Source organism: Gobio gobio (assembly GCF_949357685.1).
Source record: "Gobio gobio genome assembly, chromosome: 25".
NCBI classification, from domain to species: domain Eukaryota; kingdom Metazoa; phylum Chordata; class Actinopteri; order Cypriniformes; family Gobionidae; genus Gobio; species Gobio gobio.
Window position 1 is genome coordinate 19,198,978 of NC_137121.1, and position 101,581 is coordinate 19,300,558.

General features: G+C 37.4%; 10 protein-coding genes across 23 annotated transcripts; 4 read left to right on the forward strand and 6 right to left on the reverse strand.

Annotated features, from left to right (window-relative positions):
* Positions 1 to 3,209: 3,209 nt before the first annotated feature.
* Positions 3,210 to 6,346, reverse strand: cUnh15orf40 (chromosome Un C15orf40 homolog). The gene is made up of 4 exons (XM_079809654.1): positions 6,087 to 6,346; positions 5,742 to 5,859; positions 5,525 to 5,652; positions 3,210 to 5,421 (listed from the first exon to the last, which is right to left on the reverse strand). The coding sequence occupies exons 1-4, from the start codon at positions 6,237 to 6,239 to the stop codon at positions 5,329 to 5,331; spliced, it is 492 nt and encodes a 163-aa protein (XP_079665780.1). The 5' UTR covers positions 6,240 to 6,346; the 3' UTR covers positions 3,210 to 5,328.
* On the forward strand, positions 5,578 to 24,641 carry glsl (glutaminase like). 3 transcript variants are annotated; one of them, XM_079809644.1, is made up of 23 exons: positions 5,578 to 6,249; positions 6,863 to 6,905; positions 7,021 to 7,145; positions 7,547 to 7,647; positions 10,474 to 10,541; positions 12,888 to 12,981; positions 14,181 to 14,310; positions 14,407 to 14,473; positions 14,548 to 14,660; positions 14,768 to 14,897; positions 15,050 to 15,117; positions 17,041 to 17,204; positions 17,314 to 17,372; positions 17,442 to 17,486; positions 17,570 to 17,628; positions 17,718 to 17,784; positions 17,880 to 17,930; positions 18,005 to 18,181; positions 18,637 to 18,768; positions 21,652 to 21,744; positions 21,879 to 21,940; positions 23,227 to 23,367; positions 23,464 to 24,641. In XM_079809644.1, exons 3-23 carry the CDS (start codon positions 7,099 to 7,101, stop codon positions 23,558 to 23,560), a joined length of 1,965 nt encoding a protein of 654 aa, XP_079665770.1. In that variant the 5' UTR covers positions 5,578 to 6,249; positions 6,863 to 6,905; positions 7,021 to 7,098; the 3' UTR covers positions 23,561 to 24,641. The 3 variants fall into 3 exon arrangements, with proteins under 3 accessions (XP_079665770.1, XP_079665772.1, XP_079665771.1); XM_079809646.1 differs by having other exon boundaries at positions 6,085 to 6,249; positions 21,655 to 21,744; positions 23,464 to 23,794; XM_079809645.1 differs by lacking the exons at positions 5,578 to 6,249; positions 6,863 to 6,905 and having other exon boundaries at positions 6,953 to 7,145.
* sh3gl3b (SH3-domain GRB2-like 3b) lies at positions 24,435 to 33,103 on the forward strand. 9 transcript variants are annotated; one of them, XR_013815986.1, is made up of 12 exons: positions 24,435 to 24,641; positions 26,507 to 26,575; positions 26,680 to 26,752; positions 26,840 to 26,983; positions 27,074 to 27,207; positions 27,428 to 27,586; positions 29,511 to 29,614; positions 29,719 to 29,822; positions 29,928 to 29,960; positions 30,066 to 30,140; positions 31,676 to 32,451; positions 32,701 to 33,096. XR_013815986.1 is itself a non-coding variant. In XM_079809651.1 (11 exons), exons 1-11 carry the CDS (start codon positions 24,597 to 24,599, stop codon positions 31,882 to 31,884), a joined length of 1,149 nt encoding a protein of 382 aa, XP_079665777.1. In that variant the 5' UTR covers positions 24,435 to 24,596; the 3' UTR covers positions 31,885 to 33,103. The 9 variants fall into 9 exon arrangements, 4 of the variants coding, with proteins under 4 accessions (XP_079665777.1, XP_079665776.1, XP_079665779.1 ...); XR_013815987.1 differs by having other exon boundaries at positions 24,502 to 24,641; positions 31,676 to 32,078; positions 32,240 to 33,096; XR_013815988.1 differs by having other exon boundaries at positions 24,506 to 24,641; positions 31,676 to 32,078; positions 32,253 to 33,096.
* Positions 32,991 to 43,452, forward strand: nedd1 (NEDD1 gamma-tubulin ring complex targeting factor). The gene is made up of 17 exons (XM_079809643.1): positions 32,991 to 33,174; positions 33,737 to 33,880; positions 36,373 to 36,467; positions 36,548 to 36,664; positions 36,811 to 36,951; positions 37,392 to 37,621; positions 37,716 to 37,917; positions 39,173 to 39,326; positions 39,462 to 39,593; positions 39,683 to 39,727; positions 39,828 to 39,932; positions 40,471 to 40,515; positions 40,598 to 40,770; positions 40,850 to 41,033; positions 41,112 to 41,220; positions 42,501 to 42,567; positions 42,679 to 43,452. Exons 2-17 carry the CDS (start codon positions 33,745 to 33,747, stop codon positions 42,781 to 42,783), a joined length of 2,040 nt encoding a protein of 679 aa, XP_079665769.1. The 5' UTR covers positions 32,991 to 33,174; positions 33,737 to 33,744; the 3' UTR covers positions 42,784 to 43,452.
* A 260-nt stretch (positions 43,453 to 43,712) lies between these two features.
* Positions 43,713 to 45,102, forward strand: lyrm5b (LYR motif containing 5b). 2 transcript variants are annotated; one of them, XM_079809512.1, is made up of 3 exons: positions 43,713 to 43,778; positions 43,874 to 44,009; positions 44,748 to 45,102. In XM_079809512.1, the coding sequence occupies exons 2-3, from the start codon at positions 43,965 to 43,967 to the stop codon at positions 44,955 to 44,957; spliced, it is 255 nt and encodes an 84-aa protein (XP_079665638.1). In that variant the 5' UTR covers positions 43,713 to 43,778; positions 43,874 to 43,964; the 3' UTR covers positions 44,958 to 45,102. The 2 variants fall into 2 exon arrangements, with proteins under 2 accessions (XP_079665638.1, XP_079665637.1); XM_079809511.1 differs by having other exon boundaries at positions 43,929 to 44,009.
* Positions 45,075 to 51,004, reverse strand: LOC307121754 (uncharacterized protein). Of its 2 annotated transcripts, XM_079809510.1 has the most exons (11): positions 50,901 to 51,004; positions 50,279 to 50,533; positions 50,104 to 50,158; positions 48,894 to 49,401; positions 48,674 to 48,816; positions 48,519 to 48,599; positions 46,701 to 46,824; positions 45,864 to 45,973; positions 45,652 to 45,773; positions 45,479 to 45,578; positions 45,075 to 45,400 (listed from the first exon to the last, which is right to left on the reverse strand). In XM_079809510.1, the coding sequence occupies exons 2-11, from the start codon at positions 50,458 to 50,460 to the stop codon at positions 45,341 to 45,343; spliced, it is 1,485 nt and encodes a 494-aa protein (XP_079665636.1). In that variant the 5' UTR covers positions 50,461 to 50,533; positions 50,901 to 51,004; the 3' UTR covers positions 45,075 to 45,340. The 2 variants fall into 2 exon arrangements, with proteins under 2 accessions (XP_079665636.1, XP_079665635.1); XM_079809509.1 differs by having other exon boundaries at positions 45,265 to 45,578.
* A 467-nt stretch (positions 51,005 to 51,471) lies between these two features.
* sycp3 (synaptonemal complex protein 3) lies at positions 51,472 to 56,753 on the reverse strand. Its single transcript, XM_079809669.1, has 8 exons — positions 56,597 to 56,753; positions 55,945 to 56,026; positions 55,829 to 55,863; positions 55,631 to 55,748; positions 55,447 to 55,546; positions 55,124 to 55,222; positions 54,919 to 55,023; positions 51,472 to 51,706 (listed from the first exon to the last, which is right to left on the reverse strand). Exons 1-8 carry the CDS (start codon positions 56,724 to 56,726, stop codon positions 51,653 to 51,655), a joined length of 723 nt encoding a protein of 240 aa, XP_079665795.1. The 5' UTR covers positions 56,727 to 56,753; the 3' UTR covers positions 51,472 to 51,652.
* A 600-nt stretch (positions 56,754 to 57,353) lies between these two features.
* actr6 (actin related protein 6) lies at positions 57,354 to 63,106 on the reverse strand. 2 transcript variants are annotated; one of them, XM_079809670.1, is made up of 11 exons: positions 62,855 to 63,106; positions 62,650 to 62,767; positions 62,496 to 62,564; positions 62,285 to 62,408; positions 62,073 to 62,208; positions 60,303 to 60,359; positions 60,111 to 60,209; positions 59,077 to 59,155; positions 58,027 to 58,198; positions 57,790 to 57,928; positions 57,354 to 57,710 (listed from the first exon to the last, which is right to left on the reverse strand). In XM_079809670.1, exons 1-11 carry the CDS (start codon positions 62,920 to 62,922, stop codon positions 57,581 to 57,583), a joined length of 1,191 nt encoding a protein of 396 aa, XP_079665796.1. In that variant the 5' UTR covers positions 62,923 to 63,106; the 3' UTR covers positions 57,354 to 57,580. The 2 variants fall into 2 exon arrangements, with proteins under 2 accessions (XP_079665796.1, XP_079665797.1); XM_079809671.1 differs by lacking the exon at positions 60,303 to 60,359.
* A 54-nt stretch (positions 63,107 to 63,160) lies between these two features.
* Positions 63,161 to 70,524, reverse strand: gtse1 (G-2 and S-phase expressed 1). Its single transcript, XM_079810028.1, has 12 exons — positions 70,415 to 70,524; positions 70,120 to 70,174; positions 69,800 to 69,857; positions 68,807 to 69,443; positions 68,561 to 68,722; positions 66,226 to 66,367; positions 65,503 to 65,895; positions 64,822 to 64,891; positions 64,541 to 64,750; positions 64,107 to 64,419; positions 63,914 to 64,030; positions 63,161 to 63,492 (listed from the first exon to the last, which is right to left on the reverse strand). The coding sequence occupies exons 2-12, from the start codon at positions 70,139 to 70,141 to the stop codon at positions 63,397 to 63,399; spliced, it is 2,220 nt and encodes a 739-aa protein (XP_079666154.1). The 5' UTR covers positions 70,142 to 70,174; positions 70,415 to 70,524; the 3' UTR covers positions 63,161 to 63,396.
* Positions 70,525 to 71,066: 542 nt separating this feature from the next.
* atp2b1b (ATPase plasma membrane Ca2+ transporting 1b) lies at positions 71,067 to 97,599 on the reverse strand. The gene is made up of 22 exons (XM_079810029.1): positions 97,557 to 97,599; positions 95,086 to 95,182; positions 93,761 to 94,175; positions 89,362 to 89,559; positions 84,900 to 85,157; positions 84,123 to 84,248; positions 83,760 to 83,996; positions 82,877 to 82,909; positions 80,955 to 81,101; positions 80,637 to 80,851; positions 80,301 to 80,543; positions 79,548 to 79,789; positions 78,805 to 79,042; positions 78,464 to 78,643; positions 78,296 to 78,383; positions 78,112 to 78,218; positions 76,218 to 76,409; positions 75,931 to 76,144; positions 75,639 to 75,850; positions 75,452 to 75,559; positions 75,141 to 75,329; positions 71,067 to 73,452 (listed from the first exon to the last, which is right to left on the reverse strand). Exons 3-22 carry the CDS (start codon positions 93,948 to 93,950, stop codon positions 73,114 to 73,116), a joined length of 3,756 nt encoding a protein of 1,251 aa, XP_079666155.1. The 5' UTR covers positions 93,951 to 94,175; positions 95,086 to 95,182; positions 97,557 to 97,599; the 3' UTR covers positions 71,067 to 73,113.
* Between the last annotated feature and the right edge of the window lie 3,982 nt (positions 97,600 to 101,581).

Here is a 101,581-nt window from a genome sequence, read left to right on the forward strand (position 1 = left end):
CGACCATGGTGTGCTGTAGTCCGTTTATAGCATACCGTTAGCATTTTATATCTGACGGCTTTATTTGGGCTTCAAAATGTATACATTTTGGATTAACTTGTAAAGATTATCTTGGTAGACAAAACGTGTAAGGGTCATTACTCTTTGTTGAACACAGATCTTATTTTGTGTGATTTTCCAAAAGTCTATGGGGAAAATGAATGGCTTTTTGATCGAGGGAACCCATGCGCCGCTAACTTCCGGGTTGGCCTACAACGTGACGTCATTACTTCGGTAATCTATACACACGCCTCTTTAGCATGACGCATTCGGTCACAAGACACACGAGAACCAATGACATTTTAAAAGCAAAGCTGACGTAATGACGCAATTGGTCACGAGGCATACGAGAGCCAATGCAATTTCACTATGAAAACTGACGTAACGGGCGGCAATATTTGAAATTTAATGTGTTCGTGATCTTCTGCGGATGGAGACGCTGATCGCTTTTGGGGATTTCCTTCACACAAATCAATCGCTTGGCCTCGGAATATTTGTACTTTTTTAATAAATTGTGCATGCAGTCGACTCTGCCTGTTATATCTGCGTTTTATATACCACACAAATAGGTAGATTTAGGGATGGAATGGGGTTGGGTTACATGTTAAAACGTGTCTAGATAGCGTAAATAAAATGATGCTGGCTGATTAAATTGAGAATCACAGTCCATTATGTCATAATGGCAAAATCATAACCCAATATATGATCATCATGACGATAACGTTCCCATGCCCAACACGTCTGTGTATGACGCCAAAGGTTTCTCATTGAAATGAATGGAGCACTAAGCGCGTCGATATAGTGACGCCTAGGGGTACCTTTAGCGTCTTTATTGTGACACGGCAAGCACTTGAACATGCTTCGGACTTTGACGCCTTGGGAGTGAGAACGGGTTGCAACTTTTGGGTGAACTATCCCTTTAAGAGAGTAATGGAGAGAGTAATCAGTACAGCAATCGAATTACACTGTTGAAGATGTAATTAGCTAGTACTTAACTTAGTACTTTGTTTTAGAGTAACCCAAAACTGATTATAGCTGATAAACTAGAGCAGAATCGACTCATTCGGGTCTCAGTAACCCTTTCTGGTAATTCACAAAACAAAAGCTCCAAAAACCTTTTAAAATAAGACCTAAATCTATGCATGCTATTTTATTGTATAACAAGGGTAAGGCATTGTGAAATGGAATATTTCTGACGACTAATTTTTAATTGAACGAGTCATAACATTTTTAGATGAAAATTAATTTGTTTTCATTTCATAAGGCCTATGCAATATCTGTTTATTACAGAACGGGCTGTGGGAAACAGGCAAATAACCAGAGATTTCCATTTACGGAGAGGTTATATTGCAAGAATAATGAATGTAGGATGATGCAGAGCTACGTCTGCACGATTAAATGTAAACATGTTTCAGTCCTCCTGGCTCCTCTTCCCCTCTCCCCTATTTGAGGGAAGCCTCAAATGTCAATTAGTAAAAGAAAAATAGTGTTTGCATCCTCACTTCGTAATGAACTTCAGTAATCAAAACCAAATGTCTCATCTCTAATTTTACATTTACATAAAAAGATGTTCATGCATGCCATGAAGCTCACAGCTGATATGAGATGCAGAAAGAGTTTGATATTCACTAATATGTGATGCTTTTGTCTGATATAAACAGAAAAATGATGACTAGGAACACAATCTTGATGTCCAAAATGATAGCACATAGGATTTAAACGGAATAAAACTGCAGACATTGAGACTCTAAGAATCTTTAATATTCATTGATGGGCTTTTAGTGGATGTCTGATAACCGTACTCATTAGGTTCTCCTTAATGAACACATTTGTCACTGGTGAAGTGCCTCAGGTGCAGCTGTGGTCTTAAAAAAAGGCAGGAGCAGGATAATTGTCCTGAACTTTAGGGCCAAAGTATACTTCACTTGTCGAGGTTCAGCGTACAGTGTGCGTGACGCGAATTTCGTCATCAGAAGAGTATGCGCGTACTGTACACACACCCAGGGCCGGCGTTTACTATAGGCGAGCTAGGCGGTTGCCTAGGGCGACAAATGTGTTGGGGGCGCAGCCAGGCGCCCTCCAGTGGCGCCCTTAAACTTACTTCCCATTAAGCATAGAATTAAAACAAGCGAAATAAAACATACTGTTTATTAAACATGATCATCCTTGGGCGCCCCCTCAGCCACACGTTTAATTACTTAACCTGATTATTAGATTGAATTGATGGTGAGTATTGTCGAGCACAGGCGTTCAGACGTTAGGTCAGGCAAGAGCTCATCACTGGCGCGTTCTTCAAAAATGTGGTCTAAACCCTCGAGTGCACAGGGACGGAAAAAGAGAAAGGCAGATGATCAAAAGAAAGCCCAGTATAGAGGTAAGTATTCTCATCTCAGCCATAAAGGTGTCAAACGAAATAAATTTACTTCGTATTATCGATATTATCAACTAATATTGGACGGCATTGGACGTTTTATTGCTGTCACCAAGCTATCACTAGCTAGCTGGTTATCTACATATTACTACGCATTTCACTGACAATAAGGAAATCCAGACGAGCCAAATTTTAATGCTGCGTCAATTTTGAAGGTGAATAGAAATGCCAGAAACAACTGTTGATCTTTTATTATTTAAGATAGGGATAGAGCTACAAGAACTTATATATTTTAATTTTGTAGTGGTAAGTACAGTGTATCCATAATAGCACTTTTGTTTGTAGAGGGTATAGTTAATCCAGTTTATGGGTCATAATTTGCTTAAGTGTCTTTACAGGTGCTTAAGAGAGTTTTTGCACAGATTATGGAGTTAATATTTGGTAAATATCCTTGAACATTCTTTCTAGCATTTGTGTATGACCAATTTATTGCAGTTGATCCTTTAAGTCTTAATTTTCTTGATTAAGTGTTGGAGTGACTATAAAAGCATTTTTGTTTGTTCATCCATAGTTTGAGTCATAATTTGTTAAATATCCTCCAACGTTCTTTGTAGCATTTTTGTATGTGCAATTTATTAGAGTGTATCATTTAAGTCATAATTAGCTTTTAAAGTCTTGGAGTAACTATAGGAGCATTTTTGTTTGTATAGTTTTTATAAATACTTAACCCATTTGTGCCCAATATTTTCTGAAAAGCATGTTCTGCATTTATTTTCCCCAGGTTTTTGTATTTTTTCTTGAAAATCGTATTTGAATCTGTGGCAACTAAAGTTGCCGGTGGGCAAATATGTTGTATGCACCCCTTCAATGTCAAATATGTATAAGAGGAGAACATTTAGCATCCAACTCAAAATAACTGCTTTCAACAGATCAATCTTTATTCATAATCAAATGTATTATGTTTGACTAAGTATACTAAAAACTATAGATCTTTTGTAAGATTTGTTTTGTTTGGATGATTCTAGAGACCTTCATGATTATGTTGATATATACATGTCAACAAAAAATACTTATTAGTAACATGAAAATATCCTTTCTTTGGGAGGGTTTGCCTTCGTTGTGCTCCCTGGAAGTTAATACTTTTTTTCTTTTCTTGAAATCCTTTATTTGGTTGTCTGCTTGTGTGTCATTAAGATATAAAACATGGATAATATCTAGAAAAATACTTACAGAAGGAAAATGACAAAATGACAACTATACACTGGCAACTATAGTTGCCGGTGGGCTTAACAATTAAGGGGGGGGGGGGGGGGGGCGCAAAACTTAATCTCGCCTAGGGCAACCAAACAGCTAGAGCCGGCCCTGCACACACCACCAGATTTTTGTAAACACGTGTACTTTGTACGCGTAAGTTGCACGTGCGCATTTCATTTTTTTTTGTTCAGTATTTACATGGGTTGTAACTTGTGGGCGAGAGGCTGCAAGCGGCAATTGCCTGTGTACTCGTACGAATCAAAAGAAGTGTACTTTGCAAGGCTGTGCGTTCGACTGTGGGCAGTATACTTTCGGCTTTAATGCCACTGTAGTGTGCAAAACCTCCAATAATTTCTTATGGACTGTGTCTTTTGAATATTAAATAAAAAATCTACTTTGTGACACAAAACATGTTATAAAATGTATAATGATACATTTGGTGATGTTGGCAGGGCAAGTAAAATTTGAAGAAGTGAAAAAATTCTTATTGTTGAGCCTTATTGTAATGTAAATACTATAATACAAATAAGATCATAATTTCCCCGGCCTTACAAACATGTTTGCACTGCATTCTACATTCCCAGCGTAACACCCTTATTACACACAAAATAATAAAAAATGGTAAATACACAAAAATAACATTACATTTTATTTAACAAAAATCTTAATATAATATTGCACAGTTTTAAAATGCAAACTGTATGGAAGCTTGTTTCTGCCACTGAATAAAAACAAAAAAGTTAATTGTGACTTTATATCTCACAATTCTGATTTTTTTCCACAATTGCAAGTTTACATCATGACATAAACTTGCAATTGCATGTTATAAAGTCAGAATTGCAAGATGTAAACTCTCAATTCTGAGGAAAAAAACTCGGAATTGCATAAAGAAAGTCGGAATTGCGAGAAAAAAGTAGTAGTACATGGAGAGAGCGAATTTTCAGGACTTGTGCAGCAAAAGTAAATAGAGCATTATTTGAGGCGACAGCCATTTGTAGTGGTGTCCGAAACCATAGTGGACATTATCGAGTGCACTCATTCAATCCCACAATGCACTGCAATAACGAGTGTACAACCGATGTACGATCAACAGCTAGAGAATACCCACAATGCACTGTGACGGTCATGCTGAATGAATTCCCGCTTTAGACCAGAAGATGCTGCCTGCAGCTGAATCATTCATTCATCTAATTTCCAAACCGCTGGTCCAATGTGGCTACAGCGTAATATCATACAGGTATGAATTCCCTTTTAATTGATTATTAAATTGTTTAATTAAGGTTTATACATGCTAGTTTCAATGACAGAGTTCAAAATAAATATTTTCATTGCTACTGGAGCTGCCAGTTTGCTAAGTGACAAATGATTATTAAACTGCAAGCGCTCAAATGTTTGAATTCCCTCACTCGTTTTCATTCACTCCCTCAAGTGGACTATATTAGTGCAGTAATGTAGACAATAGTGAATGAGTGTATAAGGGGTGATTTCGAACAATGCCTTGAGGAAAAAAAGTCAGAATTGTGAGATAACAAGTCGCAATTATCTTTTAAATGCTTTTATTTTATTCTGTGGTGGAAACAAGCTTCCATAGAAAATGTTATTTTTTTTCTTGAATTAAGGATATCCTGGAACATGTGGTTTAAAGCAAACAATCCATCTCAGTATCAACCACTAGCCTCTGTCCTCAGTTTCTTCAGGATGTCCTCCTGGCTGACATCTGCAGTCACCTTGATTACTTTTTCTCTGGATTTGGAGCCCTGTGATGCATTTGAAACCATATTAGTAAATAATAATGTATCATTCAGCATAGTGGGCAGAAAACATTGAAATACACTATAGTCGGCGTTCATGGGTGCTGACCTTATCTAATGATACTTCACTCTTCTTCAGCCCCAGGACTTTGGATAAATAGCGCAGCAGCTCGGCGTTGGCCTCTCCGTCTGTCGGAGGTGCGGCAATGGCGACACCCACCGCCTCATCGGACACATCTGGCACAAAAACAGCGGTTGTGGTGCATGGACTCCTCATAGATAAGCGCTATTTCTTTATTAGTAACGTTATATGTATGATACTCAACCGGTGATTGCGTTTTGTTTGGCCCCGGGTTTAGCATGTATTGCTATTGCAATTGCCCCATCTTTAACTTTAGTAACCGGGCCGGGAGGTGTCTCCTGGGGTTTTGGGTTGCTTTTGCTCTAAAAAGGGAATACAGTTTTAACTTGTTACAAGATTAATCTCATTAACTGACAGTCAGAACATCACTGTACTACATAAAGACAATTAAAGTCAATACTTGACTCATATTAAGGCTAAGAGCCATTTGTAATCACATTTTGACTTTCTGCTATTATTATTAAACCGAGTATCATTCATATGCATACATATTCATGAAGAATCTATTGTAATATGTAATGAGCCCTACCGTCTTGTCCTTTTTAGGCATCGTGTTGTATTGCGAGTAAACGGAGCTGTAAAGTGTGGGTTTCCGCGTCAACAGCGCCCGACTGCACGACGCTGAGGGGTGTATGAGTGGAAAAGAAGATATTCGAACAAAACTGAGGATTTTGGAATGCATAAGCTAAAAGATACGAGCATTATTCAAGTTTCTTGAGTGACCAGCATGAGTTTCTTGTGATAACAGCAGTTTAGGTCGCGCGCATGACAACAAATACAAATACGTTTAGAGCGTCAAATATGCGCGCTAAATGCGCAGAGCAGAGACCGCGTTTGAATGAGGCTTCAAATTGTTTATTTATCCTTCAGAAGTTGTTTTTTTTTTTTTTTTTTTTTTTTGCTGCTGCATTGTTTAAGCAGATTTCATTTTTAATCTGCTGGCATAAATTACATATACCAGTAATACATATAGGCTATATATACTTTATAACATTATACAAATATCTTATACAAACATAAATAAACATTATTATTATTAGTTGTGGTTTTAGATGTATTGTTAGATGTAATAATAATACAATTAAATTATTATATTTACATATATTATTATAATTATTATAAAAATAATAAATAAATAACTGCTACTAGTAGTAGTGATTATAGTATTTGTAACTGTAGTAATAATAATACAAATATTATTAAATAAATAACTATTATATAATTATATAATTAATAATAATATCATAGTTGTTGTTTAGTAGTAGTATTTTTGTTTATTGTCTATTTTGCTCTCTTTTTATTTACAAAGTATTCCTTTCCAGAATAGAGATCCCTCCTCCAAGATGCAGTTAAGTTCCTCCTATTTTCATCCAGCTGAAAACTGGCTGTTCACATTGAGACTGGCTCAAACACTTTGTCTCACTGTGTGCACAGCTACCAAAAATACTCATCTTTGTCTCCAGGTGCTAGACAAACACACCATTTGGATTTCTTAAACTCTAGTTAATTGCCTTTACCAAAGCATAAAGGGAAGTTTCAACATGGAGAACAGCTTAAGCCAAGAAGCAGAGGAAAATCCCTATCTGTGGTAAGAACTATTTTAACTGTTTTTACGGAAATTCAGTTTTAAATGCGTAAAGGTTGAGTCTTTCCGCTCACTTTAGCCCTGAGTGCTTTAACTAATTCAAGTAAAAGAAAATACAAAATATATTCTCGGGCACAGCTTTGAGTTGAGCTGACAATTGATAACTGTGTCAGACGTTTCTCACAGCTGAGCTGCTCTTCGTGACTAGACTTGTCTTTACACAGACACGCTTGCTTTGATCCCAAGGTCTCATTTCAGTGTATATTCACAAAATCCTGTGTGGGAATTATATATGAATGTAGTTGCCCAAAGGCAAGCTGTCAAGAAAACACTTTTGTTAATCCATACTCAAAATTAAACATATGCTTTCTAGAAACCCATGTAAGTACAAAACGTTTTTCTAGTTTTCAGAGAACACCGTCTCTCAGACGTAAATGGAGAAAGCGCTACGGAGGCCTGGACGGCAACAAACTGCTGGAGCCAAATAAAGAGGATGAGACAAGAGGTACAAAAACATCATTTAGATGCAATTTGTGAGGCTGTGAACTTGGTGATATTCACTAACAGTGACCCCTGCGTGAGTGTCACTTCAGCTCTGGGAAAATATCGCCATTGATATTACCACTCTGCGACACTGATCTCACATCAGCTCGATACAGGAAAACTCCAAGATCATTGTGTGAGAGCTGCTCAAACTAGGCCAAATGAATGGGACAGTTCTGCAGACGGTCTCATTTAACCAGGCTTGTGGTCAACATCTGGGCCATAAAAAATGTGCAAAGGCAGTGGGTGTGTTCTTGGGAAAGTGATGTGGCAGCTATAGTATATATACACTGCCCAGCCAAAAAAAAAAAAAGTTGTTGTTTGGATTTCAATAGGCAAATGCTTAAGAGTCTATGATTGGATCATTATTGCAGTGTTTTTATGTTATATGTTTGGCAACATTTCTTCTAATCCTATTTGATGGAGTTTGTAGCTTTTCATTTCTTAAACAAACATGTTTGAAGACACATCATGGCCATATTCCAGAATGACAATGTCAAGATTTATCAGGCTCAAACTGTGAAAGAATGGTTGTCAGGGAGCATGAAGAATAATTTTCACACATATATTGGCGCCTCTGAGTCCAGACCTTAAATTCATTGAAAGTCTTTGGGATGTGCTGGAGGAGACTTTACAGTCTGAGTGCTTGACTCTTGCATTGTCAATACAAGATCTTGACCAAACATTTACGCACCTCTTGAGGGAAAAAAATGTTGTGATGTTATTTCCATCAAGAGGTGCATACATTTTTGGTCAAGCTGCTTTTTTTGATTTTTCTTTTAATCACTCAATTGTCCTCTGAAAGCTAATAACTTGTTATGAATGAATTGATTTTATATGTGCACTGAAAATGAGCTTGTTCTTTACTAAAAAGGGATAGTTCACCCAAAAATGAAAATTACCCCATGATTTACTCATCCTCAAGCCATCCTAGGTGTATATGACATTCTTCTTTCAGACGAATACAATCGGAGTTATATTAAATAATGTCCTGGCTCTTCCAAGCTTTATAATGGCAGTGAATGGAGGATGAGATTTTGAAGCCCAAAAAGTGCATCCATCCATCATAAAAGATATCCATATGACTTTGGGGGGGGTTAATAAAGGCCTTCTGAAGCGAAGCGATGCGTTTGTGTGAGAAAAAATATCCATATTTTAAACTTTATAAACAAAAATAACTAGCTTCCGGCAGACGGCCTATGCAAGTCGACTTACTCCAAAAGAGTAACTCGTGACGCGATGAGTAGTGTAAGTTTTGGCGCCTCTCGCGGTTCAAACAAAGAGGGCTGGGCAACAAACTCAAGCTCCTCTTCTCTCGAATATCGAAATCCGTTTTAGACTTCTAATTCTATCCTCAGCGCTTCCAATTCGTCAATATGTGTCAGGTCAGGGGTTACTTTTTTCGTCTGTCGGAAGCTAGTTATTTTAGTTTATAAAGTTTTAAATGTGGATATCTTTCTCACACAACTGCATCGCTTTATTCCAGAAGGCCTTTATTAACCCCCCGAGCCATGTGCAGTACTTTTATGATGGATGGATGCACTTTTTTGGCCTTCAAAATCTCGTCCCCCATTCACTTTCATTTAAAGCTTGGAAGAACCAGGACATTTTTTTATATATCTCAGATTGTATTCGTCTGAAAGAAGAATGTCAAATACACCTAGCATGACTTGAGGGAGAGTAAATCATGGGGTAATTTTCATTTTGGGGTGAACTATCCCTTTAAATCACGCAAGCAATTCAAACAGCCATTTTGCAAACAGTTGATTTTTTTGTTTGATCAATTTCTATAGCATTTTTTTATAATACATATAGTTTCCAACAGAAAATCATGTAGCAAAGGCTTGTGGCAAGGAGTAAAGCACATTCACATTGTTTTGTAAACCATATTTCTCGTATGTGGGTTTCCTTTAAAGGAAACACAATTAAGTTACTTTCTAGTTTCACCCTTAAGGGGTGGAAGCACAGTCTGCATAACTTCGTCTTGCGTGCACCACCCTAGCCGGGCACAAAATCAACTCCCTGAGGTGAGGATGGCTGTAAGAGCCCACAAAATGCAGTAGTTGCAAAAAATCTTTTACATAATTTATTAAAATTGTTTTAGCCATGCATCCTGTATGTTTGTGATTATTAAAGGCATAGTTCACCCCCAAAAAATGAAAATCACTGTTGTGGAACACTAAAAAAGATACTTTGAACAATATATAGACTTTAAGTATAGACTTTTTGTCTATACAATGAAGAGAATGGGATCTAAAACAACACTGTATCCCATTGACTTTTATTTTATAGATGAAAAAAAATCGTCAAAGTATCTTTTTTTATGTGTCATGCACAAGAAAGAAAGTCATACAGGTTTGGAACAAAGTACACTATTTTCATTTTTGGGTGAACTATACCTTTAAGATTTATTGTTCTTTTGGATGAAAGATTGAGAGTAAAAATAGAGAGATTACATCTGTCCCCTATCCACAGCACCATGGTTTCATATGTTTTAGCTTTCAAAGAGAGTTATTGTGTGGGATTTGCTGAGGTTTTGGACCGAGAGGACAACACAACACAAACAATGTCTTAAACTCACAAGAAACTTGGTGTCCTAGATTCTAAAATAGCCTCATATACATTCTTTGCTGAGGCAATGCTTAGTGGTTTTCAACTTTGAAAATCCTTTTTAAATCTCGCACTCACAAATAAGCACTAATCTTAATCTTTAAACCTCTCTCAAGATTCAGCAAAGGAGGATTTTTCTCATCCTGGGTTCTTATTCTTTTACCCCCCACTCATTCAGAGAATGGAGAGATGACAGATGCCCTCACAAACAGGAACGCAGACCCTGTGAAGTTTACAGCGCCTAAGGTACGTGCCGAGTTCTGTATTGCTCTTATAACCACACCCACACATAAACTATAAAACAAACCTCGAGGCGGAAATTATGACCAGCATTATTAAAAAAGACTGAGGTCAGGGACATTTTAATACACCTGTGCTAATGTGCTGCTTTACTGCTTTCTAAAATGAGACTCATTTAGATGACATTTGCAAAAGAGATGTTTTGATATAAAGGAATATTCCAGATTCAAAGCTGAGCTTAAATGTCATAATGTTGATTATTTCAAAAAAAATATTTCACTCTCTTTTTCCCCTTCATCTTTAAAAAAAAGTGGTGAGGTTCTTACAATGTAAAGTGAATGGGGCTAATTTGGGGGATTTAAAAGCAGAAATGTAAAGCTGCTCATAATATTATAAAAACGCTAAAATTAAAGGCACAGTATGTAATTTCCGCCGATAGAGGTCGCTTATTCAAAACAAAGGCGTAGCTTGACGACGCCTTGATTTCGCGGAATCATGGGAGTTGTTGTCTTCACCTCTAACAAGACAAGAATCCGACGGGACTCAGACAGAAATCTAATTCATGGTTGAGCTAATGTATTATATATTTATTAACGTTACTGTAGTATGAAGCAGGGTGGGGCTGGATGCCGTTGTAACGGAACGAGGCCACTTGAGCGATTGCTAATGAGAGACAAGCAGCTCAAGAGCAGTGGAGCTTTATTATGCCACAGATGCTTCCGCTTCTTCCAGTTATGCGTATGTTGGGTAACGCAGCGCTGTTTTATCATATTAGATACATTTGAGTATGTTGAAAGTTATGTTATGATGCTACTCCAGGGCTCGACATTAACGCTTGTCCGGGACAAGTGGATTTTTTGAAGGGACAAGCGAAAAAGGATTTTACTTGCCCGACGGACAAGTATCCTGATTAAAATGTCAAAACAAAAAATAACTGGGGAATCACTTAAGTGCAATAATGATTCTGCATTCAGTTAGTGTATGTGGAGATCGATAGTGGTCAATAATAAAACTAACTGACTTTAACAAGGCTGTGCTGTTGAGGCTCATGCAGCCTCTCGAAGAGAAAATCGAAAACAAATGAGCGCCGCTCATACAAAGAAACTCAGTTAACATACACGGTTAAAATTGTGGAGTTTTTATATTTATAACATATGATACAGTTAAGCAACATCATACAAACAAGAGTGTTGTTTTCCTGAATACCATCATGACTGAAAATGACACTGATTTCATACGCCAGTTCTATAAACAATTAATTAACATTAAGTCACTTACATTTCAGATGCAATATATGGACTGTTTTTGTTCTTTTTCAGCAGCGAAAATAGTTCCAAACCAAGATCACAGCAGAACCATAACGCATCTCACAGCAACAGCGTTACTGAATGATTCAGCGTTTTGAATGAATTGTTTGAATCAAAGATTCAATGACCTATTCACAAACGACCGCCTAATTCTTGAATTAATCAGCTGTTTGAACGAATCGACTCAATAGGTGCGTTTACATGGAGCACTGTAATCGGTTTAAAAGTCCAATCCGAATGAAAAAGCTCACTACAGTTCACTACAGTTAAAATTATAATCAAGTATTTTGTGCTTTATGTTAATCAGCACAACAAAAAAAGCACAACAAAAGGTTATTAAATATAATTGACTTTAAAGTAAAACTTTTAATTTTACATTATACAAAATTCTCTTTTTAAGTTCACTTTAAGTGGACTCTTTTTAAGTTCACTTAAATTGCCTACACTACAAGTGCACATTCAATACAATGAAGTGCACTTCTTTTTCACAAGGGTATGTTTACATCGTGTGGCTGTGATATTGAAACAGTGAGTATTTTAATGTTTAAAAACTGGCCTCATTTACTTCCATTCTAGTAAATGGAAGCTGTTAACCACATGGTCTCTGCTGTTTAGCATAGCATGTCTGTACAAAGGCAAAAAGTTAGCATGTACCTCACCTTTAATAAAATCCCAGCCCCGTAGACGTTGTTACCGCTTGAGGCTAACATTTGTTAGTTAGCATGCTGACATGAGAGAGCAATATATCTCAATATGTTTCCCCGCAGTCTTAAACACCTGCAATTAGTTAGACTTCAAAGACATGTCTGGCACCAGCATTATGTTGCATGTATTTCATCAGGCTTCAAAAAGTGTAAAACACTTAGATAAGCTAATTCGTCATTACATCATTACATTAAGCTAGTTATCGCTCAAGAAAAAATAAGGCACACAAATTCAGACTGTTTGTTTGATGCTATATATAATTAATATTTAATAGTCTATATATAGATAATTTTCTCCCATGCAGCCAAGCTCTCACTGCGTGTTTTTGTTATGTTACTAGGAAACAAAATCTGCTGGGAACATTCCACAACCTGTGCCAAGAAATACCTTTCCATCCCAGAGGCCAGTCAATTACGTCTCTCCAGGCTCTACAGGTGAAAGAGCAAAATAAAACAATATGTGCTGTTATCTCCAGTGGCACACATTTCTGCCTCCTGTTAATTCTCTTTTGCTTTTATGTACCTTTGTACACTTGCTTCCTTTTGTTGTAATTATTAGCTCTCATGAAGCAGCAGTGTATTAATATTCTTCAAACATTCTGGTTATTGTTTGTTCTACACTTCTAGCCTATACTAAATGTCTGCAATTAATTGGGCCCGCCAATTAAACGTCAGCATCAGTTTTTTTAAGTTACTTGTCTTTTTTTTTAACAATTGAAGCAGGGGCGCAGCTAATGGGGGGAAAGTTAGGACGATTCTAAGGGCCCACACACTTTTGGGGCCCCCTGAGATGATCTTGGATAGCTAGGTTGGTGTGGTAGAGGGCCCAACATCAAATTTTTTCATAGGGCCCAAAATTGCTAGCGGCGCCCCTGAATTGAAGGTTAAAGTTTGAAAATCTCTCAATGACTTTTAATTGACAATTGAATAATTTGTGGCATTCTAAAACAATGGTGCCTTTGTTATATTTGCATACTGAATTGTGATTGGTCTTCTTTTATAGATCTATTTGCATAATAATTTGTGATTGATCTCATCTGCCTTACATATATTTAAACATTTAATTGCTGCTTTTAATTTATTCTTAATCATGTAAATATCTTTTTTTAATGTTGTAAAAGATTGAATTTTCTGAGATACTGATTTTGGGATTTTCCTTAGTTGTCAGTTATAATCATCAAAATGAAAAGAAATAAACATTTGAAATATATCAGTCTGTGTGTAATGAATGAATACAATATACAAGTTCGAAATTAGTGAAATAGTGAAATCGAAATTAGTGAAATAAATCAACTTTTTGATGATTCTAATTATATGACCAGCACCTGTGTATATATATATATATATATATATATATATATATATATATATATATATATATATATATATATATATATATATATATATATATATATATATATATATATATATATATATATATATATATATATATATATATATATATATATATATATATATATATATATATATATATATATATATATATAATATTTAGTTGGTGTTCTCTCACGGCCCTCTGCCTCGTACTGCTTGCCACAGTTGTCTAGCAAACACTGTCTTTTTCCTTAAGGATTAATTTTCCACTCTAATGAAATTCCCATTCTTTTCCCTAGGCATGCCATCTTTTATAAGCAACGGAGGCACAAAACGGGCAGTACCACAGCAGGACATACTTCAAGCTAGCCAAGCGTGGCAACACTTAGGCCGACCAGAGACCCATCAAGGTCATTTCAAGAAAAAAGTGTGAGTTTCAAATGCGTAAGGCAGCATTTGCTCGTCATGCTTCACCAGCTACTAGCCATATGTATATTGACTACACAACACATTGTTTTCCAAAAGGGCTGCTGATGTGCTCTTTGATAGTTTCGCCTCTGGGGGAAGAGTAAACTGCAATCAGTTTTTTGAGGTACTTGAGAAGCATCATTAATATTGGCTAATATGCAATAGTGCAGGATGTCATATCTGTCTGTACTTTGGCAGGCCCTGTGGAGCTCAGGAATCATCCGAACAGACCCGCGGATTAAAGACTGCTACAGCCTGATGCGGAAGCTACAGGAAGCCGATGGAACCGTTGACAGGAGCACTTTTCACAGGCCAGACAGGATCTTTATACCAATAGTCAAAATCATGCCATACAACATTCTAAACGCCCCTGATCTTTTGTGCTGCTAATATGCTTCATTTTTTGAACATCTTGTAGGTGCGTGACAGGCTTTGTGTCTTTCATCCTGAAGGCATTGCAGGGAAGATTTGTCATTCCAGATTTCTCTACTTTCACAGAGGAAACACAAAAGCTGTTTATTAAAGGCAAACAACTGTCCTCTCTGAAGGTACGTCAAATCCGTTTCTGCTGTTGTTGTTGTTGTTCTTATATAAGAGTCTGGTGTGCAAAAACGCCTTAAAGTAGCACAGGTTATTTTCTAATTGATTGTTTCATGAAAAATATCACAACGTGACTCATATCCTGTGTATTTATGAACAGGAGAAAGAAGACGTAAAAGAGAGCAGCACAAAATGGGGCATTTCAGTTTGTACTGTGGATGGGCAGAGGTATCACGCAGAAGTCCAATTCAACTGATTTGAATATATATTGCCACTGTGTAGGCTGTAGTAAGCACACAATCACAAAGGATAAAAAAAAGGAGTCTTTAATTGTAAATTCCACTAGGAATAGGTAGGAGAATGCAGGGAAGAAGCTCAGGAAATAACCAGGCTTAACATGAACACAACCGCATTAACATTGACGATACCAGACAAAGGAACTAAGGAAACTAAGCACAGGGCTTAAATAGAAGGGAGAGTAATCAAATGAACAGAAACAGGTGTGTAGAACAACTTAACTTCCAAGGAAACTAACTAGGGTAGGGATGCAACAATACAGTTAGTCCACGGTTCAATACATACCTCGGTTTTTAACCACGGTTTTCGGTTCGGTTCTGATGGCTTGTCACATAAATGTTTTGTTATTCTATTCTTAGGCGACAGGAACAGCAAGAGGTTAAGGAGAAAAAATATTTTTTTTTTATTGCAATACTCTTTCTTTATTTTACTTAAAATAATTGGAAAAACCTACCTTAAACTTAAAACTTTACTTTAAAAAAAAAAACTTGTATTCCTAGTGTATTGTATAATATAAAATAAAAAATATATATAAAGATTTACACTGGCAGCTCAGAGCAGTACAGCAGCATTAAAGTATGAAATTGAATGAATGAATGTAAAAATACATTCAGAAATGAATACAGGTTTGAAACAATATTAGAGTAAATAATGACATAATTTAAGAGGTGAACTGTCCCTTTAAGGACTGTGTGTTCACTACTGCGCTGTTGTCAATTTAAGACCTGCGTGCATCTAATATACAGACACACGCGATTTTACTTTCACTTTAGACATAACCGACTGTATTTATGTTAACCTTGTGTGTTTTTGACAGTATTAGCGCAGTAAGACGACTATTTAGTCCTGTAATCACGTGTTTGACAGGCGTTTAGTGCGCGCGCTCCGAGAAAAGCATGTTAAAACCGCACACGCGAATGAAACCGGCAAGGCTTTAAAACGTATGCAAATAATGAACTTTCTTGATTGTGAATAACTATAGTGCTCCGTGAGTATAACTCTACCACTAACATGTGATGTGAATGTATGTCGCGTTGTTCAGTATATTGGGATGGAGGCAAATGATAGAATTTGTAGAAAAATAATTAATGAAATGCAAAACCGAAAAAAACGCCATTCACAAGCGCGTATTGAACCGTGAATGCCGTACCGAACGGTTCTTATATTGAGAATTGTGGCATCCCTAGAACACAGGCAAACCAGAACAGAGAAAACAGAACCAAAACACAAAGAAACTAAACCAAAGAACACCCACATATATATTCCCCCAGAAATATCACAGTTTCCACTAAATATTAAGCAGAACAACTGTTTTCAACATTGATAATAATAAGAAAAGTTTCTTGAGCACCAAAATGAGGATATTAGAATGATTTCTGAAGGATCATGTGACATTGAACACTGGATTAATGATGCTGAAAATTCAGCTTTGCATCACAGGAATAAATTGCATTTTAAATTATATTCAAACAAGAGAACAGTTATTTAAATGTGTAATAATATTTCACAATATTACTGTATTTTTGATCAAATAAATGCATCCAACTGTGTGTGTGTGTGTGTGTGTGTGTGTGTGTATATATATATATATATATATATATATATATATATATATATATATATATATATATATATATATTATAACAATATAATTTGTAATTTTAACTAATTTAAATTTTTACTATAGGTTCAGCTTTAGTTCATTATATTATATTGTTATATAAATATATATTATATAAACAAATATATACAATTATAACTATAAATCTTTTTTTAATACTCAAATGTAATGTTATTTACAAATTATGAGTTCAGTTTGCTTGTTGAAGTGTAAATGAGATGCTGTTGTTTTAGACTATCCTTAGGAGACTGGGCTGAACCTTGCATTCTGGGAGAGATATCCTGGCCTCTCATATACGGCCTCGCGGTGGACCAGCAAGGATCCGACTACGTGCACAGATTTGTAGGAATGGAGGAATATTCCAAATATGAGTCTCCATTTACCCTGACCAAGCAAGGTAAGCTCACTCAGTTCATTCCTTGATTTATGTCCAGTTCTGGATTCGAGAACAGTTTGATGTTCAGTTCAAAGATTTCTAGGCTTCACTACGGAAAACTTGCTTGCAGGTGTGCCTCATAGTCCGCTGGTTGAGACAGGAGCCATTATCTGCACTTCTTTATTACAGGTAACAGCGTTGCTTGTTTATAAAAGTACAAAAATATGCTTTTATTGACTTGCTTTTGTCCTAAAACAGCTGGCAACCAGCCCAGTCACTGATGAAGAAGAAAAGTATGAGTCTGTAAGCTTAACTTTTACATCAACCAGCTACATTTGATTAAAATAGGGCATAATGCAATCTTAAAGCAAAACATTCTCACGCAGGTTTTGAATATCATCAGAAGACTGTGCAACAAAGAGCATGCAAACCTAAACTGCGCCAGGTATTTCTATGAGAAATTGATTTTTCCCCCTGTGCTATTTTGTGTTTATTTGATGGTGTTACATTCAACTGTCGGCATTGCCATTGCAGTTATCAAAACCTGCGAAAAGACATCATCAGTCTCCACGCACTTTCATTTTACTTACAAGAGAAGAAAGTAAGTCCAGGATAATTCCTCATACGATCAATTTTGTTTCTACATCACAAAGCGTCTTTTAAACTCATCTGTTATTAATAACTAAACCATTCCAGTGCTTTCCAGAAGGTGTGGGGATCAATTCTACACTGGATTTACTGTTACAGGTATTGAGATTGACATATTATATTCTTGAAAAGGAAGACTACATGTTTACATTTTAATTTTGCACATATCTTAGTGTTTATCGACAGAAGTCACCTGCGAGTCCGGCGCGGCGTTGGCCGCAACCCTAGCTAACGGAGGACTGTGCCCCCTGTCAGGTGACCAAGTGCTGTCCCCTCATGCCGTCCGCAGTACCCTTTCCATGATGCAGGTGGCTGGAATGAAAGATTATTCCAGAACATTTCATTTCAGGGTGAGTATGTGACTAGGCTGGTATATTATGAGTCATATTTGCGTGATATATTGCAGGTTTCACGCCAGTTCCGTTTCAGTTCCACCAGTCTACAGTTTAAATTCACTCTCACATCTCTATGAGGATAGTTTAAGTAATTAAATTTGCTTATATTTTCATCTAATTAAAGTAATTAAAATGGCCCCTACCCTGCCACATTAATTAGCAATAATGGTAATAATCATCAGTAATGAACAGCAGTGGAGGTATCCATGATTAAACAATGTCTGTAAGAATTATGTATTCCCCTACTGCCCTCTAATGGAGACAGTCCAAATCGCTTTATATTGCCCCTGTAATTCCTGGATAATAAAGTGGATGTGCCACTTTTAAATGTGCATATTTCACAGTTGAGGATTTAAAGCAAAATTTATGTTGGATAATATATCTGTGTTCAATATAATTCTGCAATACAGACGTCAGTGCCTGCCAAGTCCAGTCCGTCTGGTGTTGTGCTGATCGTGGTTCCTGGAGTTCTGGGACTCATGTGCTGGTCACCTGGGCTGGATTGCAATGGAAATTCCTGGAGGGGTGTCCATTTCTGTGAGGTAAGGTACTGGATCAATATACAACATTTTATATGGTAAGCTCACTTAAGGGGATAGTTCACCCAAAAATGAAAATTACCCCATGAGGGGTGTATATGACATTCTTCTTTCAGATGAATACAATCGGAGTTATTTAAAAAAATATCCTGGCTAATCAAGCATTATAATGGCAGTGAACGGCAGGCCAAAATTTGAAGCCCAGAAAGTGCATCCATCTATTATAAAAGTAATCCATACGGCTCCGGGGGGTTAATAAAGTCCTTCTGAAGCGAATCAATGGGTTTATGTAAGAAAATATCCATATTTAAAACTTTATAAAGTAAAATATCTAGCTTCTGCCGTCTTCCGTATTCAACTTACGAAGAAAGTGTAACGCCTCTCTATACAGTTTCTTCACCACATCCACCATCAAGTGACAGTGACACTAATAGGCAAGGCAAGGCAAGTTTATTTGTATAGCACATTTCATACACAGTGGCAATTCAAAGTGCTTTACACAGAAATTAAGTTAAAATAGTCATAAGCGGAAAAAAAATAAAAATATATATAGTTTTACAGTTATAATAGGAATTAAAAGGAAATAAAAAATAAAGATGAAATCCCCTATCTGGGGTGGAAGAAAATGGAGAGTCAGGTTTACTTTAAAAATATTTGTCAGGTAACTGTGCGTTTAGACAGTACCCTTACAGACAAATCTTCTTGGCCTAACTTGAGGGCGTTCTCTAGATGTTTTACCCGCCAGAGCAGATCTAAACGGGTCTTCCTCGCACCGGAGGGAGTACTCAAAAAATATTTGTCAGGTAACTGTGCATTTAAACATTACCCTTACAGACAAATCTTCCTGGACAGGAACACCAGGGCTATATCTCTACTTTGTTCGACCGTCAGAGCGGATCTACACGGTCCTTCCTCTTACCACCAAGGCTATACACATCTATCCGTCAGAGCAGATCTAAACGGATCGTCCTCGCACTGGAGGGATTTCGATTTATCGCTCCCCCGTCTCTCAACCTCTTCCACCCAGACAGCCTTAACAAAATAAAAAATAATAAAAAATAAAAAGTATAATTAAAAACTAAAAATAAAACAGGGTTAAATTGAAACACATAATTAAAGTGCAAGCAGTTCGGACAAAGCACAGAGCTCATTCAGTAAATGCATAAGATATGGTGCAATCAGTCGGATGTACAGTGGCATAGCTCATTCAGTAAATGCACAGCTGAACAGATGTGTTTTGAGTCTGGATTTGAAAGTGGCTACTGTTGGAGCACATCTGATCTGTTCAGGATGCTGGTTCCAGCTACGGCTGGCATAATAGCTAAAAGCAGACTCTCCTTGCTTTGAGTGAACCCTTGGTATTTCTAATTGACTTGATCCTGATGATCTGAGTGATCTGTTGGGTTTGTATTTAATCAGCATATCTGCAATGTATTTAGGTCCTAGGTCATTGAGTGATTTATATACAAGTAATAGTACAAGGTGAATTGCACTTATTCAGTCATCAAAGGTTCAATTATTGTTGTCCAGAAAAAATATATATTTCACACACCTCGGGTCGTTAGCGACCCTATACAATTTTAACAAAAATGAATGGGGAAAACAGGCATTCTTTTATAATTTTTTTTTCTTCTTGTTATATTGTTTATAATGAATTGATTGAGGAATACTAAGAAGGTTGATGTATAATCCCACTCCCAATGTATAAGTCAGGTATGCGTTTAAAGGACAACTCCGGTGAAAAATGAACCTAGGGGTAGTTAGGGATGCGTTCTCTGGGATGCGTTTTCATGAAAATCGAATGTAAAGAGTTTTATCTCTAAACACAGATTAGCTTATAACGCTAGTATATGGGGCACAGAATTAGTCAAATTAAATCGCTAGTTAATACCACTAACAAGGCTCAAAATAGCCTCACACTAACACGGTAGCATAATGAGGGTCCCTACATGCAAACCGAAGCATTGAGAACTTTGTAAGTGTAAAAAACAGTTTAATAAGAAGATACTTTATAAAGACAGTACATTACGCGTATACAGACAGGAGCCATCTTGGAAAACAGTTTCGACAAGTCGAGCCACGAACGCTGTGCTAAGTGATGAACTGTGACTTGGAATCTCATATGGTCTGTTGTTTCCGGAAGAAAGCACTGAACGCAACAGCGAAAATAAATAAATAAAAATATATCTATTTTTTTTAAAACTGAACGCAACAGAGACTAGTGCTTCCAAAGGATACACACTAAAGAGATGGCAGACTATTCAACCGTGGCTCGACTTGTCCAAGATGGCTCCTGTCTGTATACGCGTAATGTACTGTCTTTATAAAGTATCTTCTTATTAAACTGTTTGTACACTTACAAAGTTCTCAATGCTTCGGTTTGCATGTAGGGACCCCATATACTAGCGTTATAAGCTAATCTGTTATAAGCTAAACTCTTTACATTCGATTTTCATGAAAACGCATCCCAGAGAACGATCTACTCGGTAACCATGTGTTAATTACCCCTAGGTTCATTTTTCACCGGAGTTGTCCTTTAAGGGTTAAAAATCTGTATTACTACTGCTACTGGATCAATATAAAGCCGTTAGACCCAACAAATACAACATTTTGTGGCTTTTAGTCTATGTTTCTTAGCTTTTATGTTTATCTGAATGCTAGTGTACTCCTAAATTCTAATGAAATAAAAGTTTTTCTCTGACCAAAATTTTTGATGACTCATCCTGCACTATAAATGTGTGTCCGATCAGATTCTCTTTTGTATAATAATGCCTCTCCCCCTAATACCACTGCCTCTGACTAGCCTTCTGACAACCTAATCCTATCCTACAAAAAGGGCGCTGGTCTTGGGAAAATGGTGACTATTTTTTGTCTGTTTTGTCAAAGGAGCTGGTTTCAACCTTCCAGCTGCACAGTTTTGACATCAGGACTCCCTTCAGACAGGTGCTGTGTTACAGACAGTGGAAGGTGGAGTCAGAGGTCTGGTTAATTATTTGTGTTTATTATTTTTATATTTAACTTGCGCTATGTTATTTATTTAAATCATTTGTGTAATTCTCGACACTGTTGGGGGATATGGAGGTAAATAAATATATTGCTTTCTTGAAATACAGGGATACCAAATCATGAATGTACTCTTAGCTGTTTACAGAGGGGACATGGTGTCTCTGCGCAGGTAAACATCACACATCATCTGTGGAAGCACACAAATATTTGGAGTAGCAGGGGGAACCTCACAATATATACACTATATTGCCAAAAGTTTTGGGACGCCTGCCTTTACACATGAACTTTAAAGACATCTCATTCTTAATCCGTAGAGTTTAATATGGAGTTGGCCCACTCTTTGCTGCTATAACAGCTTCAACTCTTCTTTCCACAAGGTTTAGGACTGTGTTTATGGGAATTTTTGACCATTCTTCTAGAAGCGCATTTGTGAGGTCAGGCACTGATGTTGGACGAGAAGGCCTGGTTCGCAGTCTCCGCTCTAATTCATCCCAAAGGTGTTCTATCGGGTTGAGGTCAGGACTCTGCAGCCCAGTCAAGTTCCTCCACACCAAACTCGCTCATCCATGTCTTTATGGACCTTGCTTTGTGCACTGGTGCGCAGTCATGTTGGAACCGGAAGGGGCCATCCCCAAACTGTTCCAACAAAGTTGGGAGCATGAAATTGTCCAAAATGTCTTGGTATGCTGAAGCATTAAGAATTCCTTTCACTTGATCTAAGGGGCCAAGCCCAAGCCCTGAAAAACAACCCCAACACCATAATACCCCCTCCACCAAACTTTACATTTGGCTCAATGCAGTCAGGCAAGAACCTTTATCCTGGCAACCGCCAAAGCCAGATTTGTCCATCGGATTGCCAGACAGAGAAGTGTGATTCGTCAACCCAGAGAACATGTCTCCACTGCTCTAGAGTCCAGGGGTGGCGTGCTTTACACCACTGCATCCGAAGCTTTGCATTGCACTTGGTGATGTAAGGCTTGGATGCAGCTGCTCGGCCATGGAAACCCATTCCATGAAGCTCTATACGCACTGTTCTTGAGCTAATCTGAAGGCCACACGAAGTTCGGAGGTCTGTAGCTATTGACTCTGCAGAAAGTTGTTGACTTCTGCGCACAGACCCCGCTCTGTGATTTTACGTGGAATATTTAGTAGTGAGGAAATTTCAGGAACTTATTACACAGGTGGCAACCTATCACAGTACCACGCTTGAATTCACTGAGCTCCTGAAGGCGACTACTACTTTCACAAATGTTTGTAGAAGCGTCTGCATGCCTTGGTGCTTGATTTTATACACCTGTGGCCATGGAAGTGATAGGAACACCTAAAATTCAATGACTTGTCCCAATACTTTTGGCTATATATATATATATATATATATATATATATCTTTATATTTGAGTTAAATTTGTTAATGGTGAACTATACTGAAAACAAGAATTCATTCTTCTTTCATAGGCACCTTCTGTCAGGAGCAGATGTGAATGCTGTGGATTATGATGGACGGTCAGCATTGCACGTCGCAGCCTCCGAGGGCCGTCTGGATGTCATCAAGTTCCTGGTGGAGAATGCAGGTGCAAACTGCACACTCAAGGACAGGTAACTTTCTGAAAGTCACGTAGTATATGACTATTATCACACGTCACAGCATTTACCAGCCAGCAGGACTAATCTATGCTGTGTTGATGTTCACAGGTGGGGTAACACCGCATTACAGGAGGCCATGAGATGCAATCAAGACCCTGCCGTCCAGTTTTTGAAGAAATACACAGATTATGAAGAGAGTTTATGATTAAATGCATAGAACTCATTGGGTGCATTAATTTAGAATTGTATATTTACATTTCCGATACACATACAGATACGGATGGATACGGATTATATTTAGAATGAAGAGGAGGTTATAAAGAGGATGGAAAAGTCTGTGTATTTTGCTGGCAAGAGTCCCAGACAAACACTCACTGCTTATTAGGAATATTGAAAGAGGCTGAAATCTTGTTTTCCCAATAAATGCAGCAGCAGCAGCAGCAGCATGTGTTTACTGATTCAACACTCAAACATTATGAATGCATCTGCACAAATTCCATCATATTTTGCTGTAGCTGTTGGGTGAACAACAACTGTGTTCTCAAGGGTATTTTCCTAAATTTCAGGTTGGGGCAAGTTTTCACATTGTGAAAATGTTTGTGCTGCGTTTGTTTGGTCAATTGAATGCCTCCTTGCTGAATAAAAGTATTAATCTTATTTAGCTTACTCCAAACTTTTAAATGGTAGTGCTTCACAGTTTCCACAGATTTATTAAGCAGCAAAAACTGTTTTAAACATGGATTATAACAAGAAATCAATATATTAGAATTATTTCTGAAGGATCATGTGACTCTGAATACTGAAGTAATGGCTGTTTAAAATGTCAGTTTTGCCAAGACTTTAAAATATGTACCTATACAGAAATTGACTCCTGAGAAAAAATGCTGGGGTAAAAACTATGAAAACTCTTCCCTATAGGATAGTTATTTATGGACACTTTCAGGCTAACACTGCCCTACATCTTCAAAACATGTCCTCTGTATCACCTTCTAGTGAAATTCTTGCAGTGTATACATGCCAGTAACCGATGAGTGACCTCAAGAACCGTCATAGCTGCAGGATCTCAGTACAGCCCCACCAATCAAATCTGGGCAATGTCCCAAGGTGCAAAATAACAGTATACATTGCGACGAACGGAAGAGGGTGGAGAGCAATGTGGACTCACGGGCAGAGATAACACAGACTCAACCATCCCGACACGTTTGTTCGTGTGAAACATTTGAAGACGAACGCGGATTAGAATGTCAGTGGCCGGATTGAAGAAACAGTTTCACAAAGCAAGTCAGGTAATACGAAGCTTTTGTGCGACGATGCAAACAAGATTTATTTCAGTGATAGAGTCATTTCTTTAAAGGGATAGGCTACAGCCCTGACGACATGCACTTTGTTAACGGGTTTAAATCGCGGTTTTAAATAGTTTTAATACTTTTGTGACATAATGCGTTTGTTGACTGCGAATAGTGTACTAGCAATGCCCGATTCGTGAATCAATTGTTCTTATGAGTCGGTTCTTTTTAATGAATCAGTGGAACGCTTCACAAGAGAGTCGTACTGAATCGGCCCGGTGGTTCTCGATTCAACAACTCGATTCATCGAAACGAGAACAGCAATATTACATACAACGTCCGAAAATAGTTTATGCTTACAACTTGACATAAAAACAGAGCTGCAATTTATTGAAACGTTTTGGATAAGCTAATAATGCAAGCTTCATTTAGGTTGTAAATGACTTAATTTGAACTGAATGTCAGCAACAATCTGACCTGAGATAAATTTTAAAGTACAATGAACACCCTTTAAATTATATTGTAATTATAAAACGTATGTCGTCGTTTTAACGATGTGCCGTGTCTTGAACCATGCGATGATGTAATTACCTCACGGATTAAAGAATCGACGAATCAGTTTTTTTAACCGATTCTTTGAAACGATGCGTTTGAAGGAACCGATTCGCAGATATTAAAGGGATAGTTCACCCAAAAAAGTACAATTCTGTCATAATTTACTCGCCTTCAAGTTGTAGTATCTTCCTTTGTGTTCAGCAGAACAAATAAATGTATACAGATTTGGAACAATTGAGTGTGACTAAATTATGACAGAATATTACTTTTTGGGTGAACTATCCTTTTAATACTTAACTTTCCCTCACTTCATTGCAATCTAGAGCAACTGTGCCACCAAGCATGATGAAACATGCAATATTAAATATAATATAAAAATATAAAGGGCAGTAGATATGTAAAATGTCACTAGAATTGTGCTTCTCCCACCTTATTTAATCAAACGTCTTCTCACCATTTGTTGCTGAATTAGTGAGGTTTGAGGACTGAGTGTGCTAATATGAAAACTAGTAAGAAACATGCACATGGGTGTTGTCTGTTTCTTGGAACCAAAGTCCACTTGCTATCTGCTAGCCTATAATTTTTTGTTCATATCAAGTTTATTGTGTATAATAAAATCTACTGGAATTTATAATAAAGCCTGTTCTTTCACTCCTGGAGGTATTGTTTACAGTATTAGGGACAGTTTCTAGGATCTAGGTCCCCAAGCCACCAAAGTATGTTTTCCAAGGTCACATTCTTTCGATTCATTCATGGTGATCTGAATCCTCTTAGTGTTTTGGACTCATTGGCCAAACGACTGACCTTCATAAACAGCTTGGCTTATGAACCACAGGAAACAGATGCTCAGTCATCACAATGTGTTTAAAATGGCAAGGCTTTGCGGATTTCCTGGTTTTGTTTTGAAATGTTATAGATGTTGGATTGTGTTGTGATTGAATCAGCCACTCTTTACATATCGTTGTGTAAAGATAGCAATTTTAAGCCAACTCATTCTGTAGTTTCTTTATTCCTTAATATCGTATCTTACATGTTATGAAGGCTATTATGTGTTGAAATAGTCACTACTTATGATAAGGGCACTACAGAAAGAGTAGTGACTATTTTAACAAACAATAGTCTTCATAACATAGAAGTTAATTGTTATGAAAGCTATTTTGTGTCTAATCAGATGAACATTTATTTCCTTACTGTATATTGAGTCCGATCACGTATCTTAACTCACTGCATAGGCTAAACCTTTTTGTTAACCCCACTCACCAAATAAGTGATTTTAGATTTTTTTCCCCCCTCTTTGATTATCCTTACAGTTGCTAAAGGAAAAGATCAATGGAGTTGAAGGAACGAAACTGGATGAGGAATTCCTCAACATGGAAAGGGTATAAATATCAATCCCAACAAAATAAAGAAAATAGTTTATTTGAAATATTAAAGATCTGGATGCATCAAAATATTGTCTATTTTATTGATTGCTTTATTTTAGAAAACTGATATTACCCACAAAATGATTATTGACCTTGTTCCAAAAACTATAGGATATCTTCAGCCAAACCCAGGTATTTATATCAATAAAGGTTATTTTTTTAAGGGTTATTTAGTGATTTTTTTTATTGTTGCTGATTCTCCTTTTTTTGTTCTTCAAGCATACAGAGCAAAGCTCAGCATGCTCAACACGGTGTCCAGAATGCGTGGGCAGGTGAAGGCTGTGGGCTATCCACAGACAGAGGGCGTTCTGGGAGATTGCATGTTGCACTATGGCAATGAGCTTGGAGCTGAGTCTGGTTTTGGTATGTTTGAGACAACGAATGAAGCAAAATGATGTTTTTTACTGCTTTAAAAGGTCAAAATACCAGTTCTGAGTTTTGCTACAATTCAAGGTTATGCTCTGCTTGAAATGGGAGAGGCGTTGAAACAAGTAGCGCAGGCAAGAGACACCATGGATGTGCGAGTGAAACGAACCTTTATTGATCCTCTGCAGTCTCTGCAGCACAGAGAACTGAAGGAAATTGGGGTCAGTCCTGAATATATTTAATTTTGATGATGTATTTGTATAGCTTGCTTCAATTACCTGTCCTTTTGCAGATGCATTTAATCCACAGCATGAAGGCATTAGTGTAATGTTGTGATTGTGTGACTTTAAATGTATTCTGGGCATTTGAAGTGAAAATATCATGCATTTTTGTTGTGAATGAAAACATAACCATAGCTTTCCTTCTTTTTCTGGTTGTCAGTTTCATCTGAGAAAGCTTGAAGGCCGCCGTCTAGATTTTGATTACAAGAAGAGACGTAAAGGAAAGATTTCAGACTCTGAAATTAAGAAAGCATTCGAGAAGTTTGAAGAATCCAAAGATCTGGCTGAGAGAAGCATGTTTAATCTCCTCGAGAGAGATGTAAGTTATTATATAAATACAGCCATGGCCAAAAGTATTGGCAGAGACATACATTTTGTGTTTTTGAAGTTTGTTGCTTCAGTTGTTGTGGTGTTGATTCGCATTGTAGATTATTGTGCAGAGTGATCAGATGCATTTTAATTGCTATAAGCTTCATTGGCAAAAGAAAGAAAGTAGAACTTTATCACAAAAACCCCCTGTTTGTTGGCCCTGCCACATGGAGCGTTTCCACCAAAATTACCTGGAACAATTTGTCCCAGGAACTTTTTGTCCCCCAAACTGGTTGCTGTTCTGGGTTTCCATCTTGGTCTAAAGTACCGGGAAGATTAGTCAAATTAGTCTCGACTTTCCAGTTTCGTCCTTCGCATATAAGCTTAATAAAGCTTTAAAATCCATTGTTGATTCGAATAGCAAACAACTCTTACTGCACGCACCGCAACAGACTTTTAAAAATGGTGGTTGAAATAAAATGCTCCTTGGAGTCGACCAGTCAAAATGCTGCTTGAACCAATCAGCATGTTCAGTGACCAAGTACCACCCCTGAAAGTTCCTGAACTTTGAAAAAGTACTACCTCGTGAGCAGGGACTTTCTGAGGGGGAAATATTTTTTACCTTGAACTTCATTTAGTCGAAACACACCGAGTACCACTCCAAAGTCCCTAGTTTCTGGAGAAAGTTCCTGCGGTGGAAACGTGGCTATCATTTCCCTAATCATATCATCAGCACGTGGGAAAGTGTGAATGAGTACAAGTCAGTAGATTGGATTAAAAGAGCAGGCTGATTGCTATAAAAGGAGGAATCATTGAGAGATCATAGTGTTTTTGTGTTGGCATTGGTTACCTTCAAAGACAGACATGCAGCCATCATCGCTTTGCATCAAAATGGCCTTGCATGCAAGGAAATTATTGCTGCAAAGACTATTGGATGTGAAAGAACCATTTACTGAATCATCAAGAACTTCTAGGAAAGCGGTTCAACTGCAGTGAAGAAGGTTTCAGGGCGTCCCAGAGTGCCCAGGACGCACCAGGTCTCCTCCTGAGGAGTCAGGTATTGAATCGTTTTCACCACCAGTGCAGAGCTTGCTCAGTATTGGCGGCATATTTGGACAATGGCCTTGTGTCAAGAAGGGCAGCAAAGAAGGAAAGACATCAAGGACAGACTGAAATGCTGCAGGACGTACTAGGATTAGACAGCAAAGCAAGTTATTTTCTCTGATGAAGCCCTATTCTTATTGTTTGGGACATCTGAAAAATGAATTGTCCAGAGAAGAAAAGGTGAACCATGAGTCCTGTGTCGTGCCAACAGTGAAGCATCCTGAGACCATCCATGTGTGGGGTTGCTTTTCATCCAAGGAAGTGGGCTCTCACAATTCTACCCATGAATAAAGAAAGGTCTCAAAACGTCCTGCAAGAGCATCTTCTCCCAATAATCCAGGAGCAATTTGGTGATGGTCCATGCATTTTCCAGTATATTGGAGCACCATGTCACAAGGCAATCGGTTATAATGAAGTGGGTCAGAGATCATTACAATGAAATTTTGGATCCGTGGCCGGGCAACCATGATCTTAGAGAATCTGTGGTCAATCCGTGGACAAGCAGAAGTCCACAAATTGTGATCAACTCCCAAGCACTAACAAGGCACGAATGGATCGCCATCAGGATTTGGCCTAGAAACTGATATCCAGCATGCCAGAGCGAATTGCAGAGGTTATGAAGAAGAAGGGTCAAAACAAATAAATAAAATAAAATATTGACTCTGACTATATTGAATGTTTTTGGCAATAAAAGCCATTAAAACTTATGACATGCTTACAGTATCATTGTATACTATAAACACAAAACAAAAAATGTATTTCACTGCCAATACTTTTGTTTTCAATTTTATCTTACAGACCTAAATTGATTGCTTGACATTTTGTTTAAGGTACAACGGATGCAACACCTCTCAGGTCTTTTAGGAGCAGTAATAGACTACCACCGCCAGTCATCCCAGATTCTAGAAAATCTCAGGAGCAATTTGCAGAGCAGGTCCGAATCGAGGTTCATAATTAGCCCATAGACGTCAGATTCCCTGTACTAACCTTGATTTCATTTAATGTGCCCTCTTATTTTTTCCCCTGCACTGCATATAGGATAACAGACGCAATCAATCAACCCAAAAGGGAATTTGCATCTAAATCAGTTGCGAGCACAGTGTGCTACACAGATATTTATGGATTTTCCACATGCTCATCAGGTCAGTCATGAGGTGTGATATGTTATTTGATTATATTAAACATGAACTGTTTACAAACTGTTTCTGAATTCTCTGCGAGCTGAAGTACTGTATTATGTACCACAGATACTGAGATCACTGAAGCTTTGAGTGAAAAATGTAAGTAATTTTAAATGTGATACACAAACCCTCACTCTTTTTATAGGTAGTTGGAAGTACCCCAGCAAGCTTTGCTACTAATTTCTTTCTATTTGACTTTAACAGATGCCTCGGTTGTGGTTCACGCTCCTGATAAAGTCACCGTTAAATCTCAAGCAACAGACATGCCAACCAGCAACAGTGAGTGAGATCATTTTGCCTCCAAGAAAATATCTAAAAGATTTGTTTTAAAGAAATTAATACTTTTATTCAGCAAGGATGCATTCAATTGATGACAGTAAATACATTTATAATGTTACAAAAGATTTCTGTTTTAAATAAATGCTGTACTTCTGAACTTTATTTTCATCAAAGAAGCCTGAAAACTGTTCTATTGTTTTGTTTCAACATTTATAATAAGAAGAAATGTGGAGTAAGACTGGAATAATGATGCTGAAAATTCAGCTTTTCATCACAGCGATACATTTTTTAAATATATTAAAATAGAAATCGGCTGTTTTAAATTGTAACAATATTTAAAATATTGGTAACACTTTACAATAAGGTTCATTAGTTAACACAAACTAATAATGAACTGCACTTATAAAACATTTATTTATCTTTGTTAATGATAATTTCAACATTTACTGATGCATTATTAAAATCCTGTTAACATTAGTTAATGCACTGTGAACTAACATGAACAAACCATGAATAGCTGGATTTTTATGAACTAACGTTAACAAAGATTAACTAAGGCTGAACAGAGGTGTTGTTCATGGTTAGTTAATGTTAACTAATGCATTAACTAATGTTAACTAATACAACCTAAGTGTTACCAAAATATTAAATAAGAGTATTACTGTTTTAACTATATTTTGATTAAATAAATGCAGCCTTGGTGAGCATAAGAGACATCATAAAAACGTTTTTATTTAAAAAATATATTATTTATATAGGTAGGACAGGTCAGAATAACAGTCTTTTCTTTTTTACTTTTTTAAGTAAATCCTTTTTTATTCAGTTTACATAATGCTTCTTTATTTTACAGTGTTTAGATGTTTAAATTCTGATGTGGTCTTAGACTTCAATTTGCTATATATAATATAATATAATATACACCTTCAACATTTTCTCACATTATCACAGTTTATTCGCTATAGTTTAGAAAATGGTAATAAAATATGACAAGAACTCTGTTAAACTGTGTCAGAACAAATTCATCTTGATAATGTCAGATAACTTTGATAGAAAGGTATGTAATGGATTATAATAAACAATCATCTGTCAGCTGTTAAATTTAAGTACATATTTAGATAATACCAATTTAGGTCAACCAATTACCAAGCAATGCTTAATTTTGTTCAGTCTGTGGTGTAAAAGGTTGCATTGGCAGTTAAACATGGTCAGGTCAAATAATTTTGGGCCCAAATTTTTAAATCAATTTTATAGGTAGTCCACTGTATGAAGAATTTTTGGGTATAATATGTCACAGTTTACTTTTATTATATCTATAATCTATAAATATATATTATATACTATAATTATATCTGTTGTCTGAATAACTTTTGGTTAATTTTTGACTGAAATAGTAACACTTAAACAACGAAGGAAAACTTCAATATTTGTATTAAGCATTAGAATGCGTCTTCTCAGTTTTCAATTTTTGCTGTAAAGTGACCTTAACCTTGAACAAAAGCTGTGTAAATAAAGCTTATTTTCTTTATGTGTGCTAGATGATAGCGCTCCCCCCTTGGATCAGCCTTGCTGTCGCGCACTTTACAGTTTCCAAACAGAAAACCAAGGCGAGCTGGGCTTTAAGGAGGGTGACCTCATCATTCTGACCGGCCAGATTGATGAGAACTGGTATGAGGGTATGATCAGAGGGGAGTCTGGCTTATTTCCCATGAACTACGTCAAAGTCCTTGTACCTCTGCCACAATGACGGCGGGAAAGCACTGCAGCTGGACAACATGAACTTTTCCCGTTTTTAGAGATTCAGAAACGTATGATTATTTGATAAAGGTTAATATGTCAAGCACTTCTGAGCCGTGTATATTTATCTGTATGATCACTATGCAAAGTCATTTACCCTGCCTGCACACAGAGAAATAGGGTGTCAAAATTGTACCTTTAGGGGTACAACAGCTTGTCGCCGGGGCAGTACCCTTAAAAGGACACGTTTGTACCTTTTTTACCACAAAAAGGTTCATATTAGGACCTTAAGGTGCGTATTTGTACTCTAAGGTACTAATATGCACCTTTTAGGAGTAAAACGGGTACAAATATGTCCTTTTAAGGGTACTGCCCCAGCGACAAGTTGTTGTACCCCTAAAGGTACAATTTTGACACCCTATTTCTCTGTGTGTGCCTTGTATTCCTTATTTGATGATTTTTTTTTAACGAATCTTAAGATGTTAAATAAATACGCTGCTATATTAAAGTCTTAAGTATCATTTATGTTATAGCCTATGTGCACTATGAATGTTGATGTATATGATCATTCTCAGGAGTGATTTTGATTTGTCATTTACTCACCCTCAAGTTGTTCCAAACTTTCTTTCTTCCGCTGAACACAAACGAAGATATTTTGAAGAACGTTGGTAACCAAACAATTGATGGACCCCATTGACTTCCATAGTATTTCCCCCCTTACTATGGTGAATAGGGTCCATCAACTGTTTAGTTCCCCATATTCTTCAAATTATTTCGTTATTAGCAGAAGAAAGAAACTCTATATACAGGTTTGGAATAACTTGAGGGTGAGTAAATTAAATGTTTGGGTAAACTATTCCTTTAAATAAGGATAGAAATAAATCCCAATGTGCACAGAACTGCATTACAATCTGCCTAACTATACAGAGTTCTCATTATGACTGTTAATCATATTGTAAAATAACGTGTTTACTTGTTATTTAAGAGCACTACGAATATTTGATAGCATACTCCTCAAGCGTGTTTATTAATGCAAACTTTGCCACAGAGAGGCAGTGACATCTAGGTGCCCTCCCCACACTGGCGTTGCTGTAATTCCGAATGTTTGTCTGTTTTGAGCCCAGCGGCGCGCCGTAGTGGCGGTTCCTTACTGGAGCCACGGATGTTCAAACTCTGTTGATATGACAAAGTTTTACTTTCTAATAAAAGGATACATTTACTCAACTACCGTGGATGTATTGTGAAGTGTTTACCAGCATAGCGTTCAAATTTTCCACACTTTTTATAGTCTAAACCAAGGGTAAGTAGCTAGCTGTTGCTAATCAGCTGATGAATGCAGAAACTATTAGCACAACAACACGAATAGCAACAAATAAGTGCGAATTGGAGAGTAAAAGACATTTAATGAGCGTGACAGGTTTATTCTAAATTGTTTTTGTCAGAATTAGCTGTTAAAGTTACTTTTATGTAACTGAATTTGATTCTTAAAGTTAAAGAGGATTGTCATGAACTAGCTGCATTGCTTGTTGGCTAACTTTAAGCAGAATATTTTAAGCGTTATGGCTCAGTTATGGCACAATTCAGATTCTAAATAATAAGCCAGACTAAGAATAACACCATCAATTAATGTTCATATAATTTGCTGTCTGTACAAAAAAAATTGTCTTTTAGTGTGTTTGCCAATCATAAAAAGTAACACAATCGCCATAACAGCACTTTAAAGTGCAACACAATGGGATTATATGATTATTTAACTCTTTTTCATGTACTGTTTTTCTTCGTGAAGTGAAGCATCTATTATTTGTGTCAAACTCGGTAGTTACGCGCCTGACAGCTGCTGTCCATCTTTTGTCCCCTGACAGCCGTTGCTATGGAGGACGTCACGCGGCTGGTGTCGTCAGGTGACTGTCTGAAGATCTGGGACTCGAGCTCCATGACGGTGGTGGAGCAGTTCAACCCTCACAGTGCCACACATCCAGTGGCTCAGGTGTGCTGGAGCAGCAGCAGTATCCTCTTTCATTGTGAATTCAGCATCACTCGCATGTCCCACAGTAATGCCGGTATGCATAAGACATGACAAATGTGCGTAGCATCTTGAACAGATATTCCCTTGACAGCCATGTGAAGTGTGCAGTTTCTCTGACTAGTTTTCTTGCCCAGTCAGAAGTGTACAAAGTACCTGTAAATAAACCATACTTAGGTAAAAGTACAGATACCTTACAGCGAAAATGACTTTGTGAGGAGAGCAATCACCTGTTTATTTTCTAAAACCAAAATAAAACAACTAAATTGCAATAAAGCAAGGTCGACACAACAGCCTACAAACACTCAAGTCTCAGTTAAGCTCAAGTGCTCAAAAAAGGCATCAGTAAACCAATATCCTTCAAAAAGACCGCTTAATTATAACGCATTAAAAAAAAAAGAAGTTAAATGAAATTGTCAAAGCCTACTGGCACTGGACGTGCTGGTTTCAGCCTCATCTCAAATATGAAAATCCTGTGATTCAGCAACTACCTGCTAATGCACTCACATTCGTGTAAAGTGGCCTTGCTGTAGGGTAACCAGATTCCTCATGGTGGAATAGGGCATGGGATGCCAACCCCCCCAATGATTAGCCATAATTTGTTTGATTAACATTAATGACACAGACTGGTATTTTAGGCTGCTGTCACTTTAAGACTGAATGCTTGGATCTAATATACTGACACAAATGCGGTTTTCACTGAGCTGTTTAAGTTCACTTAAGCCATAACTGACTGTATTTACTTCAGATACTCCACATGATTTTGACAACTGTCTCTGTATTTGAACATTCAGGCGCAAAGAGAACTGAATTCGGGATTGCGCGCTGTTGGAGAGAGCGTTTTTGGTGTGTCATTCCGTGCGATGCAACATTGAGTTCTTTTTTTCACAACTTACTGCGCATAATAACTTGATAAACTCTTTTTGAAGATCCTCATTAAATGTAATCGCTTCTTTGACATATTTGCGTCTGACTTGATCTCCTCTGAGCGCTCTTCACTAACTGCAGGTTAATCGATAACGAATTGTGATTGGTTGGTAATTTTGTTCTCCAAAATTTACTGTGACGAGATTGGCTACCTTTTATTAGGCTATTCTCACGTGACTACTCACTTTTATATGATCACCTAACAAAGACAATTAAGGAAAGAAGGATTTCGGGACACCAAAAATAGAGCTGAAGTACGGGACTGTCCCAGGAAAAACAGGACGTCTGGTCACCCTACCTTGTTGACAAGTTTAGGTGAATAAAGGTGAAACGTTAGCCTGGCGTGGCCATACTCAATTCTAGTCAGAATTTGAGTCTGGTACCGCTCCATTGCGCTTTGATTATGGGGCGTGTTTCAACCGAGCCAGGAAAGACCTCAATTGGATAGACCCACAACCAATCAGAGCAACGGAGCGACGCGTAACGTTAGTTGTCAAATGTCAACAGAACTCAACTGCACTGTTACCATTACCAAGTCCGTGTTTTTCTCCATGTCCGCGGGTTGAAGCGACCCCAATTATGTGATTATATAAACCCAGGAATGCGAATTTTAGCAGGCAACCTTGCCAAAATAACATATTTTGCCAACCAAACGTTTTGAGTAGCAATTGTGCGCGACATTGCAAAAACACTTGGAAACCCTGTCTGCACGCACGCATGATTAAGTAACGTTACAAGAAAAACATGAGTGTAAACGATCTTTGGCAGTAATAAAATAATTTAAGGATACACAGAGTACTTACCAACACGATCATCGTTTCTGAGAGAAATCGTAAAGGTGAACGCATATACGAACAAGGTCTCCGTTTAGGATAAGAGCAAATTCAACCCAAGAGCCTTCGATGACGTGGATGATTACGTTACTGTTGATCATCTGTCCATCATCGTCTAAAGCCCGCCCTGACAATTTCATTGGTCCGAACAGTTTCTGTTCGGGCATAATTCCTCCTCTATGGAGCGAGTCCAGACCGAATTGCCCGAGCAAAACATTTTGTGGGCGGGGCTAAATTCGGCTGGCATCCAGGCTAGTGAAACGTACAAGATATAGTACCTTCAGTGCCCTGTAGATGGTGATATCGCTTCTTTATAGCAGAAATAAACTGCTGCAGAAAAAATGTGGCGCCATGCGAAATGTAATGAATAATTGGAAGAATAGAATAATTAGTAAATTATAAATAATACATGTAACAGTACAGTACTAGTAGAACTTAATAGAAACTAGATATTTTCCAAATATTTAAAATTGGTATTGTATATTGTATACCAATTTAAATGAGTCTAAGTTAGGTCTTTATACAATCAAATATATAGTTGCCTATTCAATTTTAGGATGGGGATGCATGAGGATGATCATATTTGAGCATTTATGGCATCTAAAAGATTAAAAATCCCTCGGTTGGGGAAACATTGAGCTTTTTTATTAATAACAGAGCATTTAGTTTTCTCATAATTTCATAGATGAAAGGGCTTTGCCTTGACAGCGTTCAGATCAGTACCTGGTCAGTGCCAGCAGTATAGGGGACAAGCTGGTGGTTTCCAGTCTCAAGTCGTCACCAGTTCCAGTGATGGAGCTGGGTGAAGGGGTGAGCTGACAAACTTGATATCTTACTGGATCTCAATATTTCTTGGTTGTGCATGTCTCATAATGGCCTTTTGTTTATAGAAAAAACAAACCCGGGTCAGTCTGAACTCCACATCACAGTTCCTGGTCAGTGGAGGACTGGATAACAGCGTTAATATCTGGGACCTAAAGACAAAAAGATTACACCGAACACTTAAGGTATTGCATTGTTACAAACCGTTTGTTGCAAATCTTGCATATTTCAGGCATTCCTGCGAGTTGCAGAAGACACTCGGGAAGGTTTAGATCATCTACTAGACAGACTTCTACACCCGAATCCATTTCCTTTGTCTCTTTCTCTATAGGACCACAAGGAGGAAGTGACATGTGTGTCTTTTAATGGAGGCGATAGCTACATAGCATCAGGCTCCACTAGTGGAGATATCATCCTCCACAGTATCACAACTAACCTGTCCAGCAAACCCTTCGGCCATGGGCCAAATGTGGTGAGTTTTATTTGATAAAATATTATAAAATGTTATGTATTTAAAAAAAAAAAAAAAAAAATTAAGTTTCCAGGTTTGCTCTGCTTGTTTGTTGGGCTGCACAGTTTATCCCTAAATTGTGTGATTATACTGTATATCAATATGAAATAATAATAATGATAATTTTTTATCACTAAACAAAATACTAAACAAAACAACAAGAAATATTACTGTTGTAGTATTGTACTGTAAAAATAGTATTTAAATATTATAATAATACACATTTTATTTTACAGAACAATTGTAAAATTACAACACTAATATTTACGGTTGTCTTAATGTTTTCATTTTCAAAAGTTAAACCATCACACTAACATCACACTAAGCCATGTCTGTTTTCAGTTTTATTTCAATTAATCGTGCAGCCCTATTATAAAATACACCGTGTGATCTCTACTCAGCCAATCCATGATCTGAGGTACTCGCTGGTGAAGAGGTCTCTGCTGGGCACTGTATCTGACAGTGGCTCCGTGGCACTCTGGGACGCTAACACTCAAAAGGAGCTGCACTTGTTCGAGGGGGCGCACAAAGCCCCGTGTTCAGGGTTGGCCTTCTCCCCAGCCAATGATTTGCTCTTCATCACTGTGGGGCTTGATAAGAAGATCGTCTGCTATGACACCTCCAGCAAAATGTAAGAGAAAACCTTCATGTAAGATGGAAAATCACATTTAGTATGCATTTTGGACATTGGAGCATCAATTTAATGTGTGTGCGTATCCCCACAGGGTGTTTCGTAATAAGCAGGTGGAGTCTCCACTCACAGCCATTGATTTCACCCCAGATGGGGCTGGATTGGTTGTGGGCTCAACGCAGGGCAGGATCTACCTGTACGATTTGAGAAACCTCAGCGCGCCGATCAAAGTCACCACGGCTCACAAGACATCAGTGACCTGCATTCGCTTCCAGAACTCCACCTCCAAGTTAAAGGTACAGCTGTCATTTTTCTACAGAACCATCCTTCATGTTAAATGTGGGGTAGTGTTTGTTTTGTTAAACTGACTTATCTCCATATCATCATAACAGAAATGGATGAACATGGGGGGACAACATTCAAAACATGGGGACAAAAATAACACATACAATTTATTTATTTATTCATTTATTTCTGATGATATAGCTTTAAAAGTTCTGTTCTAGGAGTAATTAATTATTCAAATTGTTCAGATTGAGAATATATTTTAACTCATTTAAATAATTGAAGAAAGTGTGCAATCAATTGAATTACATTTTAATGAATTTATAAGCATTTCTTAAATTGTATTTATTTATTTACTATTAAAAAAAAATTCGTAACAATTATTTAAGTATGTAGTAACATGGTTTTTATATGAAATAAGAAATTGTTTTATTTATTTTATGAATTAGTTTAAACTAATTTAATGAAATTGTAATTAATGTATTATGATTTTTTTTAATGTAATTTATTTATTTAACATTTTTGTACCATCTAATATAGTTTTAAATAATCTGTTCTAGGAACAATTATTCATATTGTTCAGAGTAAGAATATACATTAATTGATTAATGTAGTTTCAATGATTTTTCAGTTTAAGTGATTTATGTATTTATGGAAGTATGTAACATGCAATGTGTTTATATAAAATTAGACATTTTATTTCATTAGTGTTAATTAATGTAATTACATTTTAAATAATGTATTTAATTAACTATTTCTTAAATTGTTTTTATTTATTTACTGTTTACTTTTTTCCTGATAATCATTTTAAAACAAGCTGGCCTAGGAATAATTATTCAAATAGTTCAGATGCAGAATATGTTTTAATTAATTGATTAAAATATTTAACATGCAGTGTGTTTTTGAGAATTTAGAATTTTTATTGAATTAGTTTGAATTTAATTAAATGTTAATTAATGTTCTAAATGTAATTTATTTATTTTACATTTTTTTGTAGCATCTGGTATAGTTTTAAAAATCTGTTATGGGAATATTTAATTATTCAAATTATGATTGAGGTATGTATTAAACATGCTGTGTGTTTTATAAGAAAGTAGAAATTGGAATTTATTTTTTTTAATTCATTAATTCATTAATTCATTTATTTAGTAGACAAATTACACACTTCCTCTGAAAATCAAATATTGCCTCTATATTCAACAATGTTTGTTTACTTCGGAATACTTCTGACTATAATGCATATTAAAACCGGCCCTGTTTCCACAGTCCACTAAAACATCTAGCAAGTCTTCTCAAGCAAATAAGCGGGTTTCAGTAAAACTGAGCGGGCAACAGACGGGACCGTCCACTCCAACATCTACAGTCCCACCCAGTGTACCTGGCTCTGAATTTCCTGGAGATGGCCAAGCCCAAGTCACAGGTCAACCTTCCTCTTTATGTCTAAAGAAGGTTTTATTTCTTATTCAGTCATATTTAGTTTGCTCCGTTAGCATTGAAGCCTTGTTTAAAGCTTTTGTAATGGTTTTAAAGGTTCTGAATGTGTCGTCTCTTATAGGAACTGCAGGTGATGTGTTCTCCAGAGAGGCCGAGGGTCAGCACAGTCAAGATCAGCTGCCCAATGTGGAGAAATTTAGCAGCATAGGTCGGAACAGCCTAAACCTGGATATTTTCTCTCCACTTAATGATGGTAAAATCTCTGATGATTGTACTTTTCATGTGTTGTCCTTGTCTTCTCATCTCATTGTTCCATAATGTGCTCATCCATCCTCTCTGTAGGTTTCAAAACACATGGTTTTGGTGATTCTCCAACTTCAAGAAATGGCGAGTGTTTTCAACTTTTTGTTTATTATGTTCAATCACATATGACAGAGTTCGAGAGATTATGAATATGGCGTAACCTCAATGTTTGTTCGGCGTCTAGGAGGCAGTATAGATGTGTTCTCGAGGGTAGGAGAAGGACAGCACAGCACAGACCGGTTCAGAGTCGGCAGAAACAGCTTGGACATCTTTTCACCTGTACGAGATGGTGAGGGAACTTTTCAACCAGGCTTTCACAGCTTTGGACTCTATTTAATATATGTACACTACCATTGAAAAGTTTGGCATTGTTAAGATTTTTTAATGTTTAAAAAGTCACTTATGCTCACAAAGGCTGCATTTATTAAATAATAAATACAGTGAAACTGTATATATATAAAATTTTTACACATTACTACAATTTCATATATTCCTGTGATGCAAAGCTGAATTTTCAGCATCATTACTCCAGTCTTCAGTGTCACATGATTCATAAATCATTCTAATATGATGATTTGCTCAAGAAACATTTCCTATCAATGTTGAAAACAGTTGTGTTGCTTATTATTTTTGTGAAAACTGTGATGCATTTTTTCCAAATTCTTTGATTAGAACAGCATTTATTTGAAAAAGAATCTTTATAACTTTTTTGATCAATTGAATGTCCTTGATGAATACAAGTACATACTGAGCGTACATGACCCCAAACTTTTCACTGATAGTGTATGTGTGTGTACATGTTTACTAATTAAACCATATCTCTCTAGATTACAAAGGGCAGAGACTGAGCGATGTATCAAGTGGAAAGAAAGGCAAGTTTGTACAAATGACAATTGAATAAACTGTAATGAGCAAAACAACGTGGTTTTATTTACCTTTATCCTGTATTACTAGACTTTGAATACCTAGCTCATTTCCCTGGTGGGTCGTCCCAGAGGAAGACCCCATTGGGCACTCCAGGCAGTCGCTGCTATAGCCCATCTGTGGTTCAGACTCCTCCACCAATCAAAGAGGAGGAGCCCATCACTACCCCGCCACATCAGACTGATGTACAGAATGGCGCTAAGGTCCAACTCGTTTTGATCACCATCCATCACATTTTTTGTATTCATGAATTCAACTTATTTTCCTCTGGATTATTGACAGGTGGAGAAGAATAACGGCCTCCGCCAGGAGTATGATGTCATAAACACGCCACCTGCTGCTCAGAGCACACGCGTTCAGTCCGCGCCGCCATTCAACACACCTGAGGCCAGTCAGAAAAGAGATCTGCCCACCCAGCTCACCTATGATTCGCCTGTCAGCGGAGCTCCTCCTCCAGCTGCACCCGGTACGTTTGAATGGGCTACAATTAGATTAAAAGTCATTTCAATGGGACACAATGTGTGACAGATGTTTTGATCTAAAGCTCCAGTGGCAGGAGTCGAATCTGGAGCAGAGGGCCGTGGAGCTCCACTCACCTCCGTTCAGATGGACTTTGTCCGTAACATGATCCATGAGGCACTGGATGACTTCAGGTGAGTCACCATATATTTGTCATTAGAGTCATTATTTTCACACTGTGCTTTAACCCTGGGTAAAGGAGCGTTTCACACGGCTTTTTACCCAGGGTTAGGAAACCCTGCTCTGGAACAGGCTTTTGCGGTATCAACCTTGTACAGTGTGAAACCGAGCGGTGTTAGAATGTTACCGCTGGATGCTTAGCAACAGACAACCAATGGTGTACTCGTATTGTGTAGCCTACTTTGACAGTCACGGAAACACTGCACATTGTATATAAACAGTAGATTCTGCGTTTGGGAGGAAAAAGGTAAAATCTGACTGAAAACATGACAATTTGAGTGAAGAAGAGACTTCTTTCTTACCTTTATAGTCCGAAATGTCTGTTCAGTATAAACTCGATAGTTAATCCAGGGTTTAGGAATGTACAATGTGAAACGTCAGTTTATGAAAACCCAGGATTAATTGTTAACTCTTGGTAAATTATGAGCAGTGTGAAAAGCCCTAGACTGAGTAACTCAATATAAATGTCCCTATTTTTATATATTTTAAAAAGCTATTTATTCCTGTGATGCAAAGCTGAATTTTCAGCATCATTACTCAAGTTTTCAGTCATATGATCCTTCATAAATCATTCTAATATGATGATTTTGGTGCTCAAGATACATTTATTATTTTCAAATTTGAACAAGTTGCTGCTTAATATTTTTGTGCAAAATATGATTTTAGATGAATTTTTATAGAAAGAACAGCTTTTATTTCAAACGGATTTTTTTATATATAACATTATAAATGTCTTTGTGATTTTTGATTAATTTCATGTCCTGGCTGAATAAAAGTATTAATTTCTTTAAAAAAAATCTTAATTAGTATCTTAAAAAAAATTCAGTCTCTAAAAAAAAATCTTACTGACTCAGACTACAGTAGTGTATACATCAGGGTTATTATAGTTAACTTAAACTAAAACCAGAAAAATATTTTGTTACTTGAAATATAATAAACGTTACCTGAAATTTAAAAACATTTATGGAAAAAAATACTTAAAACAAATTTTATTTCAGCTAGTTGCCATGGAAACATTTGTCATTTTCATTAACTTGATGTTCTAAAATAACTAAAACTAACACTGAAGTAAAAATAAATACAACTATTTATAGACAATTATTCAAAAAATAACAAACACAACAAAATGACTGAAACTTTAACAAAAATGTAAACAAAATGTAAAAATAATGTATATATATATATATTCATCATTGATTAGACTAACTCGCATTGTTTTTGTTGTTTCCTCTAGAGATACCTGTCATAGAGACATCATCAATCTACAGGTGGAGATGGTTCGCCAGTTCTATATTCAGCTGGTACATGTTTCTTTTACCCACCAAAAACAATGATTACATAGCTACGAAAAAGAAATTAAAAGGTAAAAATGAATATTACACCCCTTTAATCGTGCCACTTATCTTTTACAGAATGAAATCCACGGTCTGATAGAGAAGTACTCAGTGAACGACTCGCTCGTGGAGGAGATAGAAAGACTGAAGGAGGAAAACAAACGACTGCGGGCCAATTATTAAAGACATCCATGGACCCGAGTCTCCCACAGCGGCGGTCCGGAATACTCACCGGAATCAGAGGACGGATAGTAGCTGACGTTTCTACTAGTGCCTTTACTCTGCAGACCACCGCTCACAGTCTGCTTTTCCATTTGTCATATTGGCACACAATTTTGTATTTGTTTCAGGTTATAAAGCGTTTTTGTAAGATTTATATGCCTTAAAATCAAATAGCAAGGAAGAGAACACACTTTGTTTTTTTCCAAGGTGTGTGTTTTGTATATCCTGACTAGTTTACAGGAAAAACTACATGTATTGGCTTGAATGTGGTAGAGTGAAGAAACATCTCAGCATGGATTTTGCCAGTTATGAATTGTGCTCCTTTGTAATTGTCCAGATTATTTTTGCAAACCACATGCCAAAAATGAAAGGACATTGGTGATTTTGTGTGAGAGTAGACATGTAGGTATTTTGCAGCTACAAAAGATGTGTTATGGAGATTGTGTGAATGCTAGTGCGTCAATACATGACATTTATTTTGAATCTGTTTCATACAATCTCGGCAGTGCATTTGGCAACAAAAAGCAAAAGACTAACTCAAAACCATTGTCCTGTACACTGTGCTCCTAATCTGCATTTGTTAGGTGTCTTCTTCTATGGACTGACCTAAATAAATTATTTCTGCATTTATGTGTAGCTGTGTTTTCTGTTTCACTGCAAGCATGACTGTCAAGCGCTAGGTTTGCTTTTACCTTGAGGACTTTTATTTTGATAAACCTAAAATGTCTGTAGTCAGTAAGTATATATTTTTATTTTATTTTACATAATGTACTTGTACTGTTAACGTTTAATAATAGCAATAGCGTATACTGTTTTTTTATTACCAGGTAATGTATCAATTTTATATTTAACCCTTTAAGTACTTTTATTTTGACCATGTTTTTGACGACCGCGGATGTAACACTCCAGCTGGTTGTTTTTCAACGCGTCCAAAGGGCAATATGACACATTAGCAAGTAAGTAGATTATAAACAACTCTTGTCTTTTTTTTTTGTTTTTCCGTGTTACAACTTAAAGCGTGTCATTGTTCCGTCTTGACATTGTATCGCAGTCTGTTTTGAAAAACTTTGAATGAGAGGCAACGGGTCAGCTGTGTTTATATGCAGGCTGTGTTTGGCTGAAATCAGAATAATCACTGGGAAATGGCCAACCCACTCCGAGCAGAGGTAGTACAACTGTACAAAACTGTGAGTACACTGCCCCCTTCTGCTTTTAATGCTATTTATGTACATGTTTTTCTATCCCAGTGGGGACTTCAACCTGAAAGCACACAAAATCATTGGGACTCGTGTCACCCTAGGGACCTAAATTGAGGTCGTCATGAGGAAAAAAGCGTATAAACAATACAGAGTTTTTTGAAAACGTAAAAGTGCAGTTTCCTGTGATGGTAGGGTTAGTGCAAGGGGATATAATAAACAGTTTGTACAGTATAAAAACCATTACGTCTATGGAGAGTCCCCACAAGATAGTAAACCAGATGTGTGTGAGTGTTTGTGTAATGTCCCTAATCTACATCTGAATATTTTTCCTTTATAAATGTTGATTCAGTCCCTTGAAATCTTGAAAAAAAAACTTAGTGTTGTCAAAGAGGTTTTAATCTTAGTAACTACAAGGTTTTGAGTCAAAAGTCCAATTATTTATTTATTTACTTTTTTTGGGGCAACTGCAGTAAAAATGTCAAATTATTTTTTGGTAGCAAAACCATTTTTGTAGTCTATACACTAAATGACCTCCACAATTATCTGTGCACTCAAATATATTAATTGTAGTAAACACTGTGACAACTAGCCCCGGTCTACCCAATACTATTAAATCAAGTGACAGTCTTCCTTTATATTAAGAAAATAAAAATGTAATTATGGGAGAAAAATCTGACTCCAGGCAGTAGAAAGTCATAATCCGTCTTATGATTCTTCTGCTTGAAGTTGCTGTTTCTTGGACGGGAGTATCCGAAAGGAGCCGACTATTTCAGAGACAGACTGAGGGCTGCATTTACCAAGAATAAAGATGTGCGAGACCCCGAGAAGATCAAAGAGCTCATCAGCCGAGGAGAATTTGTGGTGAAAGAGCTGGAAGCGCTGTATTACCTCCGGAAGTACAGAGCTTTGAAGAAGAGATATTACGAAACAGAGTGAATCAAATCTCATGCCTGTCATTTACATAAACAGAATAATAGTGATAGTTTAATAGCTACATGTATAATTTATTCTTCTTAAAAAAAGGTCACTATTACAATAAAAACAGGCAAAAATGTTTAGAAATTGATTTTATTTGAAAACACCTATTGCTTACAGTGTCGTTTTGTTGCCACTGGTGTGATATTCATATCTGATATGTTTTAGAAGGATCTTTTAAAACAACAGTTGCTTGGCAGTGCCTTATGCTGGTTCAAACATCAGACAAATATTACGCATTTAAAAAGCGTTAAATAACACTCAAAATAAGACTGTTTAAAAGACAAACAGGGAGTCACATGACCAGCTGTGAGGTAGATAATGAGACCTGAAGTTGTGCGTGCTCAAGAAAAACCCCCACACTCCGATATATCTGCTCTGCAGATGGGACAGGTGGCGTTTTCCTGTTAAGAAAAGTGGAAAAAGGTTAGCAAAACGTGCCTTTGAAATGAATAATAGGATTGTGTTAAAGCGAGACAGACCTTTAGCCAGCGGTCGATGCATTTCACGTGGTAATCGTGGAGACATGGAAGCATCCTGAGCCGTTCACCCGCCTTGTACTCGCTGAAACAGATCTGGCAGCTGCAAAGAGAGCGTGATTAAAAACTTTGCATTATGGGAAATCTCTTTTGTGGCGTCCTGCTCTGTGACTTACTCTGTCTTTCCTGCGCTGTGCGCGGGATCGAAGGTTTTTATGGGCAGCCGTTCGATCTCGGCCTTTGTCAGAGTGTTCTTGGATACTACAGAACCTTGTTGCTCCTCGAACGCTAAGAGAGCCTTATAAAGCAATGAATAATATCAGAGATGAGGAAGCACGCGATAATTGTAGTTAAGCATGTGATTTCTGTGAATTAGCATAATTCAAACCTCATAATTATTTCCCTGGCTGTCATCAAACAAGTCTGTTTGTAAGCGAGCCTGTCTGCGCCGGGAATTATTATTAGTTCTGCTGGTTTGCCGACGTCCTTGTTGTCTGCCTGTCCAAAGATGAAATAAAAATACATTTAAAATGTATATATAATAAAAAATAAATAAATATACATACACACACACAGCGCCATTCAAGGTTTTGGGGTCATTGAAGACATAAAATTGATCAAAAGTGACAGTAAAGACATTTATAATATTACAAAATATTTGTATTTTATATAAATGCTGTTCTTTTGAACAGAATCCTGAAAAATCTATCATGGTTTCAACTTTCCACAAAAATATGGTCATGCTGTTGATTCATCATATTAGAATGATTTCTGAAGGATCATGTGACACTGTAGACTGGAGTAAAGATGCTGAAAATTCAGCTTTTCATAATTCATTTTAATATATATATTAAAAAAGAACATTTTAATAAAACTTGCTGTATACATTACTCACAATATTACAGAGTCTTTTTTCAAAAACATTCTAAAGAATCGTACTAACCCCAACGACCAGCAGTGTGTGTGTGTGTGTGTGTGTGTGTGTGTATATATATATATATATATATATATATATATATTTTTTTTTTTTTTTATTATTCATAATACTAATTTGATATCATTTTATACACGCACATATATACGAATACCATTAATATTTATTATTATATTTATTCATATTTTATAAATTATAACACAAATATTAATGATTAAACTCTTCTTTTAATTAAATGAAATCATCAGGGCAGAATCAAATGATATATGTGGATCATCTATGGTGACTTACGGGGTTGCTCTCCAAAGATGGCCTGCTGTATCTCTGAAAGCTCTGAGGGTCCGTGCGAGAATGATGCCGAGTTCATCAACGAGGCCCAAGGAGAGATCCAGCCCAAGCCAACATACGGATCAACCTGCATGAAACCTGCATCACTTTTTGTTTGCTTATGATCACAGCATCATCATTCAATGCTCGGAAGAAAAAAGTCAATAGATTGCCGAAGTTATGACATCACTTTGTAGGACAACCCGGAAGTTAGCGGCGCATGGGTTCCCTCGATCAAAAAGCCATGCATTTTCCCCATAGACTTTTGGAAAATCGCAAAAAATAAGATCTGTGTTCAACAAAGAGTTATGACCCTTACACGCTTTGTCTATCAAGATAATCTTTACATGTTAATCCAAAATGTATACATTTTGAAGCCTAAATAAAGCCGCCAGATATAAAATGCTAACGGTAGGCTATAAACGGACTACAGCACACCATAGAGACAGAGTGACACACGTCATAATTTGAAGACCACACCCACCGGGGGGGAAAACAATAAAACCGTCTCCATTGACTTTGCATTGCGGGAGGCTGCCTCCTTGTTATTTCGGACTTATAACAAAAAACTGAACAATGTATAAAAGCTGATATGTGACACAGTGTACAGCAAACAAGCTAAACAAAACCCAGAAGCAAAAACCCAGACGTTTTTATAAGCTGTTGACCCAAAAAACGAGCGTTTAAGGACAAAAAAGTGGAATCAGGCAATTGAGCCAGAGCGTGACGGGTCATATTACACTGAGAACTACGACGACTAGAGGGAACGTAATCAGCGACAGGAAATATAATATATAAAACGGACATTTGGATATTTGACTTAACAGTGACAAAATGTTTACTGCACACATAGACATATTGAGGCATACTGAGTGTCAGGATCCCAAAATTGACCCATTCTTCCTGCTGAAGCTTCACTTCGTATTGCCTGTATCCACTTTTATCTTCTTAAACGCTCGTTTTTTTGGGTCGACAGCTCATCATAATGAGCAAGCGGGTTTTTTAAATAAAGTTTGAGGAAGCTTGATGACAACGCTGATCCACTGGAGCTTACAACTCCGAAAACACCAGATAAAATGTTCAAATAGGCCCTCTTTATATAAATAAACCACAGATTTGAGCTTTAAACAACTACATTATCGCCTGAAAAAGTCTTAAAACTACGTGTGTCACACATTAACAGTAGATTTTAACAAAAAAAGACATGTAAACACAGCCCATGTCAGCCATTTCTCAACGAGCCGGCTGGCAGAAGCCCCTCCCATGAGGCGAATTCGCGTCTGTTGTGCAGTGAATGTCCCACGCGAATGATACGAGTAAACTCAAAATGTTCAAGCATCCAACTTCGCGCGATTTATTCACGCCACATAAGTTCTTCATAAGTGAGGCTGAAACGCGGGCTAGTGAGAGATTTCCTGTTTGTCACAATGACGTCTAAAGTCCCCGCCAAAGCATGTAGTCCCTTTTAGCAACTTGTTAGCAACCACCGGTTTTTTAAGACACAATAAAGTTTTTAAAAAATCACAAGCAGGTTTTAACTAATGTGTTTTATGTCATAGATCAAAACGTGAAAATATTTAGAGGCTTTGTTAACCACAGACCTTATTTATTTCAGGCGATTTAGCAAAAACCCATTCAAAAAACCCATAGACTTTAGGGCGAGGGAACTGGAAGTGCTAAACTGTTAACTCACTTCCGCGTTTTGGCCTACAAAGTGACGTCATAACTTCGGCACTATGCGGATAAAGTAAAGTAAAAAAAAAAAAAAAAAAAAACACTGACCATATGGTTGTGGTCGTTTCTACTGGGTGATCTGCTCTGTAGCCTCTGCTGCTCCATTCGCTCCTCCATATCAAACTGTTCCTGCATACACAAGAATAAAAGAGTTAGTCACTTCCCTATTGTTTCTCGATAAGGACCAGGAGAGCGAGTCTCACCTGAAGGCTTCTGGCATACGCCTCATCCTCAGCCATCTGAACGGAGCGGACCATGCTCTCGACCACTACATCATCAGCGTCATCCTCTATGATGACAATATCGTCTGGTATCGGACATACAGCTGGTCCTTGCAATCTCTTTGCTATAAACAAACATAAAGACTCATTATAGAAAGGTGAAAGAGCAATATCCAAACGTGTGGATCATGGTCATCTGTACCTGCATCCAGCAGTAAAGCTTCATCCTCTGTGGCGAGTAAAGGGGTGTGTGCTGTTGTACTTTTAGAGGCTTTAGATCTGGGTTTGCTATAGATGCTCTTTTTGGACTTCGGTTCCCTTCCATTGCTTTTGTTTAGAGTCTTTTGCTTAGAGGTGCGACCTGTCACTTGCAGCTCGTTTAAATATGCCGGATCGCTAGTTTGATCCAGTGCACACGTGGAAGACCCAGCTGAGGATGAAGGCTTGCAAGATGCAGAAACATGAGAAGAGGAGGAGGTTGCTGGACGTGGAGACTCGAACCATGTAAAATCAGAGGGCAAAAGAGACGAGGCTGTTACAAATCCATTTGCTCCCGGTGTAATGCCGGAGTATCCGCGCAGTGCACTTGCATTTGAATCCTCCAGTTTGCGCCGCTTCATTGTTCTTTGGGAGCCCGGAGTGGTGCTGAGGTATCCTGGGATGTGTTCTTGTCTTTCCCATTTATTTCCATCTGAACAGGACGGTGTCGCCTACAATTAAGAACAATGTTTTAATCGAGCATAAAAGTATTTATTAATACAATTTTAAAAATGTAATCTTCTGAATGGAATACTAGAATTCTGAAATTACATATTGCTAACTAATATTTTAAAAATAGTATATGAAACAGTACGGCAGTATTATGTACTAATAATCCCAGAATTTCAAGTCATTGCATTGTGTACATTACATGTGTAATTAAGCATAATAATAATATTATTATTATTATTATAATATATATATATATATATATAAAATGTGTGTGTTTTTATATATAAAATTATTATTTTGCATTTAATTGAATATTTTTATTTTATAAAATTATTTTGCATTTTATATAATATTTATAAATGGCCATTTTTCATTTTTAACTAATTTATTGGATAAATGAATGGTTATTTTGTATTTTTTTATTCACATTTTTTGTAATTGTATAAGTATATTATTGTTTTGCGATTTAAAAACATTTTTTAAATTACTTCAGATTTCTTGGTAGTGCTGGAAATGAAAGGTCAAGCATGCTGCATCGTTGGATACAGTATTTTCTGCTGCACATTTTAGAAAATATAGTAGGACATCCTAGAATTGTATGCATACAGAAAATCTGTATACTGTGCATACTGCACACATACTACAGAAATACATTAGAATAGTAGCATACCAATGTGAACTTAGCCCTTTTTTCCCCTTACCACAATTTTGTTGTCCTCTTTTTGGGAATGTCGTTTTCTTCTGTGAGTCAGTGGGCTGAAAAGTGAAGTTAGATACTTGTCTTTGCTCACATGAATGTGAATTGATGTCTTGTCTATTACATGCCAAACATACAAATAATTTAGACTAATATGATATTTACAAATGAAATGGTACCTAGGGGTCTCGGGTACAAAAGTGGAAGAGAAGTCATGAGAGAGTCCAGGGTCTTCAAACAGGTAGTCGCTGTCATTCAAAAAACAGGCATTGTTCAGGGAGTCCGGAGTGTCTGACTCCATCCGGGGACTGAACAGAGGATTGCCGGCCTCGGAGTCTGAACCTTCCTGAATGTCATTCATCACCTCTGAATATGGCTTAACGTAAATAATGTTTGAACTTTGGCTATAGCTGACAGACTGTGTGCTGTTGATTCTAGGAAGAGGGAAAATAAGACAGGAAGACACATAAATGCCTTTTTAAACGCATCAAGACTATGAGCCTCTGTAAGTACGTCACCTTTATATGTAAACAATTTATACTTAATATCTTACTGACATACAAAAACACAGTTCTTTGCTAGTGAACTAGTTATTCGTGATATCCACTGACAGAAATCCGAAAACAACAGCACTGAGGGCTTTAACTGATCTGTGAAGCGGCTGGTCGGATTCGGCGTTTAACCGAAGACGCTGGTAACTTAACCGTTTAGCAAGCAATTATTACATTAAAATCGTAAGGCCATAGTTTACGAAAACTCCACGAGTTTATTGTGTAATTGAAATACGTTAACATTACTCACCATCTTCCCAAATCACACCACTACGAAAGGCAAAAATCTTCGCTTATATACCGCATCGGCGAAAAGCGAAGCCACAATGGAAAACACCGCCATAGAACTCTCGGGGTTTTTTCCGGTTACGCCACTTCCGGCACATGGATAGTTGGGTTTGTATTAAAGGACCCTTTTATTTACTCTCATGTAAATTAAAATTCCTTATTTTATTAAAATGTCAAATGTTATTTTTCTTCTTAAAATATATTTAAAATAATATATGTTCATTGATATAAACCACTTCACATGAATGTAATTCATGAGACACGTTATATACACAGATTTAAAATGTACTTTCTTTTTTAAGAAAGTGGATCAAAACTATTAAAGACTAATACTGCACTACACATAATTTTGTCCAATCAAATGCTCTCTAGAATGAGAATATCCCACCCTCTAATGCCATCTGTAACCAAATAGCAAGCAGCAAGATGTATAAAAAACTGTTTCAATAGAAACTGCCTCAACACGAAGGAAAATAAATGTGTGTGGTCTTTAATCTTGACACTAGGTTAAAAAAATACAGAAACATCTATTTGGATAATTTTATATAATACAACAGGAGTACAATTATTTATTAAAATGAACAAATTGATGAAAAAACAACAAACAGGCAGCTTATAAACTCATATTCAATAAAAGAAACCTTCCTTTTAGAACATAAGGTTAAGTCATCCACACCACATTTCTATTGATGACATTAGAACAGAAAGATGTTTTCAGAACAGCATGGATTGTAGGGACTTTCGAACAGTGGCCATCTCCTGTTGTTGCTGTAATGATAAAATATAAAAATGTATCATAAATGTTAATACATATTCATTGTTCTTAAAGGGATAGTTCACCCAAAAATGACAATTACCCCATGATTTATTCACCCTCATGCCATCCTAGGTGTATATGACATTCTTTTACATTCAGTTATATTAAAAAATGTCCTGGCTCTTCCAAGCTTTATAATGGCAGTGAATGGCAGCCCAACATTTGAAGCGCAAAAAAAGTGCATCCATCCATTATAAAAGTGCTCCACACGGCTCCCGGGGGTTAATAAAGGCCTTCTGAAGTGAAGCAATGTTTTTTGTGTAAGAAAAATATCCATCTTTAACACGTTATAAAGTAAAATAAAGTATCTAGCTTCCGGCAGATGGAACTGGCGTTACACTTTCTTCGTAAGTTGAATACGGAAGGCGGTCAGCCGGAAGCTAGATATTTAACTTTATAACATGTTTGTGGCAAGGTTGGCGAGGGACATGGGCGGAGCGAGCGGGACCGGTGGGTGATTGAGAATGAGCACCACCTGCAAGTCTTGAGTCCTCTCATGAGGGAGCCCGGAGACATATAAGCAGGAGCGACATCAGTGGAGGACGAGAAAGGGCCAGGCCAGGAATTTTATGTTGTGTTTTGTTTATGTTTGGTTATGTGTGTGGGCGGCAGTCATCCGTGAGGGGCTGCCGCTTTTACTTTCAGTTTGTGTTTATTTTGAATTAAAGTATCGTGAATGTTCACTGGTTCCCGCCTCCTTCTTCCCATACGAACAAACTCCGTTACAGTGTTAAATATGGATATATTTCTTACACAAACACAACACTTCGCTTCAGAATGCCTTTATTAACCCCCCGGAGCCGTGTGGATCTTTTAATATTGTATTCGTCTGAAAGAATAATAATAATAATCATACATATTTTTATAATGCACCTTTCTCAGACTCAAAGCGCTACAGCATACAGACAAAGTAATCAAACAATCAAACCTTGCAATAATGAGCACGATTTATACATTATACATTAAAAGCTTGACTAAAAAGATGTGTCTTAAGAAGTTTCTTAAAACAATCCACAGAAGCAGCATCCCTTATGTGGCGTTCACACCGGACGCGATTGACGCAAATTATTCACGCTTATCGCGCAAAGGTGGACGCTTGAACATTTTGAGTTTACTTGCTTCATTCGCGCGAATCGCATGTGACATTCACTGCACAACAGACACGAATTCGCGTCATGGGAGGGGCTTCTGCCAGCGGCTCGTCTCGTTGAGAAATGGCTGACATGGGCTGTTTACATGTCTTTTTTTGTTAAAATCTACTGTTAATGTGTGACAAAACGTAGTTTTAAGATTTTCTGAACCAGATATTAATATACAGATTTTCTCCTCATTGTTGTCACTACTAGAGCAAGCTCCTGATTGGTTAACGTGGCGCGAATATCCGCCAAAGAAAACGCTCAATTCGCGCAGCCTCATTAGCGTGAATCGCGCAGCAGAATGCCATTTTGCGTCTCTGCATTGACTTAACATGTAAATCACTCGCGCGAATCGCGTCCGGTGTGAACGCACCATACTAAACGCGGGTAATGTATTCCATAGCTTTGGCGCCTTATAGGAAAAGGCCCTTCCCCCCATAGTTTTTAATTTACAACGAGGCTGCAACAGAGCGAGAGAGCCAGCAGAGCGGAGAGAGCGAGCAGGAATGGAAGGAGTAACCAAATCACAGATGTAATCTGGAGCCAACCCATGTACTGCTTTATAGGTTAAAATCAGAATTTTAAAATCAATACGCGACTGAACTGGAAGCCAATGAAGTTGCTGGAGCACAGGTATAATGTGATGGCGTGCGGATGTATGAGTCAAAACACGTGCGGCAGAATTCTGTATATATTGCAACCTCTTAATAGAGTTTGCTGGTAAACCAGCAAACAGAGCGTTACAATAATCAAGCCTTGACGTGATAAAGGCATGGATAAGCCTCTCTGCATCAGGCCTAGAGAGAAACAGTCTAATACGCGCAATGTTCCTCAGATGGAAAAAAGCAACCTTCGTTATATTTTTAAAATGTGAATTAAAAGTTAGCTGGGCATCAAAAATCACGCCCAAATTTCGAACCTGACCAGAAGAGGACAATTGAGTATTGTCTACTGAGATTTTGAAATCATTACATTTACTGACATTCAAAGGAGTGCCAATTAATAAGACTTCAGTTTTGGAGCAATTTAGTTTTAGAAAGTTGAGTTTCATCCACCCTTTAATTTCCAGCAAACAGTCAGAAACTTTTGAGGAGGAAGAATTAAGATCCGGCTGAGAGCTGATATAAATCTGGGTGTCGTCTGCGTAGCAGTGAAAGCTCAGGCCATACTTCCGAATGATCTGCCCGAGAGGCAACATATAAACACTAAATAAAACAGGACCCAACACTGACCCCTGAGGGACACCCTGACACAGAGGAACAGTCTGAGATCTGTTCGAACCTAGGTAGACAAATTGGGAACGATCTGAGAGGTAAGATTTAAACCAGTTTAACACAGTTCCAGACAGACCGGTCCACTTATGTAATCTGTCCAATAATATACTATGACAAATTGTATCGAATGCAGCAGTAAGGTCTAATATGACCAGAATGCCACAAGCCCCCAGAGTCAGCTATAACAAGGAGATCATTGAGAACCCTGACAAGAGCAGTCTCTGTACTGTGTCCAGATCTAAACCCAGATTGAAATTGTTCTAATAGGCTATTCAAAGAGAGATGAGTATGGAGTTGGCCAACAACCACACGCTCAAGCACTTTTGCCAGGAAAGGTAGATTAGAAATGGGTCGATAGTTTGACAAATCGGTGATATCGCTCCCAGCTTTTTTGAGAACATACGTAACTGCGGCTATTTTTAAAGCAGAATGTCATATACACCTAGGATGGCTTGAGGGCGAGTAAAACATTGGGTAATTGTCATTTTTGGGTGAACTATCCCTTTAAATGGTTCATAAATCCATTCTTACATTGAACTGAATTTACAATTTATGTAAAAAATGGTTTCATAAACAAATGAACTTATTTCTTCTTGTTTTTCATAAATGAGCTCCAATTCAAAACCAAGCCTGATTGAGTTACTTTGGTAATGAAGCATACATTACATGTTACATTGAGGCTATTTAAAGCAGACATGTTTAATATCCAGAGCCTAAACTCAGTTGTGTGAAATCTTTTTGTGAAGCACTCACTGTGTCCATCATTATCTTCTTCTGCAGCAGAGCCATCTCTTTTCTAAGCTCCATCTGGGTGCCCTGCAGGAAGGCTTCATGGCTTTTCTCCATCTCCTCCATGTTCTGCACAGAAATGAAAGACCTCACTCGGTCAGCTAAATGATGAAAAAAAAAAGGTCTTGGTTGATTTTCAAATAATTAAAGTGATGATGGCATCAGTAACCTTGACAAACTGCTCATACAGGTCTTTGATGGTTTTCATTTTTTGGTTTTGCACAACCCTCGCCTGCTGGAAGAGCTTCTGCTGCTGGCGAAACAAATTCTGTGAAAACAGAAATTAGGAAGTTCAAAGGCAAAGTGAGAGACGTTTACATCAAATATCTCTAAATAGCTGCAAGATATCCCAAAGAGCGATATTATATTTTTCACGAGACCCTTAATCCTACAATTAACATTTCATTTCCCTTAGTGCGATGCTGTGCCCCAAAATGACACGTTGAAACTTTTAAAACTTCTCGACTTATGTGACGAATGTCTGACTCCTACATTTAGTTTCTCCTCCTGCTCCTCAGATTTCTGAACATCAGTCTCCCACTGCTGAAGCACAGAGAGCACCTGCTGAGAATAATCTTGTGTCAGCTTCTGCCTGTAAAAAAAAAATCAACATGAACATCAGAGTGGATGTGAATAAAGAAGAATGTGTCATGTTCCATACAGTGCTTTCATTTACCTTTGATTCTGCTGGGTTTTCCACATTTGCTCCAGTTTCTGAGTACTGCCCTTTAGGGAGGTTTTGGTGAGAACCTCCAGGCGTTTCCTTTTGGTCTGCATGGCCTTGCTGATGTCCGCTAAATGGCCGTTCAGTCATGTTTTTGAGTATTAAACAGTATTTCAAAACAGACAATATGCAGTTGTTGACTTCACTTACCACCGAATCTTTCCAGCATATTTTGAACTTCATTCCTGAGATAAAGGACAGCAAATTATTTTTTGATCCAGACAAAGGCTTCATAACTTTGGCTAGGTTGACTTTGGCTGACTTACCCCACACCACCAGTATGTATTTCATCATCATCAAACGTCTCTGCAGATCTTTTCTTGGTCAGCTTGTCAATGATTGGAGTTTCTAATGTTTCAGAACATAAAAACATGCTTCACAACTACACCATTTGCTCTCTCTCTCTCTCTCTCTCTCTCTCTCTCTATACACATATACAATAATATAGATAGTTCATTTCATAAATTAACTATAATGTCCTGCACCCACTGGTAAAAAAATATATATCTGGTGTCTAAATACTTTTTGGTTTGACTGTATATAAACATAATACAGGGCTCCAGACTGTGACCAAATGCTCGTATTTTGTGACCTTTTTTCCTGCTGGTGCAAATAAATTTTGTTAATTGACCTACTGATAAGAGCTGCCATTTCTGTTACATATGAGAAACATAAAATGGCAAACGTTTGAACCTTTATTAAAAGTAATGTTTGAGTCCCTCAATTGTCCTCAGTGTGAAAAGATGGATGTCAAAATTATAGACACTGCTATCTTATTCAGGACAGTACTAAATAAAAAAATAACATGCATTTGATCTCTCTTATTTTCTTAAAATTATTCACACTCTAATACCAATTACCTTTTTAATAGTACTAATCATAAAATAAACTGTTTTATAATAAAATACACAGACACACCATCTCTCGTATCGTCGTCAGATCCGCTTCCTTTCTTTTCCTCCAGTTTGTTGAAATCAAACGCTTTCAGATCTGTAGAGTTGTCATTGTGTTTGGTCTTCTTGTTTTGTTTTCTCCCTGAAGCTGCCATATTATTTCTGTATGAAGAGTATTTTGCAGTAGTCTGAGGATTTATTCAAATATAAGTTAAAGCAGCCACAAATAAACTCGCTAATCAATTATCACTGAGCTTATGATTAGCTTCGTCTCGAAAAGTCGTATTGTTCCTATTGAAAGCGTTATGTAAAAATAATTTAAACCCGATACCATAGGTTATCTCAAACTATTTATATTTCAAAAACTAGACTTTATGTAACGTTAAGGTTTCCCTTCTGTAAGAATCTACACAGAATCATCAGTAACTTACCTGACGAGTGTGATCTTTCTGCTCCACTCACTCTAGTATAGAAAACTATACAAAAATGTAATTACTTTCACTAATGTATGTTATTACTCTAGAACAATTTAGAGAAAGATATTTAATTATCTTAATGTTTGGCGACGGTTTGAACTCCTGCGTCTCTGAAGCGGTTTTCCCGCGGATTTTATTCTGAGCGCGAGATGATGATAGCGCGCAGATCACGTGCTGCGTGACTAAAAAGATGCACTTCATAATAATACACTGGGCTAGTGAAATCAAATGTCTTTAACTGAAACATAAGCTATTAATCATATAAAATTTCAAAACATAGTTTAAATACATTTTCTTACCAAGAGACTGAGTAAAAAATGTTTTTATTTCTACAGTTCACATTTTAATATATACAAAAAGAAATGTCTTTAAAAAAGGGAAAACAATACAAATTGCTCACACTCAAAGTCAAAAAGCCTGTTGTAATATTGAATGTAATGTACAGTTGACAATGTACAGCTTAGTTTTCATACAAAAACAAATGTGCAGTGTTCTATTTTTTTGTATTAAAAGACAGATAATTCATATGCAGGTCAAATATCAAACTTCTCTTCGCATACATAATGTCCATTTTCCTCATAATCGTCTCTCGTGACCACCATCTCTTCAAAGTCAGGGTTTTCGGCCAATAGCTTCCCTCCTTCCCATGGGTAGCAAATAGGACTGCGAACAAAAGAGAAATATTCAGTAAAGAATAACCAGACAAAATATCAATCAATTTTTCAGAACTCTCAAAACATACTTCTGTGGCAGAACGACAGAAACTTCATATTCTACGGGAGCAAGTGCACGGACTTCTTTGTAAACCCGATCTCTGAATCCAGGGAACAAGGCGTTGCCACCAGTAAGAACAATGTTCTTATAGAAGTGGGGCTGCATCTCTGGACATAAAAAGTGAGCATATATTAGAGTACTTTAAACTAAATAACATTTTAAACCGACAAATGCATCTAATGAGATGAAGCCAGTTGAAATCTACCTTCCGGCATGTTGTTAATAGAGCTGACTAAAGCCTCAGGTATGCCCATCTCCTGAATGCCGATGTCAGCTGGATGAAAGAGCATCTCTGGGACAGCAAACCTCTCATTGATGAGCCGCAAAATCTGCTCCCCAGTCTTATATTTACCAGTAAAATTCATCTCCTCTCGAGGCTGCAGCACAAAGAAAAAATATGCTGTATAAGTAAACGACAAAGGCCTGGTTTCACAGACAGGGCTTTGATTAAGCCAGGACATTAAAGTAGTTTTTTTAAACGTGCCTTAGAAAAAAAAAAAACATTACTGGTGTGCATCTTGAGACCAAAATATGGCACTTACATATTTTAAGATTGTCAGTGCAAGTTGTTTTCAGATAAGCTGGGACTAGCTTTTAGCCTGGCTCCGCCCTCCTACGTACTTCCGCTCAATTTTCATTTTCCTTCAGTACTCCGTCTGGGACTGCGGTATAGTTTTAGGTTTTCTCCAAACAAATTTTTACTGGTCCAATCAACGAACAGAGGGAGTGGCTGAGAACGATGACGTTGATGTAGTGCGCTAGTTTGAGTTGTAGTTCAGTAACCACGGAGAAAAATGCGAGCGAAGCCATCCGGCAAGTTAAAGCCGGAGCAAGAACAATCTTTGCTGAGTTTTTTTTGGTGGCCATTATGTTGTGTCCCGGGAAAAGTTAGATTTTTGACTCTCTCCCCTCCACCATGAATGAAAAAAATCACAATCTGAATGCACGAGGTTATCACTGAGGTGGCTGCACATTTATTTTTACGGACTTCCATGTTAGAAATAAAGGCGAACAGCGCATGACATACGTCACGACCAAACGTTAGCGATTGGTTATGGCAGATCCAATAGTTTAAACTTCAAAAGAGTACCCGCCTTCAAGGAAGTAAACACTTGTCAATGGAGAGTGGCCAGACTCTCTGTACAAATGAAATGTACGAGAGTCTGGTAGGACCAGGCTAACTAGCTTTAGCCTCGTCTGTGAAACCCGGGAAAGTGTATTGTTGAATTTTTTCATAGCATGCCAAATTGCTTACCTTGCAAAATCCTTTTTTGATTGAGCTGAAATCTGGCAGCACATAGTCTCTCATAACCATATTATCTTCTCCTTTCAATCTGTCAAATCACCAGAATTATTTATACTAATATTATATTTATATTTATATATATATATATACACACACACACACACACACATTACATACATACACACAACCATTCAGAAGGGATAGTTCACCCAAAAATTAAAATTCTGTCATAATTTACTCACACTCATGTCGTTCCAAACCCGTAAGACTTTCGTTCATCTTTGAAACACAAATTAAGATATTTTTGATGAAATCTGAGAGCTCTCTGTCCCTCCATTGACAGCTACCCCACTGACACTTTGACGCTTCAAAAAGTTAATGAAGAGATCGTAAAACGAATCCATATGAATTAAGCGGTTTCTGAAGAGACATGATCACTATGTGATGATTTAATTTAGGCTTTTATTAATTAAAACATTGATCAGCGAACATAAACAGAAACTCAACCGAACATGCTTGAGCTTCTGTTTACCATACCATAATGTTTGCGTTGATGAATGTTTATATGGGAATAAAAGCCTAAATTAAACCAGTTCATCATATAAAGCAATTGTGTCTCTTCAGAAATTTCAACTCAATTCATATGAATTAGTTTTACAATCTCTTTATGAACTTTTTGAAGCATCAGTGTCTACGGAGAGACAGAAAGCAAAAAGATCTTAATTTGTGTTCTGAAGATGAACAAAAGGGGTCATTTTTGAGTAAACTAACCCTTTCATGTTTTTGAAAGAGATCCATTATGCTCACCAAGGCTGTATTTATTTGTTAAAAAAATACAGTCAAAATAGTAATGTTGTGAATTATTATTACAATTTAAACTGTTTCCTATTATAATGTATTGTAAAATATTTATCCCAGTGATCAAAGCTGAATTTTCAGAATCATCACTCTTCAGTGTCACATGAGCCCATTACTATTCTAATATGCTTATTTGGTGAAACATGTTGTTATCTCATCAATTTGATAATTTGTTACAAACTTACTGTGCAACCTCCATGTCCTTGTAGAAATCTTGAGACACATAACACACATCTTCCTTGACCTGATTGATCACATGGGTCTCATCCATCACATGGAGCTGCCTATAAGACAAAGATTGACAAGCTCAAGGAGAAATCTGCTGTCAAAGGAAGAAACACCAAAGAATTTCCTTACTCAAATGGTGGCAAGCGTACCTGTAAGAAATGATCTCCTTCAAATGGTTGGTGAGCAGCTTTCCTCCTACATTTACTCTAGGAAGTGCATAGAGTCTTATAAAATGTTCAGCGTTTATTAGGGATGCACCGAAATGAAAATTCTTGGCCGAAACCGAAAACCGAAAAAGAGGAAACCAAGGCCGAAAGCCGAAAACCGAAACACCGAAAGAAATTATGCCAATTATTAGTACCATTGCATTTATGGCTAAGACTGTGTACTAACTTTACTAAAATCAAGGCATTGCAATTGCATACATTAATATTAAAGTTTCAAAGAATAAATCAATTACAAGTTATGCCAATATTTATTTAGCACATTGCAACAATGCACAGTATAAAATAAAATTCAAACTAAAATGTTTAACTTGACCCCACTCATTTGTACATTAAATAATAATGTACAGGCCTACAGAAAGGTTTTTAAATTAAATGTTCTCTCATAAAAACAAAGTGCATTTAGGTCTAGTGCATTTTAAATTTTTCTCTGTAGGACTACTACAAGAAAGTGCATTCAGAACAAGTGCAACTGCTTAAAGATACAACTATTTTCTCTGTAGGCCTTCAACATAATAGTGTATCAAAACAAAGACTGCCATAGCCCATATGTTAACTGTAGAATAGGGTTGTAGCGGTACACAAAACTGACGGTTCAGTACAGCAGTTTTACAAAATGGCTTATTTATTTTTATTGGTTTACTGAAAAAAAAAAAAGTATCTGTCCTTAAATTAATTAAATTATAACTAAAAGTTTATTGAAGATATTTCTGTAAACTATATAGGGAGCCCTTACTTGCACATTAATATTAAAGGTTAAAAACAGCCCAAACTATTAGCCTAAATTCATTTGCTATGTATTTTTAGGTCTAATAATCAACACTCAAATAACATAGTACACAAACATGTAAACTTCACATAAGGCAGTTTTTGCAATAACTTCTAAATCTAATTATAAAATAGTTTTTTATCCAATTCGTTGTTGAAATATAATCATTTAAACACAGTGTCTGTCATTTTATTTAAACATACATGAAATAATCAAGATATCATTAACAGGTTAAGAAGAATATAACGGCTAATATAGGTCATATATTTAGTGAAAGAGTTGATTTCTCTAGTGAACTAACAGATGTGGACACTGAATGACTGCCTGAGGTAAATGTAATGCTACATGACCGTTTAGTTTACAGCAGTTATATAGAGGTCTTTCTGCCGTTGAAACACTGACTGAGCGATTACACCACATATGATACGTGACAGTAAATTGTTATGTATCCTCAACACACCTTAGATGTTCATTCATGTTTATTCTTAAGGAAGAGATGATCGATCGCGCTCACAGATGATCGCGTTCACGCGCGCGCGCTGCCGCCAGATTGAAGTGTGTTCCGCGCTTAACACATGCCCACTGTTAAAGATTGCGTTCGGTTTCACAGTGAAGTCTGGTCCTCTTCTCATCGAGAACATGAGCTCTCGTGTGCAAGGAGCAGACGTGGCTGTTTCTCAGATATACTGAAATACGTCCACACCGCAGACATGTTGCTTCAGACAAGCACGTGCAGGTCGCGGTTTCTGTTTGCGTCATCACAACATTTCGGCCATGTTGTTTCGGTGATAAAAGTCTTTCGGCCGAAAACCGAAAATACACTTTTGGGGCATTTTCGGCCAAAAATTTTCGGTGGCCGAATATTCGGTGCATCCCTAGCGTTTATATGGCTTAATACAATTGTATTAGGCTAATGAGTGGCTCACCTGCATATGCCCTCTTTCATCTTTCTTCCCCTACAATAAGGAATGATGTGTGTGAAGGAGAAGCCGCTGTCCACCACAACGCAACACAGCTCAGAGTTCTTCTCATGGAAGTATCGATGAGCACTCAAAGATCCAGCTGGAAAAAAAGAAAAGAAATGATGGAATCCTCATATATAATCTAAGTAGGCTGCACCCTAGTACGCTAAACGTACCATTCATTCTGAGGGCTGACTGGAACTGATATTCTTCGAATAAAATCTCATTCATGGATTCTTGAATTGAGGAGAAGTTGAAGTACGGTTCTGTTATCACAATGTTGGTATCAGCAAAGTCCACCTGCAAATATGGTGTGTACATGCTCAATATCTCATATTGTATATTTATGAAACATAAAATGTTGTTACTTTGTAATCATTCAAGTACCTTAAACATCTCCTTTCCAAACAGATGATCCCAGACTTTGCGCTGCACATCCCAGTTCACAAGATACCCCTAATACAGATGTAGACGAGGTGAATTAATACACTGAGCTTTATATAGAAAACAGTGAAGTTTATCATTCATATCGAGGCAATACCTTTTGAAACGGGAGGATATAGAAGAGTCCGGACGGGTCTTTAATTTCATCCAGCTGATTGGCAGTGAAAGTTTTCAACCTGGAAGTCTTCGAACGGAATTGGCAATTTGGGATAACACTAATGGGGGAAAATACATAGCTCAACATAACTAGCACACAATATAATACGTTTTACATAAGGAAATGCATAATAAAAACACTGTACCTGACTTTCTCATGACTGTAGCCGATTTTGGCGTAGTACGCACCATTATCCAGTACAAGCGTTGACATTTTTACATCTCAGTTAATCAAAAGTACTGGTTTAAATCACAAAATGAGATAGGCAAATGCATTAAGGCACAAATTATGAAGCAAACTGCATTTAATTGAGTGGTCTAAGTAAACATTGAATCTGCTAAATGATCATGCCGCTCTGTGGGCGTCTTGTTCTATACTTCAGAGATCTGAAAACAGTGAATGCTTACCGCCCCCTACTGTGTAGGAGCACATTAAAAAAGGAGCTTCGACGACATTGTAAATGTAACATTTATTTGTACCTTTGGGGAGGGGAAAACAACTTTCATTTCTAAAATACAGCAGAACACCATGATTACATACAATTATGCAAGACAGACAACAAATAAAAAGGTCACAATCGAAGGCTAATAAAGCACAGCAGCATCCAAGCTCCCTTGTTAGATTCATTTGAAATGCTCCAGTTCATATTTTTTCTTGGCACAGTTTACAGTTCATTTTGCAGGTCCTCTAAAAAGACAAGTCGATCAGTGGAGCCGTGTTCTTAGTATTTTCTTTCTTGTCCTCTGGACTCCACTTTATAAGAGGTGAACTCAGGTCAATTAACTGGGGGATAATACATTAATAAATCATTTAGATAAACAGCATACATACTTGAATAATGCAAACAATATAAGACTTCGCACTACAGTTCAAAAGCTTGGAATCATTAAACATATTTAAAATGTTCTATTTCAAATAAATGCTGCTTTTTAGAACTTTATATTTATCAAATATAGATGGTTTCCAAAATATTGCATTGATAAGAATTGTTTCTTGAGCAGCAAATCAGCATATTAGATTGATTTCTGAAGGATCATGTGACTGAAGACTGGAGTAATGATTTGGAAAATTCAGTTTTTACTGAACATTTGATTAAATAAATGCAGCCTTTATGAGCATAAGAGACTTCCTTCAAAAACTTTTTTTTAAATCATACCAACCCCAAATTTTTGAACGATACTGTGTATATCAAATGTCCTCTCACCTGTTCTCCCCAGGGCTTTGCAGAGGAGGATTTGATCAGGTCTGGGGTGTTGGAGAGATCGATTAGCAGCTTCTCTTTCAGCTGAAGTGCTGGTGCAGGTGCGTCCACAAGCAAAACCTACAATTGCAACATTTTCAGATGTTTTTTGACACACATTTGATCTAAAAATCCATTCGAATTGAGTTTATTTTACCTCTTTAACATCCTTTTTCTCTTTGTTCTTGAGCAGATGGTGTTTCTGGAGGTCCACTGTGTTTGGAATTGTTGGGGGTTTCATGTCAACCTGAGGAGGCTCTGGATCACATGACGAAGGCTCTGGATTACATGGCGAAGGCTCAGAGGGATTCTCCCCAGCTGCTGGCTCACAGGCAGGAGGTCCTTCAGGCTCATCCTCCAAATTAAAGACCAAGGAGCAGGGATGGAGGTCAGCTGGAGGGCAGGTCTCCTCATTTGACACTGAGGTTTGCTCATCTTCCTGTTTCTCAGTTTCCTTCATGTTTTCTGGGCTGTACAGATAGACAGTTTGACTTAGATTTCTACTTATACAGAGATTGAGACAAGCTATAGAATAACTGAGATCAACTGATGAAGTATCTTAGGAGGCAGGTTAAGGGCCAAAAGTAGCACCTTGGATCAGTGGCCTCTTGGCTAGAGTTTGATGAGCGGTCTGTGATCTGGGAAGGTTTACTCGGGCGTGACACGCTCTTGGGTGTGAAAGCAGGGATACCAGAGATTCGACGGTTGACTGGGGTGGGAAGAGCCGAGGGCCTCCGCAGTTTACCCATAGCCGAGGGCGTCAGGAGGCCCGCTGGGGGACCCACTAGATTATCAGGAATACTACAAAGACATGTATCAGAGTTAAGAGAATCCTTTAAAAGAAATGGAAGGATGTTCTGAGAAAATATTACCTGTCCACACTGCATGCAGACAATAATTTCTTGGGCTTCATGATACAAGGAACGTCAGGTGAAGAGGAAACTATAAAATCAATAGAAGTTAGCATGACAATGCAATAATGTCCTGGTTAAATCTCACAGAAACAATTAGGAAATTATATTCAACATAAAAATAACTCTTTGTAGGACCATTAAGATTTTTGCATTGTGAGATTTTCATAAAATTAAATAAATAAAAAAACACTTTTTTATTGCAAATTCTCATTGTAATAGTTATTTATTTTAAATATAATATTTACACATACATTATATATATATATATATATATATATATATATATATATATATATATATATATATATATATATATGTCTGTGAAATAGTTTATTAAGAATGAATTTAAAAATAATAATAAATATTGGGTATTTATATTTAAATTTTTCTTCTTTTTTAAAATATTTCCCCCCTCACTTAATCTTTTTTATTATGGTGAAGAGAATTTTTGGGTAAAATGTTTTTAATTGAACAAAAAAACAAAATCTAGATAGTCCTAAAAATCTTAATTTTCCATACACTTAATATATATATATAATTTCTTCTGATTTTAGTGTGAAACATGACATGCTCTTGACAGGTTGAGTGAGATTCATCCTAATAGTTCCTATACATTAACATGATTCTGTTTTTTCTCACCCTCGGATTTGCGAACTCCCTTCAGGTAGTTTGTGGGTGTTGGCATCACTGGGACCTTGAGTGTAGGGTTTCCCCTTAGAGCACTTCCAATCTTAGCATTAGATGCAGGGATGCTGGTAGTGGTCTTTTTAGCAGTATTCTTTACTGGGGTCATAAGCTGTGGATGCGGAAATAGGTCCGTTTTCTTAATGGGTGTAGCTTTGACAGGCCTGGGGAGAAGTTCAGATGCTCTCCTTCCCTGTGTAGAGATGGAGGTCCGTCTGCTGACGGGGGGCTCTGGGTTTCTGGTAACAACAGAGGATTTGCGGCTAGAACTCGGCAACCTGCTCACACTGCTGTGTGAACGAGCACCGATGCTGTTAGTGCTGGAGTTCAAGGATGAATTGAGTTTGGCTGGCGAGAGAAGGAGTTGATACATGTTAATAACCAGCAGATGGCAGTAGATACACTGATCTAATCAAAATCAACCACATTTTCTTTTCAAAAATACATCTTCATAGGCTTGTAAATAATTAAATCATAAGGAAAAATGAAAGCAAAAGAATAAATAACTACTTGAAATGCCTCAAATGGATTTATGCATCACAACATTAAAATGTACAGCATAAAAAAAATGGATACTCATTTTGAAATTGGCTAAAGATTAATTTAAGCTATTCAATTATTAGTGTTATTAAAAACTATAAGTAGGCATTAGATGATGGCAAATGTATGAAAGGTAACCTTTGCTTCCTGGAGAGATAGTTAGACTGGAGTTGATGCTGGACACAGAAGACGAGGAGGAGGAGGTGTTTCTCCTCCTGTCCACAACTCTAGAGTTCTGAAGTGAAGGAGCTTTAAGAGCAGACGGAGCTCGCAATTCTGTCTGAATGATATTGAAAAATGTTTAAACAAATACATTTTAATCTGTATTGTCGAGCAAGTACCAAAACCGTGCATCCGCCTACATTAGTGGTAAATTACACTAAATGACAAAACATGCCTATTGTGCATTTTAAAAACAATGTACACTACAGTTTAAAAGTCTAGTGTCAGAAAAGATATGCTAAGAAATATGAGAAAGATATTAATACAGTAAAGACATTTATAATAATACAAAATATTTATATTTCAAATAAATGCGGTTTAAAAAAAACTATTTGCGAAAAAGTGCATCACTGTTTCCACATAAATATTAAAGAGGTCATAGGATGTTTTTTAATGTTTTCCTTTTCCTTTAGTGTGTAATGTATCCGTTTGTGCATGTATACGATCTGCAAAGTTACAAAGCTCAAAACGATTTATTCTTTCTAACAGCGAACACTGATCCACACCTGCCTAAAACGCCACAATTCAAGCCCAGATTACTACCTCAAACGTCCACGTCACAATGTGAAATATTAGCATAATGGCACAAAGAGAGAAGACGATGATTCAGTGAATTGTAGTTTTTGGTTTCAGAGGTTAAGATTTATTTCTAAAGCTGTTCCTGAGCAGTACAACCCAAACGTTAGCTTGTGCACATCTCTTTTTACAGAGGACAGCTTCCTGAACCTGGCAGAGCACAACGCAGGCTTTACAAAGACTACTTGCCACTTTTAAACATTCTGCTCAAGTCATGCATGCAAAGTTGGTTCAGATCGATTACCCGCATTTTCAGAATCTGTACGGTAAAACCGACGACTTATTATTAACTGTGGGTTTACAAATGCTTTAAAAGCTTTGGAAGCTGAAGCTTGTGATTATGGAGAGGGGCGTTACATTTCTGACACGCTTGAGGTGTTTGGCCAATCACAACGCACTGGCTCAGCTGGCCAATCAGAACACTCTGAGCTTTTCGGAAGGAGAGGCTTTGTAGAAATCAGGGCGTTTCATACAGACTGGGAATAGAGGAGCTGCAATAAAGTACAGTATATGAAAAAAAAATATGTTTTTTGAACATTAAAGCAGGTTGACCTATTCCATTACACCCATTAAAGGGATAGTTCACCCAAAAATGAAAATTAGCCCATGTTTTACTCACCCTCAAGTCATCCTAGGTGTATATGACATTCTTCTTTCAGACGAATAAAATCAGAGTTATATTACAAAAGTCCAGGCTAATCCAAGCGTTATTATAGCAGTAATAGTTGTTCTGTTTTTGAAGTCCATAAAAAATGCATCTGTCCGTCAAATAACATGTTTCACGCGGCTCCGGGGTGTTAATAAATGCCTTCTGAAGCGAATCGATGCGTTTGTGTAAGAAAAATATCCATATTTAAAACTTAATCAAGTAAGGTTCCAGCCGATCACCTTCCGTGTTCAATTTATGGAAGAAGTGTTGAAAGGTCCTCTGCCGATCGAAAGACTAACACGACCAGGTCCGCTCGTCATGACGTCATGAATGCATCTTGAGTTTCACTTTCAACTTTCAACACTTTTCCATGGAAGGCAATCGAATGGAACCTTACTGGATAAAGTTTTAAATATGGATATTTTTCTTACACAAACGCATCGATTCGCTTCAGAAGGCCTTTATTAACACCCCGGAGCCGCGTGGAGCACGTTATTCGATGGACAGTTATTTTATGGACTTCAAAAACAGAGCAACTATTATTGCAATTATAATGCTTGGATAAGCCTGAACTTTTGTAATATAACTCTGATTGTGTTCGTCTGAAAGAAGAATGTCATATACACCTAGGATGACTTGAGGGTGAGTAAATCATGGGCTAATTTTCATTTTTGGGTGAACTATCCCTTTAAACAAAATAATAATCTTTATTTTTTAACATAAAGAGAACGTTTTTAACATAGAGAAGAAAATCAGCTGCATATTAGAATGATATCTGATGGATCGTGTGACTATGAAGACTGGAGTAATGATGCTGAAAATTCACCTTTGCATCACTGGAATAAAAATATATCAAAATAGAAAACAGTTTGTTTTAAATTGTAATAATATTTCAGACTATTACTGAAATTATGATCAATGAATGCAGCCTTGATGAGCATAAGAGACTTCTTTAAAAAAAAAAAAAAAAATCTTGCTGACCCCTGACATTTAAACTGATGTATGACTAACGACAGGTCCTTTTACCTTGTTCCGGGTTGGAATGCTGCTTCTTCCTGGCAAACTAGTGTTAAAGGAGGAATCGCTGACATCAGAAGCAACACTGGTAGTATCAGAGAGAAGGTCTTCAGAAGAACCAGCTCTACTTGTGTTTCTACATCCGGGACTGAGCTTCAGCCCAAAATTACTCTGAAAGACATCAATAAAACCCAAAATAAATATCATATGTCAAACAGTAACGGTATATAAATAAATGGAGAGAAGAATTCATACTTTGCTGGGAGGAGGAAGCCTAGTTTTAGTGGCCGCAGGCAGTTTTGTGCTGGAGGAAAGTCGTGAGTTCCCTTGGGCTGTGGGTTTGCTGGGTAACACCCCACTACTAGCCACAATGGCTTTGCCTCTAGTAGCCACCTTCGGCTGCGTCACAGCCGGCCTGACTGGACTCGACGTACTGAGACGTGGCTTGCCAAACCTGGCCATCCCATTAGCTTTCAGCATTCGCTTCTGAATGGCGGGTGGAAGCTGCTTCATCGGGCTGTCCTGCACAAGAAAGGTCTCTCTTTTGATGGGACTCAGAACGTGAGCTGGCTTGCTGAACATGCTCAGTTTGACAGTTGTGTCCTCCTCAAACATCTCGGTCTCCTCAGCTTGGAACGAGGACACTACGCTGCTCTCGGCTACAGAGTCTGTGATGGTTTGCTCCAGGTGGCTGGCGAGCAGATGAGCTTCTTTGCAGATTTCATCAAACTTCGCACCTGTGAGCGGACTCCAGCTGGACTGTTCTCCCTGAGACGGACCGCTGCTCATACTGTCCTTCATGTGAATCTCAACTCCATGAGAAATGCATTTCTCTTTATGACCAACTGGACCCACGAACACCTCATCCTCAACATCATAATCTCCTTTGGGGCTATGAGAGAACATTTCAATGATATACATTATCATAAAATATTAAAGCCACATTATAATTCATATTGTATATGGTTATGGGACTTAAATGTATTGCCTGAACTGACCTGTTATTTTAGTATTAATATTATTATAGTATTTATTTTGTTGAAATAGCTTTCAATTTTCTTTTTAATGTAAGGTTTAGTTTTTTTTTTTCAATTATTTTAATAGTAATTTCAGTTTTCATGCTTACTTTAGTTTTTTTTAAGTTTACCATCTAGAATTTATTTTATTTTAGCTTTATTTCAATTAACACATTTTTTTAATAGCTTTAGTTAACAATAACACCACTGCCTTAAATATATTAAAACAAACCTCGCAGGTGACAATGAAACGTCAAAGTCAAATTTCTCCTCAGCCAGTGAAACAAAATCTAGAAGTAAAACACAGACACAAAACACTGATAAAATTATACATTCAAATATGTTTAAATGTGCCAGATCAGTGTTCATTTTCTTTGTCTTGTTATACTACACTTACAAAAAAGTACAAATACTGTGGTGTTTATGACATGTACTATTTTACTGTTTTTTTCTCCCTTTTTCCCTCTTCTGGCAAGTACCACAGTATTACTACGGTACTTTTTTGCAAGGTTAGTTTAGACATAATATTGTGATCAAATAAAACGTCATTACCACTGCTAGAGAGGGATGCCATCTTCAGCCAGGAAAACAAATGGAGGCCAAAGTCCTGCCAACATCAGTTTACAGTTAATTTGGTTACACTTTTTACTTACAACACGTTTGAAACACCAACAAGTACATTAGAGCCCAAACGCAGTTTAAAATACATGAAATAAAACGAACGTTACTCAATAAAACGAGCCATTTTTATCGTATAACTAACCAATACATAAACATACGGTTTGATCACCGATGATATTCTAATTTGAAACAGATGATAAACATTTGGTACAGCTAAAATACTTACTGTTCGTTTGCAGCTCTGGGGTTATATTTATTAATTTTAGTGCTGTCTGTTCACAATAAATAACTGGCCCTTGCGACCTGTTTCCACATTTCAAATTTCGTAGCCAGTGTGATTTCGAAGATCACGTGATGCGAATCCAGCGACCGGATTGGTTGGCGGTGCAAGTTTCCGGAACGCAGCAGTCGTCGTGTTGACGTTGAGCAATGCGCAGAAGAAAAAAAACTACTTAAAGGGATAGTTCACCCAAACATGAAAATTCTGTCATCCCTTAATCACCCTCATTTTGTTCCAAACCTGTATGAGGTTTATTCTGTTGAACACACCTTAAATTTTGTTTTGTGTTCAACAGAACAAAGAAACTTATACAGGTTTGGAACAACATAAGGATGAGTAAATAATGACAGAATTTTCATTTTTGGGTGAACATACTCTTAAACCATGTTTATGCTACTATTTTTTTTTTACTTAAAAAAGTCACCAACAAATATAGTGCTTATGAAATTAGTAGTTTGTGTATATTTAAATATGAATATAAAATAGCAATTACATTTCTATTTATTTTAATGCACATTAATGCTATGTAATGTATTAATGTTCATATAAATGTGGAGTGTGTATTCTATAACCAACATCCAAATTAAAACCAATGATTAGGTTAAGCTAAATATGAATATTTTATTGTCAAAAACCATACACATACTTAACGACTTCCAAATGTAAATTAAACCACAATAACCATTTACATTTACAAAATTATATTCCATAAACAGATGGAAAAATATTCATTCCCAAAATGGGAATGAAACTACAGTGAAATAAACAAAATGATCTCCACTTCTTTCCTATTTGTTTTTTTTTTACTAATCTTATATAGTTTACATTTCCGTGACAAATCCTAAACCACATTCTGCTAAAACCATTTTTATGTCCCCACATATTACCATCACAATATTTCATACAACAGCATCTCGACTGAAACTGTTGTGTGATTGTGTGATGTGCTTGAGCCCTCATCTGTAGTTTAAGGAGGTGGAGTGGACCAAAGCTGATAAAAACACTCTAAACAGAAAATACACGGTTACATTTTTAGCACAGCCTTCCTGAACCACCACATGTACCTTACTTAATTTTTATTTGATCAAATAAAGAAATTGAATTCCCTTAATGACACCTCGAATGTGTCATTTTTGTGAGTACAGTTACTTTTCATGAAATAAGAGACTCAAAATGAAATTAAAGGTAGGGCAGGCAATTTTTTTCATAACACTTTTTTGTTATTCTGGTTGAAACTCTCTTCACACCCTGTTAGCAACCAATAATAGAAGTGGTCAAAATATAAAAAATTTACATATATCCTCTGTGGAAGTCTCAGGACCAAAAAATCGGTCCGAATACAATCCTACCTGCCTGTCAACATATGTATTTCCATACCTCCGCGGTCCGCGCACCCTGCTCGTGCAGACATCACACGTCATCAGCGCATCCCGTAAGGCTATGCAGAGTTGTAGATAGACAGTCACCGAGTACCAAAATGGGCTGCGTTCACGGCATGTCATAACCGTAATTATGAGATGGCAACCTCTGACTGAGCGCTTGGGTTGAATTCGTTCTAATCCTAAACGGAGAACTTGTTTGTATATGTATTCTCCTTTACTATTTCTCTCAAAAATGATGATTGTGTTGGTAAGTACTCTGTGTATCCTTAAATTCTTTTTACAACACCAGCAAAGATCCACAATACTTCTACTTCTTCCAGTGTGCGTGCAGTTGAGTTCTGTTGACAGCTATGCGTCGCTCCATTGCTATGATTGGTTGTAGGTCTATCCAATTGAGTGCAGAGGCATTTTCTTTCCTGGTTTGGTTGAAACACGCCTCATAATCACAGCCCAACGGAGCAGTATCAGACTCATATTCTGACTAGAATTGAGTATGACGACGTCAGGCTAAAATGTATGTGTTTCTGTCATCAACACTATCAACGCTGAACAGAATCTGCAGCAGTCAGGCAGTACAAGCATTCATTATAATTAGAATGTCATGTCCTTTGAGACATGAGGCAATTTAACACAATTTGATGCTTTGCAGACTCTGCTCTGGCTGTGCGCATTCATGTGTTTTGAAGGAGGTGTGGCTTTGTAGAAGCTGTGAAGGGAGGGTGGGATCTAATGCTTTCAAAGCTAGTTTGCTATTGCTAGCCTCTCTGAAATTGCCTACCCTACATTTAAATGTCCTGTCGTACACCTTTAAAAATGTTGAGGCATTGCATCTTTTCCCATTTAATTTACATCTTCTAGCTTTCTAAAAATCAAAACCTATTTAGAGGCAAATAGTGCACCTTCAAAAAGTTTTTGTGCTCACAAATCAACAGAGCAGTGAATCTTTTTTCATCCAAAATAAGAAAGTGTCCAAAAACTTCTAAAAATGTTTTAACTGAAATATGAACAGCCATATATCAAAATATTTAAGTGAACAAAATATTAATTTGAACATTTGAGCAACACTGTTCATTCCCAAACCGTACACTTTCCAGGTGTGCAGATAAAATAAAAAAGAATGAAACAGACCCCCTATGAAATAAATAAAAAACAAAAAAACAAGTTTTGCTACTTTTCCAGTTCACTATCAAAGGCCCAGAAGCCCTGGTCCTGTCCTTAATGTGCACTCGGTTGTTGGCGTGGTCTGATGTAGGTGGTACTGGATTAGAGAGAGGTCTCCAGACTGTGTAGGGGGCTTCCAGGAGTTGGAGGAAGGATAGTTTTTGTTAGATCTTTGTGGTGATGGTAGCCCCTGTTGTCGATTGCATTATTGTTCTGATTAGGGGAGGATAAAACTGGAGGCAGAGGGGTAGGAACAGTGTTGCGTTTAGTAGGTGCGTCCTCCTCAGGGTCGGTGTCGTCGATGAGGGGGATGGCTGGCTCTGAATCCATGATACGGAACTCTGGGTGGCTCATGAAGTTGTGAATGGAGCTCCGAGACTCCGGCGTCTCCAGGCCATCGTAAGGGGACATGGAATCCCGGAAAGCATTAATCACACGGATCTGAAGAAAAAGCACCAAAACCAAATGAAAATCAGAGGTCAGTGAACTCGAAGAGTGAAACAACATATAACCTTCCACCACCACCAACAACAACCTCCCCAATTGGGTGTTTCTTCAACCAACATGAAGTTGGTAAGATTTTTTTCCTATTTTTGAAAGAAGTCTCTTATGCTCACCAAGGTTGCATTTATTTCATCAAAAATACAATAAAAAATAACCGATTTGTTCTATTTTAAAATGTGATTATTTCTGTGATGGCAAAGCTGAATTTTCAGCATGGTTACTCCAGTCTTCAATGTCACATGATCCTTCAGAAATCATTCTAATATGTGACTCGTACATGCGATTGCCAGACAGAGAAGCGTGATTCGTCACTCCAGAGAACACGTCTCCACAGCTCTAGAGTACAATGGTGGTGTGCTTTACACCACTGCATCCGACGCTTTGCATTGCACTTGGTGATGTAAGGCTTGGATGCAGCTGCTTGGCCATGGAAACCCATTCCATGAAGCTCTCTACGCACTGTTCTTGAGCTAATCTGAAGGCCACACAAAGTTTTGAGGTCTGTAGCTATTGACTCTGCAGAAAGCTGCACACTGCACCTTAGCATGCGCTGACCCCGCTCTGTGTTTTTACGTGTTTTTAGTTGCTGTTGTTCCCAATTGCTCCCACTTTGTTATAATACCACTTATAGTTGACTGTGGAATATTTAGTAGTATTTAGTATTTATAAGTATTTAGTACTTATTGCTTAGTACTAAATACTAGTATAAGTATTTAGTACTTATCGCACAGGTGGCAACCTATCACAGTTCCACACTGGAATTCACTGAGCTCCTGAGAGCGACCCATTCTTTCACAAATGTTTGTAGAATAGGTCCCCTTTAAACATTTTTGTAATAAAATGGAAAATTCCTTTGTCTTACTAAGGGTAATTTCAAAGCTAGCATTTTATTTGTCTTGAAAACACAATTAAATATTTTCATATTTTGTACATAATTTGGCAATTACAGCTTGATTGGCAATGACGAACAACAGTCTCTCACTGACACTGTTGAGTTTATAACACAATGAAACTTAAAAAAAAAAAAAACTATTAGGGGAACAGTTGTGCAGTGTGGTTGAATTTGTGAATTTTGTGGGGTTTTTTACTTTTTGAAAAAATTATTTTCACAAATGTTTTGCTATTTTAGATTATAGGTCTTTAACTTAATAATTTTTATAATGGATTTTATATTTTAAGATTGAGAGTCTTGGACTGGGATAAAAACAAAATCTATGCACAGAAGGCATCTGAAAAGTAGCATAAGACCCCAATTACACAGAAAGCGTTTTTCAGGTTCGAAAACGCGAGGCGCACTGCACTGCCTGCTAGGGCAGCCTGCTAGGGCACTGCTCGGAACCCCCCAAATCAGCTGTCCTCTCAGTCTCATCAAGGTAACGGTCACCACAACGGAAGGCCCGCCTCTCCATTCATTCGATTGGACAATAAAAAAATAAAAAACGCGATGACATTGGGCGCTTTTCCACTCAGAGTTGAATTTTTTTCAACTTCAGGCACTCTGAGCGCTCCTTCTAAAAATCTGTTAGCTTTAATACAAATCAAATCCTGGGATGTAAAAATGCCTTGAAGAAACATCCAAATATTAATAAAAAAACAATCAACGATGAAAACTTCACATTCAGTACCTGTGTCTGAATTCTGTTGAGACCCCTACACCACAAAACCTGCCCCCTTCTCATCTCCATTTCAGCATGGTCGATTTCATCCAGGTCTTCCATCTCCTCCAGCTCATCCTCAGGGATCTCCTCCTTCTGAGTGCCATGACCTGCTGTCATCAGGAACTTCAGGCGACTTGTGGGGATGGTGGTAATAAACTGTGGGTCAGAGGGGTTTGGGTGAGGAATAGTGCATCATATCAAAATTCAGAGTTGTTGTATAGTAACTGATAGTTTCTTTAAAAAAGTCAGCAGGAGTTTAAATGCTTTAAAAGGCCTACCTGCCCCCAGAGAAGAGAGCCAAAACCAATGAAGACACACCACATCCACTGCTCAACAGAGAGACCTACACAGCTAAAAGGCTTCCCTCCAAACTGCACGATTACAATCTAAAAAAACAAAACCATGTTGGAATTCATAACATTTCTTGATAATTGATGCAAGCTTATGATTTAAAAAGCGACGTACCTGGATAACTAAGGTCCCGAATACGATGGTGCAGAAGATCATGTTTTTGAAGATGCCCTCAAAAACGTTTCTCTCTCCGTGGATCTTTCGAGCATTAATCTCGTTGAAGATCTGCATCATCACAAAGGTGTTGAAGACGATGGTGTAGTGCTCTGAAGGAGGAGCGTGAAGAGGAGCGTTCCTTCCACTGTCAATGTCAAAGATCTGCTCACCTGTGAGAAAGGTAAAGTCATAGATATATTAGTTGGTTTACTCCGATTGATTGCTCTAAATATTTAGGGATGATGCTCACCGGCAAACAGCAATGTGAAGATGATGGTTAGCTGATATACAGCATGTCCGAGGATGTTCTTCATCATGGTGCGGGAAATAAGGGGCTTGTTGCGGCCGTACGGTTTGCGCAACAGTAAAGCCTCAGTGGGAGGCTCCGTCGCTAGAGCTAGTGATGCAAACGTGTCCATGATTAAATTCACCCACAGCATCTGTACAGCTTTGAGAGGGGAGTCCTGTGTACAAAAAGCAGAAAGTTTAAGGGAAAGAAGATAGATAGACAGAAGAAAGAAGAAACAGTACTCTGACCTGTGTAATACAGGCTCCAGTGAACGCCACAATGACAGCCACCACGTTAACGGTCAGCTGAAACTGAAGGAACTTGGAGATACTGTCATAGACATTCCTCCCCCACATCACTGCCTTCACAATGCTGCTGAAGTTATCATCTGTCAGGATAATGTCTGATGCTTCTTTGGCCACATCTGTACCAGCAATGCCCTAAAAATGACACATCATTGTCAAAATTTATTCATTCACTCAACATTCTTTCAATATTCAACATCCATTCCATTTTCCATCGAAGTATGTCCACAGTAAATGTGCAGACTCATTGCTCATAAAAATTTTGCTGGCAAAATTCAGTCATTTCATTGGTGATCTGTCACAGGGAGTTTTGGTGTTGGTTCATGTTTCATGTTTTTAGTTTATCATGTTCACTGTTATGTTTCAGAATGTGTCATGTTCACTGTCTTGTTTCCTGGTCTTGTCATGTGATTCCCATGCCCTCATGTGATCTTGTCATGTTCTGTCATTGGTTCATTGTTTAATCACTGATCACAGTGTCTGATCACTTGTCTTGTCATTAGTCTCTGTGTATTTTAGCCCTCAAGTTTGCCGTGTGTCTTTGTCTGATATTGAATGTGTAACCATTGCTGGTGAGTTTCTGTTGTCAAGTCAAGTTTATGCCAAGCCATGTCTTTGTTCCATGTTTCGAATTTATAAAAACTGCACTTGGGTTCAGCAACTTGCCTCTCCAGGGGAAAAGTTTCACAAGAGGCCGAAAAAGTTCCCCACACAGATTTAGTTCATGTTTAAGTTGGTCAGAAAACTTTGAAAGTGGCTTCTGTGCGAGCGGTTCTTCATGCATCGCTACACTATTGAAAATGGATAAGAGCTTTTTTTTGCCCAAGAAATTTTAGTCTAATTTTTGCTAATGTGACCACACATAAGATACAGAAAGCTAAAATAAAATGTAAATAAAATATAAAATAAAAATATTTATTATAAATATAACTAACTTCCATAAGGAATTTTCATTTGTGATAATTAGTGCTGTCAATCAATAAAAAAAAAAACTAATTAATAGCAATTTTTTTTCTGTAATTAATCGCGATTAATCCTGATAAAAAAACATAGTTGTTTTTAATATTTTTTATATTTACTCTCCAAATTAATGTAGAAACAACTTAAAGACCGTATATTTTAAATATTTGTTTAATGGCATATTTTTATGAATGAAGGCCAGTATCACTGATTCTAAAACTGCTACTGATGTCTTTATGAAATAGATTCTTTTTTTTAAACATTAATGATAGACATTCAACATTACAGTATCATTGAAAGCTATATACATTTCAACAATTATTATTCTTTAAAAAAATTACAACTTTTAATTTAAGTGAACTTAAAACAATCTTCACATAAACCCATTATAATAAATTTCATAAATATATGTTGCCTTCCTACCTGTCTTACAGGTCAATATACAGAAATTTAATAAAATTATCAAACAGTCTGCACTGCATTAATCCTCATTAAAGCTAAAATGTTCTCTGTTACCTTTGTTCTTTGATTAACATTAATGACAAACATCACAGCAACTGCTTTTTTAGGCTGCTGTCACTTTAAGATCTGCCACTGCTGAACATGAAGCGGATCTGACGTGCTGTCACGCCTATCTCAAAGAGAACTTGATACTGTCGCGCTGTCTATAGCACGACTCTTTTGTCTTGTCGTGCTTGAATGGTTTAAAAGCATTTGCATTAATTAGAGCGTGATCATATGATGTAACGTTAAATATTTTAACTCATTGTTTTTTATTGTTTCATCTTTCATTTGTCATAACTTCAATATTCCTTTAAAATTGTTAGGTGTGTTACAGTGATGTGCTGGTAAGTTGTCTAAATCGGAAAAATCCTACCATTGCAAATCCGACATCAGCTTTTTTTAGTGCAGGCCCATCGTTGGTTCCGTCTCCAGTGACAGCAACTACCTGTCTCTGCTCAAGGACTGTGCTATCGATTATACCTTGAAGAAACAGCAAAACATTTCAAATGCAGTAAGACTGTAATATGTACAAAAAAGTCCTGTTTAAAATTGATTACCTTTAACCAATGTATGCTTATCAGTTGGAGAAGATCTTGCAAGTACGCGCAGTTTGGGCCAGACCTTGTCCAGGCGCTCCTGCTCAATCTGAAAAGACGATGAGACCTTTAATATTAACCGTTTATTTGAATGAAAAATGATCAAGAACTTTTTTTTGACCACCTCACCTCTCCCAGTTCATTGCGTATCCGCCTGTTAAACTCTTTGCCATCAAGGCACAAGAAGTCGTCACCGGTATGGAGAATGCCACACTTGCTAGCGATAGCTCGAGCGGTGTTAATGTTGTCTCCTGTGACCATGCGCACAGTGATACCTGCTCTCTGGCACTTCTTAATAGCATCGGGGACCTGTGGAGATTATACCGCCCAGGGTTTAGGTGTCAACAAACACATGCTGACTTACAGTAATGAGCACTTCAGCACATCTTTGATTTGTTTTAACTAACAAATGCACATTTTCCATGTACGAAAGGGGATGGAATAGGATTAAAGTTCATGTGAGCAATTACCTCCGGCCGAACAGGATCCTCAATGCCCACCACACAAATGCAGGTGAGTCCAGTCAGAATATCTGTCTCATTATCCCAATCAGGCTCCCCGTCTGAAACAGGGAAGTCCCTGTAGGCGAGGCAGATGGTCCTCAAGCCCTCAGAGGCCATAGGCTCAATCACCTGATTCACCATGTTATCCCGATCAATGGGCTTGAAGACTCTGGCATCGCCATTGGTTGACAGGACTTTACAACACCTGGGGAAATATTAAAGATTATATTTTGTAAGTTAATGATACAAGTACGTAGTCTCGCATTCAAAGCAATTAGTATGACTAAGCATTTGTAACATTATAAATGTATTTACCATAATTTTTGATCCATTTATTGCATTCTAGGTAAATAGAAGTGTCGATTTCTTTCAAAAACATGAAAATGTCTAAAACCGCATTCACATTTACTGCTTGGCGAAATTTAGCAGGCGAAGAAATCTCTCCAAGATGGCCGTACTAAAATTTGACATAAACTAACATAAAATTTCACTAACAGTTTGGTAATGTGACTGTGCCTTTAGTGTTTCCAAACTATTAAATCCTCTCGTTCAGGAAAACTGGACCAAACTGGACTACACAGATCCTTGTCCAATCAAATGATCTATCGAATGAGAATTTCCCTCCCCCTAATAATACCACCTGTTACCATCTAGCAAGTAGCAAATAATCTCAAAATCGTTCTCATCTAAAATATTAAAAGTGTACTTACTTCTTCAGGAGGATTTCTGATGCTCCTTTGCTGTACATACGGTAACTTCCATCTGAATTTTTGAGGACAGTACTCATGGATTTCCTGACTGAGTTAAATGTGTATACTTTGTACAGTTTTTCCTCAGGATATTCACAGCGAATGGCTTGGTAATCTTTCCGTAAATCAGTGGTAAACCCTAGCAAGGCACATTCAGTTTTGTTCCCAACTTGTCGCGGCAGACCACCCTCTTTCTCAGCAGTCTAGACAGAAAAAAAGGATTTATAACAATCATGAAAACAAGAGCTAAAAATCATATAAATGATGAAAATAAAAGTTTTAATATAGTGTGGTCCAAAAGTCTGAAAACACATTGATTTATCTTTAAATAAATACTATCTTATATATTTATATATATTATATTAAATTATATATACATATATATTTTTTTAAATAATATTTTATACTATATTATATTTAATTTATTATACAAATTTATTTGTGACATTGATTATTTTACAGAAACTTGTGGAGTTCACGCAGCTTGTGTGTTAGTGCCATTAAATCAAAACGGGGCATAATTAAAGTCAATACAATTTTTATACTGAGTGATAATATCATTTGTAGTGAAAAAAATATGCAAATTAGTGGCATTTTCTCCTATGGTCACATTTTTAGAACCCACTGTGTATTTAAAAGTATTTTGATGATAGTTGCAGAACTTTGAAAACTCTCCCACACAAACACAGATTCATGCAAAATATTGTTTCTTACCATTATTTTTGAAGTATACGCACAATTAACACTGATGCCTGTGATAAGCAGATTTATGATGTTGCCAGGAATCATATCAGGTTCTGGGACCTTCCTGTAGTGTTTGTCTCCAATATACACTTGAACCACTGTCATTCTGTTCATGGTAAGGGTGCCCGTTTTATCAGAGCAAATCGCAGTGGCATTGCCCATTGTTTCGCAAGCGTCCAGATGTCTCACCAGGTTGTTGTCCTTCATCATTTTCTACAGGGAATGACATAGATGACTTTACTACACTACGTACCTTTTATATGTAGAGGTTTGCCATTGAAGTTCTGCAAAACATGAACCACATACTTTTACAGAATAGGCCAAGGAGATGGTGACAGCAAGGGGTAAACCCTCAGGCACAGCAACAACCAGCACAGTGACACCGATGATGAAGAACTTGACAAAGAACTGGATGTAGATGGGAGTGCAGTCTTTGATCCACGGAAGCCCCTGGATCCAGAAAGTGTCCACCAAAAACAACACTATAAGAATGAGGACTGTGATGGCCGACATGAAGAGACCTGGCAAAAAAAAAAAACACATCACCTCTCTATGAGTTTTGAAACAAGGCATTATATAAATTGGACCAAAAAGAATCTTTGTATCTTGCAAAGTTTTTTTTACCTGCTTTCCCAATTTGTACGGCTAGTTTAGTAAGCTTCCCTTGAAGTACCGATTTCTCTTTCTTTGGCATCTTGGTTTTTTTCTGCTCTTCTTCTGTTCCATCATCACTGTTGAGGGGCTCCATCTCCACTGTGCCTCCATCCTTCTCTGAATGAGGCAGAAACCAAAGAGTGATGTTTAAAACTATGCTATCTCTATGCAAGTGCAAGTATCGAACTGTTACTGAACTAAAATGATTTGTCATTTTTCAACTTTTATTGAAGTAAAAATTACTGGACCCGAATACATTGCATTACGAAATACAAATTCTATGAAATAGCATCTTAATGTAATAACTGCATGTTCACTTTTTACAGTGTTTATTAACTTTTCTATTTGAATATTTTTTTTTAAATTTAATTTATACCTGTCATGGCAAGGCTGAATTTTCAGCATAATTACCCCAGTCTTCAGTGTCACACGATCCTTCAGAAATCATTCTAATATGCTGATTTGTTGCTCAAGAAACATTTGTTATTATTATCAATGTTGAATACAGTTGTTCTGCTTAAAGTATAGTTCACCCAAAAATGGAAATAATCCCATAATTTACTCACCCTCAAGCCATCCTAGGTGCATATGACATTCTTCTTTCAGACAAATACAGTCAGAGTTATATAAAAAAATGTCCTGGCTCTTCCAAGCTTTACAATGGCAGTAAATAGGAGCCCAAAATTTGAAGACTAAAAAAGCGCATCCATCCACTATAAAAGTATCCCATACGTCTCCAGAGGGGTTAATAAAGGCCTTCTGAAGTGAATCGATGGGTTTGTGTCAGAAAAAATCCATATTTAAAACTTTATAAAGTAAAATATCTAACTTCCAGCGGACCACCTTCTGTATTCAACTTATGAAAAAAGTGTAATGCCTCTCACAGTTCAAAACACTTACACTATGTCTGAAGTCATCATCGTGCCAGTTACGCTTTTTTCATAAGATGAATATAGAAGGCGGAATGCTGGAAGCTAGTTATTTTACTTTATAACATGTTAAATATGGATATTTTTCTTACTAAAACTCATCTATTCACTTCAGAAGGCCTTTATTAACCCCTGGAGCTGTGTGGATTACTTTTAAAATGGATGGATGCACTTCTTTGGGCTTCAAATTTGGGGCTGCAATTTACTGCCATTATAAAGCTTGGAAGAGCCAGGACATATTTTAATATACCTCCGATTGCTTTCGTCTGAAAGAAGAATGTCATATACACCTAGGACGGCTTGAGGGAGAGTAAATCATGGGGTAATTTTCATTTCTGAAACTATCCCTTTAACATCTTTGTGGAAACTGTGACACATTGTTTACTGTGGAGATCTACAGTATGTGTCTGCCTTTATGTGTTTATATTTGGACACGAAGAAAAAGTAGAGCTGTACGGCCAAAGGCCCTAATCTTCTTACTGCTAATCAAATCAGTCTTCTTACTGCAAAAGAGCAACTACTGACTGAACTATGTCACTGACTGCTACTTCCTGTAGCTAATATTCCTGTAGTGGTTCTCAACTGGTTTTGTCATACAAAAGTAACAAAAATGTCCTTAATATCAAACATTAAAACTTGTTAATATTATCACTGCATAGGCCCAGCAAAATGACTTTGTGACAATGAGGTCACGTCATTGATCTAATTTGACAAGATTTATCCAAGTGGCAGATTTGCACCCAAAAAAACCCTGTTTCATTGGTTTGATTGATCAACAACAAAAGATATAGGAAGCAATGCCTGATTAAATGTTTAGTCACATTTTATTTTTTGCATTTAGCAGTGTTTTTCCCTGTTGTTAAACTCCACAACCCATCAGAACAGAACAGACCACCAGTTGAGAACCACTGATCTAAAGGAAATGCTATGATATACGACTACAGCATATCTGTTGATACACACCTTTCTTTTTATCTGTTGCATCTGGCTTTTTGTCTGTTGAAAAGTGAGATGGATCACATATTTGTGATATTTATAGATACAGATCATTTGGAGATGATATGAGATTTTAGTCATGTATGTTTAATCCTCCTCCTCTCGGGTCTTTTTGACCCGAAACTCCTTTTGAAATTTTTGACCACGAACACACAAAAAAATGATTGGAGTTTATGTGGTTATAAAAAATAGTAACAAATCCTTCCCTCGCGGGTCAGTTTGACCCCCTTAGGAATGGAATGCGAGGAAATCTTTAGTAAAAAAAAATGCTCAAAATTAAAAATGCTGAAACTTTACAATTTAAAAAAAAATAATATCTACATGTGTATCTGAATGCATACTGAAGAGATAAAGAACTGACTCGAGAACTGACTTTAGGACCCAGCAGAACAGCTCATTTGATCCATATAAAGCTATAAGGCCATCAAAAGTCATTCAATATTTTTTTTTCTACAAGAGGTCGGCAGAGACACCCAAATTGACCCAATGTGAGGTATTTTGAGCTGGTTATTGCATGTATTGGAGTTATTTTTAATTTAATTTGAAAGAATGTGAAGAATGTGCTTAAATTATATTATTTATTTATCAAATCTAGTCATTTAAATGTAAATAAAAAAATAAAAATAATAATCTCCCAAAAAATTGCTTTAAAAAATAGAAAAAGAAATGATATAAGTTTTCTGGACAAAAAAAAAAGTTATAATTAATCAAAAAAAGTTAAAAGTATAATGACCCACTAGAGGATTGCGAGGGAGGGATAAAGGTTAAAATTATGTATCTACACAGTTCCTGGCCAAAATGACTCATTATTTTGGAAATGTATTTCAGAAACTCATCTTGACCAACATACTTTTCTTTTTTTCTTTCTCCTTCTTCTTCCTCTCTTTTTCTTTCTTTTTCTCCTCCTTCTCCCTCTTTTTCTCCTCCTTCTCCCTCCTTTTCCTCTCCTTCTCTTCTTTTTTCTCCTCATCGTCATCATCATCATCATCATCTCCGCCTCCGAGCAGAGTGAAGATGATTCCCGTCTGAGAGTTCACCCCGACAGCAGTGACCAGAACTTTTCCGGAGCCCTCCATCACATGCGTGCCTGAGCAAACAGGGTAAAAATGGTCATGTAACCAGGTATCTAAGTATTGCAATGGCAAAACTGCATCAGTCTTGACCTTTTTGAGTTTTACGATTCTTGTCACTTCAAGAAAAGCAGAGGAAAAACCTGAAAGAAGCATGGGGTCTTTGTCCAGAGTTTTTTTTACATGGTCTGACTCTCCAGTGAGGGAGCTCTCATCAATTTTTAGATCGTTGCCTTGGATTAGTACACCATCAGCAGGAAGGAGGTCACCTGCAAGCAGAAAGGACAGATGGTGTTGTCTGAGACACAACAGACAGATGTTTGCATTGCAAGCCAAGAGAGGTTTTAATCGAGCAAGGTCAATACCAACCAAAAAACAAGAACAGAAAACAGACTAATGCAAAAAATCTGTATTTTAAATACTTTAAAATTACTTTTTAAAGGAATAGTTCATCCAAAAAAGATGATTTTGTCTTTTTGTCATCCTCATGTTGTTCCAAACAGTATGCAGCTTTTTTTTTTCTTCAAACGGTGCTTTTCCATACAACAACAGTTCATACCATCATTATTAAGCTCAAAAAAGGCCCATAAAAGAACCACAAAAATAATTCATAAAAAAACAGACTCTGTGCGGTCTGTGCGCAAATCAAACCAAAATTGAAGTCATTTACTGATGATAATCTTGACTTCCCTTGAATCATCCATCTAGCACTTTTAACATGTCCTTTTTTTGAAGCTTGACAGATATGGTGATCATAAACTGTTACTCTATGGCAAGAGCTGTATAACCACACACAACATTTTTTAATCTAACAGCGTATGAGTTTAAAGCAACACAATGGTTGAGTAAATAATGACTCGATCTTAATTGTCCAATATACTAAAAAGAGTTTTGAATCTCAAGGGAGACCATCATTTTACCATATTTTACTTGTGCGATGTCTCCAACCACAATCTCAGATACAGGAATCTGAATGACTTGACCGCCTCGGAGCACAGTAAACCTCTGTTCTTGTTCGATGCGGCTCTGCAGTCCACGGAATTGTTTTTCTTTGCTCCAGTCGTTGAAAGCCGTGACAAGAACCACACAAACGACGGACAAGAGGATGGCAGCACCCTCAATCCAGCCCGCATCTGCCTCACCTTCGTCCTCAGCTCCTCCAGCCGCCCTACCACAGTCTGCACCAATGTGAAAGAAACTGTAAGAAATAGCTACTATGGCAACCAGAAATATGTATATGCACACAACCTTTCAAATGGTTGGGGTCAGCAAGATTTGTTTGCAATAAAATAATAGTTTTATTCAGCAGAACTTAAATTCAGTTGTGACAGTTAAGACTGTTATAATGTTACAAAAGATTTATTGATCAAATAAAGGCTAATAATAAAGCCAATCAGCATATCAGAATGATTTCTGAAGGATCATGTGACAATGTAAAATAAAAATTATCCCATAATTTACTCAGGTGTATTCTTTTTTCAGATGAATACAATTGGATTTATATTAGAAAATGTCCTGGCTCTTCCAAGCTTTATAATGGCAGTGAATGGCAGCCCAACATTTGATGCCCAAAAAGTGCATCCATCCATTATAAAAGTAACCCATATGGCTCTGGGGGTTAAAGGATTAGTTCCCTTCAAAATAAAAAAATGTCCTGATAATTTACTCACCCCCATCTCATCCAAGGTGTTTGTGTCTTTCTTTCTTCAGTCGAAAAGAAACTAAGTTTTTTGAGGAAAACATTCCAGGAATTTTCTCCACATAATGCACTTCTATGGCAACCAACGGGTTGAAGGTCCAAATCAATGCAGTTTCAAATGGTTTCGAAGGGCTTGATGCGCTTTGTAAACACAGGGGAGGTACTTCTCCTCACATCTAGCGTGACCTTTCCAACGTGATTACGTAATCCGCGGAGGGCCGCAGAGCAGTGCAAAATGAGCAATTTAGGTTAAAAAGTATTTTTTGTTGAAAATTATCGTTTTGCTAAATAAAGCCGCGTTTCCACCGCAGGAACTTTACCCCGGAACCAGGAACTTTGGGGGGGAACTCGGTGTGTTTCGACCGCAGGAACCAGGGTCTAAATGAAGTTCCGGGTAAATATTTCCCCCTCCAAACGGCCCTGCTTGCGAGGTGGTACTTTTGAAAAGTTCGCGAACTTTCGGGGGTGGGACTTGGGCGCTGAAGATGCTGATTGGTTGAGCATTTTTTTTTCCACCGCCATATTTACAAGTCTTTTGCGAGGTGGGTTTCGTGGGTTCTGCGTTCAGTAAATATTTTCTTTGCAACAATGGAGTTCAACAAAAAATTCGACCGATGGACCGACGACGAGGCTCAGGCTTTATTGAGCATATAAGCGGAGGAGGACATCCAGCGGGAACTGGAAACGGCGACCCGCAATGGAAAGGTATCGTTACCTGAAGATATCGACTCGGTTCCAGTCACACTGGAAAACAGTGCAGAGAGAAGTTGAAGAAATTAAGTCAAGATTACAAGAAATTAAAGGATAACAACCGGAGCGGTTCCGACCGGCGTATTGTTGGGACACAGACCGTCCTTTTCTGGTACAGCGGTAACGAAAGACTCGGCTAGTGCGTTGTTGGAAACCATCCAGGAATCCGAGTGGGTTGAAGGTAAATATCTCATCTTGGTATCATCTATTAAACTCGTTGCAGTGTTTAAACACGTTGCAGTAACTTTTTTCAACGTGCTTTTCCAGGTGTAACGAGTGGCCCTGATGAATTGCAGGCAACGGAGACCAGCGTGTTTTCCCCCGCGGTCACCAGTACGTTAACCCCGTGTCTCCTGCCGAAACACACACACGCAGAGGTATAAAGCTGACAAAAATGTGTATATATTTAAAAACTGATGTGTAATCCTTAATGGTTTTGAGTAGTTTTGTTGTTTTTAATTGTAAACTTAAATTGCCCATGATAAAAATGGCACACTGGGCATTGTTCAAGCTGGGCAAACAATTGTTCATTATTTGTAGTGAAAACACTTTAAATAATTAATTGATGGTTTCTATTGTTTCATGGTTGCCTTGTGTATTAATTTCCATGTGTTTCAGTGCAATTTTTCTACTTAGAGAAAAGGAAAAGGGACTGTGACTTTCTTGATGCACTGAGGGACATGGAGGATGCTAACCGGGACTTTTTGTCATGTGACTCATGTGACTTTTTTTTTTTGTGAATGTTAAGAGATGTTATTGTGATAAAAAATAAAATACTTGCAGTCTAGTACCTAATCTTTCAACCGCTTAATTCAGTCTATTGTTTTCATTCAATTAACTTTTCACACATCTGTCATGAATGACTGAAACCTCATTATCCTTTTATAGAAAATATTTTGTTTTGGAATTGAGCTATTACAACACATTCAGATTTTGGATTGCCCATCATCCCATTTTGCATTAAAATGGTCAAAGCAGGTGAAAGTGCACGTTTAAATAAGCAGTGTTGGTAATGTGTATGCAAAAGCAGCGCTGCTTGCATCTCCTCCACTTGTTATTGTTGCAGACTGTATCGCGCAAAAGTGATTCATGTCCGTCGGTGACTGGGAGAAGCAGTCGCGCGCATTGCCACGTCACCGGACTAATTTGCCTAATCTCCCCGGTACTTTAGACCGCGGTGGAAACGCAGATTGTAGCAGGTCTGGGGGAGAAAAAGTTCCTGGGAACAAAGTTCCTGGTACAAATAGTTCCGGGTAATTTCGGTGGAAACGCGGCTTAAGACCCTATTCCTCGTCTGGAAACGTGCAGAGCTTCTAAAATCATTCAAAGCGCTTTGAAACTGCATCGATTTGGACCTTCAACCCGTTGGTTGCCAGAGAAGTGCATTATGTGGAGAAAAATCCTGGAATGTTTTCGTCAAAAAACGTAATTTCTTTTTGACTGAATAGTAAATTATCAGGAAATTTTCATTTTGAAGGGAACTAATCCTTTAATAAAGACCAGACTGCCTTCCGTATTCATCGCCGGTTACACTTTTTGAAGTTGAATACGGAAAGCGGTCCACGGGAAGCTAGATATTTTACTTTATAACATGTTAAATATGGATATTTTTCTTACACAAGTGCATCGCTTCACTTCAGAAAGCCTTTATTAACCCCCCGGAGCCGTGTGGATTATTTTTATAATGGATAGATGCAGTTTTTAGCAGGGACATTTTTTAAATATAACTCAGATTGTATTCGTCTGAAAGAAGAATGTCATATAGACCTAGAATGGCTTGAGGGTGAGTAAATCATGGGGTGATTTTCATTTTTGGGTGATCTATCCCTTTAACAGATTATTTCAGGTACTTTAGTGCATGTGCAGTATAAGCAGGGTCCAAATTTAACATTGAGAGACTGACTCATCTTGAATGATGATGCAGCAAATGACACATTGACTTGGCAAGAAAATAATTTATACTGACACGTTTTTCCAAATAGAAATAATGCAATGTACTTGGGGCCAGATTTACTAACAGCTTGCGCCAGTACAAACTCTCTTTTGGCGTTAAAAACTACTGTCAGGATTTACTAAAAACACGCAGTGAAAAATTAGCAATGAAAAGGTGTGGACAGTTATGTTTGCGCCTAACCTCATTGCATATGCATTTGTAGGACTTTATTTCCTTTTTTGGGAGGAGTATTTAAATGAATCATGCAACATGATTTACTAAGGTTTGTGGAAGTCAATTTACTGGTATTTGCAAGATTGTTTAACGCCCTCCCAAAAAAGCATGTTTTAAACCATTCTTTGTCTGTTAGTAGATCTCACGCCCCAGATTATCTTCAGCTCTGCTTGTTTGCAAGCCTATGCGAAGTTGCACTGCTCTTGATACACTGTGTTGGTCATTGTGTAAATGATCTTGCTGAATCTGTGTCAGTAAATCACCTGCAGAACTTTTACATTAATTTGCCCTGTTTAGTAAATCTGGCCCATGGCAATTTCAAGTGTCAATTTTGCACCTTGTTTGTAAGTAAAGAATGCCCTTGAAAATCCAGCATTGCTATTCACCAATATAAGGATTGTTTTGCATGATAACACCAGAATGGGAAGCGGGAGTCCTGGTGGACCAGTTACACCAGCTCTTCTTCTTTTCTTGAGAACATAACATAAACCAGCCTGGACCAAAATGGAATTTATGCTGGATTTTTCAGCAGGGTATGCAGGATTTTACTGCTAAATTCAGAGCAGGGCTCAGGAAAAAGTATTGCTATTTTTGAAGATATTTTTTGCTAAAACCAGAAGCCCTAGTTGAGTTGAATACATAATAGCACTACGACACCTTCAGGCCATGTTACAATTTCAAATTAATTGTTATTCCAGAGTACCACTGAGCAAGAGAAACAGCGGCATATTATTCATAGCAAGCTTAAAAGCCCTATGATACTCACATTCTCTCTCGCCATCAGGAGGTTTATAGAAGGAAAGGCCTAAGGATATTATGGCTGCAACTTCCAAAATAATTAGAGTCACATCCTGCAATGCTTCCCACACCAACTGAAGGAATGTTTTGGGCTTTTTAGGTGGTATAAAATTCTTTCCAAATTCTTCTTTTCTTCTTGCAATGTCATCAGAATTACCACTTAATCCTAGACAAAGAGAAAGAGCAGAATCAAATGACTATTGCATTACTATTACAGAAAACATTATGGTATATAGATAATAAAAATATTATGCTATAAAGCTGGATTTCAAGAGCAAACAACCACAACAAATATTGTAACAATCTGATCTAAAATTGTCCACATTGTGTACGATCGCAACTGTTCATATCCGATTTGTGTCCCAAGCTGCTCTTTCGTTTTCCAGAATATCTGCATCGGTTTCAATGGTAGGTATATGCCAAAAAACAACAACCACATCATGGAGTGGTTTGCCATTCAGATGTTGTCTTTTTTACAAAAACGGCAGAAACGTAGGTGGCTGGTATGCGTGGCTTTATTCCGGGCTGTCATCTCTGTCGGTCTCAAAACATGTCACTTATACTGTCATTTTTTACTTTTCTGGGACTTTGCAACAACACAACCTTGTTTCTGCAGCGACTTTCAACATGTTTCCTATAACAACATCTGAAGTTTACATTTTACGTGGGGTGAGAAAGTCACATAAACCATGCAAAATCTGTCCAGAGCAGTCAGACTGAAAGGGATTTCCAGAATTTGAATAGTATTTCAAACCACATATGAATGTAGCTCAAAATAGACTTGTAAAAATAGCATTTCATGTGATTTTTTGCATTTCACACTTGCTAAATCTGATCGGATTTCAATGGGATATGCACAAAAATCAGATTTGAACTGACATTCTGAACGAGGATAATATGTACCGAGTTTGCAATTGTACATTTAAAAACACATTTTGAAAAATGACAGATGGATCAAGTTGAGTGAATAGTCAATCCTCAAATTTGGACTTATTCTAGTTCTAAATTGTATTGGATTTGGAGATGGTTTTTGTTTTGTTTTGTTGGATTCTGAAAAATATCAAGATTTCTACCCGCTACGCAAGCAAGAGCACAGCCTGAACACTAACACAGTGTAATCCCTCTCTTCCTTCCCTTGCTCCATTGCAAAACGCTATTCCTCTGCCCCCTCAAAGGTTTACCCACTGTTGGCAAGGGCAAAAATGAATGTAAACCCCATGGAACAGAGCAGCGGCCAGTGAGATTAGAGTGAAGCGGAGCAATGAAGAGCCTGCCTCGGTTTGAGGTGAGTGGGATTACATGAGGTAAATTGAGCCGGTCCCACCTGTCACAACTACAACTGTGTTATGGCTCATGACAAAGCTAAATATGTCAGCACAGAGCGGTAAGCCAGTGCAAATCGAACCGGAAAATATAGACGGATGACAAGATAAATCGGACTTAATAAACCAATACTCAAAGATCAAATACAAGAGAGTCTTTCAAAACAAACAGACTGTGTATTTATAATGCACATAAAATTCTTGAATAAAAGAATCACAAGAGTAGTGTGTAAACATATTTCACTGGAATTATCAAGCTTATCATGGTGTTAGACAAATGATTGGAGTTGAGTTTGCTGAAATAATATGTAGACGGATTGGTCTAAACTAGAAGCACAGAAGGAGATGAATAAAAAAGAGGAGAGTTCCAAAAAGAGGAAATGGAAAATCCAAGATGACATTTTGATAACCATGACGATTAAGTGTCATGCCAGATGCCACTTGCTAAGTAAGAAAGGCAATAATGTCCAGTGGTTAAACATCTTTTAACTGACTGACACATAATAACTGAGATTTAGCTACAAGTGATCTACGGCAGATTAATAAAACGTTTTTAAAAAAAATGTGTTATTCATTATAGCTTTGATTCCTCACCAGGGGCACTTAGAAAACAGAAATAATGACAAAAAATATCAGGGCTGTCAATAGTTTCAAATATCATTAACACTTTACAATAAGGTCCCATTGGTAAATGTTAGTTAATGCATAAACTAACATTGACTAACAATGAGCGATGCATTTGTTACAGTGTCGCTGTAAACTTTAAGTAAAAATACAAATGTTCATTGCCCATTAAATAATATTAAGAAACGATAAAACTTTTGATTTTTTATAAGATTAATAAATGTATTTTCATTGTTAGTTCATGTTAACTAATGCTAATAACTGAAGTTTGTTGGCTATTATAGTGATGTTTCCTTTTCTATGTAATGAAAACAAAATAATGTACGTAATGCATTGTGAATGCTTAATACATTTGTATTGGTTGAAAGCAGGATGGATTCTGATTGGCTGTCAATGTTTTAATCATTAATCAGCTGGAAAAAAAAAGTTCTATAAGTGATTCCAACTATATAATTTCTCTGTGCCATTATCATTACAGTTGTTATGTGGACTCTTTAGACTAGAGTAATAATCTGCTATTCTTTTTATTTGAAATGATTTTTAGAACTATATCTTTATTGTTAACTTTATAGTTATCGTTCTTGGTGTGAAAGAATTTAATATATCGGAGTAAACTACATGATTAGCAACTGACTGCATAAAGGGGTTTGTGCCTTTAACTGCCTTTTAAAGGCACAAACTTTTACCTGGAGCATGTGGATGTACCTCATTATGGGCTCCATTTTTGCTCCATCGTCCAAAGGAGATGCTGAGAGAGTCTTAAAAGCTAAAATATTGTCCTTGATGAAGCCATATGGTCCTGGATAAAAGCTAGAACGCTACGCACACAAGCAAATGGAAAAAAGATGTTTGAAACGTCTAATTGCTAATTAGTTATTTAGCTGACGCATTTATCCAAAGCGATTACAGTACACTTGTTACAGAGACAATCTTCCTGGAAGAGGTTAAATGCCTTGCTCAAGGGCGAAATGGTGAGAGGTCATCGGTCAACCCTTGTGAAGTCTGAACATTCAACCTTTGCTCACTAAATTATTTGGCTGAATGAGACCTGTGGCTCAGCAGAGCTGAAAGTTATGTTTTTTCTAGGTATGCATGATATATCGGTACCATATCGGTAACCGGACGATATTAGAGATTTTTTTAATTGATCTGTATCAGTAGCCTAGAAATCTAGACGCACCCTAGCGGCAGAAAATTAATTTTGCCGCAAGTGTAGTCTAGCAACTCTCGGTAGACCTCAGAGCTGGAAAACCCAAACTCTGGTCAGGCCAATCACAGCGTGTGAAGAGTCGGTGGGCGGGCTTAAAGGGTTAGTTCACCCAAAAATGAAAATTCTGTCATTAATTACTTACCCTCATGTCGTTCGACACCCGTCAGACCTCCGTTCATCTTCGGAACAGAAATTAAGATAATATATTTGAGCCGAATGATGATTCGGATCGCGTGTCAAACCGCCAAACTGCTGAAATTTGGCGATTCAAACCGCTGAATCAACTCAGTGATTCATAACGCTTCGAAGCTTCATGATGCTTTGTTTTGAAATCGTCATCACTATGTAAGTCGTTATTTAGGGTTTTTTTGCGCACAAAAACTATTGTCGCCGATTCATAAAGTTATTTTAGAACCACTGTAGTGAGATGGACTTTGTAACGACGTCTTTGGTAACTTTTAAGGGTCTTGAGAGTGTAGAGTACCATTGAGCCAATGGAGGACTTTCAGAGGCATCAGATTTCAACTAAAATATCTTAATTTCTGTTCCGAAGATGAACGGAGGTCTGACGGGTGTCGAACCCGTCAGAGTAATTAATGACAGAATTTTCATTTTTGGGTGAACTAACCCTTAATGACGTTTAAAACATAATGACGGAGCGGAGTTGCGGAGGTTCTTGGTGTTACAGGTAAACAAAGAAGCTGACGATCAGCGTCTTTCAAATCGGTTTTGGCCGCTACTCTGGAAGACTTGGAGTTAAGCTTTTCTTTGAGGAAAGAACAAAGAACGGCACTGAAGTCATTCGTAAGAAAGGAAGATGTATTCGGAGTTTAATCTATCAACTAACGTTAGCTCCGCCTCGGTTGGTTGTGGTGCTATCCAATCGCGTGCTGAGGGAATTTGACAGACAACCATTTATCCCGCCCCTCAGATTGAGCCCTGTCAATGGTGAGTTTCCAAACTAAACATCTTGATGTGGGTCTGGCTTGTCAGGCTACTGTATCAGTTGATATTGGATATTTAATTGTAGTCATGACAACATGTTTTTCCATTACTTTAACTCAACAAAATATTTAACCAATTGATTTTAATTTGAATTGCAGTAAATTTTCCAGTTTTCACAAAGTGGGCTTGTTTTAGTAATAATAAAAAAGAAAATATCAGTGCATATCATTGTCAATGAGTGCATTGGAAGCAATAGAAATATTTACCCTCTATTGGTGATGTTTTTAACCTGGAGCAGAGTCCTTGAACATCTCCATAGCACTCCTGAATCTTTTGTAATCCATCTGGCCCTCTGAGTTCCATGAGAGAGCGTAGCTCTTTGAGTGAGCAGCCAAACTCTCCATCATGATTGGCCTCTGCCTTGTACTTCGACCCGCGGAATGAGTTTCTGGCCATGGTCCCGCAGAAGCCAACCAAAAAACGGAGGAGAAGTGGCTTCCCCTTGGGCAAGCGGTGACAATATCCAGACTTATTTCCTTAGGGATGCAAAAATCGACTCTTCTGATGACAAACCAGGTGTAATTCGAATGCCATTTGCACTTGATTTTCAGGTGTATCTTCTCTCATCTTGGTTTGATTGGAGTCACTGAAGGTCAAATCATCATGTGCACCAAGTTACATCTAAAAACAAAAACCAAAAGCAAGGTCATTACATGCCCTATCATTCCCATGTCAGCGTTTGTGAACATTTAGCACTTGAAGCCAAATAAAATGTGATTATTTGTGTCCTGTCACAACTGCCAGATCAAGTGATGCCACTGTCAATCAACAAAGGAAGTCACTTCAAACCATGTGTCACTGTTAAAGATAATGTTGATAGGTATGCAAAGTGACAGTAGGCTTTTGTAATGACCCTTCAGTGGAAAGATCCGTTACGTCTGCTTAAAGATCGGAATGCTAAAATTAGTTCTGTTACATAAAACTGGCATCTCGTCTAGAAGAGACCTGCCAAAAACAATAGACATGACTCACAGAGACAGACAGTGGGAAATAATGTTTTAGAGAGTAAACTGAGGCAACAGATGATCAAACCAGTGTTATTTTAGTCTTATTATGGTTTTCATTAATATTTCGTAAATAGTTTAGTTAACCATAATAACTCTGGACTGAACAAACAAACAAATGAACAAAAATTTCACTGCACATCAGCAATGAAGTCTAATTATGTTAGGATTCAAAGGCTGTTTTGGAGAGACATCTAAAACCCTCTCAAAGGTCATGGACGACACAATACGTTCTGGTTATCTTGAATAAATTGACAGTTTTAAGACTTTAAAACATCTCATATTTCTTCAGACATTAAATGTTTGTTCGCAACACAACTGGAGTTTTATCTTCACTTTTTATCTGTGCCAAATAAGTCTTTTATTTCCGAACTTATAGCTAGAAGAAAACAACATAATACAACCTTGCCAATCAAACGACTGAAATAATTCAATTGCAGAAGCACCAAACTAAAACACACCGTGATAGTCGACCTGCAGTACTTCAATTCATTATCATTAAACAGATAAGAAAAGAATATACTCACAGATTTGTTTTACGTATACATTCCTGCAACAATGAGACAAATGCAGCACCTCGACCAGCCAGTCAGATGGCACTGATTCCAGAGACTGTGCGACTCGCTGTCACATACAATTACCCAAAACAACACAAAAGTCTGTATTACAAAGCGACATGCCAAAAAATCTCCTTTACTTCATCAAATTATTTGACCTTCAGTGGAGAGTCTTGAGGAGCACAGTCTCCATTAGAGGAAATGGCTTGCTGAATGATTATCTTAGGAAAGCTTCTTGCTTAATCTAATTAGTCAATCTGTGGCAGTAGTGAAGCACGGCTGCTGTATATATGGAAGAGTATGCGCTGTTGAACACAGACAAACACATTTACTCATTCTTAGATAGTACCCTCAGTTCATTCAGACTTCTGAGAAAGCCGGAAAGAGCCTGGAGCACAAGAGTTGCTCTTCTGTATTAAAAAAAAGCTTGTATTTGGTACATTTATTTGAATCACAAATAAGGAATTTCATAAAGAAGGCTGAAAGAATAGCTTGAAGGTTACTATTAGAGGTTTTATACACAATCATTTTATGTGAGGTCCAAACTGGTATTGTAATATATATAAAAAAGATTATAAAATCTTTTATAAAGAGTGTCCACACACAGTATCGTCTTTTTCAATGTGCCAAACTAAATGCTCTCAAAAATAAACGGAAAGAATGTGTCTGTGAACCTTTCTGACTGTGACAGGAAAGCTGAAAATCCATATTTATCCATGCTGTGAATGAGAAGTGTGAGTCATGCTCACATCATGCTCTGGAAGTCAGATATGGAATATTACTGTCTAGATGAAGGGAATAAGTGAGAAGTGTTAATGGATGAGCATTTGACTGGAACATCTTGTTGTTTTACAGGACTTTCGCTATATTCAGTGTTGTATATTTTTGCTGTATGACATCAAACATCACATAATACCTTGGCAGAATACTTATTTTTCCAATAGAGAAATAACTTGTGCTTTCAAATAACTCTATCATAATACACGTTGTAGCCTAGAGAGGCACAATGGCTACATGTTAGCAATGGCTCTTCCATATTTATGCTTATGTCAGGAACACGAATAACTAGTGTTTTAAATAGTCATAAAATAAACTATTTAAAGCGGATGTTTAAACGGTCGATGTTTGTCGTGCACCCAGGTAGTCTTTTGTTAACAGTTAGCTAACTTCAAGAACTTTTAAACCAAAATACTCACGGGTTTTTGCATGTGTGTGATACATGTGTAATAATAAAACGAAATAAGATGGGACGAACGTTCCCTTTCGAACGGTCAGTCGTGAGGAAACCGCTCGAGCAGATATACTGTTGCTATGGTTATCACCTCCTGTTCGCTTTAGCGTCAGCATTTTCTGTCTTTTAATGTTTTAACTTTGTGGTTACTTAAACAAAAACGTTGCTGCGTTGTACATATTGTGAGACCCCATCAACATTTTGGGTTACACTTTATTTTAAGTTGACGTAGTTACATTGTAATTACTCAAATAAGTCCTACTGAGTAATATTAATTAATAGAGTTAGGGTTCGGTTTAGGGTTAGTTACTTGTATTTACGCATGCTTTACTGTTATTACTAGTAAGTACATGTAGTAACGTGCGTCATCTTAAAATAAAGTGTTACAGCATTTTGTTGTGACTAACTACACCCTCACTGGATAAAATGTAGGCATTATGACATTCTACTTTTGACCTATAATCATGAAATGACCTGAAGACAAATCAAACATATAAAGCTCACATGGCCCCCAAAGCAGAAAGCATGATGCAAGGTAGTTATTATGATTATTAAGTCATTGTGCCATGCAAAATCCTCCTGGCGACACAAACAGCATTGCGCGCACATTAATGGGCCCATATTATGATCCCTGTGTTGCAAGGGCTTTATGAGCATGAAGTTTACTAGGAATACTAGTCGTGATTACGATCTCATTGCAATCACATTTTGACTAGAGGGCGTCCAATTTTTTTCAACCAGGAAACTATTTAAGATTATTCCGAAAGCACGTGAAGCAGCAGCAGTCACTTAATCACAGTTCTCATTTAGAAATGATTCGACTGATGCACGCGAACTCTATCAAAAATAGGCTTAAGTATCTAAAATGTATAACTGTTTTAAAATAGATTCATCTGGGGGAAGAAAAAAAAAATTCTTCCTTGCATAATGTCTGGTGGAATATTTAGAAAGAGAAGGAACAGTAATGCATTTTCATAAAGAAAATGCTGTCAGAAGGTATAAAGCAGAACATTTAGGCAAATAAGGAGGAAATTATAAAAAGCATGCAAAACGACGCGATTTCCACAAGCTAAAATATTAGAATAACTTCAAGCATAGGCTCTAATCTCTAACCACTTGATAAACATGTCATTTCCCTACAGTAACATAAGAAACAATCCTTTTAAATACTGTATAATATTGCATTTTCATTGCATACATGTGTACTCACTTTGAACTGGTGCGCGTCAGTTCCACTTGGCATCAGTAGTCTCGCGCAGTGGATCTACAACTCGAGCCGTAACGCCCCGCCCACCGCGTTGGAGTCTGTGGAAGATTTACGTCAGAGGCACGGCTCGGGATTTAACGCAGACTCCCATTGGCCAGCGCTTGTCCCAGGTACAGGTGTCATCCCTTGTTGAAACAGCTGTCATCACCAGCAACCAGCAAAGATAGGGCGATGTGATGGACATGATAAATCTGGTGTATTATTATTAGCAACAAGAGGAGCGCCATAGTAGAGATTTACACATTATTATCTTATTGAAGGCTTTAGCTCCACTATTTAGCCACATCTAATATTTAAATTCAGAATATTTTTGTCTATAGTTTGTGGAGCTATTAAAGAATAATATTTATAAAATAATCGTTTTTTCAGACGATTAGTTTGGATGTGGTCCCACCATATTAGCAAAAATAAACAATCCCCTGTGATAGGCTATTTATAATGCTAAATAGCCTCTTGGGATGTGTTTTTTTGTTTGGAACGATGAACTAAAAGCGCAGGCGATGCTTCTCGTACGCTGTCACGCGAGCGTTTAACTCCACTGCTCTGTCTCAGGGACGGTAGAGAGCATGACCTCGCTTAAACAGGATTTGCTATAAATAGTACTGCCTATCCGCTACTCTCGCGACGCGGGCTCCATCGCTAAACCCGCTGCACAACTAGCTCAGGTTTGACTGAGCATCCATCCCTACCACCACCACCTATAGATATCAACCCATGGTGAAAAATAATTGTGCTTATTTGAATGTAATGTGCACTTGTTGTGTAGCCTACTTCAAAACTTAAACGTAGGCTAAAAAAATGCAGAATATGAATCAAATAAAATGCCACTTAGGTGTGGGCTACTTAAAGACAGTATCATGTTTCTTAACACATTTAAAGCGATAGTTCACTCAAAATGAAAACTCTGTCATCATTTACTCACCCATAGGTTGTTCCAAACTTGAATTTCTTTCTTGTGCTGAACACAAAATAAGATATTTTTTTAGAATATGTGGAACTGTTGATGGATCACATTGACTTCCATTGTAAGGGGGTAAAATACTATGGAAGTCAATGGGGTCCATCAACTGTTTGGTTACCAACATTCTTCAAAATATCTTATTTTGTGTTCAGGAGAACATAGAAATACATGCTTGGAATAACGTGAGGGTGAGTAAATGATGACAAGAATTTTATTTTTGGGTGAACTATGCCTTCAAGCACAGTTTTAAAATGTGCACTTATGTAATGATGTCAAATTAAACATTTAACTTTAAAGTACAGTTTATAATCTTTTGTCATTCAAAAGAAGTACACATATTTCGATGTGTTGACTAACATACCAAGGCAGATGTGAAGTAGATTGATAATAATTAGGTGTAGGTGTATTTTAAATGTAAGAAGTAATTATGAAATGACATACAAAGATGTATGGGTCAAAAAATTTGGAAACAATTTATTTTAGTGTCTTTGTTACATGTAACACGTAGTTACTGTAGTAATAACTAGCCTATAAATTAAGCATAATTACCGTACATGTAACTAACCCTAAACCAAACCCCAATCCTAACCCTAACCCTATAGTAAGTACATGTAATTACACTGTAACATGTACACCTTAAAATAAAAAAATATATATTTTTTGCAGTTAAGTGTCCTAAAACATCACATTCAGTTTTTCTCTTATATTCATTTAAAGTATATTATTTCTATAAGTTTATGATGAAGTACTTCTTTTTCACAAGTGAAGACCCACTGCTGACCTCTTCAACATCCGGATTAAAACACATTCCCATTTTTTAAACCCACAATATCTGCAACATGAGACCATATTTTTAGATTTCTCCATAATGGTTAAAAGTTGTAACAGTTGATCTGAGACTACTTACTATCTTCATCCTAATTCCAGTTTGTCATTCCAAACCAGTCGTTCCCCTCCCCCAGCCACGCCTCTGGTAAATTAGAGATCAAGCCAAATGTCTTTCCTGATCCAGGCCCTGCCCTCCCGTATCACCTCTGTGCCGCAATGACGGCTGATGATGTCAAACCCTGCCCACACGTGGAGTCGAGTGTGTGCCGGTGCAGCCGGCCATACGGTGTAAAATGGAGCTAAACACTCAAGGCATGTATGCTTTAACATTGACGACCATACACGTGCACAAATGCTCACTGTCATAGGATTACATTGAAGACACACACTCGAGCGAACACATACATGCACACACACACACACACACACACACACACACACACACACACACACACACACACACACACACACACACACACACACACACACACACACACACACACACACACACACACACACACACACACACACACACACACACACACACACACACACACACACACACCACACAGCAGGATTACCAACATAGTTCCACACAGACATAGCAAGATTACAGAGACACATACAACCCCCTCTTCTTCCCCAACACAGGATACAGACTGCTGGATTAGAGAGACACAGATTCACATAGCGGGAAATTACAATACAGTGCATGTCAAAAACTCTCTCAAATGCACATAACACATACATGCGCTTATAAAATCGTAATTATACACCTAAACATGCTAAATACGCATCCGTATCTGATACAGATGTTGATTTGAAGTACAAAATGGCCATTTTGGATCGTTTGAGTGACAGATGCAACACTTGACATAAGAGCCAATGTGATTCTGAAAGACAAGGGCTTGAGGTTTAATTGGCACCGTTGGATCGATTAGTCTCTGTTGGAGTGCTCACATTGAGATATTGAATCCTTGCATAAACAGAACGTAGACGGCACAAACACACCATCAACCTTACACACTTCATGTGTACACACGCGCACGCACAAACACACCGTCATAGAAAAACCTCACTAATCTTCTCTCAATGGTTTAAAGCCGCTGAAGAAGCTTAATAATTTAAGAGGAAAACAGCATCAGTGCTTTTAAGGACATATGCACAGAGATTAGCCCCCTTGCTCCATGCTGGACAACAAAGGACACCCTTTCACATGACTGAACTGATGATGTAAAAAGCATTTCGTTATCAATGCGATAAAGTAGAGTGGGCAATATATCGATGGAACAGAGTTTTGCCCGTTCCACTTCTGTATGAGGTTCAATATGTGCCAGAAAGAAGTCAACTGCTTTTTACTATACATTGGTCCATGTTTTTGTGTACTTAAGAAAAATTAGTATATGCTGAAGTGTATGTTCTTTGTTTATGTTGTTTATGGAAGGCTGCTTTGATCAAATTACAGCCAAAAACAAAATCTGTCGGGGTGTTTTTTGGGGGTGAACGTGATTTTACCAAGCAGAACATGAACATTATAATCAACCAATCAAATTTGAGGAATATGCTTACAGATTAGGCTTAAAGGGATAGTTCACCCAACAGTAAAAATTCTGTCATCATTTAGTCACACTCAAGTTACTATGGTAAATACTAAAATTACTATGGAAAATACTATGGTAGTCGAGATCTGCTTGGTTACAAAAATTCTTCCAAATATCTTCCTTTGTGTTCAGAGGAAGAAATTCATACAGGTTTGGAACAACTTGAGAGAGAGTAAATGATGACAATATTTACATTTTTGGGTGAACTATCCCTTTAAAAGAAGAGTTAGGGGCTTCTACACCATTCTTATTCACCTATCATTTCCCTCTGATTTTAGGGATAAGTTATGGGTAGCGTTAGGTTTAGGGGTAGGGTTAGCACTATGTTTTCGGACAGTGCTGTTGTTCCAGGATCAACCAAAGATGTTGATCTAGGAACATGTCTTTATGTCTTGGCAAAATCACTGTGACTGGCTGGGGAAGGGGGGAGCAATCGAATGCGGGTTCAGACCAGGCAATCGAACCACGTGTGAAAGCACCCTAAAACTATAAACATTATGACGGAGCATGAAGATGAAACGTAAGAACTATAGGCCAATTCACACTGTACCACCAGACGCCGACAGACACTTCGTCTG

What these genes read in the sequence shown, in the direction of transcription:
- cUnh15orf40 (XM_079809654.1), bottom strand. Translation starts at nt 6,239, where the DNA reads ATGCATTCCAAAATCCTCAGTTTTGTTCGAATATCTTCTTTTCCACTC. An exon ending in TGCCTAAAAAGGACAAGACG is followed by an intron (nt 5,860 to 6,086) that starts GTAGGGCTCATT and finishes TTCCCTTTTTAG; the next exon opens with AGCAAAAGCAACCCAAAACC. An exon ending in CAAACAAAACGCAATCACCG is followed by an intron (nt 5,653 to 5,741) that starts GTTGAGTATCAT and finishes TTTTTGTGCCAG; the next exon opens with ATGTGTCCGATGAGGCGGTG.
- glsl (XM_079809644.1), top strand. Translation starts at nt 7,099, where the DNA reads ATGGAGAACAGCTTAAGCCAAGAAGCAGAGGAAAATCCCTATCTGTG. An exon ending in AAGAAGAAAAGTATGAGTCT is followed by an intron (nt 17,487 to 17,569) that starts GTAAGCTTAACT and finishes ATTCTCACGCAG; the next exon opens with GTTTTGAATATCATCAGAAG. An exon ending in GCAAACCTAAACTGCGCCAG is followed by an intron (nt 17,629 to 17,717) that starts GTATTTCTATGA and finishes TTGCCATTGCAG; the next exon opens with TTATCAAAACCTGCGAAAAG.
- sh3gl3b (XM_079809650.1), top strand. Translation starts at nt 24,597, where the DNA reads ATGTCAGTGGCCGGATTGAAGAAACAGTTTCACAAAGCAAGTCAG. An exon ending in TTAATCTCCTCGAGAGAGAT is followed by an intron (nt 27,587 to 29,510) that starts GTAAGTTATTAT and finishes ATTTTGTTTAAG; the next exon opens with GTACAACGGATGCAACACCT. An exon ending in AGACATGCCAACCAGCAACA is followed by an intron (nt 30,141 to 31,675) that starts GTGAGTGAGATC and finishes TATGTGTGCTAG; the next exon opens with ATGATAGCGCTCCCCCCTTG.
- nedd1 (XM_079809643.1), top strand. Translation starts at nt 33,745, where the DNA reads ATGGAGGACGTCACGCGGCTGGTGTCGTCAGGTGACTGTCTGAAGATC. An exon ending in TATGACACCTCCAGCAAAAT is followed by an intron (nt 37,622 to 37,715) that starts GTAAGAGAAAAC and finishes GTATCCCCACAG; the next exon opens with GGTGTTTCGTAATAAGCAGG. An exon ending in TGTATCAAGTGGAAAGAAAG is followed by an intron (nt 40,516 to 40,597) that starts GCAAGTTTGTAC and finishes CTGTATTACTAG; the next exon opens with ACTTTGAATACCTAGCTCAT.
- lyrm5b (XM_079809512.1), top strand. Translation starts at nt 43,965, where the DNA reads ATGGCCAACCCACTCCGAGCAGAGGTAGTACAACTGTACAAAACT. An exon ending in TAGTACAACTGTACAAAACT is followed by an intron (nt 44,010 to 44,747) that starts GTGAGTACACTG and finishes TTCTGCTTGAAG; the next exon opens with TTGCTGTTTCTTGGACGGGA.
- LOC307121754 (XM_079809509.1), bottom strand. Translation starts at nt 50,460, where the DNA reads ATGAATGACATTCAGGAAGGTTCAGACTCCGAGGCCGGCAATCCTCTG. An exon ending in CATCTTTGGAGAGCAACCCC is followed by an intron (nt 45,974 to 46,700) that starts GTAAGTCACCAT and finishes ATCTTTGGACAG; the next exon opens with GCAGACAACAAGGACGTCGG. An exon ending in GCCAGGGAAATAATTATGAG is followed by an intron (nt 45,774 to 45,863) that starts GTTTGAATTATG and finishes TTGCTTTATAAG; the next exon opens with GCTCTCTTAGCGTTCGAGGA.
- sycp3 (XM_079809669.1), bottom strand. Translation starts at nt 56,726, where the DNA reads ATGGCAGCTTCAGGGAGAAAACAAAACAAGAAGACCAAACACAATGAC. An exon ending in TATGCTGGAAAGATTCGGTG is followed by an intron (nt 55,749 to 55,828) that starts GTAAGTGAAGTC and finishes ACGGCCATTTAG; the next exon opens with CGGACATCAGCAAGGCCATG. An exon ending in TGTATGAGCAGTTTGTCAAG is followed by an intron (nt 55,024 to 55,123) that starts GTTACTGATGCC and finishes ATTTCTGTGCAG; the next exon opens with AACATGGAGGAGATGGAGAA.
- actr6 (XM_079809670.1), bottom strand. Translation starts at nt 62,922, where the DNA reads ATGTCAACGCTTGTACTGGATAATGGTGCGTACTACGCCAAAATCGGC. An exon ending in ATATCCTCCCGTTTCAAAAG is followed by an intron (nt 62,565 to 62,649) that starts GTATTGCCTCGA and finishes CATCTGTATTAG; the next exon opens with GGGTATCTTGTGAACTGGGA. An exon ending in AAGGACATGGAGGTTGCACA is followed by an intron (nt 59,156 to 60,110) that starts GTAAGTTTGTAA and finishes GTGATTTGACAG; the next exon opens with ATTGAAAGGAGAAGATAATA.
- gtse1 (XM_079810028.1), bottom strand. Translation starts at nt 70,141, where the DNA reads ATGGCATCCCTCTCTAGCAGTG. An exon ending in GTTTCATTGTCACCTGCGAG is followed by an intron (nt 69,444 to 69,799) that starts GTTTGTTTTAAT and finishes GTTCTCTCATAG; the next exon opens with CCCCAAAGGAGATTATGATG. An exon ending in TATCTCTCCAGGAAGCAAAG is followed by an intron (nt 65,896 to 66,225) that starts GTTACCTTTCAT and finishes TTCTCTCGCCAG; the next exon opens with CCAAACTCAATTCATCCTTG.
- atp2b1b (XM_079810029.1), bottom strand. Translation starts at nt 93,950, where the DNA reads ATGGCCAGAAACTCATTCCGCGGGTCGAAGTACAAGGCAGAGGCCAAT. An exon ending in CGTACAAATTGGGAAAGCAG is followed by an intron (nt 80,852 to 80,954) that starts GTAAAAAAAACT and finishes TTTTTTTGCCAG; the next exon opens with GTCTCTTCATGTCGGCCATC. An exon ending in TCAGAAATCCTCCTGAAGAA is followed by an intron (nt 79,043 to 79,547) that starts GTAAGTACACTT and finishes ATATTTCCCCAG; the next exon opens with GTGTTGTAAAGTCCTGTCAA.